This window comes from Eubalaena glacialis, chromosome 2 (genome assembly GCF_028564815.1).
Source record: "Eubalaena glacialis isolate mEubGla1 chromosome 2, mEubGla1.1.hap2.+ XY, whole genome shotgun sequence".
In the NCBI taxonomy this organism is placed as follows: domain Eukaryota; kingdom Metazoa; phylum Chordata; class Mammalia; order Artiodactyla; family Balaenidae; genus Eubalaena; species Eubalaena glacialis.
The window spans coordinates 104,261,051-104,405,229 of NC_083717.1; positions in this window are offsets into that span (position 1 = coordinate 104,261,051).

Here is a 144,179-nt window from a genome sequence, read left to right on the forward strand (position 1 = left end):
CCACAACTAGAGGGAATCCTGCACACCACAGTGAAAGATCCTGCATGCCTCAACGAAGATGCCGCGTGCCACAACTAAGACCCAACGTAGCCAAAAATAAATTAAATAAATAAATAAATAATATTTCTGACTGAAAAACCTTTCCAACAATTTAATTTGTTAGTTTATTGCTGGAAATAGAAGTTGTACTTTATTTCTAAAATTTTATTATAGTGTAACCATTGTTTTTTCCTTATTTTAGCTGTGACTACAACCTCGCTATTTTCTATAATATATAGAGCTTAAAAACCCCTAAAATTAAAGTTTGGTTAAGCCTGGTCAGGTAAATATTCATGGACAACAGCAGGCTCTACATATAAATGTAAGTTTTATTAAAATTCAGGGTTATATAACCATACTCCACACCCTATCTTGGGAATGTCTGAGAGAGCTGGAAGTACATCAAAGATGTCATTCTGTTGACACATGTAAATTGGCATTAGTGCAAGCATAATTCAAGGTATAAAGCACCATTTGTGAGAGAGAATGATTTCTAGGAATGGAAGAAATGCTTTCTCTAGTTTTACACAAATAGTAATTTTTAAAGGTTCTTGTTTTTCTAAATAATGCAAAGTATACATTAGGGCACACTAAATAGTTAGGGCTGTGGGGTTTTAGACAAGTTATTTACACCTAAGGTTAGGGGTAGGGGCTTTGATACGACACAAATTTGGATTAAGTTTTTAGTCTCTTCAGCTTATATAGCTATATGAATTGGACATGTTATCATCCATAAACCAACATATTCATCTCTTAAATGAGCATGATAATACTTTCCTTACAGGGTTATCAGAGGGGTTATCGTGAAAATGGACCCTAATGGCCTACCAGTGGGTTTGGCTCATATAAGACACTCAACTTCATAACTTACAGAGTTGCTATGAGGATCACGTGATATAAAGCAAGTGAAAATGTTTTGAAAACACTGAAGCACTATACGAATCTATCAGTGTTTCAATAAGGATTAAATTAAGATGGTAACATTAGCTTTCTTAAAAATTATCTTCATACAAATTCAATTTTCCAGAAAAAGCTAACCATTTTAGCTTTTTCCAAGAACTTTATGATAATCCAAGACATCCTTGTACATACCAAAATAATAGTTTATTGTCATTCTATCCATCAACTTTTGTCAAAAAATTTTAGGAAAATTCCATGTAACTAAATCTGTAGTAAAGAGTTAGAGAATAAAGACACACCTAGGAGACACTATTTGCCTGAGGAAACCTGTATGGAAGCAGAAAACTGTTCTAAAGGCAGGATAAAATATAAGCTCTAACAGGAATAGAAAGAACATGATGGAGGACCATAAAGGGAAATATAATACATTTGATTCAGGCAATAGGAAAGGCTTCAGGGAAACTGCTGAATTTGAGCCAAGTCTTGAAATAAAAATAGCACATTATCCTGCATGGGCAAGGCTGGAGACATCGCAGGCTGTGTGCTCAGCCTAAGCAATGGTCCACAGGTTTGCATGCAGGCAGTGTGTTTGCCAGTGGTCTAATGGAGTTGAAGAGTGCTGTCTATGAGAGGTATGGCTGTCAATGAGGAGGCCAATTCATCACTGGCCTAGAATTTGCCAATGTGCCTTGGACTTGGCTATTATGAATGCGTGGCATCTCCTCAAGGCACTTCTGGATCAGCTTTTATTTTTAGGATGTTCCATGATTGCACTGCATGGTCAGTGTAAATTCTCTGTGTAAACTAGTCATGAATTCCCCCATTTTACAGATAAATAAAATGAGACTTAGAGACATTTAGGACCCAGGTCAGCTACTTTTTCCCCACTTCATTATAGCTGCACCCACAGTGCAGCTATAAGATGTCCTGAATAGATACAAAGTCTTCAGTGGGTTTAGAAGGCGTGGAAACATCAGTCACATCTCAAGCAGATCTAACACTCCAGAGATGAGGGCAATGGCTTTTGGCAGTATAATGTACAGGCAAGTGTGGAAAGGACAGCTCAAAATAAAGTCAGAGTCCTAGTCTGGATCAGAATTGGGCCCTGCCTTTTTTTTTTTTTTTTTTCTTTGCAGAGAATTGAATAATGAACAGTGAACTGCCAAATTGAGGTATACAGAAGTAAAAATGTAAGGACAGCTTTGGGTTAGGGCCCCAGAATCTGAAAATGTGAACTCAATAGAGATAATACAGATTAAATATACACAGTAAAAAGGAGGCCACCCTTTGGTGACATTCATCACTTACTTAAAGCCACACTTTATAGCTTTTCTGTAAGTATTGGTGCACGTTTTGGAAAATATGTAGAACACACAGGTGTGGAACATATATTTATTTATGCCTTATTTTTAAAGTTTTAAAAAACTTTCTGTATAGATGCTTATCTTTTCATTTTTTTTCATTGCATCATTATTTCATATTTACATTTATAAATAATAGAAAATATCAGAGTTAATGGAATGATTAACTCTGATTTAGTTATTAAATCACTAATAAATAATGATAAATGTACTTGCTTAAACTGCATACCATCATTTAATGACAATTGTAAAGGCAATGTAGCAACATAGATAAATGTTCTTGACAATATGTGAAATGAAAACGAAATAGAAATTGATACTTTGTATTGAGATTACCAGGATGAATGCATACAGAAAAATAATAAAAAGTTAATATAGAAAATAAAAGTTGATGCCCTATTTGATAGGAGATGGTATACTTCTTTATTTCCATTTTTATTTTATAATCCTATTTTTGTAATCAGCATTGAAAGATCAATCCTAATTTAAAATGCAGTGGGGGGGCTTCCCTGGTGATCCAGTGGTTAAGACTTCGCCTTCCAATGCAGGGGGTGCGGGTTCGATCCCTGGTAGGGGAATTAAGATCCCACGTGCCTCGTGGCCAAAAGACAAAGAAAAAAATATAAAAAAGAAACAATATTGTAACAAATTCAATAAAGACTCTAAAAATGGTCCATATCAAAAAAATAAATCTTAAAAAAAAAAAAAAATGCAGTGGAAAGGGACTTCCTGGTGGTACAGTGGGAAAGAATCCACCTTCCCACGCAGGGGATGCGGGTTCGATCCATGGTCAGGGAAGTAAGATCCCAAATGTCGTGGGGCAATTAAGTCCGTGTGCCACAACTACTGAGCTCGTGTGTACCTCAACTAGAGAGCCTGCATGCCACAAACTAGAGAGCCCACGCACTCTGGAGTCCACGCACCACAGCTAGAGAGAAACTCTTGCGGGCCGCAACAAAGAGCCCCCACGCCACAACAAAAGATCCCGCATGCCTCAACGAAAATCCTGTGTGCCGCAACTAAAACCCAGTGCAGAAAAAAAAAAATGCAGTGAAAACTTCTGACCTTGATGTAGGATGTCTGAAGTACTATATAACATTTTTAATTAGAGAAGAAAGTCTCCCCTTCACTTCAAATTTAGTTCATTTTCACCTGAAAATAAATCTGCCTAAGTATTTGCAACAAAAGGAAGATACTAGGACAGTAAGGAAAGCTGTGTAAGTGCATGCTGCGTAGGGGTGGAGGGATCTATACATTACGGAAAAATTTCAGGGAAGTATTTTAGGCAGAGGGCTTACACCGTCTGTGTTAAAGTGTAAATTGTAGTATTTTACATATTTCAAACATTGCAATGGAAATCCGTGGAGTTACTGTTAAAATGTTGCTATATATCATGAAACACTGGGAAAAGGAGCGAGAGTGAGAGAGAGAGAGTGAGACAGAGATGTTATGATGCTATCTAGGCTGCATGCAGGAAAAGGAATATTCCCTCAGTCAGGTATATGTGAGGTGCTGATAACCAGGCATTAAATTGTTAAAAAAAAAAAAAAGGTATAGTGGGTTTTTTTTGTTTTTGTTTTCTTTAGCAGAGAACGGCCACTGTAGTATGATAGGGATGAATGAAAGTGCAGCGAGGGCAAGCAAGAAGACATTATCTCAAAAATAGAAGCCAGAAAGAAAATAGAGAAAAATCAGTAAGGAAGAAAATGAGACATACAATAATAGTAACAGAATAAAGATGAAGAACTGATGATCTGTGATTCTTGGGTGAAAAAATCGTGTCTACATCATAGATTAAAAATGAGTATTAGCAGGAATTCCTAGTGCAGGGAAAGTATGAGTGATTGGATGTGGAAAGTGATGACAATGGATGACCTTAACACTTCCAGTGGAGAAATTCCTAAGTATCTACTTTATGCCAGTCACCATGCTAGGTGTTTTCACGTATGTAAGCTCAGAGATTCTACATCTGCTGCCATCCAAAAAGTCAAAAAAGGGTGTATGTGGGTATGGGTGTGGCTGTGTGTACGTGTTGAGGGGATGTTGCCCAACAACAGACATGTAATTACACAATTTAACCTTTGGCAAAGATAACCGAGTAACATGATTGTTCCTCTGAAACACTTTACGTTTATACAGTTGATGTATACTATTTAGAATACAAAGAAAGAAGATTTCTTATATTTGTATGGTACTTCGCAGGTGAGAAAAATACTTTTCCAAGTTATGGGTAGATTTACTATGACTGCCATGGGGTAAAAAGTGTAGCAGTGGCTCTTTGAACACTGCTGAAAAAGTTACCAAGTCTAGTTGTAGGTGGAGTGTAGATAAAGATGAATTAAAAGTAGTTGCTTGACTTCAGAAACTCACAGTCTAGCTTCTAGAATGATGTAATAAACTGTTGAAACCAGCACCTGGTGCCTTTAATCTGACGTTGCTGCTGCCTCTGGCTTTCAGATTGAACTTAAACTTGCACTTGGGGAACTAGTGAGCCAACTGTACTGACACTGATTCTTCTCATGCTCTGCTCCAAAATGCTCCTCTCATTTGATTATAGGGAAGTTGGTTGTTTTCTTTCTCAGAGTGCTGTGTGTGAGATAGTTTTTACAAGGTGTAGCAGGTGTCTTGGGAGCCCCCTGCCAGATCCATTTAGCCCACCTGATATCAGCACAGCTGTAGCACACAGCTTCATCATGCTGTGAGCCTCCTTCAAACATGCTGTCTTCCACATTTCTCTCAGGCCTTTCCCAGCTCTTCATTGACTTTTAGTAATACCAAATAGGCTATAGTGTTACATCAAACTCCAAACCTGCCCTTGGCCATTGGTGGAGCTATGAAGCAGGGTTTCAAAGCCACATCCAAAGACTTTTCCTCTAAAGATTATAAAAATCATTTGGAAATATGAGCAAACAAGGAATAATGTCTGACTAGAATGTTTGTACAGTATGAATAAGGAGGAGAAAAATTTATGCATGAAAACTTCATTTCTGACATAAATATAACCCAGGAAAAGCTCAAAGATTTAATACTAAAATTAACACAGGCAAACAAGTTTCCATTGTGAAATCAAAAGAATATTCAATGTTCAGAAATAAAGAAGTTGATTGCCACAAAATCATTGGAATCATGAAATAATAGTTGAATTTTGCTGAGAAGTGTTATTAGAAAAATAGAAGGCAGACATTAAACACAAGGAAGAAATGATCAGAATGAGAAAAATTTCAAAAATACAGAAAATATCAGAATAGAGGGAAGATACTGAAGAAAAGACAGAACAAACAAAACAGGACTAATAGCAAAAGAAAACATTTAAGGCTATTAAAACTAGGATTTAAAAATTTTTTTTAAATCTGAAGATCTACCATGTAGAAATATCAGCAAGCAGCTATATGTAACTGGTTTACTGAGCCTGGTGGACCCTGAAGGTGCCATGCAAAAATAAACTGTTTCTACCACTGTCTATTAAACAAGCTCTGCTGACTTTTCTTCCCCTCACCTGGATGAAATCATAAGCAAATCCCACTATGGCAGTGGATCTCAGAATCTAGCTTGATCAAAATCACCTGGAGGGCTTGTGAAAACCAGATTTCTAGGCCTTACCCCAGAGTCTCTCGTTTAATAGGTCTGGAGTGGTTCTAAGAATTTGTATTTCTATCAAGTTTCCAGATGATTCTGATGCTGCTGGAGAGGGTGGGGGACCACTCTTTGAGAACCATCGCATTAGGGTTTCTGGTTACTCTCATGTAAATTAGTCATATTTTTGAGGTATTAAAAAATGAAGAATGATATATAATTACAGCTGTATTTTGTCATCTGATTCATAGCTTTTTTACCCACTTCCACTGCCACCCACCCATCCCCCCAACAAAGAAAAACTGTTTTAACTGCGATCTTGGTATGGAAGCTTGTGATCAGGAAGAGGGGTGTCTTAGGTTTCCTTTTTCCTTCTGGATACACACTTCTTCTACTTGTTACCTGTTGTTTTTTGCGACTTCAGGCTTGGTAAGGAAAGGATGGGCATAGTCTTATGTGCTAATGCATTGTTAGTGGGGTCCTCTGTATGCTGAATGTCAAATGTTGATGCTTTTTTACCTGGAAAACACAGGGAACTACAAGGAGCATGTTTAGTAGCGAGTGATGTTGCCTCAGTCAAGCCATGTCAGCTTCCCATCAGTTTCTGGCTTCTTTGCAACAGGGTCCCACTGGCTCCCTCTGCTGTAGTCACATTTCCTCTCTAAACAGTCCCATTTTATAGCTGAGAGGTGGTGTGGGAAATGAGGAGTCAAACACAAGTTTTTAGCCAGTCCTGCATTGTTTTCTAGTGTTTTCAAACTTTGGGGATGCTTCTGAAACTCCTAAATATCAGGAAAAGCTGAATTTAACATCTCTTTACTGTAAAATATAAAATACTTAGATATGTTCTACATATTAACTTAAAACCATAGACTCTACAAAAAATGTATACAAATCTGTCTATCGCCCATAAATTAAAATTGGACACCCAACTTCCATCTTGCAGTTGGTGTTGGGATTCCACTGCCTCCTAGAGTTATACCAATATTTAGGAGGAAAATGAGAGTAAAACTTCTAAAATAAGGACAGGACTTTGACTCTCTACTTTATATTGATTGCTACTGATATCCTAATTGTCTGAGCTCCCAGAGACCCTTTTATTCTGGTAGCTCTTTGATTCCAAATGCCACATATTGGACAATGAAGGGATGTTTGATGATGTGGGAAACTTGGTGCAGCTCCTCCTTAGGGGTCTTATCACTTTCCTGAGGGCACTGCACATAGGGAACAGAGGCACTTTGGGGGATGGAGTGGCATCACAATTAGTCAAATAATCATATGTGTTGGTGGAGGATGAAGTGCTAGTGGATAGAAAGACATGGGGCAATCAAAGGACATGGCATTATGTTCAGAGGACGTGGTGTTTACTGACAATGGTGATGATAAAAACAGTTTGGGGAACTGTGGCTACCATGGAGAGCTCACAAAATGAAAACACTAAGTTTAAGGCCTTGTACACCCAAGTCAAGTCACAGGTGGAGAATCAGAATGCCTCTAGGTTGTTGCTAAAGAATCCCTTATTTGTAGCTGCAATGTAGACGTGGCTCGGGGTCAGATCCAGAACTTGATCATATAAGTTATAGTGTTGTAAAATCATTTAAATCACAACCTTGCCAGGTCTCTTATGCTAAACCAAGATAAACAGGAAATACTGGGATCCCGAGACTTGGGATGGCAACAAATTTGGCTTCCCAAAGTGGCTGACAATTTTAAACCAAAAATTACTGCAAAATCTTCCTTACCTGTGAAAGCAGTCCTTCTCCCACTTCAGTGAGAGAACCAGACTTCCCTTGAAGAGAAGTTTTTCAAGAATTTTAAATGGGGATCAGAATTCATAAGGAGATTCAGATTGTCTTCAGGACCCACACTCACCATAAATAAACTTATGTTCCAGCAGAGCCCTAGTGGGGTATGTGGTTCATTCAAGGAGGACATAGCATAGACACTGAAATAGTGCAGAATCTGGCTGATTTGTATCTGTAAGAACTGAGGGAGCATGTATGCGTATGGTTTCTAAGGGTGTTAGTACTAGATGACAGAATGGAAAGTTGACTTAAGCCTATTTTAGCGGTATGAGTATACTCATCTGGAATTTGTGATTTATACTGTTAGCTCAAGCATCTGACTGTGGGCTTGGCCTTAAAAGTGACCAACAGGGAAGGGAGGTGGTGGGACCAGTCAAGCACTACCTAGAGGAAAGTTTCTGAAAACTCAAGGAGATGGGAATCTTGGAGTGGAACTCTTATGTGTTCTGTCATCTCATAACCTTCGGAAAGCCTACTGAACACCCCCTTCATGAGGGCATTAAAAAGCAAAAAATCAGCATCTATAAAACGTTTTTTGGGGCCTGTCCTCTCAAGGCCAGAGATGATCATGGACAATGCCAGTGTGTAATTGGGTTTCCCAATTATAGTAGGAATAATTGGATCACAGAGTAATAGAGGACAGGTGGCAGCACTTCAGCACAGGTGTGCCCAGTTTTCACGAGTGATTAACTGAGTGGAATGTGGAGTGTTTTGACTCTCAGGCTACAGTATTAGTGAGTTATCATTTGATCAAGGGAGCAAACCCTATGAATGAAATAGAGGGACAGCCTTGACTTATATAAACAGATAAATTCTAGGTGATATTGGAAGAAACCTAACTCAAGTCACCATAGTGGTGATTCACAACCCCTTACTCAGTTTGCAGACCCACAGTTACTTGATTGAGGAGGAGCCTGGTCCATTTGCAATGTGGCAACAAGTATACAGTATAATTCTTTCTCCAAGCTTTCATGATCTATGGTCATTTACCAGGGTGTGTGCACTGGAAAAAGGAAAAAATTTAGGTTTTCTGGAGGTTATTAGGTACTGACTTCAAATGAAAGCTAGTTCTTATCCACCCCACTTTACCACCATGGTCACTGTGGCTTATAGATATTAGATGATAGAAAGTATCTTGGCCAGAATTCATCTCAGTGTAGGTCCAATTGGTACCACAGAAACATCTGTGTTTATTTACTCAGTTTGGGTACATATAGTAGAGATCAGTTGATCTCTCTCTCTCTCATTCTACCTATCTACCTGGTAACTGGCAGAATCCCCACATTGGTTCCCTGATCCATGAAATAAGGGCTAAGCATCCTCCAAATTCATCTCATACCAGCACATTCCAGGTGAAGAAAGGAATGTATTAGAGGTTTACAAATATGCAGAACATACATAAACAATACATATTTTGAAAAAGTGTTTTTGAATGAAACATTAATATTATAAACAGGTGAAGTCCTCCAAAATTAATTTACAAGTACAGTTCAATATCTGTCAAAAGTGTTTGGTGGAGAGAAGGATTTCTGGTTATGGCAGTAAAAGGTTGGTAATACCGCCAAAAATAAATAAATACATTTGCCAAAATACTCAAAAAGCAATCATTTCAGGGCACAGGAAATTGAGCACAAGCAACCAACAAATTGGAACATGTTTATTCTTGAAAAATCGCAGGAACTTTAAGTCAGAACACTGTGAGTGTGTGGCCTTTTGACTAAGGCTGCTCTCATCTGACCCCAGCTCTCCTCATCCCACCCAATGTCTGCCCACCCCCAAATTTGGTTAGTGAGAATGGCAATTTTACCAGCATGTAGTTTGCCATAAGACCCAGAAACTTTGTTGCCAATGGAATGGGCTAAAATCTGGAAGTAGAGGGCAAAAACACATGGCAGGTAGAATAGATTGGAAACAAACAGTAATAATCTATATCTTTGCTATCCTAATTCTGCAGTCCCCTTTGAGGAGAGTGGCAGATTAGACAGATTTTTTTTTTAGTAGAGAGATTCTGGAAATGAAAGAGCCACAGGAAGCCTGATATAAGCTCTCTACACATCTCAGATTGACTAGAAAACTATGCATGCACAAGAAAGAACCAAGTGATGGCAGTGAAAAGTGAAAGCCAAGACAGACATGATAAGTGGCTGCAACTCTGACTGCAATCCCCAACCCATACACAGATGACTTGGCAGACTAAGGAATCCTTATGAGGTTACAGATAGTTGAGTACAATCTTTGCCAAAATCATTGCCTGATCACTAAGCTATGCAGACACACGGTTGACTCCTAGGAAGCCTGATTAAGAGGTAAAAATAAGAATATTTTTAAAAGCAACTGAGCAGAGACATCAGTGGTCGCATAGCAAGGGGGAAATAGAGTCTACAGTTTAATTGTAGGCAGTTGCTAAAACAAAACCAACAATCTTCAGAAAAATATAAACACAATCCAGTGTGACTATAATATAATATTCTGTAAAATGTCTAGTTTTCAACAAAAACAAAATACTAGACATGCAAAGAAATAAGAAAATGTGACCCATACTCAGGAAAAAAAAATAAGTTAATAGACACTGACTTGGGGCTTCCCTGGTGGCTCAGTGGTTGGAAGTCTGCCTGCCAATGCAGGGGACACGGGTTCGAGCCCTGATCTGGGAAGATCCCACATGCCGTGGAGCAACTGGGCCCGTGAGCCACAACTGCTGAGCCTGCACGTCTGGAGCCTGTGCTCCGCAACGGGAGAGGCCGCGATAGTGAGAGGCCCGCACACCGCGATGCCGAGTGGCCCCCGCTTGCCGCAACTGGAGAAAGCCCTCACACAGAAACGAAGACCCAACACAGCCAAAAATAAATAAATAAATAAATAAATAAATAAATAAATAAATAAAAATAAAGGAATTCCTTTAAAAAAAAATAGACACTGACTTAATTAAAGGAAAATATGTGTAAATGACTCAATGAATAGGAGGTCTTAACAGGAAAATAGAAACTGTAAAAAACGATAATGTGGAAATTCTGAGTTAAAAACTACAACAACAAAATGAAAAATGTAGTAAATGTACTCAACAGAAAGTTTTAGATATCATAAGAAATAACCAATGAATTTGAAGATAGGACACTAGAAAGTTTCCAGTCCAGAAAATACAGAAAAACAATTAAAAGAAAATGAATAGAATCTCAGAAACCTGTCATAGAGTCATATGCATCCCAATATACGTTAAAAGGACTTCAGCATGAGTAAAATAATTAAATGGTGCTAGAGAACTCTTTGAAGAAAAAAATGACTGAAACTTCCAAAATTGAATTTAAAAAATTAACCTATCAATTCAAGATGCTGAAAGAATCTCTGGTGGGAAAAATACAAAGGAAACGACACTTAGACAAATCAAAGCCATGCTACTAAAAGACGAAGAGAAAATTATTAACCTAGGTTTCCACTTCAGGACACTACAAAGAGAAATGCAAATCAAATTCAAGAGAGAAAAGGAAATAATAAAGATCAGGACATAAATCAGTGAATTAGAAAACAAAAAGATTTTAAAAATTAAGTGAAAACAGAAGTTATATCGATAAAAAAATCAATTAAATTGATAATTCTTTAGCTAGTTAGACAAAGGAAAAAAAGAGAGAATGACAAATTACCATCAGAAATGAAAGAGGGGACAGCTCTATAAACTCTATCAAAATTAAAAGATTTGAAGAGAATGTTATAAACCACTTTATGCCAACATATTACATAATTTAGGTGAAATAGATAAATTCCTAGAAAAGACACGTTACCAAAATTAATTTTAAAAAATAGAAAAATTGAGTAGACTTCTGTCAAGCAAAGTTATTGAATCTTTATTATAAATATTCATTTTTTAAAAAGCCTAGGCCAACATGACTTCATTGGTGAGTTCTGTCAAAATAAAAGGAGTAATAGTATCTATTCTATGCAAACTTCTTTAGAATTAGAGAAGGGACAATTTCCTAACTTATTTATGAGACAAGTGTTAATCTAATAAAATTAGCAATGCTTCACAAGAAAATAAAATGACACTCTGTATGCCTCATCAACATTGATGCAAAAATTTTCAAAACATTTTGGCAAACTAAATCAATCAACATATAAAAATTATTCATCATGACTGAGTATGGTTTATCCCAGGAAAACAAATTTTTATTTTTTTAACATCTGAAAATAAATTAACAAAATACGCTAAAATAGTAGAATGAAGATTAAAATCTATATGATTAAAAAATATTACAAAAGCATTTGACAAAATCCAACATTCATTCATGGTAAAAACTCAACAAAATATGAATAAAAGGAAGTGGTTGAGAGAAAATTGTCCATAAGTGTCTTCTGTTTCTGCATTTCTTACAAGCAAAGTATTGGTAGTCCTGTTGTGCTGGACTGTCTTTTCAAGGGTGTTTGTAGAGCAACAGGTGTGGAAAATAGAGAAAATGTCTCCCTCCAGAATAAACGATGCACATTCTTACATGTTTAGTAAAGATAATGTCTACCTCTGGAGCACCAGGCAGGCATACATACTGCCTATTATAGAATATTAGGATGCCCTAAGATCAGAGTTCCTCCTCAGTAACACAATCCACAGAATGTGCAGGCAGAACTTTGTCCTTTTTACATCACATTGTGGGAATTAGGGCTCGAGGAAGTAGTGCAAGAAAATGATACTTTAGCAGCAGTTATCAATATGAGTTAAAATCTTTTGTCTCTGAATCAGAAAGCTTTTGTCTTATGCTTTCTGCCAGTACCCATTAAATTGTGGGAGGCTAATTCATTAGCTTGAAAATACAGTAAAATCTCAGACCCTTCACATGTCTTTAAAGGAATTTCCTCAGTCTGATAAAGGACATCTACCAATAACATACATCTAACATCATACTTAGTGTTGAAAGACTTAATTCTTTCCCACTAAGATCAGGAACAAGCCAAGGGTGTTCATTATCACCACTTCTACTCAGTATTGTCCCTGAGGTTATAGTCAGTATAGTAAGGAAGGAAAAAAAGTAGCATAAAGATTAGAAAAGAAATAAAACTGTCTTTATTTCAAGATAACTTGATTTTTATGGAGAATGTCCTATAGATTTTAGGTGGGGAGTTCAGGGAGAAGAAGGTACTAGAACTAATAAGTGCATTTAAAAAAGTTAAAAGATTCAAGACCAATACACAAAAATCGATTGTATTATTATATACTAGTAACAAATAATTGGCAATTGAAAATATAAAAGCAATACCATTTAGAGTAGCATGAAAAATATAAAAATATGGGATACATTTGAGAAAAAGATATAGAAGAATACACTAAAATTATAAAACTTTGCTGATTGAAATTAAAGAGGATCTAAATAGCTTGAGTGCTATGCCATGCCAATCAAAAGCCTCAGTATATTAAGTAGTCACATCTCCAAACTGATACATAGGTTCAATAAAATCCCAATCAAAATATCAACAGTCAGTATAGATTGACAAGCTGATTCATAATTTTTTGGAAATGAAAAAGAATAGCCAAGACAACTTTGAAATAGAACAATAAAGTTCAAGGACTCATATTATTTAACTCACGTTTTTATAGAGCTAAAATAATCAAGAGAGTAATTCACGGGTGTAAAGACAAATAAATTAATGAAACAAAACAGAGAATTCAGAATAGAATTTAGCATTCTCAGCCATTCTTTTCCTTTTCATGACCTTGACAATTTTTTTTCTTGTTTTTTTACTCGCAGTTAAGATTTATTACAGTGAAAGGGTATAAAGCAAAATCAACAAAGGAAAAAGTGCATGGGGTGAAATCCAGAGGAATCCAGACACAAACTTCTGAGAATCCTCTACCAGTGGAGTCACACAGGACACACTTAATTCCTCAGGTATTTTATAAAATGTCTTTCAACTGATGTTTCTTCATGGTTGGACTGTGGTTTTGGATTTGGGGGAATAATACTACAGAGGTAAGTACCTTCTCATCATATCTTATCTGCATGTATATTATAATGACATGACCATGTTTTCTTCAGTGAATTGTCTGAATTGACATTTTAAAGATATTTACTATTATTATCAAAGAGTGTGTTAAATCTTTTCAATTATGCTAATATTATTTTATACCACTCAGTAACATTTGGAATGTTTTTGATTTTGAATGTTTTCTCATATAAGTTTGGCAAATGTTTTAATAAGTTTATTCCTATGTAATTTATATTTTTATTACTCTTTCATTCCATTTTACCCACTAACAGATTATTATATGTCTAAATGAAGAACACTAATTCCTGCATATTTATTCTTTATTTAGCTACTTCACTGGACTATCTTATAGTTTACAATGGTTTTGAATTATTTTTAATATTCCAGATATACTGCATACAATTAAAAAATAAATTATAGCATTGCCACATGATGGAATAATATGTCTTTAAAATAATTTTGAATACTATTTTAATATACAGAAAAACTATTATATCATTGAATAAACAAAGCAGAATAGTAAATGATGGATTTCATCTAGGGTTGAATTTACTTGGGGTACTTACTCAAAGTATGGAGTGCTGTCCTCATCATTCCAAAGCTATTGAATTAAAAATTCAGGGGACAAAACCCAGATTTCTGCATTATTAATAAATACCCCCGATGACTCTGTTATGTATAGAAAATTCACAATAAAATCTGGTTATGTAATAAGGCACATACATAAAAAAATTAAAATTTTTGCACTTGTATAGTAGTGAATTCAATAATAATTTTCAATAACCTCTTTTATTCTCTGATCATCATACTATCTCTCTCAATTTAAAATAAGATTCGATGGGATCCCAACAATGGTGTAAGGAATTTTTCTACTTCAATATTAGCTGGAAATTTAAAAGGTCTTTTAAATCTTTAATTATTTTAGGAAGTAGCATCAGGTTGTAGTTTTCGGAATATTTTTTGAATGGTAGTGGTTCTGTTAATGTGATAAAGAGACAGAGACCCTGTGGAAGAGGGACTGTATTGCTGGTTGAAGGGGGATCAACAATAAGTCACTTAAAAACCAGGATCAAGTAAGTAAGTTGTGCGGCACAGTGCGAAATGAAAATATGATGCCTTTTGTACAAAAATTATGAAGAATTTTAAGACAGCAACAGCAGAGAATTGAACCAAGTACAGGGCCTTTGTAAGGATAGGGTGCTTTGTGACTGCCCAGGTTGCATGCCTGTGAAGCTGGCTTTGCACTTGATACTGTAAGAGCAAGCTTCAATTTAAAAAATAATTGTAGTTTCAGTTTTTCATGTACTCACTATCATTTTTGGAACCATTATGTGTAGAGTTCTGAACACAATTGCAAATGGTAAGTCTTTATAAAAGACATTCATTTTCAAACACTCTTCCCTCAGGTGACCTAATTACTATATTTCTTTTTCAAATGTAAAACATTTCTTGCATAGTGATTTAAATGCATCCCATGGAAATTCTTTGCTCCTCTAAATAATCTTTTCAAAATAGTTTAATATGTCTATATAGTAAATCATTGTAAATAATAAGTAAATGCATGTGAGGGTAATGATAAACATTACCCTTTGGAAAGATAAAAGATATCTTTAGCTGGTTGGTATTGCTTTTTGTTAAAAAAAAAATTTCAGTTATTCTAGGAAACAAAGAATATTTTGATCTTTTAGGAATATTCATCCTAAGAGGTTAAAAGGTTTGAGCCTTAGAACAGTTTTAACTCTTTCAAGTTCCTTTCACTATAGGATTCTTTCCAGTAGAAGGAGAAATTCTTTCTTGCTATAATGTTAATAGTGAAGTTTTCTTGTTTGGACTTTTACCACTGGTAGCAAATCCTGGTGTCTTTTGAGTAATAAGGGAAAGGTTTTTGTTTGTTTGTTTGTTTTGTGTTGCTTTGTTTTTTAATGATAGATTCAGGTCCTTTTGTGGTTCTCCTGAATGCACAAAAAATGCGTTCTCTCATCTCCCCGCCCACCCGCATGCATATTTAGTTTGAGACTAGTAGAGTCTCATTTTCAATTTTAATGGACATTACTATATCTGTGAGTATTCAAGGAGAGTCTCATCTGATGGAAATGTACAATGGAGTCATTTAAGTTAAGCCTTAAGTCACATCTGTAGATTCTCACTGTTAACAAAATCCTTGTGGTCTTGGGGTTGTGTGTTATGGCCCGTTCTGGCTATTTCTTAAAGACTTAATTCAGCAATAGGAGAATTCTTTGTGGGTTTGTTATTGTTTCTGTTTTTGTTTTTCATCGAATGCAGTAATATGAAAAATGAAGACATATCTTAAGCAAAAATAAATTGTAAAAGAATTCTACAGTCATGCAATCATATCTACACAGGCAATAAAAACTAATATTTATAAGCCATTAAATTTAAATAGCATTAAAACATCCTTACAGTCGTCTTATGAAATGAGTATCATTCCCATTACACTGAGGCTCAGTACGATATGTTCTTCAGTAAGGCAGAAATACTTTCCTTGAACATGATTCTTCAGCCTCCAAATCCCAAGATTATTCCACACACACCATAGAAGTCCAGGATAGAAGTGCATAATGCCTCATCTTCACTATATTTTTCCTTCTCCTTTACTTCAACACCCAATATGTGTATATATTTCAATAGTTCTGTCCCAGCCCCTCAACACATTCTCTGTCCAAAGAGAAACTGGATAGTTCACCTTAGTTATCTTTGATCTAATAGTCTTGCTGTTTATTTGTGTCCATTAACTATTCTTACCATATTCAAAGACCATGTTTCACCTCAGAATTATTCTCTAAATCCAAACCACATGGAGTTTTTTTTAACACATAAGAACATGGTTTATATTAAATGCTAGGGTGGTGGTCAGTTCTGTTGAAAAGACAGTGAATTTAGCGGCAGAGAAACATGGGTTTATGAGTTACATGTTCTTTGATATTTTACAAGAGATACTGTATTTCACTTTTCTCAACCATCAATGGAGCTAATAGTGCAACATAATTTTGTGAAGATTAAATTAAAAATCGTATATAAACTACCAAATACAGTAATTGGCACATGATAAGTCTTTAGAAACATTACTTCCTTTTTTATTTTTTTTCTGTTGTAATCAGTGAACTCTTACTATCTGTTCAACACAATCAATACATTCAAATCACCTGTTATCGTAATCTAGCATTTTAACACTTGATACTCGTCAAATGATGCAGCAGCACAACTAGGTCATAAAGTATACTTCAAGTAAAAGAAAAACTTCCTGTGTATTTTATAACAATCCCTTTCTTCTAAGTTTCATGTAAAGCAATGTCAGCCTTTGGGCCAAATCAGAACAACATATATATTTTTTTGGATTCGACAGTGTTCTAAAATTTTTTAAATTAGTGATCAACATTTAAAAATCAGGATATTTCCAATTTATCTTAAAACACCTGAAAAAATTTATAAGACTGTGTTCTTTTCGGACAAAAATCAGCCAGGATTCCCAAGTATTTGCCCTACCTGTTTGGGACAGGCCTTTTCCATTTTTCTATTCTCCCACTTCTGCCTGTTTTCCTGTACCCAGCCATGTTCATTCAGTTACCTGCTACGTAATTCTTCCTTCCCAGTTCACACTAGCAGGATTGTTAATATCCATGTATCTACTAAAGTTCAGGCAATCTAGGCTTTTTTAAATCATGCTCTTTAATATTCTTTTGACCTCTGTCCACTGTTCAATACTGAAGCCACTTCTACAATGTTAGGTATCTGTTACAGTGGCACTCCACTTCCAGGTACCAAAATCTTCATTATTTTCCTGTTGCTGCTGTAAGAGGAAACTGGTAAATTACCAAATTTAGTAAATTTGGTAAAATTACCAAAATTGTAGTGGCTTGAAACAACACAAATTTATTTTCTTTCACATAGAGACATGAGAAATCTGAAATCAAGGGGTCAGCTGAATTGCTTTCCTTCTGGGGGCTCTGGTGGAAAATCCATGTCCTTTCCTTTTCTAGCTTCTATAATCTTCCCACATTCCTTGAGTCATTGCCCCCTTCCAGCAATCAAATCACTTTAACCTCTGTTTTCTTTATCCCATCCTCTCTGACCTTTCTGCCTCCCTCTAATAAGAACCCTTGTAATTACACTGGGTATACCTGGATAATCCAGGATAATCTCCCCATCTCAAAACCCTTAACTTAATCACATCCCTTTTACTATATAAAGTAACATTCACAGGCTCTGGGGATTCATGTGTAGCCATCTTTGGTGGGGGCTGGGGGGCATTTTTCTGCCTACCACACTCGTTTAATGCAATTCAGTCTGTAATGCCTGACTGTTAATGGTTAAGAGTCATATTTTATTTAACCAACCCTACAAGAAGGTGAGGCCTGCTGGCCTATCCCATCTCTAAGACAGTCTTGGTCAGTTATTTGATTGGTGCAAACAAGGTTGCTGCACTTGCCTAGGACCCATTTTTGGAAAGTCTCTTCCTTCTCTCGCCCAATGATTTAGAGTCCAATTCCCTGGGTATCCCTTCTATGCCACTTTCATAATGCAAAATATCTTCCTGAAGTGGTTAGAAATCATCACCTTTAACTTCCCTCTCTGGCTGGGAGTCCTCTATTTTTCTCAGAAAGAATGGGGGCAACATTTTAACTTGCTTATGTTTTTAACATGCTCTGTGAAAGGAATTCTTATGTGGAGATCCACTCATTTAGAGAGGGGGATAAATAACCTAGCTCTAAGCCCCAGCTGTAAAAGTAAAATAATTACTCTTTAAAAAAAAAAACTGATGCATAACTCTACTACTAAAGTACTTTCTTATAAAATGCTGTACCGACAGAGGTAATCACTGTCACCATTAGGGGTAAACTATATTGCAGGAGGCATGTGCTGTTGTAGGGTGGGAGAATACATACATGTCACACTTGCCAAAACCTGTAGAGAGAGGCTTTGCCTGTGTCTCACTGACTTGAGGTGATCATTAGTCTCCTTGACTCTAAGAATTCCATTCTGTGAGCCATTCTCTCTCAGCCTCTCTCTTGCCTTGGCCTAACCTCAAGGAGCATTCAATTAAGGTAATATAGTTTAAAGAAATCTTTTTCAAAACCACTTATACTAACCTAAGGCTGAGGAAACCAAGACTACATGCCCCTTTTATACAAATCAGAATAACTTTAGTTTCTATGAATTTTTAAATTGTGTAAGTTTTTAGAACCATTTATTTTTTTTTCAGTGGTCCTAATGAAAGGCTTTAAAATATAGATTTCTTTGCCACTATCAGAAGTTTTATATTTAGTGGCTAAAGACCACAATAATATGTAATTTACTTAAATTTAGCTTGTGATGGATAAATATATGCAATAGGAAAATAGTGACTTTACTGAAAAACACACTGTCATTTTTTTTCAGTGCTATTGTAGTTTGTAATTACTCTGTTACCTCCCATGCACTTATCTCCCAAGTACTCATCAATACCTTTATTTACTTTTAGATTATAAAGTCCATGACATTAGGTACTTATCTCCTGGAATCTGAATTTCCAATCTTCATTCTTCCTAATGCAGGTCTTTTTATTGATTAGCTGAATATCTAGCTCAACAACTATGATGAAACCAGATTTTTAGAAAGGAAATATAACTTCATCCAGAAATATGTTTTCTTTCCAAAAAAAATCTGTTTTTTGTTTTTGTTGTTGTTACTGACATTTTACACTGATATAAAATTATTTTAATTGTTATAACTACTTATGAAATATGAACACCAGAAATCTTCCTATTTTCTGTTGTTTAATACATATCTTACACCATAGCATCAGCTCATTAAGATGGATGAGATAGGGAAAAAAAGAACTTTTTCTGCCAGCAGTTGAGCAGAACCTTCATTTGCCAGGATACACTATTATGCATCAGAGAATATCAGAATATAAAACACTGATTTTACAACTGAACAGAATCTGGATGAGAGTCTAAAGATGAGAAAGATAAGTAAAGCTAAGGCTGCCTTACCTTACCCCTGAAAATATTTGTGAAGCTATTTAGTAAAAATGAATCCTTCATTCTAAGGGAAAAATAATGAACACAATCAATCATGTTCTCTTCATAGCCTATAGGTACACATGTCTAGGGTAGTCTGTGTTCATTTAAAAGTGTTTTAAAGTTTTTAATATAAAAGAATCAACTTTGACTAGCAAAGGGAAAAAATTAAAACTGTGTTTAGAATTATTTCAAGTGTATGTCCTTAGTATTTTAACATTATAAAATCATTACAGAAATGATGAAATCACTCTTGGTCTAGACATGGGGTGAATTGAAAAGCACTGTATCTTTTGTAGTGTAGTATGGACACAACTATCCAAAGTTCAAAATTGAAGGAAAAAAATAAAACCGTATTTTAGGACTCTTAGGACGATAAGGGATAACCTCCAGAGTTATTGTCATTTACTCCGAACAAGGGGTTTGGAGTAAATGCGTAAGCACACACACAGGACAACAGCAACAACAATAATCAGCAACAGCAGCTAAAGGGACTAGATATTTGATACACCTGAATATGTTAAGGATTAATTAATACAGGAAACTTTACAAAAGTTGTTAGGGACGTGAAAGCTATTATTACTTCTATGTGTAGTAAGACCAAAGGGTATGTCTTTCTACTCAAAGAAAGAATGACAATAATTTTGAAAGTAGATTTACAATATTACTTTAAGCATAAAAAATGTCCTGTGTTCTGGATATCTTTCTTTTGAACCTTCAGATCTCCTTTCTATTCACCTTCACCCAGCTCAGTACTGACTTATATGGATGGCATTAAAAGTTCTTTTGTCCTCAGGCTTCCAGATGGATTTTGTCAAGGAGAAAAAAGGGAGGATCATATGTAGGAAATGAGAGGGAAAGAGTGATACCAGCGTTCTCTTGGCTCCCTCCCTATATGGTCACCTTATGCTGGTTGTGTGTCCCCACCAAAAAAATCTCAACCTCATACCCTGTACACTCAGTCCTCTCTCCCCTCATATTGTGGTTGCCCTCTTTCCCTCTACCCCTCAGATGTAGGAGTGATATTGGCCTCTACTGTTACTAGCCTACTAGCCCAAGTAGTAGCCTCTTCTTTTTTCTTTACCTATTGCCTATAACTTTGCAAATATACCCTGTATTAAACTACCTTCATATTATCATAACTTAAGTATTCCATCTATTTCCTCATGAGACTAGATCTGATATATCAAGTACATGATCAAATGGCCTTAGAAGCTCACAGTTAAAAATAAGGATAATGTTGCATCCTAGAAAGCATAGGCAGAACACTCTTTGACATAAATCATAGCAATATATTTTTGGATCTGTCTCTTAAGGCAAAGGAAACAAAAGCAGAAGTAAAAAATGGAATCTAATTAAACTTAAAAGCTTTTGCACAATAAAGGAAACCATTGACAAAACGAAAAGACAACCTACTGAATGAGAGAAAACTCAAATGATATGACTGATAAGGGGTTAATATCCAAAATATATAAACAGCTCATACAACTAAATATCAATAAAAAACCCAAACAACCTAATTTAAAAATGGGCGGAATACCTAAATAGACATTTTTTCAAAGAAGACGTACAGATGGCAACAAACTACTGTACGGTAGTGAAGAGGTAAAAACTACTATGTATAAAATACACAAACTACAGGGATGTATTATATGTCACAAGGAATATAGCCAATATTTTATAATAACCATAAATGGGTTACAATCTATAAAAATATTGAATTATTATATTGTATACCTGAAACTAATATAATACTATAAATCAACTGTACTTCAATAAAAGAGTAAACTGATAAAAGGTCATTTTCAATTTCTTTACATAAATATTTCTACACTTTTATAGTCCAAACAAGAATATTTGCATACATATAGTATAACCTACTTGCAAATATTCCAAAACTCTTGTCAACAATGCAGACTTAAATAGATGTGAGATTAGCTATTGTGACTACACTGAAATATCAAGATGGACCCAACCCAAAATTTGGTTTGGATGTTGAGATCGATGACACCATACACACACCAAGAGGGTATAATTACACAGTTGAGGCTTTTCTGGGTAGAACAGGGTAGACCTCCCAAGGAGGTCCAAAAATGGCTTGAGACGGCAAAGAAAGGAGACTGGCTAGAGGTTTTTATTGTGGTTTTGGGGTGAGGCCAGGGTGAGGGCTCCTAAGCAGCTTCACAAGGGGCTTGCATGGTTTGAATCTCCCTCCAGTGCCAAAGGATTTCTTATTAGCTCCCTCAGTTGTGGGGCAGAGGGTAAGAAGGAGGAGTAAAGTTTAAAAGCTATTAACAGTCAAACATAAAAAATGGAATCTGTATTATATTAGCCAGTAACTAATTTTAATCCAATTATATTTTGCCTAAGCATCTTTTCCTCAGCCCATTTCAAAATACCAAACCTACAAATCAAGATCCTTTGTTAAAATATTTTTTTCAGAGAATGTGTCTCAGTTTTTAGACAAGCATTAATTATTTTTAAATTAATATAATTTTATTTCAATAAACATCTTCCCCATAAAATCAGAGAAGCAAGAGCCAAGGCTTCTTTTGCCCAATATTTCATTCAAAAACTAGAACTTAGGAATGTAGAAAACTAACAAAAGCATCACTCCCACACTAAAGCAACAACAACAATAAAAACAACAAAAAATCCAGATGATCTGCAAATTTGCTATTTCATTGATCCTGTCAGAGAACTGAGGTTACAGGCCGTGAACTAACTTGGAATCCAAGGAAATACAGAGACTTTCAAAGAGAGACAGCATAGGAGCACTTGCTTCCCTGAGTCAGGTGCTTCTGGGTCCATCAGTAGAATCCACTTAAAATTTTTAACAAATTGGTAGAGGCTAGGTAGATGATATAGAATATCTGAGGTACACAGACTTGATGGAAATTCAGTACTTGCAGACCCACTTGAAAGCAGTTCTCCTCACAGGGTGCTCATATAAAAAGTTTGTCACAAGTCCTGAGAGCCTTCTTCATGGTAGGAATGGGAAAGGAAGAGCAACTGTTATAAGGAAGGCACAAAATCCCACCCAGATTCTTCTCTCCTACCTCTTCTATAGAATAAGAGTTTTAACTGTTCAAGGAAGACCAAAACAAAAACAACAAAAACCTGTCACACTTAGTGGACTAAGAAAACAACTGCTGATATAAGGGAACAAAATAAGACCCAGTATCCTGTGGGCAGGGTAGGAATGCTTGCTGGTCCCAAACCACTAGAGGTCTACTATAACTGAAGGTGGGACAGAACCACTGAGAATGACCACCCCTAGGAATCAGGAATCTAGTGCCTTCCTGGGACTTAGGCTAAATCAGAGTAAGAGTAGACACCTCCTTCCTACACCCCACCCCAGGCTAACAAGCATCAAGTAACAAGACGCAGCAGTTTTCTGCTAGACAAAGGCCAACAGCATGTAGAGAGACTATTTTTGGCTGAGGCACAGTACAAAGGGAAGACCTGAAGATGAGGATGAGCAGATACTGAGTTAAAACCACTGGAAAACCAACTCCTACCCTAAAAATAGGGTACAATTTGAACCCTGTACTACACTGAAGGAAACCATAGTAACAACAAATTCCAAACACATATCAACTCCTGACTAGATTGACTCAATTCCCATAGGCATAGTTTAGCAGAAGGAAAGTAAGCTCATTTACAATCCAATAAGGAAAAACAAAACTACTTATCTCAATCCACTTCAGTCTCTAGGGCCCTATGCAAGATGTCCACCTATTAAAAAAAATATTACAAGGCATACAAAAAAAGAAAGTTGAAAACAACATGCTGTCAAACAAGAAGGAAATTCATAGAACTAAACTCAGGACACAGATTTGGAATTCTGAAACAGGTAATTTAAAATAACTAAGATTAATATGCTAAATATTCCAGGTGAAAAGATGGATAAAGTGAAATATCAAATGGCTGATAGGTCTATGTGTCAACTTGGCTAGATTATAATAACCAATTCTTCAATTAAACACTAATCTAGATGTTACTATGAAAGGATTTTTTAGATGTAGATATAGAAGCTCAGGGAACACCAAACAGGGTAAACACAAAACAAAACAAAACACCTAGGCATATCATAATCAAACTGCTGAAAATCAAAGACAAACAGAAAATCTTGAAAGAAAAAGAACATGTTACATAAAGAGGAATGGAAATAAGAATATAGCAGATTTCTCATCAAGCTACACAAGCCAACTGATACTGGAGGGATTTATTCAAAATGCTGAAGTACAAAAACAAATAAAAACTATTAACTGAACATTCTATTCCCAACAAAAAAAATCTTTTAACATTGAAAAGAAAGTATTTACTTTTACGAACAATAATTTAAAGGATTTATTGCCAGCTTACCTACAAAAAAATGTTAAAAGTTTTACAGAAGAAATGAACATATTCAGAGCAAGGAAAGTTACCAAGGATAAAGATAGCTGTTACATAATGATAAATGGATCAATGTTTGTATGGTATATCTTTTACCATTCTTTTACTTTTAATACTTATATCATTGTACTTAAAATAAATTTCTTATAGACAGCATATAGTTGGGTCTTGTATTCTTTTTTTTAAAACCCTTTCAGATAATCTTTGTCTTTTTATGTAATTATATCATTTGAATTTAATGTAATTATTGATATATTTTTCTGTAGGGATACCATTCTGTTTGTTTTCCTTTCACTTTTGTTCCACTGCTTCCCTTTTCCATTTTTTTTATATTAAGTGAATATTTTTAGTATTCCATTTTAGTATCCCATTTTACTCGTAATGTTGACTATATCTTTTTTATTATATTTTTGCTGGTTGCTAAAGAAATTAAGCATACATAGATTTTCAGTTTACTTAGAATTAGTATTTTACCATTTCAAATGCAACATAGAAACCTTACCTCCATATACGTGGTCAGAATCTTTATCTTGTCCCCCTTTTATATTTTATTGGGTTGGCCAAAAGATTCGTTTGGTTTTTTCTGTAAGATGGCTCTAGTAGCACTTAGTTGTCTTCAACTTCATTCAAAGCAATTTTGTTAGATTGTATGTGACAGTTGTTATATCAGTGTGTATTTAAAAAAACACAATAAAATTGGTGAATTTTTGTGTGGCCATTTTAATATTGAAGATGGAAGGAAAAAGGCAACATTTTTGGCATGTTATGCTTTATTATTTCAAGAAAGGTAAAAACACAACCGAAATGCAAAAAAAGATTTGTGCAGTGTTTGGAGAAGGTGCTGTGACCTGATTGAATGTGTCAAAAGTGGTTTGCAGGGCTTCCCTGGTGGCGCAGTGGTTGAGAATCTGCCTGCCAATGCAGGGGACGCGGGTTCGAGCCCTGGTCTGGGAAGATCCCACATGCCGCGGAGCAACTCGGCCCGTGAGCCACAATTACTGAGCCTGCGCGTCTGGAGCCTGTGCTCGGCAATGAGAGGCCGCGATAGTGAGAGGCCCGTGCACCGCGATGAAGAGTGGCCCCCGCACCGCGATGAAGAGTGGCCCCCGCTTGCCACAACTAGAGAAAGCCCTCGCACAGAAACGAAGACCCAACACAGCCATACATACATACATACATACATAAAAAGAATGTAAGCAGACAAGAATAGCATTAAAAAAAAATTAAAAAAAAAAAATTAAAAAAAAAAAGTGGTTTGCAAAGTTTCGTACTGGAGATTTCTAGCTGGACGATGCTCTACAGTCGCGGTAGACCAGTTGAAGTCGATAGCGATCAAATTGAGATATTAATTGAGAACAATCAATGTTATACCACGTGGGAGATAGCTGACATACTCAAAATATCCAAATCAAGCGTTGAAAATAATTTGTACCAGCTTGGTTATGTTAATTGCTTTGATGTTTAGGTTCCACATAAGTTAAGTGAAAAAAACCTTTTTGACCGTATTTCCACATGTGATTCTCTACTGAAACGTAATGAAAATGTTCCGTTTTTAAAACAAATTGTGACAGGTGATGAAAAGTGGATACTGTACAATAATGTAGAATGGAAGGGATCATGGGGCGAGTGAAATGAACCACCACCAACCACACCAAAGGCTGGTCTTCATCCAAAGAAGGTGATGTTTTGTATATGGTGGGATTGGAAGGGAGTCCTCTATTATTAATCCTTCCAGAAAACCAAACGATTAATTCCAACAAGTACTGCTCCCAACTAGACCAACTGAAAGCAGCACTCGATGAAAAGTATCCGGAATTAGTCAACAGAAAACGCATAATCTTCCATCAGGATAACGCAAGACCGCAAGTTTCTTTGATGACCAGGTAAAAACTGTTAGAGCTTGGCTGGGAAGTTCTGATTCATCTGCCGTATTCACCAGACGTTGCACCTTCAGATTTCCATTTATTTTGGTCTTTACAAAATTCTCTTAATGGAAAAAATTTCAACTCCCTGGAAGACTGTAAAAGGCACCTGGAACAGTTCTTTGCTCAAAAAGATAGAAAGTTTTGGGAAGATGGAATTATGAAGTTGCCTGAAAAATGGCAGAAGGTAGTGGAACAAAATGGTAAATACGTTGTTCAATAAAGTTCTTGGTGAAAATGAAAAATGTCTTTTATTTTTACTTAAAAACTGAAGGCACTTTTTGGCCAACCCAATAGTATCATATATGTATCAAACTTCACAAGACAATGTTAGATTTTTTGCTTTTAACCATAACACATATTTTAACAAAATTAAGAAGAGAAAATAGTATATTTTACTTATCCAGATGTTTACAATTTCTGTTGTTTTTACTATATCCCCAAAGTTGCAAGTTTACTTCTGGATTCATTTTGCTTCCATCAGAAGAACTTCCTTTAGTATTCCTTAGGGCAGTTCTATTAGAAACAAATTGTCTTCGTTTTTCTTAATTTGACAGTATCTTCATTGCACCTTCTTTCCTGAAAAATATCTTCACGGAATATAGAATTGAGCAATGACAATTTGTGTCAGTATTTTAAATATAGTTTCCACATTTCCTGACCTTCATTGTTTCTGATAAGAAATCTACTGCCCTTTGAATCATTGTTACCCTATACATAATGTGGCATTTTTATTCTGGGTTCTCAAGAATTTTTATTTGTTTTTAGTTTTCAAGATTTAGATTATGATGTGTCTAGGCATGGCTTTCTTTGTTTATCTGATTTGGAGTTTACTGAGTTTTTAATCTGTAAGACTATCTATACATCTTTTACCAAAATTTAAGAAGTTTTTAGCTATTAATTCTTCATATATTTATTTGGTACCACAGTCTTTCTTGTTCCTTTCTGGGACTCCAATTACATAAATGTTAGAAACTTTAGTATTGTCTTTTAGATCCCTGAGGTCCTATTAATTTTTTCTAAAATTTTTACCTCTCTGTTATTCAGTTTGGACAATTTCTTTTAATCTGTATTCAAGTTCGTTGACTCTTTCCACAATCACCTTCATTTTACTACTGAGCCCATCCAGTGAATTTTTATTTCAGTTATTTAATTTTTCTGTTAAAATTTTCTTGAGACTTTATCTCTTTCCATTCATTTTAAGAGTATTCTTCTTACTTCTTGAGCATGATTATAAGAGCTGCTTTAAAGTCTTTGATAATTACAACAGCTGGGTCATGTCAAGTTGTGCCTCTGTTGGTTGTCTTTTCTTTGAGTTAGTAAGATTTTTCCCAGTTCTTTGTCACATAAGTTTGGATTGCATCCTGAATTTGAATATTATGTTAAAATGTTCTTGATATCATTTAATTAATGTTTGATTTTAGCTGGAAATCAATTCAGTTAAGTTCTCACACACATTCTGTGAGTTCATTTTTCTATGTGTGCTTGCCATATTATTTCCATCTCTACCACATGTGCATCATTCAATGGCTAGTCTGGGATCTGGGTGGTCATGAGCACATTAGTATTATTCTCAAAGGTTTTTAATCAGAAATATGTGCATGAAACTTGAGGGTGAGCCCAGGTATTTTTACACAGCATTATGGTGTCTCTTTCCTGAGCTCCTTCCTCTTAGTGATTTCTCTGACACTTTCCATTTCCCAGGGTCCTCCTTCTTGGTCTTCAGGCTGTAAAACTGGTTACTCCATCTTGAGTGGAACTGGAGCCTTTGATTGTATATGTTAAAGAAATTCATGCAAACCAAGTTTATTTATCATATATTCATGTGACAAAAGTTTTTGTTTTTACTAAATTGTAGTTGTCTGATAATCATCATCATTAGAATAATAATAATCAAAATACCCAACATTTAGGTACTAGTTTACAAAGATTTTGCAGTACACCATATCATTTTGATTGTTTCCAACAACTCTGGATGGTATTATTAAGCTTCTTCCCTACAAGGAAGTCCAATTTAGAGGATTTGTTTCCTCTCAATTTCACCCAGCTAGTAACTATCAAAGCCAGGTCACAAACCAGGTTTTTCTGACCAGATATTTAATGTTTTACTTTTAGTATTCCCACATGAATATTTTCTGAAATGTTAAAGAGGCTAGAAAGCAGTGATACAGCTGGCAGCAATCATACAAGCCATAGTGAATCAAAGTCTTATGTTAACCAATCAATATTACAAGTAGTCCTCTAATCTAGTATTTTGAAATTCAGGTCCTTTTTATAAGCTAGAGAATAAAAAAATGCACCAATTTCCCTAGGAGAGTTAATACAGGCTTTTGACTAAGAGGTAGTAATACTACTAATATGATAAGTAAGAAGCTACATGAATTACCTAAACTTCTTATTCAAATACTGAGTTCTATTGAATATCTTGAAAAGGAAACTATTTAGCAATTAGCCTGTCAAATCCCTTAGAGCCAACGAGACACTCTCTAATAAAATGGAAATGATTTGTGTCATATTTAAATAAATAAGTGCTCTTAATGACTCTTCAAATATGTTTAATTGCCTTATATGAGGTAATTAAAATTATATTTTTAAATTTAAAATTATTTATAAAATCATATATAATGAATTATATATAACTATATATAAATTTGAATATATATATATATGGTATACACACACACACACACACATGCACACACACAGATCCCCAACTTACAATGCTTCAACTTACAATTTTTCAACTTTACTATGGTAGGAAATTGATACATATTCAGTAGAAACCATACTTTGAATTTGAATTTTAATCTTTTCCTGGGCTAGCAATATGCAGTACGACACTCTCTTGCGATGCTGGGCAGCAGCAGTGAGACACAGGTCCCAGTCAGCCACATGATCAGGAGGGTAAACAACCGATACACTTACAACCATTCTGGACCCATACAACCATTCTGTTTTTCACTTTCAGTACAGTAGTCAATAAATTACATAAGATATTCAATACTTTATAATAAAATAGGCTTTGTGTCAGATGATTTTGCCCAACGGTTGGCTAATATAAGTGTTCTGAGCATGTTAAGGTAAGCTAGGCTAAACTATGATGTTGGGTAGGCTAGGTGTATTAAATGCATTTTAGACTTATGGTTTTTTCAACTTACTATGAATTTATTTGGATGTAACCCCATTATAAGTCAAAGAAGTACTTATTATTGACATTTGTTTTGTAGTAAAATTCTCACCAAAGTGTCTAAGAAAACTCAGAAAGGCTTTTTTCAGTATCTAGAGATACTATTCTCTTCCTAATACATCCCCTGCATAAATTTAAAAAAATGAAACTCATAGGAAAAAAGATAGGACATTAAACAATAGGGAACTGTGATCACATACTGCATGCCAGAGGTACTGCTAACATATCAGGTGTTGTAAGAAAATGTAGAGGAATAGCTCTGCAAATAGTGCTTTCTGAAGTGCATCATCACATCTATACTCCATCAGTTCAGAGATAAAAAGGCAGGGAAAAACTCCATCTCAGTCAAGAAGAGCTGCACTGGATGAATGCCTGCTAGGTGCTGAAAATTGAGCTAGGAACGAGCTATACTAATCAACTTGTCCTCTAGGTAAATATTTGGAAAATTCTTGCAACATCAAGCAATGGAGTTATTCATTGTCAGTATTTTAAACATAAAAATCCATTATATGAAGTGTTTGGACATTAAGAGCATTTTATAATATGACATACACATAAACTTTCCTGTTTATTTTATTAGCTTATGCTATGTAGAATTTCACTGATTTGCAGCATACATGAAAGAACATGAGCTTATTACCTTGTTTCTGTTAAAACTATCTGGCAGCTATTCCAAGAGATCTGTGACCAAGTCCAAGGACATGTTAATTATCCTGTCTCTCAGCAAAACCATATATGGATAAATAGTTCCTCATTTAGAAGTCATTATGGGTTGAATTGTGTTCCTCCAAAAGGATACATTGAAGTCTTAACCTTAGCAGAATGAAAGCGTATTTGTAAACAATGTCACTGCAGATGTTAAGATGAGATCATACTGGAGTAGTGTGAGCCCTTAACCCAACATGATTGTGTCCTTATAAGAAGACAATGCTAAGACAGACAAAGACACAGAGGAGAACACCATATGGTGACAGAGGTAGAGATTGGAGAGATGCAGCTGCAAGCCAATGATTGCCGCCCCCACCAGAAGCTAGGAAGAGGCAAGGAAGAATTCCACTCAGTCTCAGAGGGTGCATGACCCCGCTGATACTTCGATTTTGGACTTCTAACCTCCATAACTGTGAGAAAAAATTTTCTGTTGTTTTAAGCCACCCAGTTTGTGGTACTTTGTTACAGCAGCCCTAGAAAGCTAATACAGAAGTGGAGAAACAAAATGCTATGTGATATGTGAACATTACTTTAACTCTAGTGAAAAGAACATCTTTAAAACATCTTTAAAATTCACAGACAAAATATACTTTAGGAATAGTATTTAAATTAGGAATGGATTAAAATAACCTTGTTTTTCTTTTATCATTTATATCTTCAATTGAGTGCAAGAAGATGTGGCTTCTAAAAAAAAATAAGGCGGACATTTATAAAAGGAAAATCTAAGATGAAAGCAAAAACACAAAAGGAGAGAGTTGATAAGAATATAGTACCATAGGAAAACCCAAATTTCAAAACAAAATTAAAATTCACTTTGGAGTGAATAGAAAAGGAATTGATAGTGCTGAAAATTAAATCAGTGAAATGTTTGGTCATTAAAATTCCCCAAGATTCCAGAAATAATGAGAGAAGATAATAGGGAAAATACTAAAAGAGAACAAACATAAAAATTGTGGTTTTTCACAAGAAAAAAAAGTTGAATAATCAAACAGAATCAACAATAACATATATTTGAAGAAAATGATATAGAGCTAAATATATATTGAAATAAATCAATGCATATAGAGAAATATTAATACATACCCTTCAGTATTAATTTCAGACAAAATAGAATTTGAGGGGCGAACACTACTAAATGAGACAAAGAAAGACTTTTTATATAGATATTAGGTTAAAAAATCACAATAACAGTAATAACAACATAACATATATATGCAAAATAATGTTGCATTAAAATGAAAATAAAGGAAATTGTGGTTTCAGCTATCATTGGATTGGATTTTCCCTCACATTATGTATAGGTATGAAACTGGCAAGAGTGTATGATGCTACTTTTTTTCAGATATTGTGTAGCAGTAAGATCAGAACGGATACTTACTGGAGAGGGTTTGGACAGGGACCTGAGCGAAACCTCAATGCAGATTTTAAAAGCTCCTTTCTTTCTCATAACTTTGACCTGCAAATTGCAGTTGCCTTTTTGGGCCCTAATTCCAGCTTCTTCCTCTGGCTAGGCTGTTTCCCTTGCAAAATGCCACCATTGGTCTTTTCTTGAACTTCACCTCTCTGCTCCATGGTTTAGAAAAAACCTCCAGGCAGAAAGCAATGTTGTTACTCATTGGAGAGGGGGGAAGCCTAAAGTTGTGGTCCGCATTCAGCAATTTTTGTGTGTGTGGTCAAACTGTCATTATAGTCCTCATTTGGGGGATGTTTGCCATGGCAGGCAGTTTCTCAATGGAAAACTGGTAAAATCTAAACACAGTCTGGAGTTTAGTTAGTAGTAATGTACCAGTGTCAGTTTCTTAGCTTTGACAAATATTAATATAAGATGTTAACAATGGGAGAAGGTGGATGAGGGGTATACAGGAACACTGTATAATCTTTGCATATCTTCTGTAAGTCTATAATTATTCCAAACTTAGAAGTTTATTTAAAAAAAAATACCCTTATTCCTGCTTCAGCTGAGGCAAAAGAGGTACATGGAGTTACTCATTGCCCCATGTACCCTTTTCATCATCTCACAAAAGATTTTTATAGGAATAAGGAGTGTGAAAGACAAAATGACCCAGACAATTAAGAGGATGACTTTATTCAGGCTATTGGAATCAGGAAAATGTTCCTCGATACAGAGGAACCTCTCAAAGAAAAGAAAACGGTTGTGGGGTTTTATAGAGGCAGATAACAAGGGAGTCATGAGGGGGAGTGGACGTTGAGTCTTATCTGAAGTGTGGAGGCAAGTCTTATGCCTGAATACGTGAGGGCAAGGTGGTCCTTTGGGTTAGATGTTTTTCAGAACACTACAGTATGGGGGAATTTCTCAACCGTGGCTGATTTTCAGGAGCAGAGTTTAGGTAAAGTTCAACATGGTCAGGAGTTTGAATGCTAAGCTGCTATATTTGCTTCCCAAGAAGTCATCATTTTCTCAGACTCAAGATTGTATAGAGGGACTGAAATGGAATCACTGGGTTTCATCTGAAAGTTCCTGCAAGGCTCTCTAGAGGCCCCTGGGAGAACAAGGACTCTTTTAGGGAACAGAATTTTACATCATAACTTTTGAAAGGAAAGGCTTAAAGATTGACAAAAATGCATGAGGAAACACTGAAATGGCAATATGGGAGGGTTACAGTTGTTTCTCACTCCAGCCCACCAAACTAGAATGGCCAGCCCAGTTTTTCCAATTTTGTATCCCTCCAACAGAGGAAGCAGTCCTTTTTGCTGGTTTTGTCAATCTACATAATAAAATACTAAGCAGAAGGAAATGGTGAGGAATGAATATGAAAGAGGCAGAAAGGAAAATAGAAAACCAGACAGGCTGATGGTAGCAATGGTAGAAGGGATAATTTTCTTAAGTGTTTGAAAATGCAGCTGAAAAAGTTTTGCAGTGTGAGAGAATACCTAGGAGAGGAAAGATATGTTGTAACAGGTTTTTTGTTTTTTTTTTTTAGAAACTATATATTTAATTTCTCCTTAATAATCTTTAGATACATGCATAAACATTGAAAATTTTTAATTACTTCTGGTTATTGGTCTGTTTTTCTTGAACACAATATCATTCTGAGACTGAACTACGTGTACCCAGTTTTCTTTCGTAAATTGTACATAAGAAAATATGTTCATATTGGTGCTGCTGACAATTGGAGCTTGGCTGAGTGGTTCTAAGTCTTGGATGCTCATTGGAATCATCTCGGGAACCCCCAAAGTACTGATTCCTGGATTCTGTCCCGAGAGATTCTGATTAAATTGGTCTGAATGTGACCTTAACTCACTATTTTAAAAATATGCCCCAATAATTCTAATGTGCAGCCAAATTGAGAATCACTGAGCTCTAGATGGATGCAAAGCTGACAGTAACATGTAACCCACCTTACTTACAAAATTATTGGTTGTTGTTTTTACCTCAAGTTAGGGGCATTCCTGTGATATCTTCCTAATGAAGTAGCTGCTATCCTTACAAGTATATGTGATAAGCAGGAGCTAACAGAGCACATCTTTCTGATTGCCTTTCCTCTATCTATTGGCCATGTCTATGCACTCCATCACTAATTACCCTTTCCCACCATCAGGGTCATGCTCAATAACAAATAAAGAGGATGCAGCAATGGCAGACAACATGGAATCCAGGAATATGAAGACTGCCTAAATAAAACTTTGTTTTTAACCAACTCTACAGATAAACAATTTAGAGGCAGCTCTTCAAGTTGGTAACTAATGCATAAAACTAGGTTGAAGCATATATAATAATTACATAGTATTTATTTTATTCCTTTAATATGGACTGGAAATACCCAATAGCATTTTATGTGATCTTGACTCCGTGTAAAAAAAGGCTATGAAACAGATGGATGTCCTACTGACAGCCACCCAGGAGGCCAGCATCTAAGAGAGATGTGGGAAGCTGCAAACAATTTCAAAGTGATGAGGGGGAGTAGCACAAATTCTATTAGCAAATAATGGAATTTGTACATCCCCTGCACCTCCAAAGAGGAGCTTGCCTGCATGCTTTTTCTTACTATTTGTTTTCACTTCAAAGGCTATTAAAGCCTTCTCTACTCTTGGAATAGAGCACATCTTCTCATTGTGCCCATTATCAGCCACAATAAATAGATTTGAGCTAGAGACTCAGGCACTTTAATTGCCACTATGCACTTTTCTCAAGTAATAAAAAGAAAGTATCAATTTTTATGTGTCCCCTTTGATACAGTCTATGTATAGTGCCAGCTCTTTATTCCCCCAAAGCCTCACTCCCTGGAAAAGAAAAACTGGTCTGATGGTATTGTTTGCCTTTAAAGAAAATCAATAGTCAAAACTTAAAACATGATCTCACTTGAAATAAAACATAGAAGCTATTCAGTATATTAGATACACATGGGCAGCAGTTTGTTTCCTTTGGTTATAAAGGACCTAAAAAGGAAGTTACTGAAATAAGATGGAGAATTACCTAAATATGTGTTGAGTGACTTTATTAGCCTGCTCTAGACAACCAACCTCAGGGTTTGGCTGTATTGCATAGGGTAAAGAGCATACAGTTTAATGTAAAGAAAATATGGATTTGAGTCTTGACTTCATCATTTACAAGTTGCATGACATTGGTCAAATTACCTAACCTGTCTGTGCCCCATTTCCACAGCCATAAAATAAGAATAACAGTATCTCTTGTATTTGCTGTTATATTAATGAGAGACATTATTAAGTATAATGCCTAACATAGTATCTTGTAAGCACTCAACAGAAAAAATAGTAGGTAAATTTTCTTGCTCTGCATCATTTTCTTCTCCATATTATTCAAGCAGTGCCAAAGGCCTTGGGATCTTTTTTATATCTTCAAATAACTAATTCTTAGTTTTTTATGAGTTGTAAACTTTGAAAATGGGCTGAACACTGTGAATTCTTGCTCCTACCAACTTTACATATACATTACACTTTATATACAAATCAGTTAAAGCCTTTGTCATACAGCCAGTCTTCTGTCCTCCAAATCCCATAACACTCATTTTTCAGAAAGTAACCTGAGTGTTCTTACTAGGGAAGATAATGAGGGTTGAGTAAGAGGTCACAAGGTCAATAGAAGTGATTTCCATTCACAGTGAAGTGCTCAGTAGTGTTCGTCCTGATTCAAGAGGAAAAGAACAATCCAATTATTTCCCTAGGACATGGTATTGAGAATATGATTTGTTATCCTGCATGGTAGAATTTGGAAGCTTGAAATGACAGAAACATCACTTGAATTACAAGCCTTCAAAGTGTGATCATTATGCTGGGAATATGTTGTCCTCAGTTGATCAATATCTGACATTGTAGGCAATTTTTAAAATATGTAATGCCATGGCTAAAGGCTTCACTTTTGTGTAGTAATATTTATTTACCAGAGTTTTACAATAATAAAGTTAAAGGCAATGGGATCACTTGGTCAATAAAAGATAGGCATGAAAAGAAACAAGAATTGAGATAAGAGATGAGCAATATAGTCATTTTGCTTGCTGTTGTTTTCAATTTTACTTCTCTAGTAACCATAGAGACCAAGGCTGGACCATGAAACAGTATGCTAAGGCTGGGACTAAGCTCTGCTGACTTATATCTTGCATTTAGTTACCACTCTTCTGTCGCATTACTGTGTTTTTAATATGTGATTGAATTAAGTAAAGTATTATGTGAGAGGTCTATTTGATACTAAATAAAAAGTATAATTCACTTTTCATCCAACTATGTAAAACCTGAGGATTTCTATACTTACTTGGTCTCACATCTAGGCAGTCATGCATCATCTATGTAATGACATCATGGGATGCTTTCTTTGAAAGGATAAATTTGTGTTACTGATATAAGGAATAAGCCAAAGATATCCCCATGTCCTTTCATATCCGATTATAAATATATTACTCTTTTTTCATTTATTTACATAGTCTTAAGAGTACGTATTTATTGATTCACTAACTTGGTCCTTGAGCAGACAGGAACTGAACTAGATAGAAAGGATTTTCACTATTTGCTTTTAAAAAGCCCCTAGAAGATAATTAGAAAAAAGGCCAGTAGAAGATAATTACATATGTAGTATATATACATATATTTTATGCATATATAGAGCACAGTATTTATCATTATGGTTTGTCCAATATGCTATAGTGCTCCAATTTAATTATTTCCCTTTGTTTTCATCCTGACTCCTGAATCCTTGATTCTATAAAATCAAAATTTTATAGCCAAAAAGCATATCATTTCAAATTATGTTTTCAAGGGGGCCCCATTTGAGCCATTGTTCTGTAGCATTTAAACCATAGATATGGATTAAGGGAAGCATTGGGTCAGGCACTCTTTAATAAATATTTGGAATAAAATGGGCAATACACCAAAGAAGAACAATTGCCTCCTCTTTATGACCAATTCTTTCTGGTTCTCTAAAATATAGCTTAACTAGTTAGCTATTATACTCAGTTCAGAGATTTTGATGCTTGAAAACTGACACATTGTCTTAAACCACACCTCAGTATTCCTCTATAATACCTTAGATGAACCATATGCATCTTCAAAATGGATTGTATTTATGGAACAGTTTCCTTTCTGTGTATTTAACCAGTCATTTGAAGTGCATATCAGGTCACTCTCCATCAAGTCTGCTACTCCATCTCTTTCATTAATAAAAACTGACATTTCAAATTTCAGCTGTTATGCACCTAAATAGATACGCATTATACAAATGAAAGAACAAATGCAGAAATCTCCTGTATCCATACTGCCATGTGGGGCCTTCTAAAAAGAATTTATTTTAGTTGGCTTCCCAGACACGATTGTGCAGAATTTTTTTTCACATCTTCTCAAGAATATTAATAGCAAGAAGGCGGTATTCATCTACAGAAACATCAGAAGATGCTGTGATCAGTAATGTGTGATCAGTGTTTGACCTTTTGCCTTCCGTACGGAATTTCATTCATTCTGACATAGATTGGGAAAATATCTATTTGTAAAAATTCACACAACTCAATGAAATTGCATTTTTCTGGGATATGACTTACTCTGCAGAAGTGATATTAGTGATGATACGTTCATTTCACTAGTAACAAATTTAAAGTATGATAAAATAAATAATAAAATGGGTACAGAAATTCAGAGGAAGAAGATAGACCAGTCAAATGTGGATTAAAATGATTTACTGTTCATTCACATGTTCAGTCATTCCACAAATGTGGATTGCCTATAATGTGCCAAGTAAGAAGGGAGCTAGGTGAGGTGTTCAATGACAAATTCATATCTTGTACAATATAGAGGGGGCTACCAGTAAGTACACAGAAACCCAGTGAACTAAAGTGTATAAGGGCCAACGAATGAAGATCTGAGAGAATACAGGAGGAGCATGTAATTTATAATTTACCCTGGGGAATCAGAGAAAGAGCCCAGAAAGAAAATAAAAACATTTGCCAAGGAGAGGAAGTGGTCAGAAAATGTAGTAATTAACAGACAAGAGAAAACTGGGCATGTCCAAAAAGTACAAATCATTTAGGATGGTTAGAACACGAATGTTCTAATAGAAAGAACAGAAGTGGTAAAAGATGAAACTTCAAGTGGTTTTGGTGCTTTGTATTCCATATTAGAATTAATCTCAAGGCTTTGGAAACCATTAAGAAGTTCTAAGCAGAGGAGAGCCATGATCAGATGAACACTTTAGAAAAATCACTTTGTACACAGTATGGGGGATTAATGATGGCGCGAGGGGGAATAGCAGTTAAGAGGCTATTACAGAAATTTGGGCAAAGAATAATGTGGATACAATTATGGTAATGGTATCATGAATGAAATGGATGAATCAAGAGATAAAAGATATAAAATGATATAAAACTTGGTGGCTTATGAAATGCACAGGATCAGGTAGAAGGAAATGTTAATGCTTATGTTTTGGCTAGGTAATGGGGTAGTTGGTGGAATGGTTCAGTGAGATAGGAAAAAGAAAATGTAAGAATGAAGGGGAAAATGATCAATTGAGTTTTTGGTATAAATGTGACAATCCAGAAGAAATGTCCAGAAGCAATTAGATATTAGGATCAAGGCTCAGAAAGAAAACTAAGTTGGAAATATAGTTTTGAGAATCAGGAACATTGAAGTAGTTATGATTTTTCTGAGATAAAATGTACAAAGTGAGAAAGATAAAAATGTGAAGAACATCAAAGTTTAAGAGACCAGCCTAAGAAGAATGACCCATGAAGGAAACTTAGAAATATGTGGATCACAAGAGCCAAGGAAATAGCAGTAGAGAAAATCAACAATGTCCAATTCTAGTTGGAAGTTCTGTAACATTAGGACTACATGTAGAAATGTTGAATTTCATCACCTGTGCTTGATGCCCCTACTATCCTGAGGAGGACATAAAAAGTGAGCAGTGGTAAAGATGTTGCCACACATCTTGCATTGGGAAGAAATCATTCAAGAAATAACATCTTTCACATACCTATTCAAATCTCTCTGTTTTTTGAAATACTAGATTCTGGTGATTCCAATTAATTCTGAAATTTTGAAAGGTAAGAATATGTTCAAGGAAGAAATAGTTCTTGTCATTCATGTCAGTGACCCTAGTAAAGGGAAGGGCTCTAGCTTCTGAGATTTAGTTTCTCGGTATCTAGCAAACTTGAGTGTTTTACTACTGTGGTAATATCCTGTCTAAGCTCTTCTTGTTCAAACTGCCTTTATTTATTTGAAAAATGTACCACTTTAACTATCACACTTGTCTGAGTTTCCAGCTATGAAAACATTGTTTTGTTTTTCCTGCCTTTCCTCAAGCATTTCCAGGGAGAATCCTGCATTGATTGCAGCTAGTAAAGGGCACGATATGCCTAAACTAAGCATAGTTTTGTTGATTTACTCCGCTGTTGGTTTTTCAAATCTCTTCCAATTTCCATACTCTATTTAAGCAATAAAGTTTGATAAAGTCGTGATGAGTCTGACTCTCAGGGAACAACGAAGATTCATGAAAAAATAAAAGTCAGGGAAGCTTTACCCCCCAAGGAGTGTAACAATAACTTTGCTGTACAGAATAGAGGGCTTCATATTATAACTATAGAACAGAATTCTTACTGATAAACCAAAGTGGCTAGTAAGAAAAGAGACTTGGCTGGGTTCCATTGATGTAACCCTGACACCCTGGTGGACCAAACTAACGATCTATTTCTAATATGAATGTTCAATTGAATTATGCCACAATCTTTTAAAAATTCAAACTAATGAAACTATATGATACATTTTCTGCAAATAGTGAAAATGATGACTGTTTTGTTTCTGACATTCACTAATGTTTTCATAACATTAATAACAGAATGAAAGAGAAGGAGATCCAGCTGTGATTTGTTTCTTTCTCAATCTTCTCCAATTCTACATGAAAATATCTTCTAAGTGTCTAAAAACAAGGGCCTTATGTCTAGAGTCTGGAAGAAAACAAGCAAGAGGGTGGAAGTAGAGTTCTGAAAGAAAGCCAATATTGACCTTGCACTATTTTGGGAAAAAAAAAAAAAAAAGGTTTTTTCCCAGAATATTTTATTTAAATTATCTATTGTTGAAAAAACAAAACAAACAAGGAAACAAACAAAAAAGCCTTTTTCTTTAAACCCATTATTAGAATTAATATGTGTGTATTTCACAAATGTTCTGGAATTTTATAGAGTGCATCTCACAGCAGGGATCAGGCTCAGCAGGTCTGTCAGTATGATCATAGATCCAATGTAGCCATAGCAAATTAACTTAGAATTTCGAGTATAGCTTTGAAAATAGAGATGTAAATAGATGCACAACTTATGAATTAGTTAATTATCTTGTTTTAAGGATTCAGCTTTGAAACCCTTCCTATCAATATCAAAATCAAGTGAGCTAAGAAAAAAATGTTAAAATAATAAAATAATTAGCTAAGAACAATGCATTTGCCCTGTGGTATGGTCATTTTTTACAAAAATATTTAGTAAATATTTGGTAATCTTTTTCTTTGCAAAATTTTGAAATGCAAGGTAATGAAAGAAGTTTTCTTTCAAGAAGGGTGACTTTAAAGTCATTTAAAGTTGTTTACTTTTAATAGGAGATCTGGAGGAAGGATGGGAGAAACTAAGTTTTAGCTACCATAAATAAGTTGGTAAAATTATGGCCCCATAGGATTGAATACAATGAAATCGATGGAATCACTAAAAAGAATGCTGTGTACGTATTGTTCACAATAGTAGTATTTCCATGATATATTGTCAAATAAAATAAACAGTTTCAAAAATAACAGGATATAATCCAATTTATTTTTTAAAAAAACTATATTTGGACCTATCTACACTGCATATCCAATGTGAACTTATGTATGAAAAATGGTCTAGGTCTACAAGAATGTTCTCCAAAAGTTTAATGGCCAATGTGTCTCAACAGTGGGACTTGATCAAGATGACCTTAACATTCCCCTCAGCTTGACTAAGGGGAATCATAGGCCCCAGAACTCTTTTCTTGCGGCATTTTCTCTAGAAAATTTGGAATTGTAAATTCTTTCTCTGCCTCCTTAGAAAGTAAATCTCCTCCTAGCTTCTACCAGTTTTACAACCAGGAATGTCTTTCTCGGGGACCTGGGAACCATCCCTTTTAAATACAATCATTAAGGAAGATAGAGACTGTGTCTCTCATTCTCTGTAAAAGAGTAGAGCCTAACTTCTGTAATGTCCAATTAGCAAACACAGATGGCCTAATCATATTGACCAACCTACCCCTTAACACATCCAGTACTTTTCCACAGCTCACTCCATCATTTAAGAACTCTCTTGCCTGTTGTTTCAACAGAATTGAGTTCAAACATTCTGTTATTGCAGTAGTCTTGACCCCTGTTGCAAGTCTTGATAAAGTTTTCTTGCCTATTTAATTCCATATGATTCAATTTTGCTTTGACAGGCTTCAGATATATATTTTTTATATCTGTGATTTTTTATATGTGATAAGTATCATGTAATATCATTAGAAGCAACTAAAAAGCCTCAAAAGAGAAAAAAGCACCTCTTGTTATTGATGATATTGCCATTGGAGTTTACCAGAAAACATGTGTCTTTTAAATTTAACATAAGATGTTTCTGTTTAGATTCTTCCAAGGGTATAGCATTTGTTCACCTAGAAAATATTTTTTTTCTCATAGACTTCTCTAGTACTTAACTCTCCAAACTCCTCCTAGCAGTTTCTCCTCCTTTCCTTTTTTGTGTGTATCTTGTTTTGCCTTGCACTTGAAATTGTCCCTTGACAAATACTAAAACCACAATGCCTTAACCTACTGTACATTTAATTTGATGAAAAAAAAAGTCTATGATACTAAGTTTTATGCATTACTTTACTAGACTTCTGACTTCTAAATCTACCCCCAAAATCTCAATTGCTTCATGCAGATTCATTTTCCTAAACAATGAAATCTTCATGTCTCCCATTGGTCATAAAAACATCTTCCAATTATTGCTTTTCTTCCCTGGTCCGTGTCGCTCACTTTGTGGTTGATAATACTGCAAATCAAATAGCAATCAGAGTAATGAGCTGCCACCAGTTGGAGTCATAGTTGGTGCTACATATTGTCAAAGATTGTTCACACTAATCAACTAATAATGACATTGCTGCTTTCATCACGCTAAACAAAATTCCCTCAGTTGTGCAACACAATTACTACTAATAACCTCTGAAACCTTTGCGTGCTTAAGGAGACTGTTTCAGAGATCATCTGGAGACCTATCAGAGAATAAACCAGGGAAGACAGAATCTACCAGATGTAGATTCCTCTTTAGTAATTAACTAGACATTACTCCTTTGGGTCCATAACATTTTCTAATATTGTGAGGCATTTCCTTTAGCATAATGATGCGTCTACATTAATATATTAGATTGGGAGCAGCTAGGAGATAGTGTTAAATATTAAACATTTCATACATGAATTATATTATTAATAGCCTTTCTTTAGCTTAAGAAAAAGATATGCTAAAGTGACAGTCAATAAACAAATTTAGAGGCATTAATCTTAAAGGGAAGCCAATGAATTTAGACATGACAAAATGCGTATTTGTTCATTTCTCAAGAGAGACCTTCATGATTATTAATATAGTAGTTAGAGATTCATTTTGAATTGGAAAGGCTGAAAATACCTTAAGTAGAGTTAAGACAATGAGTCATATGTTCAACGCATTGGAATTCACCACCTGAGAGAAATAATCTCTTCCCCTGTCCTTACCAGCCTGCTCAGAGGTGTGAGGTTAGATGACAAATGAGCCATGACATTCTCTGTGACATAGACATTGTACATCTTGTTTCAGGAAACATTTAAGTGGAGGGGGTTGAAATCTCTCAGAGGTGGTGAGAGCTTCATTAGGTTATAGAAGCCATCCCTCCATTTGTCACCATTAAAATTTGTGGTGAAAAGCGTAAAAACACATTTAGGTTCAAGCTGAATGATTTCTGACAGGCTGACAGACAGCTGCGTTTTGCTGGTTTTGAAATGCAGATTTGGGATGATACAATGTGGTGTCATTATTTCAGGCCTTATAAGGCATTTTGTCTAAGTGACAGCTGGTTGCCTCAAGGTCATTTTACTAATAGTCCTAGATGAGGGCCTTAGTAACACTGAAACTCTGCAATGTTTATTAACCCTTTAATACTGGCAGGGAATTTGCAATATCCTAGTCACAATTACAAGGAATATTTTACAGGAATTTCTAGTTTAATTGTCAAAACTTTCCCTCAAGGGAAAAATTGAGACTTAAGCAAACCCTCCACAAGGAAAACCACATTAGAGATGGTAGAAAGATGTTCAAAAGATAACTGTTTCATCAAAGGTATTTACTAAAGATCTATTGCACACCAGTCACTGGTGATTTAATTGAATTACTACATTCACTTCTTTTCAGCAACATAAGGGGAGTTATGATATCTTCCCTAGAGACTAGAAGCAGCCTTAGCAGCCTTGTGTGGCTTGTCCTAGGAACTTGCAACTAGGAGTGTGGTCCTTGGGCCAGTGGCATGAGCATCCCCTGGTAGCTTGTTAGAAATGCAGAATCTCAGGAACCACCGTAAACCTACTGAGTCAGAAACTGCATTTTAACAAGATTCCCAAGTGATTGACTGATATGCACCCAAGTTTGATAATCACTCTCCTGGGACACAAAGCTAGTAAGTGACAGAGACTGCTTTCAGATCCAGCTTGGTTTAGTAGCATATGAATCCCATTCTCTTTACAGTAAGCCATGCTATTTGTTACCGCATGTTTTGTTGTTCTTGTTTTTTATTTGTCTGTTTTGTTTTTATGAATCTGTTCTTTAGTGAGATATGAACTGGAACTGAAGCACTTTATGCAGTGTCAAGACTAGTTCAAGTTTAGACCTATGCAGGTCCCTTTTCCTTCTCTACTACCAAATTTTGGTGCTACACATATCTGGAGTCAAAGAAAAACAGAGTTCAACTTAGGAACTAGAGGTTTAAAATATAGCTCTACCAAGTTATTTGCGTAAGAAGATCAGATGTGCAGGTGTGAGTCTGTGTGGGGCAAGGGCATGATTATAAATGCAAAGAAATGAAATACTGATGTTAATATTTTAATGCACCTTTGAATGGGATGTGGGAAATAATTGAGAGTTGAAACCATTGAAAAATTCCTGAGAATTCAACAGACCTTACTGTGTGCTTCATGTTTTTGTAACCAGTCATGATATCTTCTTTTATTTTTGTCCTCCATTCACCTTCCCTCTCTGTCCTCAATTCTATTTCTTTATGAATTTGAGAAATATTTTCCATCCCTATATACACACAGATCATAAGAGCTTAATTGTTCTAGGGGCTTGCAAATGTTATTTACTTTCAAATTGTGGCTTTCACTTAAAGGAAAAGATGTGCATAAAGCAATGAGACACTTTATGCAACAACATCATATTTAGAAAATCTTATTTTCTATAGATAAATGTGATTTAAAATATCTGAATAGCAATTGTTCCAACATTCTAATTACTTAGCTCAGTATAATTCTAACACAAAATTTTATTTTTCTAGAATGGAGTAAATGCTCCCAACTTATCATTTTGTGTTATATATAAAACATGATTAGGTGCTAAATCTCTATTATTTTTTAAAATATAATTCAGCTGTTATTTAAAGAAAAGTTTATACTTTTCTTTACAGTGTTGTCATGGACTGAATGTCTGTGCCCCCCTCCCCCAAATTTCGTATGTTGAAAATCTAAATCCCAAGGTTATCATAGTAGGAGGTTGGCCTTTGGGATGATTAAGTCATAAGGTGGAACCCTCATGAATGGGATTAGTGCCTCATAAAAGAGACCCTAGAGAGCTCTTTCACCCTTTCCTCCGTGTGAAGACACAGCACAAGGTAGTCATTTATGAACCGTGAAGCAGGCCCTTACCGGACAACAGATCTGCTAGCACTTTTGATCTTGGACTTCCTAGGCTCCAGACTGTAAGAAATACATTTCTGTTGTTTATGAACCACCCAGTATATGGTATTTTTGTTATAGCAGCCTGAACAGACTAAGACAGAAGTCAAATGCCTTATTCTATTATCTCAATAACTCTAAGGAATGTTTACTTGTACAATTAAACCATATTGGATTCCCAGCTTAAATAGATTCAAAAGGACAAAACACAGAGCCATCACAGATTTAAACTCAAAGTATATCTGATACCTTTTCCATTCCTCTCATCTATAAAAGCCTCCTGCTTTTTGTGTATTGCTCAGAAGCCTACTCATTCTCTCAGGCCCACCTCAAACCCATCTCTTCCACTGGTCTTTCTCACTCAAACTCTGCTTCAGACAAGTGCTTCTTTGACCTTTCTTTCCTTTTCACTTACTGCTTCTAACAATAATTTTTACATTTGATTATATTTTAGTTATATTTTTTCCTAAGAAGGGACTAAATTCCTTAAGAGCAGAAACTTTTTTGATCATTCAAAATACTGTATATGGGACTGGGAACTCAGAACAGATATTTATTGAAAAAGATTTCTCCAGACATAAGTGGTGCTTAAAAGGTGAAAGTAAGTTCTTTCATCCTGTAATCTTTCAGAAAACAGTCGCATCTTTCTTGTCCTTTGTTATCAGGCATTTGGGCAGAACATCTACTAAAAATGGTTATTAATAACTTGAGATATTGGAAAAATGTCCTGGTCACATAGTATAGAGAAAAGGATTAGAATTGCAGCATTGCTTCTCACCAGCTCCATGAACTTTGACAACTTTCTCAACATTATCAAGTCTCAAATGCATTATATACAATGGTGCTAATGGTGATATCCTTATGTGGACTTTCTGATGTTAAATGAAAAGATGTATGAAAAAGTACTTAGTGTAATGCCTTGTGAAAAGTGAATACTCAATTTTTTTGTTTGTTTTTTTGGGTTTTTTTTGTCAAACACTGTGAGTGTATTATCTGTATTCAACAAGAATACTATAAAATATATCTTAATCATAAGTGAAAGGTCCAAGTGAGCTAGGAAAAGTCTAGTAGGTACTATTTATTTAATGGTTATTATGAGTCAGACAGTGTTAGACAATTTAAGTAGTAATGCTTCTTATAACTTTAAAAACTATTTGCATCTTCATAGCAATATTATGAAGTACTAATAGTTAACTTAATTTTACAGATGAGAAATTGAGAATTTAAGTAACTTGCTCAAGGCCATAAACCTAATAGAATTAATCAAGCAAGACTCATAACGTTTGAACATAAAATCAATTTTATTTCTGTTTCCTACTGTCCCTTTAAACTATCCCAGTGGATATAGTACTTCCATTGTCCCAGGAGAAAAACTGGACAGAAATGAGATTTTTTGGTCATGGTAGATAGTAGACAGTCCAAGTCAATTTGTTTCACACACAATTTATTAATTAAAAATGCCCACTCCCATATAATCATGAAAGCTTCCAACTCGATCAAAGGTAAAGCTTCTTTCCATCTTCTCTGGCTACAACCAGAGAAGTTACTTCAAGGAAGGGGCTGTGGTCAGCCTCATCTCTCTTACTCACTTCCTCCCCCACCTTATATCTACAACCTTGAACCCCTTCAAGATAACAAGAAACAAGCGAAGGGAGGAGAGTTAGTTAAAGGATGTAGGAGAATTAATTTTTGACTGGTACTGTTGTAAATTGGCTTTCTGTTCTCTGGCCTGGGGGATGTTTAACGTTCCTTTTTTGGTTTGACACTTCCATGGAGCCTTTGGAGATCATTTCTACCACTTCCACATGTCATTGTGGATGTTTGCTCAGCTACAGTTTCCTAAATCTGAGCAAGTGCACTCTATTCTAAAGATCACTTACTTTTTCCTCAGCAACTAGGAATTCGGTCATGTAACTTATTCGCTGTGCCAACTCTAGGTTGCATAGACTTATCCTAGCACATCAGCAACTCTTCTTCACAATGCCACGAAAGCTGCTAGCTAGCTTATCCTTAGGCTGCAGATTTCCTAGGCAGGAGCAAGACACTAACTCAGCGTGTCTTCTAACTACTTGGGATACGTATCAAACTCTCTGAATGGTGAAAGACAAGTACCTACTCCCACCTCTTGCCTGCATGTGTGTGTATGTATATAGGGTGAGTTGGGGTGAGGGGGAGGTATTAATAACATATCAGCAGTTTTATCCAAAATTATCTCCATAAGAATCCCCTAACACACCCCCTCCACCACTTCCAATGTACAGCATTACACTTCTATAATCTTAGTGTGGGTGTACTGTTCAAAAGCTACTAAACTATTTTAGGTTAAGTCTTTGCAAAATTTGTATATGGTTGATAACTTCCATTGAAACGGAAAATTTAAGACATGGAGTTTAAATTGAACCCTTGCCTGTCTGTGGTCATGCTCTTTGCACTTTATAGAGAAAACTAGGTCAAAGGATAGTTTGAGGAGATTACTCAGCCTAGGTTCAGAGTGATTTCTGAAATATAGGTATCATTTAACCAGTCAGAGAAGGCATCAATCATTCCTTTTTGTATCTCCTTTGGTCAAATCCAATTATACTTTCTTATTTCCAGCCCCATTATGTAACTATAAACAATATATTCTTCAATGGGATCAATAACAGGAATTGCAAAAATGGAGCCTCCCCAAACACAAGATTTCAATTGTAAGAATATCAAAAAACAAAAGCCACAAGACTTGTAAATGAGACAATAATACAGGAAAATTGGCTGCATTCTTGAGAAGGTACCATATGAATGCATCCACAGCTGTGGCGGAAAAAAAAAAGGAGTGAAAGAAAAAAAATAAAAGAAAATATACAACGATGCATTTAGGATAGATTTTTAAACTGTTCAAGGAAGTGTTTCTTCCATTCTCATGTAATCTAATATGGCAGATTCCAGAAGACATTAAGAATAAGAACAGGGGAGTCAGTCAAGATGGCAGACTAGGAGGGCAAAGAATTTGCATCTCTGCACAACTAGGGCACCTACCAGGCACCGGTGGGGAACCACGGACACCTAAGGGGACTGGAGGAACCCCCAGCGATGGGTAGGACGTGGGATGTGGGGGGGAGTGAGGGGGGAGGAGAAATGGAGGCGGTATGGGACCAGTGCCCCTGAGGGGTGGCTGGGGGAGGGGAAGGGATCCCATGCCCAGAAGGGGAAAGGAGGGGACCACTGGGATGGCAGAGAATCCAAAGGGAACGTGGCCAGCGTTTCCCCTGACCACTTGGGCTCCCGGAAGCCAGCTGAGATCCCGAGCCTGATCCTCTGCCCACCGAGGCCCCCTCCAGCCGCGCGGGTCCTGAGGGAGTGGGAGAGAGGAAAGGCGGAACAAAAATAAAGGCCGGACCTATGGCACCAGCACCCCTGAGGGGCGGCTGGGGGAGGGGAGAAGTTCCTACACCCAGCGGGACCCACCCACGGTTAGGGGTCCAGCAGCGATGGGGGAGACGCTCAGGAGGGCAGGGGAATGGAAGGGAACATGGCCAGCGCTTTCCCTGCCCACTTGGGCACCAGGGAGCCTACTGGGCTCCCAGGCCTAATCCTTTGCCTTCGGAGCCTCCCTCTTGCCACACAGAGCCCAAGCCCCGCCCCTAAACCCCCACCCAGGGCCCTACCTCTATACTTAGATAACCCCTCTGAGACCCCCTCCAACTGCGCTGGGCCTAAACCCCACCCACACACCCTCACACAGAGCCTTACCACGAAACTCCAGAACTCCACACTCCTGAGGCCCCTCTCTGGATGTGCCAACTCTCCCCTTCTGTGCAGGTCCTAAGCCTAGGCCCTGCCCCATGCTTAAATGTCACCACACCCCCCCAGGCCCTGCCCCACCCTAAACCCCACCCCTGCCTAGGTTCCAGGCTCCTACCTAAGCTCCACCCCCCATAGCCAAGGCCTTTTCTGGCCTCTTTTTTTCTTTTTCTTCTTTTAGGTTGGGGTTCTGTTTTGCCTTGTTGTTGTTGATTCATTTATATTTTTATTTTTTCTAATAAAACTTTTATATTTCTAATTTTATTTTATTCTTTATACTTTGTTATTGTTCTGCTCCTTTTGGCTTGTTTCCCCCCACCCCTTTTTTTTTTCTTTTTTTCTGTTGTGGTTTTGTTTTACCTTTTTGCAGCTGTTTCAATTATATTTTTATTTTTCCTAAAATATTTTTTATCTTTCTAATTTTATTTTATTTTTTATTCTTTGTTATTGTATTGCTCCTTTTTTTAAAATTTTATTTTATTTATTTTTTTATACAGCAGGTTCTTATTAGTTATCCATTTTATACATATTAGTGTATATATGTCAGTCCCAATCTCCCAATATGCATGGGTTTATTTCTGGGCCCTTTGGGTAGTATGGATATTTTAACAATATTCATTCTTCTGATCCATGAGCATGGAATATTTTTCCATTTATTTGTATCTTCTTCAATTTCTTTCATCATTGTTTCATAGTTTTCATTGTACAGATCTTTCACCTCCTTAATTAAGCTTATAACTAAATATTTTATTTTTTTGATGCATTTGTAAATGGGATTTATTCTTATTTTCTTTTTCAGTTAGTTCATTGTTAGTGTGCTGAAACACAACTGATTTTTGTATGTTGATTTTGTATCCTGCAACTAAACTGAATTTGTTTTTTAGTTCTAACGGTTTTTGTGTGTGTATGTGTATGTGTGTGGAATCCGTAGAGTTTTCTGTATATATAATTATTTCATGTGCACACAGAGGCAACAGTACTTCTTTTCTTTCTGATTTGGATGCATTTTTTTTCCCTGTAATTCCTCTGGCTACGACTTCCAGTACTTTGTTGAATAGAAGTGGCAAAGTGAGCATCCTTGTCTTGTTCCCAATCTTAGAAGAAAAGCTTTTAGCCTTTCACCATTGAGTGTGATGTTTGCTATTGGCTTGTCATAAATGGCCTTTATTATGCTGAGGTACATTCCCTCTATACCCATTTTGTTGTGAGTTTTTATCATAAATGAATGTTGACTTTGTTCAAATACTTTGTCTTTCTCTATAGATATGATTTTTATCCTTCATTTTGTTATGGTTGTGTATCACGTTGAATTAATTTGTGGATATTGAACAATTCTTGCATGCCTGAAATAAATCCCCCTTGATCATGGTGTATAATCCTTTTAATGTGTTGTTTAATTCGGTTTGCTAATATTTTATTGAGGATTTTTGAGTCTATGTTTATCAGGGCTATTGGCTTGTAATTTTCTTCTCTTGTGGCATTCTTGTCTGTTTTTGGTTAGAGTAATGCTGGCCTTGTAAAATGAGTTTGGAATGTTCCCTCCTCTTCTATTTTTTTGGAAGAGTTTGAGAAGGATTGGTATTAATTCTTCCTTAAATGTGTGGTAGAATTCACCAGTGAAGCCATCTGTTCCTGCACTTTTATGTACAGCTTTTAATATGTCAATCATACCTTAATAAAGTGGTTTAACAAAGTAGGCATAAGTAGGCTGAATGGACACCTCACCAAAGAAGCTAAATAAATAGCAAACGACCATGAAAAGATGCTTAATATCATGTGCCATTAGGAAACTGCAAGTTAAAACAACAATGTGATGCTACTACACACCATTAGAATGACTAAAATCCAAAACATTGCCATCACATGCTAGAGAGGATGTGTAGCAAAAGATTCTCTCATCCATTGTTGGTGGACATGCAAAATGGTATAACCACTTCAGAAGTTAGTTTGAAATTTTCTTACAAAGCTAAATAGGCTTACAACCCAATCTAGTAATTGAGTTCCTAGGTATTTATCCAAATGTGTTGAAAACATGTGACCACAAAAATATCTGCACATAACTGTTTATAGCAGATATATTCATAGTTGCCTAATGCTATAAACAACCAATATGTTCTTTATTTTTTTTCACACACACACACTGTATTTTATTTTTACAAGAGATAAATAGACTGACACCAAGCATTGTACATGGATAACCACAACAAAAGCAACAATGATTGCAATTACCAAACATGAAACACACTCATACTATGTCATAATATTGACATTCAGTCCAGTAATCCTCCACTGTAACAGCTCCTTTACTTTGCAGTGAAAATTGATTTGTACATTCTTTGCCTCTGAGTCCTTGTGGGATTTTTTTTTTTTAATTCAAACAGAAAGTCACAAAAATTATACTCATCCTCATCAGTTCACTCAGTCCCATGTAATTAATTTTTTTTTTATCTTGATCTTTTGTTGGCACTTTTATGAGTTCATCAGTTTTTCATTAGAGTTCTGAAAATGCTTATTCATTCAGTTCAGCAGTACAGTCAGTTACCAGAAACCTGTACTTGTCAGAGTCTTTTCCATGAATTTCTTGAAGATGAAACCCTTTTATAGGAACATATTTGCAAAAGCATCAGAGTACACCCAGAACTGTCTGTAAATGACAAAAGACTTAAAAATGACCACAGTTAAAGATTTGATGAAAGTTCATAATAATGCAGTTGACAAGAAAATTAGTTATTTCTGAGATGTACATTTTAAAGTAATAACTAGGATTATGACTTATAACATTATACCAGAACATATAAGATTTTTAGAAATTTCATGTAATGTCTGAAACATTTATATTAACATATTTCCATACAAATAACCCAATGAAAGTTTAGTATTAGTTGTTTTGTTTGTTTCTTTTTTTATACTGCAGGTTCTTATTAGTCATCAATTTTATACACATCAGTGTATACATGTCAATCCCAATCGCCCAATTCAGCACACCACCATCCCCACCCCACCGCAGTTTTCCCCCCTTGGTGTCCATATGTCTGTTCTCTACATCTGTGTCTCAACTTCTGCCCTGCAAAGTGGCTCATCTGTACCATTTTTCTAGGTTCCACATACATGCGTTAATATACGATATTTGTTTTTCTCTTTCTGACTTACTTCACTCTGTATGACAGTCTCTAGATCCCTCCACATCTCAACAAATGACTCAATTTCGTTCCTTTTTATGGCTGAGTAATATTCCATTGTATATATGTACCACAGCTTCTTTACCCATTCGTCTGTTGATGGGCATTTAGGTTGCTTCCATGACCTGGCTATTGTAAATAGTGCTGCAATGAACATTGGGGTGCATGTGTCTTTTTGGATTACAGTTTTCTCTGGGTATATGCCCAGTAGTGAGATTGCTGGGTCATATGGTAATTCTATTTTTAGTTTTTTAAGGAACCTCCATATTGTTCTCCATAGTGGCTGTATCAATTTACATTCCCACCAACAGTGCAAGAGGGTTCCCTTTTCTCCACACCCTCTCCAGCATTTGTTGTTTGTAGATTTTCTGATGATGCCCATTCTAACTGGTGTGAGGTGATACCTCATTGTAGTTTGGATTTGCATTTCTCTAATAATTACTGATGTTGAGCATCTTTTCATGTGCTTCGTGGCCGTCTGTATGTCTTCTTTGGAGAAATGTCTATTTAGGTCTTCTGCCCATTTTTGGATTGGGGTGTTTGTTTCTTTAATATTGAGCTGAATGAGCTGTTTATATATTTTGGAGATTAATCCTTTGTCCGTTGATTCGTTTGCAAATACTTCCTTCCATTCTGAGGGTTGTCTTTCATCTTGTTTATGGTTTCCTTTGCTGTGCAAAAGCTTTGAAGTTTCATTAGGTCCCATTTGTTTATTTTTGTTTTTATTTCCATTACTCTAGGAGGTGGATCAAAAAAGATCTTGCTGTGATTTATGTCAAAGAGTGTTCTTCCTATGTTTTCCTCTAAGAGTTTTATAGTGTCCGGTCTTACATTTAGGTCTCTAATCCATTTTGAGTTTATTTTTGTGTATGGTTTTAGGGAGTATTCTAATTTCATTCTTTTACATGCAGCTGTCCAGTTTTCCCAGCACCACTTATTGAAGAGACTGTCTTTTCTCCATTGTATATCTTTGCCTCCTCTGTCATAGATTAGTTGACCATGGGTGCATGGGTTTATCTCTGGGCTTTCTATCTTGTTCCATTGATCTATGTTTCTGTTTTTGTGCCAGTACCATATGGTCTTGATTACTGTAGCTTTGTAGTATAGTCTGAAGTCAGGGAGTCTTATTCCTCCAGCTCCGTTTTTTTCCCTCAAGACTGCTTTGGCTATTCGGGGTCTTTTGTGTCTCCATACAAATTTTAAGATGATTTGTTCTAGCTCCCTAAAAAATGCCATTGGTAATTTGATAAGGATTGCATTGAATCTGTAGATTGCTTTGGGTAGTATAGTCATTTTCACAATGTTGATTCTTCCAATCCAAGAACATGGTATATCTCTCCATCTGTTGGTATCATCTTTAATTTCTTTCATCAGTGTCTTATAGTTTTCTGCATACAGGTCTTTTGTCTCCCTAGGTAGGTTTATTCCTAGGTATTTTATTCTTTTTGTTGCAATGGTAAATGGGAGTGTTTCTATAATTTCTCTTTCAGATTTTTCATCATTAGTGTATAGGAATGCAAGAGATTTCTGTGCATTAATTTTGTTTCCTGCAACTTTACCATATTCATTAATTAGCTCTAGCAGTTTTCTGGTGGCAGTTTTAGGATTCTCTATGTATAGTATCATGTCATCTGCAAACAGTGACAGTTTTACTTCTTCTTTTCCAATTTGTATTCCTTTTATTTCTTTTTCTTCTCTGATTGCAGTGGTTAGGACTTCCAGAACTATGTTGAATAATAGTGGTGAGAGTGGACATCCTCGTCTGGTTCCTGATCTTAGAGGAAATGGTTTCAGTTTTTCACCATTGAGAATGATGTTTGCTGTGGGTTTGTCATATGTGGCCTTTATTATGTTGAGGTAGTTTCCCTGTATGCCCACTTTCTGGAGAGTTTTTATCATAAATGGGTGTTGAATTTTGTCAAAAGCTTTTTCTGCATCTATTGAGATGATCATATGGTTTTTATTCTTCAGTTTGTTAATATGGTGTATCACATTGATTGATTTGTGTATATTGAAGAATCCTTGCATCCCTGGGATAAATCCCACTTGATCGTGGTGTATGATCCTTTTAATGTGTTGTTGGATTCTGTTTGCTAGTATTTTGTTGAGGATTTTTGCATCTATATTCATCAGTGATATTGGTCTGTAATTTTCTTTTTTTGTAGTGTCTTTGTCTGGTTTTGGTATCAGGGTGATGGTGGCCTCATAGAATGAGTTTGGGAGTGTTCCTTCCTCTGCAATTTTTTGGAAGAGTTTGAGAAGGATAGGTGTTAGCTCTTCTCTAAATGTTTGATAGAATTCACCTGTGAAGCCATCTGGTCCTGGACTTTTGTTTGTTGGAAGATGTTTAATCACAGTTTCAATTTCATTACTTGTGATTGGTCTGTTCATATTTTCTATTTCTTCCTGGTTCAGTCTTGGAAGGTTATACCTTTCTAAGAATTTGTCCATTTCTTCCAGGTTGTCCATTTTATTGGCATAAAGTTGCTTGTAGTAGTCTCTTAGGATGCTTTGTATTTCTGCAGTGTCTGTTGTAACTTCTCCTTTTTCATTTCTGATTTTATTGATTTGAGTCCTCTCCCTCTTTTTCTTGATGAGTCTGGCTAATGGCTTATCAATTTTGTTTATCTTCTCAAAGAACCAGCTTTTAGTTTTATTGATCTTTGCTATTGTTTTCTTTGTTTCTATTTCATTTATTTCTGCTCTGATCTTTATGATTTCTTTCCTTCTGCTAACTTTGGGTTTTGTTTGTTCTTCTTTCTCTAGTTTCTTCAGGTGTAAGGTTAGATTGTTTACTTGAGATTTTTCTTGTTTCTTTAGGTAGGCTTGTATAGCTATGAACTTCCCTCTTAGAACTGCTTTTGCTGCATCCCATAGGTTTTGGGTCGTCGTGTTTTCATTGTCATTTGTCTCTAGGTATTTTTTGATTTCCTCTTTGATTTCTTCAGTGATCTCTTGGTTATTTAGTAATGTATTGTTTAGCCTCCATGTGTTTGTGTTTTTTACGTTTTTTTCCCTGTAATTTATTTCTAATCTCATAGCGTTGTGGTCAGAAAAGATGCTTGATATGATTTCAATTTTCTTAAATTTACTGAGGCTTGATTTGTGACCCAAGATGTGATCTATCCTGGAGAATGTTCCGTGCGCACTTGAGAAGAACGTGTAATCTGCTGTTTTTGGATGGAATGTCCTATAAATATCAATTAAATCTATCTGGTCTATTGTGTCATTTAAAGCTTCTGTTTCCTTATTTATTTTCATTTTGGATGATCTGTCCATTGGTGTAAGTGAGGTGTTAAAGTCCCCCACTATTATTGTGTTACTGTCAATTTCCTCTTTTATAGCTGTTAGCAGTTGCCTTATGTATTGAGGTGCTCCTATGTTGGGTGCATATATATTTATAATTGTTATATCTTCTTCTCGGATTGATCCCTTGATCATTATGTAGTGTCCTTCCTTGTCTCTTGTAACATTCTTTATTTTAAAGTCTATTTTATCTGATATGAGTATAGCTACTCCAGCTTTCTTTTGATTTCCATTTGCATGGAATATCTTTTTCCATCCCCTCACTTTCAGTCTGTATGTGTCCCTAGGTCTAAAGTGGGTCTCTTGTAGACAGCATATATACGGGTCTTCTTTTTGTATCCATTCAGCAAGCCTGTGTCTTTTGGTTGGAGCATTTAATCCATTCACGTTTAAGGTAATTATCCATATGTATGTTCCTATTACCATTTTCTTAATTGTTTTGGGTTTGTTTTTGTAGGTCCTTTTCTTCTCTTGTATTTCCCACTTAGAGAAGTTCCTTTAGCATTTGTTGTAGAGCTGGTTTGGTGGTGCTGAATTCTCTTAGCTTTTGCTTGTCTGTAAAGCTTTTGATTTCTCCATCAAATCTAAATGAGATCCTTGCTGGGTAGAGTAATCTTGGTTGTAGGTTCTTCCCTTTCATCACTTTAAGTATATCATGCCACTCCCTTCTGGCTTGTAGAGTTTCTGCTGAGAAATCAGCTGTTAACGTTATGGGAGTTCCCTTGTATGTTATTTGTCATTTTTCCCTTGCTGCTTTCAATAATTTTTCTTTGTCTTTAATTTTTGCCACTTTGATCACTATGTGTCTCGGCGTGTTTCTCCTTGGGTTTATCCTGTGTGGGACTCTCTGTGCTTCCTGGACTTGGGTGGCTATTTCCTTTCCCATGTTAGGGAAGTTTTCGACTATAATCTCTTCAAATATTTTCTCTGGTCCTTTCTCTCTCTCTTCTCCTTCTGGGACCCCTATAATGCAAATGTTGTTGCATTTAATGTTGTCCCAGAGGTCTCTTAGGCTGTCTTCATTTCTTTTCATTCTTTTTTCTTTAGTATGTTCCGCAGCAGTGAATTCCACCATTCTGTCTTCCAGGTCACTTATCCGTTCTTCTGCCTCAGTTATTCTGCTATTGATTCCTTCTAGTGTAGTTTTCTTTTCAGTTATTGTATTGTTCATCTCTGTTTTTTTGTTCTTTAATTTTCTAGGTCTTTGTTAATCATTTCTTGCATCTTCTCAATCTTTGCCCCCATTCTTATTCCAAGGTCCTGGATCATCTTCACTATCATTATTCTGAATTCTTTTTCTGGAAGGTTGCCTATCTCCACTTCATTTAGTTGTTTTTCTGGGGTTTTTTCTTGTTCCTTCATCTGGTATATAGCCCTCTGCCTTTTCATCTTGTCTATCTTTCTGTAAATGTGGTTTTTGTTCCACAGGCTGCAGGATTGTAGTTTTTCTTGCTTCTGCTGTCTGCCCTCTGGTGGTTGAGGCTATCTAAGAGGCTTGATGGGAGGCTCTGGTGGTGTGTAGAGCTGACTGTTGCTGTGGCAGTCAGAGCTCTGTAAAACTTTAATCCACTTGACTGTTGCTGGGTGGGGCTGGGTTCCCTCCCTGTTGGTTGTTTTGCCTGAGGCAACCCAGCACTGGAGCCTACCCGGGCTCTTTGGTGGGGCTAATGGCAGACTCTGGGAGGGCTCACGCCAAGGAGTACTTCCCAGAACCTCCGCTGCCAGTGTCCTTGTCCCCACGGTGAAACAGAGCCAGCCCCCGCCTCTGCAGGAGACCCTCCAACACTAGCAGGTAGGTCTGGTTCAGTCTCCCCCAGGGTCACTGCTCCTTCCCCCGGGTCCCGATGTGCACACTATTCCGTGTGTGCCCTCCAAGAGTCGAGTCTCTGTTTCCCCCAGTCCTGTCGAAGTCCTGCAATCAATTCCCACTAGGCTTCAAAGTCTGATTCTCTGTGAATTCCTCCTCCCATTGCCGGACCCCCAGGTTGGGAAACCTGACGTGGGGCTCAGAACCTTCACTCCAGTGGGTGGACTTCTGTGGTACAAGTGTTCACCAGTCTGTGAGTCACCCACCCAGCAGTTATGGGATTTGATTTTACTCTGATTTCGCCCCTCCTACTGTCTCACTGTGGCTTCTCCTCTGTCCTTGGACGTGGGGTATCCTCCTTGGTGAAGTCCAGTGTCTTCCTGTCAATGATTGTCCAGCAGCCAGTTGTGATTCTGGTGCTCTCGCAAGAGGGAGTGAGAGCACGTCCTTCTACTCCGCCATCTTGGTTAATCTAATATGTTCTTTAAAAGGTGAAAGGATAAACAAACTGTGATGAATCCATAGAATGAAATAGTATTCGAGAGTAAAAGGAAATGAGCTATCAGGCCACCAAGAGACATGGGGGAATCTTTAATGCATGTTACTAAGTGAAAGAAGTCAGTCAGAAAAGGCTACATACTGTATGAATCCAACTATGTGGCATTCTGGAAAAGGCAATACTGTAGAGATAGTAAAAAGATCAGTGGTTTCCAGGGTTCTGGAGGGAGGAGAAGAGGAATGAATAGGTGGAGATAAGGGTATTTTTAAGGCAGTGAAACTGTTCTGTATGGCACTACAATGGTGGATTAATTATATTAGGCATTTATCAAAACCCATGGAACTGAACAACACAAAGAGTAAACGCTAATGTAAACTATGGACTTTAGTTAATATATCAATATTGGTTCATCAATGGTAACAAATATACCACATTAATGCAATGTATTAATAATATGGGAAACTGAGCAGGGGAGAGAGAGAGTATATGAGAAATCTCTTTATTATTTGGTAAACATAAAACGTCTCTAAAAACTAAAGTCTATTCATTCCTCCAAGGAATATGGAACTGTCATAATTGCTCTAGAATAATCAAGATTCACAAAATTGAAATTCTGGCATCAAAGAGGAATTGAGGAATATTTGCTGGATAGGATTCCAAAATGTTTGCTACAGTGTTACTATACCATGCAGTAAATAATATTTTTTTAAGATTTATTTATTTTATTTATTTTTGGCTGCATCAGGTCTTAGTTGCAGGACACAGGATCTTTGTTGCAGCACGTGAGCTCTTCGTTGTGGAGCGCGGGCTTCTCTCTAGTTGTGGCGTGCGGGTTTTCTCTTCTCTAATTGTGGTGTGCAGGCTCCAGGGTGCGTGGGCTCTGTAGTTGTGGTGTGCGGATTCCAGAGTGCATGGGCTCCATAGTTTGTGGCATGTGGGATATAGTTGAGGTGCGCGAGCTCAGTAGTTGTGGTGCATGGGCTTAGTTGCCCCGCGACATGTGGGATCTTAGTTCCCTGACTGGGAATCGAACCCTCATCCCCTGCATTGCAAGGTGGATTCTTTACCACTGGACAACCAGGGAAGTCCCAGTAAATAGTATTCTTAATATCAGCTCTGGATGATCAAACAAATTGACTTTGATAACTTACTTCTTTATGTGGCAAATTTATCTCTGTGGAACTCCTCATTCCCTGATGAAAAATAAATCAGTCACTCACTTATGCTAGTCATAAAAAAATCCTTTCATATTTTCTCACAAGGTTCCTATTTGAGGATATGGCAAATGGGACATTTGGTTTTGTCTGCTCATAAGGGTCATCTTCATAATGAGGCATCATTACTCATACTGAATGGCAGCCTCTGCTCTTGTGTACAATGAGATTCTACTGCTCATTTGGAGTTTTTGGGTTAGTGAAATATGGACAATAATTATTATTGCACTAATGTAATAAAAGCACAATAATATTATATATCATTGGACACTTATTAATCATGTTACATACATCATTACACTTAATTTGCTGCATAAGCATATGAGATAAGTATCATACACTTTTTACTGCCTCAGAAAATTTAATAAGTTGTCCAAGGTCATACAGCTAGGAAGTGGTAAGTCCAAGTTTTGAATCCAGTCTTGACTCCATATGTGTTTTTGTGTTCTTTGAAAACTTTATATATTTCCTCTTTCCTTTATGAAAGATGTTTTTTGGTGCTCAGCAAGGGAACTAGAGTATGCTAGATTGATCTAAGTATCAGAGTTCCTATTTAGAGATATTCCTTTGTACAAAACAACAAACAAATATTAGGTTTTTATTGATAGCAATTAGGCAATCTCTTGTTTCTTCTTATCTGTTCTTCCTTCTTTTTTGCTGATGGTGTGATTAAAATAAAAACTCTTTGAAAGTAAATTGTGGAGGAGACAACTTATGCCCATGAATATAGTGATGCTTTGACAAATTGCCTCCAATCAAGTAGACTTGGAGAGACATATCAAATAACTTTAGCAAAGCAAATAACTTTCCTAGTGCCAAATCACATTTTGGGTAGAATATAAGGATATCTAAAGCTCAGCTATTTTAGAAAGTGGCTAGAAAGCTATTACCCACCAACAGGCAGCAGGTAGGCCTGTTCTAAGTTTCAGGCCATGAAAAACCACTTTAGGTGAGAACTAGAAATTGATGGCACGAGGTAGGGAACAGAGCCTAGTTACAGGCTAGATGTTGGAGTTTAAAGAAAGTTTCCAGGCACAAATACAAACCAAGGCAAAATAATCAGAAACAGGAACCAAATAACTAGAAAATTACAAGAAGGTCTAAATAATAGAGTAAGAGCAACATACCAGAGGTGTTAAGAAGTCATTTGTAGAAAGCCAATACCCTCACTAGCAGATACATCTGTCCTTCATTTTAAGGTTCAGAGTAGTCTTGGAGTGTGAATGGGTTGAGTCTACCAGCTTATCTGACCTAAGATGAGATATAAAACAACATAGAGGTGGACTTGAGAACAGGTATCCCAATTTCAGATCTTTGTCCACTTAATTATCTCCTTTAAATATCCTTTGGTTGAGATGAAATACCTAACTTAATAATTTTCTATTGTAACTTTGTTTACTCATGAATTTTAGCATCTTTAAAATATATTTTAATACTATAAGTTCAAGGCAATTTGCAGAATATAAAAAATCACAGATGAGAGAGAGAGACCTTCAAGATGGCAGAGGAGTAAGACGTGGAGATCACCTTCCTCCCCACAAGTACATCAGAAATACATCTACATGTGGAACAACTCCTACAGAACACCTATTGAACACTGGCAGAAGACCTCAGACTTCCCAAAAGGCAAGAAACTCCCCGTGTACCTGGGTAGCGCAAAAGGAAAATGGAAAAACAGAGACAAAAGAATAGGGACGGGACCTGCATCTCTGGGAGGGAGCTGTGAAGGAGGAAAAGTTTCCACACACTAGGAAGCCCCTTCACTGGTAGAGGTGTGGGGTGGGCAAGGGGGAGGCTTCGGAGCCATGGAGGAGAGCGCAGCAACAGGGGTGCACAGGGCAAAGCGGAGAGATTCCCGCACAGAGGATCGGTGCCAACCAGCACTCATCAGCCCGAGAGGCTTGTCTGCTCACCAGCCTGAGAGGGGCGGGTGAGTGCTGGGAGCTGAGGCTCAGGCTTCGGAGGTCAGATCCCAGGGAGAGGACTGGAGTTGGCTGCGTGAACACAGCCCAAAGGGGGCTAGTGTGCCACAGCTAGCTGGGAGGGAGTCTGGGAAAAAGTCTGGAACTGCCTAAGAGGCAAGAGACCATTATTTCAGGGTGCGTGAGGAGAGGGGATTCAGAGCACCGCCTAAATGAGCTCCAGAGACGGGCGTGAGCCACGGCTATCAGCGTGGACACCAGAGACAGGCATGAAATGCTAAGGCTGCTGCTTCAGCCACCAAGAAGCCTATGTGCAAGCACAGGTCACTATCCGCACCTCTCCTCCCAGGAGCCTGTGCAGCCCGCCACTGCCAGGGTCCCATGATCCAGGGACAAATTCCCAGGGAGAACACACGGTACGCCTCAGGCTGTTGCAACTTCATGCCGGCCTCTGCCACTGCAGGCTCGCCCCACATTCCACACCCCTCCCTCCCCCCGGCCTGAGTGAGCCAGAGCCCCCTAATCGGCTGCTACTTTAACCCTGTCCTGTCTGAGCAAAGAACAGACGCCCTCAGGCAACCTACACACAGAGGGAGGGCCAAATCCAAAGCTGAACCCCAGGAACTGTGCGAACAAAGAAGAGAAAGGGAAATTTCTTCCAACAGCTCAGTAGCAATGGATTAAATCTCCACAACCAACTTGATGTACCCTGCATCTGTGCAATACCTGAATAGACAACAAAACATCCCAAAATTGAGGCGGTGGACTTTGGAAGCAATTGTAGACTTGGGGTTTGCTTTCTGCAACTCATTTGTTTCTGGTCTTATGTTTATCTTAGTATAGTATTTAGAGGTTATTATAACTGGTAGATTTGTTTATTGATTTGGTTGCTCTCTTCCTTTTCTTTTTAATATATAGACTCTTTTTTTTCCTTTTTCTCTTTTTGTGTGTATGTTTATGCTTCTTTGTGTGATTTTTTCTGTATAGCTTTGCTTTTACCATTTGTTCTAGGGTTCTGTCAGGTTTTTTTGTTTGTTTGTTTTTAGTATGGTTTTTAGCGCTTGTTATCATTGGTGGATTTGTTTTTTGGTTTGGTTGCTATCTTCTTTCTTCCTTTTTTTAAATTACTTTTAATTTTTTTTTAAATTTTAATACTTTTAATTTTTATTTTAATAACTTTATTTTATTTAATTAATTAATTTATTTATTTATTTTTTTTTTTTTTCCTCCCATTTCTTCTGAGCCACGTAGCTGACAGGGTCTTCGTGCTCTGGCCGGGTGTCAGGCCTATGCTTCTGAGGTGGGAGAGCCGAGCTCAGGACATAGGTCCACCAGACACCTCCCAACTCCACATAATATCAAAAAGCAAAAGCTCTCCCAGAGATCTCCATCTCAATGCTAAGACCCAGCTCCACTCAACAACTAGCAAGCTACAGTGCTGGACACCCTATGCCAAACAACTAGCAAGACAGGAATACAACCCACCTATTAGAAGAGAGGCTGCCTAAAATCTTAATAAGGTCACAGACACCCCAAAACACACCACCAGACGCGGTCCCGCCCATCAGAAAGGCGAGATCCAGCCTCATCCACCAGAACACAGGCACCAGTCCCTTCCACCAGGAAGCTTACACAACCCACTGAACCAGCCTTAGCCACTGGGGGCACACACCAAAAATTATGGGAACTACAAACCTGCAGGCTGCAAAAAGGAGACCCCAAACACAGTAAGTTAAGCAAAATGAGAAAACAGAGAAACACACAGCAGATGAAGGAGCAAGGTGAAAACCCAACAGACCAAACAAATTAAGAGGAAATAGGCAGTCTACGTGAAAAATAATTCAGAGTACTGATACTAAAGAATCCAAAATCTTGGAAATAGAATGGAGAATATACAAGAAACGTTTAACAAGGACCTAGAAGAACTAAAGAGCAAACAAACAATGATGAACAACACAATACATGAAATTAAAAATTCTCTAGAAGGAATCAATAGCAGAATAACTGAGGCAGAAAAACGGATAAGTGACCTGGAAGATAAAATAGTGGAGATAACTACCATGAGCAGAATAAAGAAAAAAGAATGAAAAGAATTGAGGAAAGTCTCAGAGACCTCTGGGACAACATTAAATGCACCAACATTCGAATCATAGGGGTCCCAGAAGAAGAAGAGAAAAAGAAAGGGACTGAGAAAATATTTGAAGAGATTATAGTTGAACACTTCCCTAAGATGGGAAAGGAAATAATCAAGTCAACGAAGCGCAGACACTTCCATACAGGATAAATCCAAGGAGAAACACGCCAAGACACATATTAATCAAACGATCAAAAATTAAATACAAAGAAAAAAATATTAAAAGCAGCAAAGGGAAAAGCAACAAATAACATACAAGGGAATCACCATAAGGTTAACAGCTGATCTTTCAGCAGAAACTCTGCAAGCCAGAAGGGAGTGACAGGACATATTTAATGTGATGAAAGGGAAAAACCTACAATCAAGATTACTCTACACAGCAAGTATCACATTCAGATTCGACAGAGAAATTAAAACCTGTACAGACCAGCAAAAGCTAAAAGAATTCAGCGCCACCAAACCAGCTTTACAAGAAATGCTAAAGGAACTTCTCTAGGCAGGAAACACAAGAGAAGGAAAAGACCTACAATAACAAACCCAAAACAATTAAGAAAATGGGAATAGGAACATACATATCGATAATTACCTTAAATGTAAATGGAGTAAATGTTCCAACTAAAAGACATAGACTGGCTGAATGGATACAAAAACAAGACCCGTATATATGCTGTCTACGAGAGACCCACTTCAGACCTAGGGACACATACAGACTGAAAGTGAGGGGATGGAAAAAGATATTCCATGCAAATGGAAATCAGAAGAAAGCTGGAGTAGCAATTCTCATATCAGACAAAACAGACTTTAAAGTAAAGGCTATTACAAGAGACAAAGAAGCACACTACATAATGATGAAGGTATCAATCCAAGAAGATATAACAATTGTAAGTATTTATGCACCCCAACATAGGAGCACCTCAATACATAAGGCAAGTGCTAACAACCATAAAAGGGGAAATCGACAGTAACACAATCATAGTAGGGGACTTTAACACCCCCCTTTCACAAATGGGCAGATAATCCAAAATGAAAATAAATAAGGAAACACAAGCTTTAAATGTTACAGTAAACAAGATGGACTTAATATTTATAGGACATTCTATCCAAAAACAACAGAATACACTTTCTTCTCAAGTATTCATGGAACATTCTCCAGGATAGATCATATCTTGGGTCACAAATCAAGCCATGGTAAATTGAAGAAAATTGAAATCGTATCAAGTATCTTTTCCGACCACAATGCTATGAGACTAGATATCAATTACAGGAAAAAATCTGTAAAAAATACAAACATATGGAAGCTAAACAGTACACTACTTAAAACCAAGAGGTGGCTGAAGAAATCAAAGAGGATATGAAAAAATACCTAGAAACAAATGACAATGAAAACACGACAATCCAAAATCTATGGGATGCAGCAAAAGCAATTCTAAGAGAGAAGTTTATAGCAATACAATCCTACCTCAAGAAACAAGAAACATCTCAAATAAACAACCTAACCTTACACCTAAAGCAATAAGAGAAAGAACAAAAAACCCCAAAGTCAGCAAGAGGAAAGAAATCATAAAGATCAGATCAGAAATAAATGAAAAAGAAATGAAGGAAACAATAGCAAAGATCAATAAAACTTAAAGCTGGTTCTTTGAGAAAATAAACAAAATTGATAAACCATTAGCCAGACTCATCAAGAAAAAAGGGAGAAGACTCAAATCAATAGAATTAGAAATGAAAAAGGAGAAGTAACCACTGACACTGCAGAAATACAAACGATCATGAGAGATTACTACAAGCAACTATATGCCAACAAAATGGACAACCTGGAAGAAATGGACAAATTCTGAGAAAAGCACAAGCTTACGAGACTGAACCAGGAAGAAATAGAAAATATAAACAGACCAATCACAAGCCTAAAATTGAGACTGTGATTAAAAATCTTCCAACAAACAAAAGTCCAGGACCAGATGTCTTCACAGGCGAATTCTATCAAACATTTAGAGAAGAGCTAACAACTATCCTTCTCAAACTCTTCCAAAATATAGCCGGGGGAGGAAAACTCCCAAACTCATTCTATGAGGCCTCCATCACCCTGATACCAAAACCAGTCAAAGATGTCACAAAGAAAGAAAACTACAGGCCAGTATCATTGATGAAAGTAGATGCAAAAATCCTCAACAAAATACTAGCAAACAGAATCCAACAGCACGTTAAAAGGATCATACGCCATGATCAAGTGCGGTTTACCCCAGGAATGCAAGGATTCTTCAATATATGCAAATCAATCAATGTGATAAACCATATTAACAAATTGAAGGAGAAAAACCATATGATCATCTCAGTAGATGGCAGAAAAAGCTTTCGACAAAATTCAGCACCTATTTATGATAAAAACCCTCCAGAAAGTAGGCATAGAGGGAACTTACCTCAACATAATAAAGACCATATGTAACAAACCCACAGCCAATGTCGTTCTCAATGGTGAAAAACTGAAAGCATTTCCACTAGGATCAGGAACAAGACAAAGTTGTCCTCTCTCACCACTGTTATTCAACATAGTTTTGGGAGTTTTAGCCACAGAAATCAGAGAAGAAAAAGAAATAAAAGGAATCCAAATCGGAAAAGAAGAAGTAAAGCTGTCACTGTTTGCAGATGACATGATACTATACATAGAGAATCCTAAAGATGCTACCAGAAAACTACTAGAGCTAATCAATGAATTTGGTAAAGTAGCAGGATACAAAATTAATGCACAGAAATCTCTTGCATTCCTATACACTAATGATGAAAAATCTGAAAGAGAAATTAAGGAAACACTCCCATTTACCATTGCAACACAAAGAATAAAATTCCCAGGAATAAACCTACCTAAGGAGACAAAAGACCTGTATGCAGGAAACTATAAGATACTGATGAAAGAAACTGAAGATGATACAAACAGATGGAGAGATATACCATGTTCTTGGATTGGAAGAATCAACATTGTGAAAATGACTACACTACCCAAAGCAATCTACAGATTCAATGCAATCCCTATCAAACTACCAATGGAATTTTTCACGAAACTAGAACAAAAAATTTCACACTTTGTATTCAAGCACAAAAGAATTTGTATGGAAGCACAGAAGACCCGGAATAGCCAAAGCAATCTTGAGAAAGAAAAACGGAGCTGGAGGAATCAGGCTTCCTGACTTCAGACTATACTACAAAGCTACAGTAATCAGCACAGTATGGTACTTTCACAAAAACAGAAATATAGATCAATGGAACAGGACAGAAAGCCCAGAGATAAACCTACACACATATGGTCACCTTATCTTTGATAAAGGAGGCAAGAATATACAGTGGAGAAAAGACAGCCTCTTCAATAAGTGGTGCTGGGAAAACTGGACAGCTACATGTAAAAGAATGAAATTAGAACACTCCCTAACACCATACACAAAAATATACTCAAAATGGATTAGAGACCTAAACGTAAGGCCAGACACTATAAAACTCTTAGAGGAAAACATAGGCAGAACACTCTATGACATAAATCACTGCAAGATCCTTTTTGACCCACCTCCAGAAAAATGGAAATAAAAGCAAAAATAAACAAATGGGACCTAATGAAACTTAAAAGCTTTTGCACAGCAAAGGAAACCATAAATAAGACGAAAAGGCAACCCTCAGAATGGGAGAAAATATTTACCAATGTATCAACTGACAAAGGATTAATCTCCAAAATTTACAAGCAGCTCATGCAACTCAATATCAAAAAAACAAGCAACCCAATCCAAAAATGAGCAGAAGACCTAAATATACTTTTCACCAAGGAAGATATACAGATTGCCAACAAACACATGAAAGGATGCTCAACGTCACTAATCATTAGAGAAATGCATATCAGAACTTCAGTGAGGTATCACCTCACACCAGTCTGAATGGCCATCATCAAAAAATATGCAAACAATAAATGCTGGAGAGGTTGTGGAGAAAAGGGAACCCTCTTGCACTGTTGGTGGGAATGTAAATTGATACAGCCACTATGGAGAACAGTATGGAAGTTCCTTAAAAAACTAAAAATAGAACTACCATATGACCCATCAATCCCACTACTCGGCATATACCCTGAGAAAACCATAATTCAAAAAGAGTCATGTACCACAATGTTCATTGCAACTCTATTTACAATATCCAGGGTATAGAAGCAACCTAAGTGTCCATCGACAGATGAATGGATAAAGAAGATGTGGCATATATATACAATGGAATATTACTCAGCCATTAAAAGAAATGAAATTGAGTTATTTGTAGTGAGGTGGATGGACCTAGAGTCTGTCATACAGAGTGAAGTAAGTCAGAAAGAGAAAAACAAATACCGTATGCTAACACATATATATGGAATCTTAAAAAAAAAAAAAGAAGGTTCCGAAGAACCTAGGGGCAGGACAGGAATAAAGAAGCAGATATAGAGAATGGACTTGAGGACACGGGGAGGGGGAAGGATAAGCTGGGACGAAGTCAGAGAGTGGCATGGACATATATACACTACGAAATGTAAAATAGATAGCTAGTGGGAAGCAGCCACATAGCACAGGGAGGTCAGCTCGTTGCTTTGTGACCACCTAGAGGGGTGGGATATGGAGGGTGGGAGGGAAACAAGCGGGAGGAGATATGGGGATATAGGTATATGTATAGCTGATTCACTTTGTTATACAGCAGAAACTAACACATGATTGTAAAGCAATTATACTCCAATAAAGATGTTTTAAAATAAAAAACAACTAAAATTAGAGTTACCATATGAACCTGCAATCCCACTCCTGGGCATATATCCGGAGAAAACTATAATTCAAAAAGATACATGCACACCAATATTCATTGCGGCACTATTTACAGTAGCCAAGATGTAGAAGCAACCACCTAAGTGTCCATCAACAGATGAATGGGTAAAGAAGATGTGGTACATATAGACAATGGAGTATTACTCAGCCATAAAAAAAACAATGAAATAATTACATTTGCAGCAACATGGATAGACCTAGAGATTATCATACTAAATGAAGTAAGCCAGACAAAGAAAGACAAATATCATATGATATCACTTATATGTGGAATCTAAAGAACAAAAAAGATACAAATGAACTTATTTGCAAAACAGAAAGAGACTCACAGACATAGAAAACAAATGTATGGTTACCAAAAGGGAAAGTGGGGGGAGGGATAAATTAAGAGGTTGAGATTAACATATATATAGTACTATATATAAAATAGATAACCAATCTGGACCTACTGTATAGCACAGGGAACTATACACAATATTTTTTATAACCCATAAGGGAAAAGAATCTGAAAAAGAAAAAAAAAAAAAATATATATATATATAAACTGAATCACTGTGCTGTACACCTGAAACTAACACAGCATTGTAAATCAACTATACTTCAATAATATATGTATATTTTATTTCTTAAAATATTTTCCATGATTGACAATGCTGCTTATTTATTTATTTATTTATTTATTTATTTACTTTTGGTTGCATTGGTTTTTCGTTGCTGTGCATGGGCTTTCTCTAGTTGTGCAAGCAAGGGCTACTCTTCATTGCGGTGTGTGGGCTTCTCATTGCGTTGGCTTCTCTTGTTGTGGAGCAGGGGCTCTAGCCTCACGGCTTCAGTAGTTGTGGCACATGGGCTCAGTAGTTGTGGCTCTCAGGGCTCTAGAGCACAGGCTCAGTAGTTGTGGCACACAGGCTTAGCTGCTCCGCGGCATGTGGGATCTTCCCGGACCAGGGATCGAACCCATGTCCCCTGCATTGGCAGGCAGATTCTTAACCGCTGCACCACCAAGGAAGCCCAATAGTATATGTATATTTTTAAAAAAGGAATTCCAAGTTAGGGGAAATGATTTAAATAAACACCTTTTGTGTTAATAAATAAATAAATAAATCGCAGATGCTATAGAAAGTCTAGAGGATTAAGATACTAAAAAAAGTTTATGTACAGTTAGGTTAAAAATAATTTCTAAGAGTGAAATAAAGGCAGAAGCTAGAGAAGAAAAGAAAAATAGATTTAACATAAAAGTAACTTTTTTATGAGTTTTAAATACCATAAATAAAAGTTTAAAGGGGAGAAATATTTATAAGAAACATGATAAAGGATTGTCATAATACATAATGGACACTTACAGATCAATATGAAAAGAATGCAAACTTCAGTGGAAATTGGAGAAAGGGAATAAACAGGTGTTTTGAAAAAAAAGAACAAATACAAATTTTTAGTCAGTATATAATGAGTTTTATGAAGAATGAAATAAATGTAAATTTAAATATGACATTTTTCTCAGAAATTCTGTAAAGATATAAAAGCATGATCACATCTAATATTAACAAGAATCAAGAGAAATAATTATCACCATTTTTGCTCTAAAAGATACTTTGGCAATATATTACAAAAGCCTCCAAAAGTTGTCAATCTATTGACCCAAGAATTATATTTCTAGGAGTTTAACTGGAAAAGTAAACACACAAATACATAAAAACATATGTTTAAAGTTCATAGCACTATTTCTCTTAAATTAACATTTTGGGAAAACCTACATCTCCAATAATATGGCTTATTTAAAAGAATCATATATATTCAGAAACAGAAATGCTATTCATCCAATAAGAAAACATGTAGATTCTCTCTGGGTGATGTGGAAAGATATTTATAATATATTGTTAAATGGCAATTAATGTATTTCTTTAGGCTGTAGCTATTGCTTCCCTCTTAAATGGTTGATAACATTTGCAAGCTTTTCTTTCTCACATCTTCTATAGACCAATTTTAATCTTAGTATTCACTTTGGTACTATAAATTTTATGTAAACTTCTCATATATGATATGTCACCTTGAATTGATATCCTCTTGACTCTGAAGCACTATAGAGGTGGTAGTCAGCAGCTTATTCTATGTTCCACTTCCCAAATATTGGTTGGCTATATCATTTCTATGGTGTCCAGGCATATATCACTTATTCTACTCTCTTTTATATTTTTATTTAAAAATTTTTATTCTATTCTCTTCATTCTAATCTTTATTTTTATTTTACTCTTTGTTTTAAAGTTATATGTAATTTATGCCTACCACCAATCCTTTTTCACTAGTTTTCAAGGTCATTTATTAGTTTTCTGAAGCTCATTCTTCAATAGTTTCCTAGAGGAAGAACTCATAATAAAAACATTCCCTGATTTGTGGCAAAACCAAACAGTTTGTCTTTAACCTATCTACCTGAATATTGGCTTGGCTCAGTATAAAGTCCTTGGTTTACACTTTCTTTTCTTAAGTATTTTGTGGCTTTCTGCCCATTATTTTCTGGCATTGAATGTTGCTGTGGGGAAATCTGAAGCAGTCTGATATCTTTTTGCCTAAAAAGTGTCTTGAACTCCCTACAATTAACCAAAAGTTTTCTTTTATTCCTTTATATTCGTTATGTGTACCAGGATATGATGCAGTGTTAAACGTTGTATTGATTTTTCCTGAGATATTACTTTCAATTTGAATATTGTCTTGTTTGCTGTTGTTGTTTTTTTTCAGGAAAGCTTTAAAAAGTATTATCTTTAAATATTTGTTTTGTTACATTGTTTTAATTTACTTTTTAGTGTTATTTTTTCATTGATCTTTTTCTGTGTAGCCTTTTAAAAATCTTTATTTCCAATTTATTTTGACCACTTTGCATATTTTACCCCCCAAGTTTCCCACAGAATATAGTATCCTTTTTGTTCCCATAAATTTTGTCTTCCTTTTTATGATTAATTTTTCCACTTTTTTTCTGCATCTTGTCTATTTATATTTCTCCATATCCTAAATTGATGTTCTTTATTATTTGTAGTCCTTCTTCACGGAGGCAGTTTCTTTATAAAGATACTTAAGAAAATTAATGGTGAAATATTTGCTCACAATTTTTATGTGCTTCATAAAATGTTTTTCTGCGGTGTTCTTTTTTTAAAAAATTATGCTGTTCTTTTCCATCCTTTTTTCTTACAATATATTTGTGTTAATGCTATACCAGTTTATTTGTTATTACTCATCATTAAATAAATCATATGTTTCTGGAACAATAATATATAGAAAGTATTGATGTATAGGGATACTTTTGTAGTCTTTTAGGCTTCACCTCCAAAGGGATCTTTTCTTATTTACTACCACAAGAACAAAGAGCTTCCTTCAAATAATGTTTTTTGGATTTTTTTAACCTACTTGTGTTAACCTCTCCCCCTTAGCCTTTCTCAATGAAACAAAAAAAAGTTCCTGACAGCTTTTGCTGTTAGTCCTTCTCAATCTCATTCCTGCCTCTATTGTTACAATGAAGTGATAATCTTTTGCAATCCAGAGTGAGTCCCTCACTTTCAAGAAGTGTAATTTTTTCCTAACTTTTTCTGAGGTCTTCCATCACTAGACTAACCTTTCTCATCATGGAGCATCATGAAATTTTCTTTTTCTTTGTCCCTGAATGAATATTTATATGGTTTCTAGAAGGAGAAGAGGAAAGATGCTGCCTTATACAAGACTATTTATAATAGTTTCCTGTTATCATTCTCCTTAACAAGGATTTACCAGCTATCTGTTTAAATTTACATTTGCTAGATTTAATTGATGCACAAACAGCAATTAGATACTTAATATTATATTCTATGAGATATAAAATTGAAAACTTGGAGTTCAGACATTGTAAGTGGGACTGCCAGCTACTTCAACAACCTAACAAAAACATCTATGGCTAAAAGATACTGATATTACAATACGTAGAAGAGGTGCAAATTTGACCTGAGGTTTCTTCAAGTAACATAGTTTATGGTTATTTCTTTATTATCTCCAGGTCAATCTCTTCCAAATATTCCCACCTTTCATTTTTATCTGATAATCTTCTAGATGACTGAGCAACTTGAAATTGTATCTTCTCATAGCTCTCATGTACTTCCAGAAGATTCCACTAACAACTGATAATTAGAGGTTTACAATCTGGTTCCAGTCATGACTTGACTAACAGAGAGAATGTATAGTTTTTAGATATGGAGATCTGAACCAAAGAATATAGGGTTTAAACTTTTACATTAAAGAATTACATGATGTTTTTCACCTTGGGATCAAATCCAACAGTGAATGTGAAGGTTTATCATGAGTCTGGCACAGAAAAAGAGCATCATAGTTGTTTTCTTGTTTTTATTCTATATCATTATCATTCTTATTGTTATTCAGTAGAGAATAAAATAAGGGCTTTTGTCCCAAATAATTTTTCAGACTGAAAACACAAATATGGTTTAAAAAATTTTATGCCAAATATTCAGTGTTTTATTAAGAGAAGAAAGGTAAGTATAACGTACGATTGGCACTTTTTTTTTTTTTTTTTTTTTTTACTTCCAAGGTTGATAAGATGGTAGAACTTGATAAACAGAGAGTATTTCCTGAATGAAACCAGCATCTGAGTCACTATAGTATTTTTGGCTCTTATTTACTCATCTCCAGCACATATGACATAGAATAAAGTAAAAAAAGCACCATTAATAAATACAAGTAGAGTTGGAAAACAAACATTTTCTCAGAGCAACCAAAGCATTTAATGAAATGAGATCTGTATGACTATTTGGGAAATATAAATTTTGATAATTTTTCTCTAAAGCACTTTGGTAAGTTAAGAACCTTTAAAATGTCCATATAATTTTCAATTAGTATTGTTACTTAAATAAAAATTTATGAAGAAGATACCCAATGTAAAATTATTTATAAAAAATAGGGAAAAAACTAAATGCCAAATAATAAAGAAACTCTTAAAAATAGATAGAATACTCATGTAATAGAATGTCATGTAGTCATTGACAAAAATAATTTTAAAGTTTTTTCTATATCGTGGATAATGTTTCACATTAAAATTTTAAGTAAAAATGCAAGCTATATAATTTTTGTGTCATCAATTACATAAAATTAACATATATAAAGAGAAAACATATTAACGGAAATCCAGTAAAATATGAATGATAGTTATTTCTAGATTGTGGGAATAATGGTAGTATTTATATTCTTATTGTATAATTTTTCTAAACTTTCTACAACCCTGTATCTGTTTAGAATTATAATTTAAATTTTTGATATTATAATAATAAAATGAGTATAATTTAAAGTATTTCAGACTGAAAGAAAGGAAATTTGCCCTGTGTTAAGCTTCCTTTCTTAGTAAATGTCAAGATATTTTAATGAATTTGTATTTTTCAAACATCTCATTTTACTCTGAGAAGTAAATATCTCCCATTCTCTGAATTACCAAGCTATAATTACTTTGATCAGATTCTGAGCATTAAAAAGCTATTAAAGCTGTGGTATAACTTCCTCTCCTGTGACATTTAAACATATCCCTCCTATTATCTTTGAGGTATAATCCACCTTGTCAGGAGAACTGATCAGATTCTTACATAAAATGTTTCATATATTAGTATATTTCAGGTCATATTTAATATGAAGAGACTTTGACTTGCTTCATGGTCAACTATGAACCTTTTCACCTGCTTATCAGTGTGTATAAAGTCTTTGCTCAGGTTATGCTGTTTCTCTAATATTTTCAAAAGTTCTGTGATTTTAAAGAATTAACTATATTTGTATGAATCTAGATATATTTAGCAAGTTTTACTGGGTTTTTCTGTAAATAAATAGAATCTCCTTACTTATGGCCCTCAAAGATCCAAGTGCTTTAATTCTTTCTCTTAAAGGGATATCAATATTATTAATTACTTTTTGTTTATTTTTTTTTAAAAATTGAATGAGTAATTTTACATTACTTACAATGTATAAGCACTGGTAGATTCTGTGCGTGTTACAAGTAGAGTGAGACACAGAAGCAGATTTTCGAAAGCACATAATTAAGGACAAACATAGTTAACTCAAATATGAGGTAAACTGAGATGAGAGCTGTAATAAAAGAAATAGTAAGTTGCTTTGCAAATATAGGGATGGAAGAAGTTATTTCTAACTGAATGGATGCATACAGACTTCTTTCATAGGCAAGATGTCTCATTTAAAGGGATGGATGTCTCATACCTTGATAACCAATGAAGGTGACTGCAACACAGTGGAAATGGGATTTATACTAGAGAATAGTTTGTGTATAGACCAGTTAATTTTGCTGTTTAGCAGGCTGCATTCTAATATTAGGAATCCTTTTGACAAGAGCTAGTTCTAGTCACAATGAAAGAGCACAAAGCCATCTCCACTGCTGGAAAACAAAACAAAGATCTAATAATTTGGGGATGGTGGCTACAGCTTTATGTATGAAGGATGCAAGTTTGTTCACTGGGTTGATGGCTCCATTTGTCAGACGCTATTGGTAATATTGCATTGACCTAATTATGGTCATCTATAATTGCATGGCTCATAATGTCATCATGACTTCAATGGAGTTTTCTAAAAGTTAAAGGAGACAATATTCAGTAATCAATATTATATTTTAGGAACACTATCTAATTAAATTATCCTTGCTAAATAGAGGATGCCTTTGTACTGATTAGATCATTTTTGAAGTCAGATTCCTCAGTTAACCATTACACTAACACTGAGCAAGGAGACTGAGGCTGATGATTCTTTTCGCCAAGTTTCTGGAATTAATCGGTTAATGATGCAATCTCAGGTGTACATTTTAATTTTTCTTTTATTCTGCCTCACACTTAGCTCCAGTAAGGGATAAGGGCATAAGAGTCCTGGTCATGCCTCCAAACACAGCTATAATCCGTTAATATAATCTGTCCAGAGCCAGCTAAATGAAAGTTCAAGAAAAATGGAAAAATGTGTTTCAGAAAATAGCTGACTCCAGGGAAGCTAAGGTTAAAGGAAATGCATTTATTCTGAAAAGCATCTATTAATCAGGACTCTGTCTATTTTATTAAAAGCTCTTTCGGTAAAAAGCAACAGAAATCCATTTATACTAACTTGTGTATAAAAGGGAATTTATTTTAAGAGCAAGGAAGTATGCCCTAGTCACACAAGGACTGATACCAGGAAATGAGAAAATCAGGCATGAAGGCAGGTATTCTCAATCTGTATGTCTTTCTGTATCACTTCCTAATTATCTCTTGCTTTTGCCTCTGTATTGAAGTTCAGGCTGCTCTCTGTGTGTGTGATTTGATGTGCACATAATGAAAGTTGACCATACTACAGTGACAGTGTTGGTTATAAATTTGTTTTTCTTCCAAATTCAAGTGGTATTAGACACTGACATGTGTGACCTAATCCCAAATTTTTGGAAGATCCTAATTGGCACAGTGGGAATGAAGTATCCGCACCATGTGCTTCCAGATATGACCAGTTGCACAGTCTCACATAATATAAGCACAGCTGCACATGTGGGGAGTTTCTACAAAAGTCTCCCTTCCTTGAGAAACTATGCTTGAAAGTTTCTATCATACTGCTCTAGTAAGGACTTTACTTGAGGAGGAAGAAAATTTACATGAGATGTTAAACCTCATACAGCACATAAGTGGCAAAACTGGAATCAGCCTTAGGTCTGTGTCACTCCAAAGCTCCTTTCCATTGCCAGATTCACAGATGAAAGAAATGTACTAAAGTTTGTTCTTTTCTGCTAATTTTAAGAGAAAGATGGTTCACAATGGTACAGGTAACAGAGACACTTCAGGAGAAATTTACAGTGTGAGGAAAAATTTTCTGAACATCTTTGAGAGCACAATGAAGGCTAGGCTCACACTAAAACTGTAGAGCCATGGAAATGTGCTGCCCAGAATCTTGCTGAATGGAGTATAGGAGACCAGTGCCCCTCCTTGAATCTACCTCTGAGTTTTCACAGGAGACAGACTTTTCCATTACTGTTCCCAGTTCATGACTGAGCACAGGAGGCAGGTAACCAGGGGTGTTCATTCCTCCAGGAAGGGGGCCTCCCGTAATGGTCAACATTGACTTGATGACGCCATCAGCCAAAACATCCCTAGAACTGTGCTTCAGCCTGAAACTCTTCCTCTCTGGTATTCCTTCCTGTTCTCTCCTTTCACAGGTGTCAAGCCTGCATTTCAATCTGGAGGCTCTCCTTGCCTACACCTTCCTTCTCCTCGTCACCTTTCACATGGGTTGCCTGTGAACATGATGATACAAAACTTTTAGAAGAATTATAAAAAAGGAAAGGAAAGAAAGAAGTATTAAAATTAAAGGTAGAAGCAATTGGAAAATGAATTAAAATAGACTTCTTTCCATATTGTTTATGGGAAGTTATAGGACTTTCCAGTGATTTCATTTGAATTTTTAGAATAGCATTTATTGTTTTCCCTCTTGAGGGAAACACATATATAGCATATATAACATATGTCAAAAGAATAATAATGCAGAACTTTAAAGCTACAAAATAAAATTAACTCATGAATTACTATTGTTAAATTTTAACATATTTTCCAGTCTTTTTGTTATGATTTTTATTTTTTTCTAAATTAGGATTAAATTAAATGAACTATTTGGATCTTTTTCATTTTACTAATCTTATGGTGTCAGCACTTCCAATGTCATTAAATCTATATTTTCAATTGATAACATAGGTTTATACTAAGGATCTTCTAATAATTTTTCATTATATCCCTCTTTTCATTCTTAGTGACCCTTCTGGACAAAAGGTACAAGTAGGGGGTATGATTGTAAAAAAGATGAAGATAAAGCTACTGGACTGGGACACACCAATTTTTGGTGTTAAAGGGAAAGCAACGACCTGGCATCATGAGTAGGGGTGGGGTGAGGGTGATCTAAAGAACACTAGAAATGTGGAGGTAGGTGAGGCATTAATAACCTTTGTCTTCCAGAACTGCCCTAAAGCCTTCCTCCCCAAGGAAAGTGCCCTGGTGAGGCTCTCCCAGATAGTAGCAAGTATCTTAAATATAACTGATTGCTGGGTCTGCTGTCCCCCTCCAGATGGCTCTGGCCATGATTTGATCACCAGTTCCCTTAACGTTACTGAGAAAGTCTATTGGAAATAGCAAGGATGGCCCTCGTTTCTTTACTGCCCATGCAAAATACCTCCTGATGATCCCCCGCTTCCCAGACACAGTCATTCTGAGAGGCAAACAAATGTCTCCTCTCCAACCCCCGGTATATGAACTAACACGACAGATTTAGACTGACTACCCTAAGGTGGTCCCTCCAAAAATGAGGACAAAACTCAGTTATTGGAACTGATTTGGGAACCCTAAAACCTACAGCCAGTGGGGAGGCCACATTGGAAGCACTGTCTACCTGTACATCCTGGGTTAATTATAAACAACACTTTCTTTCCAAGGGGTACCCTGTGTGCCCCTGAGAATTTGCTTCCTGTGAGGGAATCAGGCAGTATCTTTCCCTCCAGAGAACAGAGTGATTTTTACCTTCCTCAGCCCTGGAAGGCCTTCAGGTCAGCCTTACTGTTTAGGCTTGTAATAAGTGATAGAATTGCCCTAGACACCCTCTTTGTGGGTCAGGATGGATTCCGTACAATTCTCAATGCATCTTACTGTATCAAGATTAATGCCCAGGCCAAGTGGAAAAGTCAATACAGAATTTAAGGAGGAAGCCCCTTGATTTTCTAGAGGGACACTAATGGTTTATGAGCTTTGTTCAGCTGGGACCCTTGGAGGTATGGCTGAGCTCAATTCTGGTTTTTGTTTGTTTTATACAAATTTATATAAGCCACTTAAGGTACAACAGCTTAGGGATTTTTTTTTTTTAGCTTAAGAACCTTGACAAACAGCTTGAACATCTTTTTTGGGCTGTTTGAGTTGTGGGATTTTACTTTCCTACATTGGAAAATACCACTATGCCAGAGCTAGCTGTTGGTTAACATGGGTCTGTATGGTGTAGATTCTCAACTGGTTCATTCTATGGCTGTGTCTAGATTTCTTTCTGGCACTGGTGCTCACACATTAGGGAAATCCCTATTATCTCAGAAGATATCAGGAAGATATTTTCTTGAGGTAGTAACTCTTCAAAATTGGATAAATAAGTACTCTCAAATGATACAAATCTTCAGCTGTCAAATCCAAGGGATGAATAAGTCTTTCAAGCTTTTCAGGACTGGGAAATGAGGCATTGTCAATGGGGTTCTGCCAGTATTTTGCTGAATTTCTTTTTAAGGGGAAAATTGGGGGGGGTCTTCAAAAGTTTCTTCATTATTTTCCTTTCAATTGCTTTATCATTTATGTAAATTTATATAAATTTATAAATTTCTGGATGTGAGAAAGGGATTATCAAGTTGCAGTCTTAACCAGAACTGAGGTTAACCAGAGTTAACCAGAATCACACCATGTCGCTAAATATTATATTTAAAGAAGCAGGTGGAATCTACTGTCCTGTGAAGTGGTATCATGTGTGAGTAAAGACCCTTGCCAACATAATCACTCCTCACTTAGTCTGTTAATGGCATGCCATTCTGGATCTCTAGAGAGCTACTGAAGTAAGACTTTTCAGAGCTGTGACCAGATTCAGTGAACTAAAAACCACAACCCCTGTTCTGTTGAAGGGAGGGGTGGGGGGTTGTACCTCTCCCAGGTGTTGACAATTTTCTTGATAACGACTATTTACTGAGTACCTCATCCTTGCTTGTTTCTGTAATAATCAAATTATATCCATCATTTTTCACTCCCCATAACACTTATTATGATTCTTATTTTGCACATAAGGAGACAGGCTCGAAAATAAGCCATTTACTCAAATCATACAGTGTGAAGTGGTAGAACTAAGATTTGAATGAGAAAATTTCTGGTTCTCAAATTCATGCTATTTCTACAGGATAATGTAATAAAATACATAAACTATTAATAATCTAGCCAAAGATCTCACTTTAAATAGATTTGTACCCATTGTAGCAAGCATTCTTGATATGACTAAGAAAACTACAAATACACATACTCATACCCTGAGAAAGGATAGAAGCAGGACAGTAAGTGAAGGAAATAAAGAAAGGGAAAAAGTTCAAATTATTGAATATACACTCATCAGTCTGGATATCTGGAAACTGAGTATCCCAGAGGGGACAAGGTCAAGTAGATACTTCATAAATATTAAGTGATGATGACACTAGAAATTTTTATAATCTGGGAAAGTTTTGAAGTCACAGTCTATAGTAAGTGACTTTCATGTCAAGTATTCAGAAAAACTAAATTAAATTAGGCTTGTGACTAAAAGTTACCAAGGATAGAAATAGTAGAATTTAGTAGGCAGCAACAAGAAAAGCAAAAAAGCTAGAAGAATGTTTTGTAGTCCTGGACATCCAGCTAAATACTATAATTAAATTAGTCCTGTTTTACTTTACTAACTTTTTAGGTTTAGATTCTCAGAGACTGAGCCCTTGAACTTATTTGTAGTGTTCATGGAAATTTCTGCCGCTTAAGGTTTATGAGTACTGACATTCTGAAGTGAAGACAAACTTATTTCATTAATTTTGAAAGATGGATTTCAGTGATTTTTATTTGATTTAAAGATAGTGGAACCTGGGTATATAAAATAATTAATAAGAATATTTTATAAAACAATGAAACTAATAAAACGTAAAAAGAAAACTAATTTAAGTTACATGATACTGAAGATTTAATGATTAAGGAACACAGAAACTAAAGGATTCCTCCAGAGATATAAATAAATAAGAAATCTATAACTGTATCTTCCAAAACTTTGAATATTGATATGAATTGCTCAAACAGAAACCAAAGTTAGTAATGATAATAGTTGAATACTGCTTAAATTGTGCCCCATAACAATTGATCAGTTCTGATTTGAAGTTTAGGCTTTTTGGGGAGGTAAAGTCACTAAGTGTATTCTTACATTTGGTGCCCTAGTAATTACCTAATACAGTAATATTTGGGTACATTTCCAATCTTATTTCAAATCAATTTTTAAAAAATTATTTTATTTAGTCATCACAATAATCTTGTATAATATTTATTTTCCATTTTCTAAATGAGCAAACTGTAGTTCAGAAAGAACTAACATGCTATAACTCAAAAAGTAGAAATCAAATTTGCCTCTTTTAATTCTCAGCCCCAATATTCCTTCCATTTCACCACAATATTTTCCAATTGTTGTTTCTGGCTATTATGAATAATACTGTTAAAAACATTTGTGTACATGTCTTTGAGTGAGCGTACATTATCATATTTCTTGAGTATACATCTAGAAGTGGAAATGCTGAGTCAAATAATACTTTCCTGAGGACTCCATCCATCACTACTTATTTTTTTTTTTTTTTTAACTTTAAAAGGCTGTTTATTTGTAGACGTTAGGCTCAAACTCATCTGCTGTTGCTTTCATGTCAGTACGGGTACAAAGTTGTTAGCAAGGAGAGTAAGTTTTATACAGTAAAAAAAGGAAACACTGAGACAAGTCTCTGATTGGCAAACATTCTACTATGGTGGGAATTTTTTTTTTTTTTTTGAAGTGGGAAAGTCTTTCTAATTTTTTTTTTTTTATTTAATCAGTCATCAATTTTATACACATCGGTGTATACATGTCAATCCCAGTCGCCCAATTCAGCACACCACCATCCCCACCCCACCGCGGTTTTCCCCCCTTGGTGTCCATACATTTGTTCTCTACATCTGTGTCTCAACTTCTGCCCTGCAAACCGGTTCATCTGTACCATTTTTCTAGGTTCCACATACATGCGTTAATATACGATATTTGTTTCATCACAACTTATTTTATGAGGCCTTTCCATTCTTTGTCATGAAAACATGAATTATTCTTCACCTGTATGAGCTCCAAATATTGTTTAAATCTTTGCCTTTCAGTGGTCCTTTTCAATGACTTTGGGTAATTTCTTTCCATACACGCACAAATCTATACTAAGCCAAAGACATGAGGGGACCCTCTGCAGATCTCCAGTGCTGTCTCTCTGTGTTCTTGTTCCTCTAGTACATTTCCCCATGAACTTGAACAACCTTGCCTGACTTCTGATCTCTCTCTTCTCTACTCAACAAAGATGCTAAGGTTTGTTTGGGTTCCTCTGCTCTGTAATTCCTACAGGGATCTGCATCCAGACAATAAACTGTAGAAAATATAGGATTCACCTTGTTTATTTGTGCTTCTTCTATTAGAAATCATAGTTTTCTGCTGTTTGCTACCCAAAGTCTGAAAATTGTTGTTCTATATATTCTTTTACTGGTTTTCTAATTTTTTGAGGTGGAAGGGTAAATATAGCTCCCAGTTATCATATTGTGATAAGAAGCAGAAATCTCTGAGTTTCATCAATTTAAAGAGTAGGTTTGAAGAGTAGACTGAAGCTCAGAAGATATACTCATCATTCATCACTACCCTACTCAAAGACAGATCTGTCAGCAGAACACAGCCTTTCTGGCTCAAGGTGTTTGAGAACAACTTCTGAAATGTTTAAAACAAAGGGCATATAAACAGAAGGTAGATTATTGATTACCATGGGCTGGGGGTAGGGGTATTTGGTTTCTTCTTGGGTTGCTGAAAATGTCCTGGAATTAGGTAGTGTTGATTGCTGTACAACTTTGTAAATATACTAAAAACCACTGAATTGTACACTTTAAAAGGGTGAACAATAGCTATGTGAATTATATATCAATAAAGCTATTTTTAAAATGTGAATGGACTTAAACAGTCTAATCAAAACACAGGTGTTTGCCACACTGGATTAAAAAATAAGATCCAACTATATTCTGTCTATAGGAGATGCATGTTATATACAAAAGATACAAATAGGTTGAAAGTAAAGGGATGAAAAAAAAAGATATACCATGTGATAGTAAGCTACTATTATTTTTCATTTTTATAGCTATTAGTCTTTTTTAATACATCTAATTGAAAGAAATAAAATTCCTTTGAAATGTCCTCTAAGACAGACTTTTCACAGGTACTATTTTAATACTAGGTCCTTTGCTCTCCATCTCAAGTCCAGGAGACTGCGGTTAGAAGATGTTTTCCCATTTTCCTGCTGTAAGCCAGTGTGTAATAGGCATCCTTTGGTTTGTTAGGTCAAAGAATGGTGATTCTCCTCAGGGTGAGGACATTCTGGAATCCTCATGGTCCATGAAGCTTGTTTGTCTATGTCTTACCTCCCTCTGCTCCTCTTGATTCCAAACCTCCAGGGACAGGGTTTCCAGTCTGATACACCCTCCTGTAAAGCTAACCACAGAGTATCTTCACAGTCACCAGGCCAATCTTGTCCTTGGTCAAACCTCTCTCCAAGGGCAGGGCTGATGGAGATGTGTCAGCCCATCAACACCTGCGTGGCATGTAGCAGTCTCTCACCTGGATTTTAAGAAGCAGAGCTCTGGAGGATGGAAGTCTGAAATCAGGCTGCCAACATGGTTGGGTTCTCTTCCTAGTTTGCAGAGAGCCATGTCTAGCTGTATTCACATAAGGCATAGGACTACTTCATAGCCCTAAAAGTGAGGACTAAAGGGGAATATAGAGGTGAAATTACATGATTAACTGATAGTTCTATAGTCATAGAAGTGATGCTGATGCATTGCTTACTGAGAATACAAAACATTTCTTAACTGATTTGAAAAACACTCAAAAATTATGAACACAGTGACAGACAAGATATATATTTGTAGTTCCCAAAATGGCACATATGAGAAGCCAGCTTAGAAATGTTGTATAAGGGGAAGGCTCATATTCTAGCCACTCTGTTACTCCCAGTTGTGTTGTCTTTGGGTCAGTCCTTCAGCTGACTTTTCTCACAGAAAACGTTTAATAAAATCATTTGGGAAGCATTTCATGAAAGTGTCATGTGGATTATAACTCTCCCTGAGCCTGTATCAGCAGGAAAGATGCATTTGGAAACAGCTGAAATACGGACTGCCAGTTTTTCTCTGTATCCATACTGAGTGTATTTGTGCTTATGAAATTCTTGATAGGAAGCTTTAAGATAAATTGAATAAACTGGCAAAGAAATCCTGTGAACCTGAGTAGAATGAGTCAGTTGTCCTCCTTTAAGTCGCATTTGCTTGAAAATATCTAGGCAAGGCAGAGGAACATAGATATAGTGCCCTTCACTTACTAACGTGAGGTTCTTGACCCATGGTTGGTAGACTTACAGACAGGTAGAGCAAAAAGGAAAGGTTGAGTACTAAATGTGGCTAGAGTTTTTAGGTTTCAGCATGTAATCCTACCTACTTCAGAGCCTGGGCTGTCGATCAAATTTTCTAGATCTAAATCTTGTATGACCTTGAACTAGTACCTAACTCTCCAAACTTCGTCAGTGTCATAAGGATGATAATGGAATTACCTCATAGGGTTGTGGGAGGTTGAAATGATCTAATCACATGTAATACAACACAGGGCCTGCTTCATAGTGAATACTCTTAAATATCGGATATTGTTGTTGCTGTTATTATGTTATTATTCTAGATCCGTAATCCCTAATTTAAATTTCTGATATCCAGAAAGCTCTGAAAATCAAAATATTTTTCATAAATTTGGCACAAAGTCATTTGGTAGCAAAGTTTGACGTGAGATGATGTGAGGTTATTTGTAGATCTTTTATTCTCATTTGATGTGTATGTCCATTTGTTTAGCTGTAGAAATATAAAAGTTTTGATTATAGGATGCTGCCCCAGACCTCACTGGGAGTGTTCAGTAATATGTACCATATCAACTTTCTAAAATTTGAAAAATTCCGAATTTTGAAGCCCGTTTATCTTCAAGAGTTTTAGATAAGTAATGGTTGACCTGTGTCTTCATTATTATTACCATCACTGAAGGTCACAAAGTTAATTATCTTTCCTCTGTAGACAGCAGGGAAAAATTAGAAATAGGAAATAGATCCAGTAGACCTATATCCAATAGAATAACCTATTGGAAAATGGTGCCACCAATAAGTGAGAGGTGAATAGCCAACACTGCATTTAATTACAGTCCTTGCCTAACATTGGTATATTCTGACTCAAATGTCTAAAAAAGGATTAAAGATAAAACAGAGTTAAAATATTAAAAAAGAGAACTTAAAATGGCTGCTCACAATTTATTGCATCCTTTGAAAAATGGGTATTATTTTACAAATATATAGTCAAATTAATATTTTTTCCTATTCAGCTCATGATGGAACATATTGAGGGCAGAGCTGAATGGAAAATCAGTAGTATGGGCTGGCAATACAAGAAGTACTTCAAAAATTGTCCCTGATTGGAAATCACTGCCTACTTAGGTAAAATAGTCCAGTCAAAAGAAACTCAAAGGTATACACCCACTGCTACACTAAAAGAAGACCCAGTGACCTCTTTTGCCCGTTTTGAAGTTTTGGATAAATTTTGATAATCTTGGACTCTATAAAACAATTCTACTTACCCTTCAGGAGCCATATGACAACATCAGAGGCATTTTTCGTTGCTATGACTGGGGGGAGCTGTGCTGCTGGCTAGGAACCCTCTAAGCCTCCTACAGTGTTCAGGGCAGCCCCCCACAACAGCATGCCAATAGTGCCAGCCAATCTGAGAGACCCTGATCTAGGGGGAGAGGTTAACTTAAACATTTTCGTCCAACAGGGATGAAAATAATTTCTTACCAGTGGAAAATACTCCACATTAACAGGTTAGTGCCCTGTCAGACAATAGCTTTGTGTTTAACAGTGCAGTCTTATCTTTACCATTCTTTCTTACGTTGCCTATCACCGCAAATATATTTGGAACTGATTTCTTGCTGGTTTTTTCCATTACTTAAAATCTTTGACAGGTGTTCATTTTATACTTATATGTTAGTTATGCTTTAACCTTTTGAAAATTATATTTTAATAATTGATTGGGGTACTAGCTAAAAGAATGGATAATTTTGGGAAACTTCATGTTTGAAGTTAATGCATTCCTTGGCTTTCATGGAAAGGGTGAAATGTCAGACATTGCCATAGTCAGTGTAGCTTGTATAGCTTGATCTTCACCAGTCATTTCTGGGGTCTCAGAGATACCATTGCTAATTAGATTCTGCAATTTTTTGACACTGATAGAGCTTATCTTCCTACTCAGGTAACCACCCTACACTTTATGCTGTAAAGATATGTTTTCTTTTTTTTTCATAATGCTTTACTTCCTAACTCTAAACTGAAGTTCAGCTGAAATTGGATCTATTTCCTATATTCTGCTCTCCCTTCATATTGGTGTACTGAGAAAAAAGTTTTTTGCAAAGGTGTGAGATTCCTTAGGCTGTAAAAGGATCCAGTTGTCCCATGTATGGGCAGTTTTGAAGTTGTCTGAGGCCTTTATCAGGGTCTCCAGAGGAAGAGTGTCAACACACAATAGACCTTAATTAGGGCCCAGTCTGCTGAGCTGAGAGCTTCTGCCACCTGGAAAATGCAGCTATTTTACATGACAAATTAACAAAAGGAAACCACACAAATACATTCAGATATATGAAGTAGTGGAAATAGCTTGATGGTTGTACCAAAATTTTTCAAATCCTGACTACAGCCTTTATTAGGTGTTTGACGTTCAGTAAACTGCGGATGGTCTCTGAATCTGTTTCCTGCCTGTAACACTTCTCTAGCAGAGCTGCTGTGACAATAAATTGTAAGGTCAAATGTGAATTACATATCATAAAACTTGATATTTTTGGTATTTGTTAAACATAGATAATTATATTTTTGTTAACTATATCTTTGATATTCATGAAGAATAATAGACCTTCTCAAATGTTGCAAACATGGTTACACTACAGAATATAATGTTTGTCATGTAACATTACAATAACTATTCTAAAGAGCCATATTAAATGTAAACATTGAATGTAAGAGTGGACCGTTCACTCTTTCACTAAGAATCATATTTCCAAGTCCGGTGATTAAAATTCGTGCCTCAGCAAAATTATTATGCAAAATGCGATGGTCTTCCTAGATTTTTAGCAAGTAGTTGAAAGTATGAAAGTCATATATGTAAATTACAGGTGACTATTGCATAGCCTCCTTCATGGTGGAGTAATATTCTTGTGAAAGTCTTATGAGAGAGAGAAGGAAAAGGAGTAGAAGTGAGCCTTTGGAGTATTCAGTCAGGTATGAATATTGTGTGCTAAAAGGTAGATGGGGAAAAAGTGCAGGTATGGTATATAGAATAAAGTCATCTCACCCCTCAGAAAAAGTCCATGTCCTAATCCTTGAAACTGGTGAATGTTACCTTACATGGAATGTAACCATAGAAGTAGAAGTCAGAGTTGATGAGAAGAGTTCAACCTGCTTTTGATAGCTTTGAAGACTGAGGGAGAGAGCCTTGAACCAAGGAATACAGGCAGTTTCTAGAAGTTAGAAAAGAGAAAGGAAACAGTTCTTCCTGAGAGCTTCCAGAATGAACACAGCTCTGCTGACACCTTGATTTTAGCCCATTGAGATCCATTTTGGATTTGCTGACCTCCAGAATTATAAGATAATAATTTTGTGTTAGGCCAGCAAGTTTGTGGTAATTTGTTATAGCAGCAATAGGAAGCTGATACAACAGGGAATCTTGGTGTTCATGAAATACATAAGGAGAACATAGAAGAGGTGTATCTCCTTTTTTTTAATCCCTGGGAGTTGAAAGAGGAAGGGAAACCTATTATGCATAAATTACAGGGAGGTCATCAAAGGAAGTGAGATCTCAGAGCACCCATAAGAGCAGAGATAAAAGACACATAGGTGCACATCTCATTCATTAATCGGAGAGGGGTATATTTTGTTTCAGATGTTGGAATGGGGAAAGGAATTGCAGTGACTGATTGATCTATTCATTCATTCATCCACTTGACATCTATTTAAGGTGACTTACTATGTTTCAAGCACCGGTATTGAACATAGTGGACACCGTCTCTTTCCTTCAGGAGCCTACAGTCTTCTGAAGAAAAAGACATTTAGCAAATAAAACACAGTTAGATATATACACACTTCAATAATGGTGTAAAGGAAAAGAATAAATTGTTATAGAAAGGCATACTTACTGAGAATCTAATTTAGACTGGGAGAGTCAGGAAAAGCCCCTTTGAGAAAGTGAGATTTGTGCTACAACATAGAGGATAGCCAAGCTAAGGACTCTGCAAGAGTCTTACAGAGGTGGAAATAGAATATGCAAAGACCTTACCCTGGAAAATAATTGGGACTATGGAGAATATATTGAGCAAGAAGAAAATGTCTACAAATGAGCTGACTGGGTAGGCAGAGACAAGATTACACAGGAATTTGGGGCTTTTATTCTAATACTTGTGTATTCTAATTCTTGATTACTCTGATTTCCCACCTTTAAACTTCAGCTTTAAATGTAAGGATAATGAAATGGCAGAGATGGAAGGTCTTGAGCTCTCATCTAGCTTAACTGCTTTAATTTCAAGTTGAAGAAAGTGAGGTACAGGAGGGTTACCTAGGTAGATTAAAGTTGCACAAGGCAGCTCTGGGTCAAGAACCAAGTTCCCCAGACTCAAACACTGCCCTTCTTCACACATGGCACTGCCAACCGCTGAGACTCCAGCAGCTCCAGAAAGGACTGCTTCCTGAAGGGATAGTCTAACAAAGGGCTCATGGATTGTTCTGTTACAAACGTCCTGGACCTGCCTCTTTGGGATGCCCAAATGACCAGGCCTCTGGGACACAGAGCAGCTCTCTTCTCTAGGAGAAAAGAGCCCCTCCATTCTAAACTTTCCAACCTCCTCAAGGTCTTCTCAAGGTGGAAATTTTACTGCCAAGAGAAATACTAAGAATGACCAAGAGGCTATCTAATTCTCTCTAGTTGATGAATAAAAATACTTTCATTTCAAAATAAGCTAATTTCTTATTTTTGTGGCAATGTATATTTGTTAAGCATTTGTAGTTCACTTGGAATTTGTTGCCATTTTGTAAACTGAGAAGTTTTTCTGTGAGTTGAGTGGCTTTTTTTTCCAGCTGAACATAGATGTAAGTAATCCTACAAATATATGTTAAGGGAGTTGTTATTGTGTAACTTAGTTGCATTATGTTGTTACCTTGTATTATAGAATTCTCTGATGTTCTTTGTCTAAATGATAAAATGCAGGCTCTCAGAGCTGAAAGAGATTGAGGGGGAGAGAAAATTTTTCTGCTAAATATCTGTTCTGAGTGACACGATGTTTTGTTGCCTCAGAAGGAGAGCCTAAGCTAACAAAGACCAAAAAAGCATCCAACCTCACCCCAGCCCACTCCCCACATCACTGTAGTCTAGACCTGAAAAGCCTTTACATAGATGCAGCCACCTAATTTGTCTGCTGTCTTTTAGAGCAGCATTTCTCAAAGTGTGGTTTCAAGACCACTTACCTCAAAGTCCGCCCCACCTCGTCAGAGTCTCTGTGTATGAGAACCTGCATACCAAAGATTGAAGACCAATGCTCTAGACCTACTCACTTTCATGCATTATGAAAACAGCTGCTATACTGCAGTTTCCTTGGGTTTCTACATTAGAATACGAAGGCCTAGCTAAATTTTTCATAACATTCCTATGTAGACCCATACCATTGAGCATTTTAAGTTAGTCTCTCAAAAGAAGACTTTGGAGGCAATGGATACATAAGGATGCAGTCACATTAGTTGTAGGTCTGCCAAGTATACAACCCTTGTCTCCAAAGCAGGACATGTTCACAGTCCAGGTTTCCTTCTTCAGAATCCTGTGGTTCTTGATGGATGTGAAGATTGTGACTCTTGGAGGATGATATCAGGGTTATTTATTGGGTGAAACAAAGAACTGAGCCAGGATGAAGTATGTCTTCCAAACTAGCAAGATACCTACTTAGGTTATACTAGCTTATAATATATAGTCTAGCCACCCTTCTCCAAGGACATTAGAAGAAGGGGATATATTCCTTACTGTCCCATCCATCCAAGGTTTTGTGTAAGAAGAGAAGGCTGTCTTTTTATTGACTTAGTTACTCTGAAGACCTGCTCATTAGAAGCAGGGTCTAATTCTTATAGGCTCAATTGCTTAATTTAATTTAACAAATCTGAGTCTATTAGTGCTAATACACTGAAATATTTTTGGTCTTTAGTACAGAATAAGATAAAATCATTACTTTTTTTTACTCTAATCACAATCCATGCTATTAATAAGCAAGCTGGGACTTGATCTCCTTTACTTAATTCCCAAGGAAAAGGAATCATAACCAGAAACTAGGAAATTTCCTCTACAATTACATGTACTAAATGGTCACATTTGAACTACTTTACAATCATAATTTACTTAATATTATCTGCAGATAATAAAATCAAAATACTTTGAGTAAACACTTCATTGTTGTCATCAGAAAGGTTAGTATCTTACCCAAGGTCACACAGCTATGAAGAAGTGGAGTCAGGATTTGAACCTAAGTGGTCCAGTTTTGGAGTCTTACTCCTAAACACTGCTAGTTTCCTCCAAACAGGGCAAATGAGCACATGTAGGATAAAGGCAACTAACTATGAAGGGATTCCCTTTATTGATAACTCTGACTTCAAACAAAATTCTAACATGACCTCTAAGATTCCTCCCCCCCCACCTCCCCAGTGACAATCCCCTCCATTTGAGTGTGGTTGAGGCCAGTAAATCTGATGGTATAGCCCTTCTGTGTTTAGATCACTAATCAGTTGCCTTTGAGTTAATCAAAAGGGAGCTTATCCAGGGTGGGCCTGACCTAATGATGTGAGCTCTTTAAAAGAAGGTGAAGTGTCAAAAAACTTGTTCTAGCCAACCAGAAGACACAGTGTACACGACCTTATAGCTCCTAGGTAAAGAACAGCCACATGGCTTGGAAAAGGACCCTGGGCCACCAGGTAAGGATCAGCTGGCTGACACCTTGATTGTAGCCTTGTGATACCCTAAGTAGTGGACCCAGTTAACCCGCTCTCAGTTGTGGTAATTTGTTTATGTGTAATAGAAAATCAATACAGACTGTTGCTGTCTTATTTCTTTGATATATCATTCTGGCTCTGACCCCTCTGTCCGCTCCCAATGTCCTTATCTGCAATCACTCATGACCCAAATCATACAGTGAGGATCCCTTTAGATCCTGTATCTGTATCTATAGCAAATCTGTGTCAACGAATCATTTCCCATTTTCTATATATTCTGACTCTTTTATAGCATCTGGTTACTACTGCTCAACAAATATCTTGCTAAATAATTAAGTTTTCTATGTCCTTTGTTCTTTCTGCACACTTTATTGGTTGTGTGAACAGGGAACTTTCTCAAATTAGTTGTTGATCAACACTAAGCTTTGTGATCACAGGCCTCATCCGTGTTGTTTCCCACTGAATCTTTAGCATACAGCAAACACTGTGCCTAGCACATAGTAGATGCTTAAAAAGTATGTGTCAAATATGTGAATGTAAGTGGTATTATACAGAGAAAAACATGTAGTGGCTAAGCTAATTTTTTATTTTTTTCAAGCAGCAGATGTATTGAGCAGCTAAATCATGGTTATTCCGTTGCTTTTGTGAGTCCCTCTGTCCTCACAGTGTCAGATATAGCTGTTTCTACACTAGTGCTTACACAGTGTTGCTGAAAGGCACAGGAACAGAAATTATCTAGGCAAGAACAGACTCATTTATGTGCAATCTTGACTAGAGCTTCAAAACTAGCTGACTTAGCATGTGGGTTTTGTTTTCAGACATTTGTTTCCCTTTGCCTCGTCTAAGCACAAATCAGATGAAATGAGTGTTGTGCTCTGAATCTGTGCAAAATCAGGTGAAGTAAGCTAGCTGTTTTGCACTGAGCAGCACAGTTCTCATCGTGCCTATGTCAGCAATCCAGGCCACACTGGGCTTCCAGGGAATCTCAGAGGTCAGCAGAACACACTTCACATGGCAGGATTTACTGTTGATGCTCGGCCCTGGCTGGGGTTACAGTATCCTCCACGCAGTCTACTAAATAGTTAATGCACACAGTATTTCACCTCCACCCTCTCATCTCCTCATCCTGGTACAATGTACAGCATGCAATCTACAGTTAATGTATAAAAAGGAAAACATCACAAGCATGCATTGGGGGAACAAAAAAGGGAATTAACAATTCCAGGACACTGACTATTTTTCAAGCATTGTGCCAGGTACTTCATGAACATTAGTTCATATGATGCTCACATTAACCCACTTGGAAAAGAACATGTTATCCCCATCATACAGATAATGTGTGGGAGTCCTATAAAGGACCAAACAACAAATTCTACAAGCAGCAGGGATATGGATCTAGGCCAATGCTTGTTTTATGATTTCTAGTCTTTCAAAATACCTCCAGGAGACAGGGCCTGTGTCTGAGTCAGGTGGCTGAGATGCTGTCTGAGGCTCTGGGTCTTGGTCAGGCCCAATGAAGTAGTTTATTTTCTGAAGTTCTCTGAAGAAGAGCCCTTTCTAAGTTCTTGGGATCCACCAGGTACACCTTTCCCAGAGACGTGTTACTGCTTGTGAATAATGAGTGATCAATGTCTGCCTCATTCTTAGCCTACCTAAATTCTACACATTCTTTAACACTGAACTTAAATGCCCCTTTTGTATAAGGACATTTCCTTCCTTCCTTGATGCATCTAGAGAATATTAATTACTTCACCTTTGTTTGTCACTTCTTTTTCTTTTTTTGTTTGTTTACTGTTTGTCATTCAAATAAACCAACTATTTTAATGTATATTTTTCTAAACATGGGGAATATAGGGAAAAGTAGAAGAAACCCTCAATCGATGGAACAGAGAGACATGCCAAGAAATAATTGTACATTATGTTAAAAGTGTTACATACAAGTAGTTGTAGATTATACTGAAAATAATGTCATACAGTTACTAATTGTCTCTGAGGGTGAAATGAGGGACAGTGAGGATATTTTAATTAAGTTTTGGTGGTTAAATAGGCTCTTTGCTAGGCAGATAAAGAGGTAGGAAAGCATCCTGGAAAGAAATCAGAGCATATGCAAATACTTAGAGTTGTATGGAAGAGTATGCTTTGGAGACTGCAAATAATACCATACAACTGGAGTACAATGCATGCTGGGACTTGTAGGCAGAGTAAACATGGAAAAATATTCCAGAGGCAGATCTTCAAGGGATTTGTAACCCAGTTAAAATGATTGGACTTTTTTTTTTTTTTTCCTGAAGATGACACACAGATTTGACTTGCTCTCAAGAATGATTGATAATGTTTATATTTTAGAAAGATCATGTTGGAAGCAGGAGAGGGAGAACGTGAAGATGACTTTAAGCATTCTAATTTAGGAAGCCAAAATAGGAAACACTTAAGGAGGAAGGTGTATTGTGGGGAAGATAATGTCATTTTATTTTAAAATACTTTAAAATTCCGTTTATATAATGTATAAAAACAAGCACAAATAATCTATGGTCGTAAAGCTCAGAATTTTAGTTACCCTTGGGAAGAACATGGTTGGTGACTGGGGCAGAGCACAATGAAGTTCTCTGGGGTTCTGGTGATATATTTCTTGTTTTGGGTGGTGGCTTGGCTCACTTGATGAAAATTCATTGAGCCGTATACTTGGAATTTGTATACTTGTCTATATAATATATTTACTTAAAAATAATTTAAAAATAAGCTCAATGAATAATTTTAAGAGCAATGGAAATAAGGTTGAAGAGAGAATCAGTTAAATGGAGGACAAATTTGAAGAAATTATGTTGAATGCAGGATATGTTCCCCCTTGCACTTCGTAGTAATCTTTCTCAGTTCTTCTGCCTTCCCCCTTTCACTGGATTCTTCTAGTTTCTTAATTTTTAGTACTTTCTAGGATTCTATCAATGGCTTTGTCCTTTTCTTAATCATAAATATTCTTTAGTATCTACTCAAAAAAGCAATGTTTTTCAAGGAAGTGCATTTATCTGTATGAAGTTGGTAAAAATACAAATTAAATGGTATCTATTAGTATCAGACATGTTTGAAACATTTGAAATGACTTTTAAAAACATGTCCTTATAAGTTTTTTGCTTTGTGGTTTAAAAGACATCATTTCTCCCAAAGATATCCCAAATGAATTGATTCTGTGTAGAATTTCTGATAGGAAAGTAGAGAGTCATACAGATTTTGGCTTATCAAGGTGGAGAAAATTAAGTCTTTTAGAAATTGGTTAATGCAAAGTTTGATTAAATAATTTAGAAGAAAGGGTGCAGTTACACTATGCAAGTTAATTTTTAAGAGCAATTTTCTAATTCTAGGAACTTAAGTTTCTTTTTACTTGGATTTTCTAACTTATTCAGTACTACCCAAAACAAGTGTGATTAAAATTTTCATTACATTTTACATTTTGAGATGATTGTAGATTCACATGTAGTTGCAAGAAATAATTCAGAGTCATCCCACGTATCCTTTACCAAGTTTGACCCAACAGTTACATCTCGCAAAAACTACACTATCACAACCAGGATATTGACACTGATACAGTCAAGATGTAGAATGTTTCCAATCCCAAAAATATTCCTCATCTGGCCATTTTCTTAAGCCACACCCACCTCCCTCTCCCCACCACACCCAGCTCCCAATCTCTGGGAACCGCTAATATGTTCTCCATTTCTAAAATTTTGTTATTTCAAGAATGTTATATAAATGGAGTCATACCTTTTGGGATTGCCATTTTTCACTCAGCATAATTAATTTCCTGGAAATTTGCCCAAGTTGCTGCATATGTCAACAGTTCATACTTTTTTATTGCTAAGTATTATTCACCTGTTAAAGGTCATCTGGGTCATTTTCAGTTTGTGGCTATTATGAGTAAAGCTGCTATGAACATCCATCTGTAAGTTTTTGTGTGAATGTAATTTTTCATTTTTCTGGGATAAATGTCCAAGAGTGCAATCAGGGTCATATGGTAGTTGCATGTTTTAAAAAAATTGTCAAACCATTTCCCAGAGTGGATGCGCCATTTTACGTTCCCACCAGCAATGTGTGAGTGATCCAGTTTCTCCACATTCTCACCAGCATTTATTTTTTCCTCAAGCCTTTCTGATAAGTGTGTAGTGATAACTCTTTGCGTTTTTAATGTGCACATACCTAATGGCTAATGATGTTGAACACATTTTTAATGTAGATTGCCATCAAATACATTTTGAAACTTTGAAAGCAAGGTGCTTCTGGACCTTTTGGGCTGGGATGTAGACAAGGCAATTATAAATAGCTTTCCCAATATCAGGAGAATAGAGTTGGCTATAGATACAAATTTGGATGCAGTGGACCAGCAGGGAGTTAGTGGTTGGATGGGACAAGATAATTTGAAAAGAAAGTCAGCGTAGGCATAAAGTTGGATAAGAAAAAGAGAGAGATCTCTGATAAAACCAACATTTAAGGGCATGGAGACTCAAAACTTCAGGAAGCATAGCAGAGCTGGGGTGAGCTGTCATGGAAGCAGTAAAAAGGTAATGCTTTTTAAAGCTTCAAAATTCTAAAACTTCAAAACTTATGCAAATTTAGTTGCTATAAGGAATGGAAAGTAGTTTGTGAGGAAGAGTGTCTAATGCTGGGATCACAAACAAGTAAAAAAAAATTCCAAGTGAGATAAGCTTGAGAAACACAGAAACCACAACAGTCCAGGTCCAAAGCCAGTGGAAGGAATTGCCCAGATAAAGATGATGTGCCTTCCTCTTTAAGTCAGTCTGGATACATTTCCTGAACAGATTTTTTTTTTAATTTCATTTTGGAGGTTTCACACTTGGAAATAGTTCATTAGGTGAAGCATCTTATAAAACTTGGGTTCATGCAAGGCAAGACTTAAGGAAATTCTAGGGGATGAGCCAATATATATACTATTCTTCACTCTGCTAAGTAAGAGTGACCAAAGGGATCCACTGGGATAGAATAATAACAATGCTAGGTTTACAGTTTACCTAAGAGGGTGCTGTGGACTCCATTAACCCATTCCCAACAATAAACACTGACCAAGGAGCCCCAGCTGCCATGAGAAGCAGTCCATTTTCAGTCAATCAAGATTAACCACTGCTTCTCCTTCCTATTCACTTTGTTCCTCCCTCAGAGAAAAAAAATCTAGCATTATTGATTAGTTTCTTGCTGATACAGGGAGAGATAGACAAATGTAAAAATGTGGAAAATGGTTAGGGCTAATTTATGAGCCTCAGGGAATGGTCTGTGATAACAAAGGTGAAGTTAGAAAAAGAAAGATAACAATGGAAGGTCTACCTATATGTGGATTTGAACTCTTGAATAATGCCAACAACTGCCTCTGAACTTGTTAATGTTAGAGAAACAAATCACTATTTGCTTGAAACACTATTAGTCTGGCATTCTGTTACTTGCAAGGAATCTTTGAAAGGATTCCCAATTTATTCAGACACTCTGGACCAATGACAGAGAAAACCACTAACTCATTTTTCTCTCTGCATTCCATGCCTGGTATCCCAAATCTTGACTTAGCTTTTAGAATAAAACACCACAGGGTGTCAATGAGGGCATCACAGCTGACCTCATGCATGGGGGGACAAGAAAAGTCCTCATGTATCCTGAGTGAGGAAGTTTGGGAAAAATCCTTTGCCTCCAAACATCTCCCATACCCAGGTGCTACAAGTCTGAATTCATTTTCGTTTGTATCAATATTTTTTCCATTTGTTACTTTTGAAAATTTCAATGATTCTAGGACAAAATATATCAAACACATGCACATAAATGTTAGTGGATTATAGGACAATATTCCCTCTTGTAATGAGAGAACCTCATAGTTTAAAAACTCTAGGAATTTGGGAATGTGGGAAGACAGGGCAAAAAGACAAAAAATAGCCAGCAAGGGCAAGTGAGGACCTGTACATTAAATTCAATTTGTTGTGCTCTGTCTTATGAACAAATTCAGCCTTGTTTGGTTCTTCTTACCAGCCCTGACTAGTTGGAACCTCTGGAACCTGAAAGTGGCAAAAATGACCATCTGGTTAGGCTCTCATCATAAGGTGACAATTTTAAAACACATTTCAATAACTCTCTTTCTTTTCCTACCTACTAACTAATCCAGCTTTACCTGCCACGCTGCCAGAGCTTCTATGCAGGGACTACTCTCTACCCTACTCTTGATACAGGCTCTGACATGAGGTGCAGCCTGTACATTCCACCAGGGATGGGCCCAGGATTTAGAGAGGTACAAATCAATAAATCAGCATGCTTATCTTGCTGGTTATCAGTTTGGGACAGAACTCAAGATAATTTTTGTAGCCCTCTTAATCGCCCAACTAATATAATGCCTTTGACCAAGACGGATAAATATAATATCTTTGACCAAGACATGTAACACATGCATAATGAGCTCCTTTCCCTGTATTTTGAAAGGAATTATATTTAGATATGAAAGGTGGATAAAGGTCACAGATGAAGAGAATTTTTGATGTGGAGATTATTTCTTTGTCATAGTAGAACACTTGCCTCGTGCAACTTCAGAGTTTATCCCAATATAGGAATGATTAAGATTACTATTAATCTGCTACTTATCTGTCTCAACATAAAATTCTTATTTTAACTAAAAATATGGCTGTTTCAGCTCCTTATGTTTCCAGTTGTTGGGTAATGGACATATTCCCAAGCAAAAAACAAGCTTCTAAGAAATTACCCTAATCGACAAATACCTTTACTCCAAACTGCTCACAGCGAGTGGTAAAGTGAATTAGAATCAATTTCTCAATCCTTAAGCCATAATAGAAGCAGATAACAAACATGAAGCACTGAGCTTTTCTGCAGTTAATTTGGAAGAAACTGTTATACCTGGAGAAATCCTAATGGTGCTTAGTTGGTAGAAACAAACACATATGCTGTAAATGTGGGGTATTTGAGGGAAGGCTGTTTTGAATGTCTCTAAACGTCCTTTATCAGATCAAAGAGAGGTGAGACCCTGCACCAGATTTGGGCAAAGCAAGGTTTCTTAGAACCTTTTTTTCCTCTACTTTATATTTTACTCTTATGCACCCCACGTTGTTAAAAAAGAAAATGAAATTAGCTCACCAAGGGCTTAATTATATCCTCTTCAATGGGCATCGATACTATTGGCAGCCCTCACAGGGATATTCTCTGGACAAATCAAGTTATTGTCTGAGGCATGAAGTGTCAGATTGTGATAGAGCCAGAGTTACGCTATGATTCATGGCTACTCTATTACTGAGGGGAAGCGGGATTTCTGTTTCATAATGACTTTGAATTTCTGGTGAGACAAGTGAATCTTTCTGTTCAACCTCAGGAGTTCATCTTCAGTATCTTAGAACAGAATTGTTTTACAGACTCAAACATGTGAAGACACAGAGAGGTATTAAATAATGATGCAGGAGGACTTGTTCTCCTGCAGCAAATCCTTTGGAATTCTAAAAAGGGGCTAAAGTGAGCTGAGCAATCCAAATAACAAGCGATAAAGGTTGAATCTCTCCATTATAGAATTTAATGTTTTAATGGAAATGTTTTTAGCATTCTGTTTTTCATGTCATTGTTACTAGCCCACAGTTGTACTACTTTGCTGATATGAGTAGCATTCATTTTGTTAGAGAAAATTCTTAGCTTAACAGGTTTGCACAAACCTCTGGTTATATAAATGCCCGTGTTTTACCAGTATGATTTTTAAGGCTATTTAGTTGCTTCATATAAAATAATTTTATAAAAGAAAATATTTGTTGTAAAAAATATGTTTAAATGACAGGAAAACACAGAGAACTATTTTTTGAAAATCACTTTCTTACCACCAGCAGATATATTTTTATCTTTTCTGTATGTTTATTTTCAGTCCTTTAATAAGCATAGAATTTTTTTAACAGAGCAGTCTCATAACTCTACATATGTTTTGTACCTGAATTTTTTATTTCATGATATGGTATGAACATATTCCCATTAGCAGTCAATCTTGTTAATGAAAATGCTACTTTGGCTGAATGTTTATGTATAGAAACTGCAGCTGGATACCTGTGCAAAGTTAAATATTTTGAAATAAATTCAGAAATAATTTATAGCTTGCTAGGTTTATGTTTTCATAATTGTAGTAGGAAGTATTTCATGCCCTCTCTTTGTTTCACATCACAGACACATACACTAATGCCCCTGGCCCTGGATACCCGCTTTTTTCCCCATGATTTCTCAATGTGTAGGTGAGCAGACTGAGGAGATAAAGGACAAGAGGTAAGAATAGGGACCTGCTTCTGTTTCAAAAGTGTAGAAGATAGAAAATGTGTATTAATAATGAGTACCAAGGAGCAATGCTATGCACCATTCTTTCCAATCCTGGTTCTCAGCTTTCTCCAAATACTTCCTTAGGGTCAGGGCAAGAGAAATGTAGCAAGTCTCTCTTTCAGTAGGAATGTAAAAGAGGGAGAAACTATAACTTGAAAGAACTTATACAGCTGTCAGCCTATGTTCCTGTGTTCCTGCCTTCATAAATGCCATGGTTGTGGTTTGGATTCAGCCTATGTCACTACATACAGATTTCTGTTTACATCCTTCATCGTAACAATACCACCAGTCCTGATTAGATAATGTGGACATTGAGACAGCACTCTGAAGAAGTCATTTGTCTTTTGATCCATACCTCATATGGTATACCAAAACAAACAAACAAAAACAAAGAGACACCCTCAAAAAGAATCATAGACATAAACATAAAACCAAAAAATATAAAACTTCTAGAGGAAAACAAAGGAGGAAATCTAGGTGACCTTTGGCAAGGCAAATAATTTCTTAGATATCATACGATACCAAAAGCATGATGCCAAAAAGAAAATATTGATAAATAGGATGTCATCAAAAGTAAAATGTTTGCTGTCCAAATAATACTGTTAGGACAAGGAAGAGACAGCTACAGTGTAGGAGAAATGTTTTCAAGGCACATATTTGATAAAGGATTTTATCCAAAATGTATACTAAGTTCTCAAATCTTAATAATAGGAAAATGAGACACCCAGTAAATAAACAGACAAAAGATTCTAACAGTTACTTTACCAAAGACGATACATAGATAAGAAATAAGCAAATGAAAGGATGCTCAATATCATTAATAACGAAGGAAGTACAAGTGAAAACTGTAATATGATATTGCTATACAACTATTAAAGTAACTAAAATTAAAAGACAGATTATTTCAGATGTTGATGAGGATGTGGGAGAAGTAAAACTCTCATACAGTGCTCTCATACAATCACTTTGAAAAAACAATTTGTCATCTTCTTATAATAGTAAATACACATCTACCATTTGATCCAGGCTAGGAGTTTACCCAAGAGAAAAGAAACAATTTACCCACTTAAAGACGTACATAAATGTTCATAACAGCTTTATTTGTAATAGCCAAAGAAAGACTGAAAACAAACCAGATGTATCAAGAGATGAAAGCTTAAACAAATGGTGGTACATCCATACCATGAGATACTACTCACTCACAAAAAGGAAAAAACCGTTGATATATAGTGGATGAATATCAAAATAACTATGCCAAGTGAAAGAAGCTAGGCAGTAAAGGGGACATACTGTAAGAGTCATTTATGAAAAACTTTAGATAAAACAAACTAATCCGTAGTGACAGAAAGCTTATGAGTGAGTGAAGTCATGGAAGGGGAGGTAGGCTGGAATGAGTGAAGAGGAGGGAAGAATTACAAAAAGATACAAGAAAAATTTGCAAGTTGATGGCTGTATTCACTATCTTGATTGTGGTGATGGTTTCATGGTTGTATAGTGATGTCAAAACTTATCAAATTGTATACTTGTCTATGTGCAGTTTATTGTATGTCAATTATACTCAATGAAACCTAAAAATACGTTAGAAAAGTACATGTGACTAAATGAATAAACACTATAATTTGTTAAAACACTATATATTTCCAAACTTTGTACAGGATTACCTTTAGAGTGACTCTTTTTTAACTTTAAATTACTCCTCTAACATAGAGACTATGAAATAATTTGAAATCTATAATACAAAGTCCAGCCTACAGTAAGAAATAAGTTGATTGTTGATTGAAAGAAAGGGAAAAATAGCTCCCTCTGTGAGATCTTTATTCACAATATGAGGAAAACCTCTCCTCTTTGTGTGAAATAACAGGGAAGATGGCAATTCTTATGGATGAGGGTTGCTGCTATGCCCAACTCCCTGTGGCTCACTGCAATATTAGGCCCAGGCAAGGAGACAACCCTGGAGCCAGAAATCATTGTCACTGTTTCTCTGTTCTCTCCCCCATGGGAATTCCTGACTCTGGCTGGTTGAAATTCCCCATCTACACAGGCACTCAGTATTACCATCACCATTACCATTAGGTAAGATAAAAGAAGCTTCCCATTAGAAGTTGTTTAAGGATCCTTGCTGGAGCCTTAACAGCTGAATAAAGTGCTTTTCAAACTTCGGTGTGAATATGAAACAATATGAATCATCTATGAAACTGTATTAAACATGTAAGTTCCTGAGCTGCAATCCTAGATGTTCAAATTCAGTAAGCCTGGAATGGGGACACTGAGGGAAGTCTGATGCAGATAATTCCCAAGTTATACTTTGAGATATCTGAATTGAGGGGTTATTTTTCTATGCATTTTCTGTTTCAATAGGAATTTGGTTTTAGGTCAAACCATAGATTAAATTGATAATTCACTTTCATAATTATAACTTCAAGATCTTTGTTACAGTTAAGAGTTTTTCCTCTCTGGCTGCTTTCAGAAAGACTACTCTGGGCCAGACACTAGGCTTGACATTGAGAGGACAAAGATCCCTGGCCTTCAGGATAGTGAAGACTGGGAGGTATGGTGGAGTAAAAGGACCAAGCAAGAGATTCTGGGACAGGGCTAGTTGGTACTTCCCTAGAATTACAGCATCTGATTCCTACATTAATGTGTTATGTAATCTATGAATTGATGGGTTAATTAGATGCTAACTTTTCTTCTAAAACTTACATTGTATTATTCTAGGTTAGATCTAAAATAGATTAGTTCCAGACCTATTGTCCAAATGAAATATCTAGCAGAATCTAAATATGTAAATAAATAAAAATAACAGAAAGTTATCTTATTTATCTCCTTCAGTTTCATGTCAATTATGTATGCATTTTTGGTTCTGACCTATTCATAAGTGGGAGAAAACCAAGATTCTCTGGTTTACTTCTCATTCACTAAAATTTCTTTTCAATGATAAAATGCTTCCATCTGGCTCTAAATTGTCTGAAACATGTGGATACTTTATATCACCAAAAAGCAGGTAAGTGAGGAATGCATTCAATAGAGTGAATTTGAATACATTGTAAAGACTGAGGTGACTTCATATTATGGATACCATAGCCAGCACGGTGAGGAGAGCCACAGTATGAGGAGGGTGATGTGACCTCAGATGACAGGTCAGTTTAGGGGAACATCATGAAGCAGCAGTGCCTCTACTTCCTTTGTACATTATTCAGGAGACATCATGCAGCCTTCTGAAAGCAGTCAGATTAAAGAATGCATGCATCTCTAATAGACTTTCCTTGGCTTAGCATGACAGCTACCAACCCTCTTTTACCCACCTTTCCACTGCCCTCTACACTCGAAGGCTGGCCCTTGTTGCATGATTAGACTTCAGAGATAGAGTTACCTTTTCTTTTGGAAATGGATAGTGTGTGATGAATCAATTATGTGGCCATCATTGTTTTTGCTGAGGATGTGCATATTTGCCTTCTCCACATTTCAAGGAGGCCAGTGGCAAATGCTAAGGTAGTGATATCCAAAAGATGCAGATTGCTCAGTTGGCAGATAGACCTACAGGAATGATTTGTACTGAAATGGTTTATCTTAAATGGAATATTAAACACTTTAAACCATATGGAGCCCAGTGATTTTCTTAACAGAACTATGGATTTTATGATTTTCTACATCAGCCCATAAACAGAGTGACCAGAGAGAAGGGGCGTTCACATGACTAACAAATTACCTCCACTAACTATCCCGGTATAATTGGGTTTACTATATTTTTATACCACAATTTAATTCTGTTTGGGCTTTTAGCTGGCAGCCTGTCCTTTTCAAGGCTCTTAGAGATTTTCTTGCTGATGGCAATGAGACTGAGCTTGGACAAAGCGGATCACTACAGCATTTCCTGCTGCAGAATATAATCAACATGTAATATATAATTCCTGAAGCTGCATACACCAAAAGAGCCGGATCTGAAAACTTGTTGACACCAAGAACCAAATGATCATTTAAGCAGTCACACCAGGAGTCATGCTGGAGAGTAATAGCTGACTTCATCAGTCTAGTGAGAAGGTTTGCCAGCATTTTTTCCCTCTATTACTTTTCTTCTTTCAAATCTACAGTGAAGATGATGATTTTGTGAGAAAGCATAGGCTTTCAAATGCTTTTAAATACTTATCAATGTTGAAAAACAAATGAAGATATATGAAAATAAAAGCACTTGTGAAATTTTGTTTGCTTTGCTAAAGAAAGAATGTCTTCCGTAATCAAAAGAACTGCAATTGTTCCCAAGTAAATTGTAGCTCTTTATCTTCTCATGTTGGTCTGAGCATCTGGGATTAGCGTTATGTTTCTCCATGTCACTGTAGAACTTTGTAATACTTAATCCTTTTCATTACTGGATGGGGTTACTCACAGGGCTCTGTCTACACTTTGGGGCTGCAAGTATCTGATGCTAAATGGCTGGATGGACACTGGGAAACTTTCAAGCATTTTCCTGACTTTATAATCAACATCAAATGTCTGTAAGAGCTTCACAATCTTTCCAACTGAAAAAAGGTTGCAAAATGGTGGCCTACAGGTAGAAGCTGGCCTGAAGATAGATTCTGTTCAACTAAGACATGGTTTAAAATGTTTTAATTTGGATATGAATGCCTTTAAATGGAGAAAGTTTCCAAATCTTTGGTTCCCACAGTCCTTACCAACCCCTTGGTTCCCACAGTCCTTGGGAACCCACATCTTGATGCACTGATGTTTTGGTCCTGGTCCATCTAGGCATTTGAGCTTGTGGTTTTTGATTTAGATATGTGATTCTTCTCTAAAGTGAAACTATTGAAAACACAAGTTTCTTGAGTTTTGAAAAAAAAAAAAAAACAAAGCACCTGTTTTCAGGAAGTGAAAGATTTTATGCTCTATTTTTCTTATAAAATTTTATTTTTGCAGTTGTAATATATGTTTTAAAACCTTATGTGTTTTAAAATCTTCTCTATGAAGAGATGGAATCTCTTTATGAAAAAAGTTCAACATACCTTTATTATCTCAAGAAACCCTTGCCTTGGAAGATAAAAGCTTCAAATGGCTTATTGTTCTTCTAAGGAACTTTTGGAAAAAGCCATCAATTATTTAATAGAAAGCATCAAAAGACAGTTTATACCCTAACTCTTGCAACTCCTTGACTCAAAACTCTCTTCTTGCCCTATCTACCAATCCTAAATTATTATTTTATGATCTCTTCTCAATTTAACCAAGTTTCCTGCATTAGAAGATCCACCTTAAACCAGACTTCAAAAAGCCAAGTTTTTGCTTTTTCCCTCTGAGACACTACTAAGACTGTCATGGTAGCGCTCTCTCTGCCTAGGTAAGCAATAAACCCAGCTTTGTCTAATCAATAGGTTGATTTGGTGATGTTTGGAGAAGCCATCATTTGACAATATCTGACAATACTATGGCCTTCTTTTTTGTTTCCTGGTAGGTTAGGAAAATTAAGTAAGACTGAGAAAAATATAAATATAGTAAAAGCATGAACCTAAGAAAGAAAAGTACATATCATGGGATGCCAGAGTTGGGAGGGAAAAGAGAAGTAATACCATTTTCCTTAATCATCTCTTCTTTTGATAGTCTCATTTACTTTCATGTGTCCTCATGATACTTGGTTTCTGGACTTGTCACTCTTACATGCAAAGAAATCAGAAAAAAATGAATATAATGGTTCAGATGTGAGTTGATGAGAATTAGAGATTTAGTCATAAATACAAAAACAAAAAAGTAAGGGACATATCAATCATGCTCAAAAAAAAAAAATCAGTATACTTGTTAGTGAAGTATTTCCTTCATGGAAGAAAGAAAACATTTAAAGATGACTAAGACTTTAGGTATTAAAATCTGGGGAATGTTGATGCCAACATCAGCATGGGGAAAAATTGGCATCTTATAATTATTTTATGGACAGATTATAAACTTGTATTTGACCCATTTTAGACTTTGATTGGATAGGAAAATGAAGATATCTTTTAAAAAATAAACTGAAGATGATAAGCCTAGAGATAATGTGAAGTGTCAAGGTAGGAAATGGATATTAGGAAGTCCTGCAAATTAACTGAGCTCTTCATGGGTACAGAAAGGGATGAATAGAAATCTCCTAGGGAACCTTAAAGAAAAAGGGAAATGATAAGGAGAAGAAAGGGGGGAAAAGGGAAGAAAGATAAGGGTGGACAAAAAAGGGGAGGGAAGGAGGGAAGGAAGGAAGGAAGAGAGGGAGGGAGAGAGGGAAAAAGGGAAAAGATGAAAAGAAAAGGAAAGCAAAGGAAAGGAAAAAGCAAAGTATTCCAATGAATAAAAGAAAGCTAAGTGAGTCAAAGATGGAAAAGGCCAAAATTAAATATAAGTTTTTAGAAAGAATGAGGTAGTTATCTTTCTGAAATACAGGTTAAAAATACATAAGGATAGAACTTTACGAAAACAATCAAAATACTAATATTGCCCAGAAAAAAAATATTAGCTAACATTAGGGAGATTTTAGAGGCAAGTGAAAATAAAAGCCAGGTTGAAAATTTAAGATTTTATATGGAAATAGAAAAGAAACAGTATTTGAAAACTTAATTTTCAATGGTTTCTGTTGTATTTTATTTATTTATTTATTTTTAATTTTTATTGGAGTATAGTTGATTTACAATGTTGTGTTAGTTTCAGGTGTACATCAAAGTGAATCAGTTATACATATACATATATCCACTCTTATTTTAGATTTTTTCCCATATAGGCCATTACAGAGTGTTGAGTAGAGTTCCCTGTGCTATACAGTAGGTTCTTATTAGTTATCTATTTTATATATAGTAGTGTGTATATGTCAATCCCAATCTCCCAATTTATCCCTGCACCCCATATCCCCTGGTAACCATAAGTTTGTTTTCTACATCTGTGACTCTACTTCTACTTTGTAAATAACTTCATTTGTACCCTTTTTTTAAGATTCCACATATAAGCAATATCATATATTTGTCTTTCTGTATCTGACTTACTTCACTTAGTATGACAATCTCTAGGTTCATTCATGTTGCTACAAATGGCATTATTTTGTTCTTTTTTATGGGTGAGTAATATTTCATTATGTATATATGTACCACATCGTTTTTATCCATTCCTCTGTTGATGGATATGTAGGTTGCTTCCATGTCCTGGCTATTGTAAATAGTGCTACAATGAACATTAGGGTGCATGTATCTTTTTGAATTATGGTTTTCTCTAGGTATATGCCTAGGATGGGATTGCTGGGTTATATGGTAGTTCAATTTTTAGTTTTTTAAGGAACCTCCATACTGTTCTCCATAGTGGCTGTATCAATTTACATTCCCACCAACAGTGCGGGAGGGTTCCCTTTTCTCCACACTGTCTCCAGCATTTATTGTTTGTAGACTTTTTGATGATGGCCATTCTGACTGGTATGAGGTGATACCTCATTGTAGTTTTGATTTGCATTTCTCTAATAATTAATGATGTTGAGCATCTTTTCATGCGCTTTTTAGCCATCTGTATGTCTTCTTTGGATTTTAAAGGAAAATCAAGAACAAATAAATAAACTGATTTATTATGCACACACTGCTATATTTAAAATAAAATGCCTTTTCCATGAAAACAAAAACAAATAGATAAAAATATAAAAATGATACAATTAGGAAGTTTAAAGTCTCTAAAAGTAGATTGTATATCTGAACAAATAATAAATTCTTTAAATGGAAACATGACCTATTCTGGGGTGTGAGGGGGCAGGGCAGGGGAGAAAGGAGTTAAATAAAACCACCATTTATATGCTTTGTCCTATCTTTTTCTCATTCTTCCTGATTATCTCATTCTCTCAATTTCAGGAGACATTACTGATTGCTTGAGGTTATCATCATAGTTTTGCCTTTATTTTCTTCCCTCTTTGCCATCACCTATTCTTCAGCTCCTGCTTCTAGTCCTTCCATGGGTCATGTACCCCCATCTCATTACAGACAGAATCCTTTTTTAATGAACTTCCATAATATCAAAATCATTTTGCCACCCAGCAGTTTCTTCCTTGAAGCACCTACATGAAACACTATAATGAGGTTCTTCCTAGGGAAAACTTTTCCCATTTAGTGGACTTTGCCTATTGCCTGAAGTTTCTGAGTGGTTAATGATATTTTCTTCTGATGTCTTGAGAATCGATCTCTCAGAGTTTTCTCTGAAAATCTTGGCAAAAGCAAACCATTTCCTAAGGATAATAAGAGCAAAGCCACCACTGGATTGTAATTCATTAAAAAAAAAAAAAAAAGTATGCAATCCCCAGATTTTATATCATTTCTCACAGGGAATTGACTTCTACTTGTAGCACTTTCATTCTGAGCATGGCCAAGAATGCATTCCTTGAGTTAAGCGAAGGATTGCTTTGTTTTACCTTATTTAAATGAAAAGTTAATGCTCAGGATACAGAGTGAAATTATTTAAGGTAGAGCAAAAGGTATTTTCTTTTTGTAAGTACGTAAACTGGTTATATAGTATGTTCTGCTTATCATGTATAAGTGCATCTTCAGGGGTTTTGCTTTCTTACCGTAAGGTGTGAACTGTCTCTCCATTTTATAGGCAGCATTTTACAAAGTGTGGTACATGAACTATCTACATTAAATTCATTTGCGATTATGTTCAGACCAAATGAATTAGGAATCTGCCTTTTTAATAAACAACTTAAGGTAGTGATTAAGCACTGAAGTTTAAGGAATTCCCTAGGGAAGCAATACTACGTAAATAATACCAGTATTTATATTTGACACAGAATCTACATTTCGGTGCATTTTAAGATCCTCATTTGTGGTTTGCAGATTTCTTTCACCTACTACCAGAATTTGGTAAAAAGCCAGTTTCTGAGGGGTAATGTTTGTGGTATGGATGATTGTGAGAGCAGACAACTACTGACATCAGTGAGGAGGCACAGGCCTTCAGAGTTCCTGTGTGGAAACCTTCCTCAGCACTTCTTAGAGCCTCATTGCTGGTCTTTTAGTTTCTCCTGCCCAAAAATGAAGCACAAGGATTGCAAGGTGCATGGCTAGTTTTGTTTTTTTTGTTTTTACACTTTGAAAAGAATCTGCCCAAATCCTTGAGTCCTTCTTACATATAAAGCCTGAAGATTATACTTGGATATAAGGGAATTAGAAGTAGGGAAGGAATTGAGATATCAGTGCCCATTCAAGAGCAGAGGTTGTGTAATTCAGAGGGCGAGTGGAAAGAGCTCAAGAGATTACAGCTGTTACTGGAAAAGAAAAAGGCTTAAGTTATTTATGAAAGTGCCTGGTGAGAACAACATGGAGAAGTTAGCTAGGTTTAATGCATAAGGAGAAGAGAAAAGGAAATATGATTTCTGGTTATGGAACCTCAGAATTGAAGAAATACTAGCTGTGTAATATCATGAATTGGGTGCTTACTCTTTCAGGTACTGTATGAAGCACTTCACAGACATTATTTAATCTTTACAAGTCTTTGCTTCTGAAGCAAACATTATTATTTACATTTTACAGATGAGTAAATAAGGCTTAGGAGGATAAATCACTTACCCCAAGTTCACATAGCTATTGGTGCTGAGTTTAAAAGACAAATCTAGGATAAACTCCTAAGCAATGCTTCATGGAAGAATCACTTTGAACTAAAGCTGAAAAGACATGCTCCCTTTGAAGACTAGAAAAGAATGTAGTTGGCATGAGGGTAAAGTAGTATATATTTGGAGAAAGTAGTCAGGCTGCATATAAGACTTTTTCTATCTCTATTTGAAATCCTACTATTTGCAAAACCTTGTAACCTATTGTCCAGTTTGTTTACTGACTCCTCCAGGTTTGTTGCTGTTCTTTGCTAGCCTGTACAATGATATGTCCCTGAAAGAGTCTCAGGGACAGCAAAATGACACTGGGTCTAAATGGCTGATAAGGGGATAATTTGGATAGTTCATTATAGAAGGGGCCTTGATTCTCAAGCGTACACAGTGAATTCCCCATCTTATCACACTGGACCGTATTCCTTACCATTGGCAAGGTTCTTGTTCTGCCCTGTATTTTCATTTTATGCCTCATTAATCACCAATCTTTACTTCTTCCTCACCCTGAACTCTCATTCTGAATGACCCAGTTCATTACAAACAAATAAAAATAAAACAACCATTTCAAGTTGAAAGAATTCAACATATCCTTTTCTTTGCCTGCTTCACTGTATTTTCCTAAAAGACATTATAAATTGTGTGCACATAGTTATACCACAATACATAAAATTAAAACAATCTATGACTTCTGCATGAATAAAAACTAATAAGCACATCTATTCTACTATAGTTTTATTTTTAAAAAAGATTAAAGAGACTTTGATCAACAGAGCAATGTTATTATGGTCCATCTACACTCTATTTTTGGTCCATGGGAGTATTTTTAATTAAAAAAAATCAAAGAACTTAAATGATATTACCCAAGTCCTTTTTTAAAATCTCTCTCCGATCTGGTCTCTGTTTTATTAAGCAAATATATTTCTTATTCCCTGGTCTGCTTTTGTCCCATTCTCCTCTTCCTATCTCATTCCACAATGTATTAGTCAGCTCAGGTTGCTATAACAAAATTCCATGGACTGAGTGACTTAAACACAAACATTTATTTCTCACATTCTGGAGGCTGGGAAGTCCAAGAACAAGATGTTGACACATCAGTTCCTGGTAAGGGCCTTCTTCCTGACTTGCAAACAACTACCTTTTCACTGTGCGTCACATGGTAGAGAGAGAGAGAGGGAGTTGTGATCTCTCTTCCTCTTCTTATAAGAATACTAATTCTGTCATAGAGGCCCCATCCTCAAGACCTTCTCTAAACCTGATTACTTCCAAAAGGTCCCACTTCCAAATACTATCACATTGGGAATTGGGGTTTCAACATATGAATCTTGAGGAGGAACAAACATTCAGTCCATAACATATAACTACCTTACTTTCTGTACCAACCACTCCATGCCCCTTCCCACTATGTCACATATCAACACTCAGTTTGGACACACAGACTCAATATCTGAGACCTCAATTTCCTATCCTCTTAAAGAGAAATGAAAACACAAGATACCTTTTACCATACTCTAGAACACACAATGGATTGTTTTAACCTTTGAATATTCAATATCTCTGTTTTATTCTCAAAGAATTATACAGAGTAAAACAAAAACCAACAAAAAATCAACATTCTTCAAATTTTGAGACTAGAGAGATTATTTGTTTCCTGGAATTCAAGATAACCTTTAAAGTCTATCCTTTTATCTGTAATGTGTGCTTTACTTTTTAACAATTCAGTAGTTTTTAGTATATCACAACATTGCTCAACCATCACCACTATTTAGTTCCAGAATACTTTCAGCACCCTAAAAAGAAATCCCATACCCATTATCAGTCATTCCCCATCCTCCTTCTCCCCAGTTCCTGGCAACCACTAATCTACTTTCTGTCTCCATGAATTTACCGATTCTGGATATTTTATGTGAATGAAATCATACAATGTAGCCTTTTGTGTTTGGCTTTCTTTACTTGGCATAATGTTTTTAAGGTTCATCCATTCTGTCGCATGTGTTAGTACTTTATTCCTTTTTATGGATGAATAATATCTCCATTGCATGTATATACCACATTTTGTTTATACATTCATCAGTTGATGGACATTTAGATTGTTTCCATATTTTGGCTCTTATGAATAATTCTGCTATAAATACTGTGTGACCATATGTTTTCAGTTCTGTTGGGTATATAACTAGGAGTGGAATTGTTGGGTCATATGATAATTCTATGTTTAAATTTTTAAGAAGTAACTTTTCCACAGCAGTTGCACCATTTTACACTCCCTCCAGCAATATATGAAGGTGCCAAATTCTCCACATTCTCATCAATTTTTTTTCCTTTTTTAAATTTTTACTAAAGCTACCCTAGTAGGTATGAAGTGATATCTCATTGTGATTTTGATTTGCATGTCCCTAATGACTAATAGTATTGAGTATATTTTCATGTGCTTATTGGCTATTTCTGCATTTTCTTAAGAGAAATGTCTCTTCAAATACTTTGCCTATTTTTAAGTTAAGCTACTTGTCTTTTTATTGTTGGGTTGTTTAGGTACCTTTTATATCCTGGATACCAGACCCTCATGATTTCAAATATTTTCTCCCTTTCTGTGGCTTGTCTTTTCACTTTTCTGGTAGTGTCCATTGACACGCAAAAGTTTTTATTTTTGATGAAGTCAGATTTAACTAATTTTTCAGTGGTTGCTTGTGCTCTTGGTGTCATATCTAAGAAAATGTTGCCCAGCCCAAAATCACAAAGATTTGCACCTATGTATTCTTCTCAGAGTTTTATAGTTTTAGCTCTTACATCTTGGTTTTTTATCCATTTTGAGGTAGATTTTTAATATCATGTGAGATAGGGGATCCAATTTCATTATTTTGCATGTGTATATCCAGTTATTCCCATCCTTTGTTAAAAAGACTCTCCTTTTCCCAATGAATGGTCATGGCACCTTTGTTGAAATTCAATTTCCATTAATGTATAGATTTATTTCTGGAATCTTAATTCTATTCCATTGATCTGTATGTCTATGACAGTACCACACTGTCTTGAATACTGAAGCTTTGTAGTTCTGAAATTGGGAGATGTACATCCTCGAAATTTGTTCTTTTTCAAGATTGTTTTGGTTATCCTGGGTTCCTTGCATTTCCAAATAAGTTTTAGAATCAGCTTTTCCATTTTCACAACAAAGGCAGCTGGAATTTTGACAGAGGTTGCATAGATTCTGTAGATCAATTTGGGAGTGTGGTAATGAATAATGTTTCCCCACCTCCTGCAAAAGACATCCATATCTGAATCCCCGGAACCTGTGAGTATGTTATATTACATGGCCAAAGGGACTTTGCAGGTGTAACTAAGTTAAGGATTATAAGATTTTTCTGGCTTATCCTGGTGAGCTCAACATAATCTTAAGTATCCTTATAAGAGGGAGGCAGAGGGAGACGACTCTAGGAGAAGACAATGTGGTGACGGAAGCAGAGATTGAAGTGATATGGCCACAAACTGAAGAATGCAGTCAGTCTTACGAGCTTGAAGAGACAAGGAAGGGATTCTCCACAGGAGCCTCCAGAGGAACCATCTCTGCCAACATACTGATTTTAGCCCATAAGACCTATGTTCTTGGTGTTCTCTGGGGGACTTATGACCTCCAGAACTATAGGAGAATGTATTTGTGTTGTTTTAAACTACTGAAGTTGAAGTAAATTTTTATAGCAGCAACATGAAAACTAAAACAAGAAACATTGCCATGTTAACAATATTGTCTTACAAGGCATGAATACAGATGTTTTTGCATTTATTCACATTTTCTTTAATTTATTTCAATAATGTTTTCAGTGTAAAAATCTTACACTTCTTTGGTTAAATTTATTCCTAAGTATTTTGTTCTTTTTGATGCTATTTTAAATGGAATTTTTTCTTAATTTTATTTCCATATTGTTCATTGCTAGTGTATATAAATAAATTGATTTTTGTATATTGATCTTGTATCACACAATAGAAATTTAATTTATTCTCTTGATTTGGGGCTTGTGCAAGAACTGGAGGTTGTTCGTCCATGTCTCTAAGCTATCCATGTCCAGCATCCCCAGGACTTCATCTTTCCCTTGAGAATTAATAGCAGCCTTCGTTGGCCACATATTCATAATTTTTTTCCCACATGCACAGAGCTGTAGACCTTACTTTACTGTTGTGACTTCACCAAAAAGTTAAAAGCATATTTAACAAGATCTGAATTTTAGTGTACTCTGTATATAAACTGTCAATAATCATATAAAAATAGTAATATTTCCATATAAGTAAACAAAAATGTCCTTATTTCCTTCCTGTTCTTCTACTTTACACCAACTTTTCTTCTGTTCATTATAGAAGTTTACAGTTTTGCTACTCTCCTTCAAATGTGATTCCAAAGGATGTCAGCTGGTGAGCAAAGAGAAGCTCAGAAAATCAACCAGGAGAGTTATTAACATTGTCAATCCTTGTATAATCAAATACCTAAGTAATAAGAAGCCCTTAATGAACTAACATTTCCCCCATACAGCTGGCATTTGGAGAACATGGACAGTACAGACAAGATAGCTGATGCCACAATACTAGAAAGAATTTCTTTACTCCAGGATAGACAGCCTGAAGCCTTCAGACGAAAGAAAAAAAAAAAAAAAAAAACCTTGCGTATGTTCATTACAGCCATATAAAGCTTAGCATTTCACACCTTGTCAGAGTTATCAGGTACAGAGCTGTCCTTGAATCTAATTTTCATTCCAACAGAAATGTGAGAAGTCAAATCACTGCATAGTGAAAAATGGAAAGCTTTCTTCACTGTGCAGTTTGCTGCTATCATGTCTAAGGGGAATTCAGAAAAAAGATCATACATTAAAAAACATTAGGTTGTGTTAGTTCAATGCAAACTGTATTACCTGATAATGGCAAATACGAGCTCTAAACTGCCCATGTTTAGAAAACTTACATTAGCAAATGTCCCATGTGACATAGATCTAACTTGTTTACTGACTCAGTCTGGTGTATTTGTTGATTTACAAAATATTCAACCTCCTTGACTTTGGAAGTGTTGAGAAATTCTAATATATGTTAGAGAATACTAGGAAACGTATGAGGAAGTTATATGTAAAATTTTTTTGTGTGAAATTCTATCTTTCTTCATTTTCAACCTATAGACAAACCTACCAAAAAAGAAGAGAACAAGGAAGGTAAAATGAGCTAATTTCCTTAAAATTCCACATTTATTAAAAAAAAAAAAATTCTCCCTTTAGGATCATTTACCTTCCCAAGGACTGAAAACATGGAGGGTAGGAATTGTTCTTGGAAAAAATTTTGTTTCTTGACTTGAGTGCTGCTTTCATTGTGGTTTACCTTGTCATAAATGCCTGAGCTGTTAAAAATAGTAATTACCTGATTAGGTGGATTGATGGTTGGATAAAGGGACAGATAGCTAGATAACTAAATGATAAAGCAAATTAAATAGAATGTTAATGGTAGAGTATAGAAGGTGCGTACATGAATGTTCAATATAAAATCCTTTCAACTTAGATGTGTGTTTAAAATTTTCCCTGTTGGAAAAATGGTAAATAAATGCAAGTCATAAGCCTAGATTAGGTGGTCATGGAGAAGAAACTTCTACTCAAGTTTGCAGTATACTGTATATGTATAGTAAAGTCCACATGAGACATGGTAAGAAACATGAGAGAACTGTCAAAACAACACAAAATTAGCCACATAAATTGTGAATTCTCTTATATTTACTTGGCTACTGGATTAAAACATCACAATTTTTTTTCTAAGATAGAAAATATAAATATATATAAGTGGTGAGTAGAAACTTATTGAGATCTATTGCTACCCAAGTAATTTGAGCTCTCACAAACATTTTAGTCATGCCAGGACTATGTTAAAAGAGAATTGTGAGATTAAATCAGTATTCAAGAAAGAAAAGTTTATTTTGTTTAACTGGACTTTCTGGCAGGGTGATTTTTCTGTATAACATAAAAAGGCACCCTGCATGTGTGGCTTGTTTGAAGAGTATCTTAGAGTTATTAGTGACTGCACAGTATGTGACAACTCTGTTTTCTGGTTAACGTATCTTTAACTGGGATTGTTTAAAATAGTGAAAAAAATCTTACTAGCAGCATAAAGACTCAATTCCATCTTCATGCCTCCCCTCAGTCACTAATTTTTCTCCCTGCCAAAGGTAACCACCCTCCTGATATCTTTGGTTATAATTTCCTTGCATTTCTTTGTAATTTTAATAAATAAGTATGGATATCATACACTACATTTTTTCTTGTAACCTATTAAGTAAATGAAATTCCACCATATGTATTCTTTTGTGATGAAGTTCTTTTAATTAGCATTATGTTTGTGAGATTCATTCATGCTGCTACATGTACCTAGTTTTCACTTATTTTCATTGCTGCATACTGTTTCACTGTATGATTATGCCTCATTTATTTATCCTTTCTAATATTAGCAGAAATTGAATTACTTTTATTTTGGAGTTAATATGAATTTTATGGTGAGGCACATTCTTGTCTATATCTCTTTGTTGCACATGGAAGTGCATTTCTTTAGGGTTTACCTAAGAGTGGAATTGCTGAATCATAGGCTAGGAAGATCTTCAGATTCAATTTGTAATGCTTAGTAGTTTTCCAAAATGGTATATTAATTTATGCTCCTACAGGCTGTGTCTGAAAGTTTCCAGTTGTCTACATTCTTGCCAACATGTGATAATCATTTTTATTTTAGCTGTTCTCTTGTGTATGAAATGATATCCCACTGTTTCCATCTTTATTTATTTGATTAATCAAGATATAAGCCAACTATGGCCACTTGGTTATCCCCTTTTATGAAATGCATGTTCAGGTGTTTTGCCCATTTTTCTCTTGAGTTGTCTGTAGTTTCGTTTTTGATTTTTAGGACTTCTTTATATATTTTTAATAGGATTCCTTTGTTATTGAGCGATATGTGTTGCTGGTGTCTTCTCCAATTCCATGTATTTCCTTTGCACATTTTATTGATGGACATTTTAATTTCTATTTCTATTTTTATTATTTTTAATTTTAATATAGTCCAATATTTAAAATTTTGTTAATAATTAGTTTTATGTAGATATTTAAAGAGTGATTCTATATCATGGGATTATGTAACTATTGTTCTATATTATTTTCTATAAATTTTGTTGGTTTTATTTCATCTTTGGTTTTAAAATTCACCTAGAATGGATTTTTGTTTTATTTTTTCTCAAATTAATATTTTATTTTCTAGCAATATTTTTTAATAAGAACATCATTTTCCCATAATTCTACAGTGTCATAGCATGGTCATGTTTCTGTGTTATCCTATTCAATTCTATTCTATTCTATTCATTTATTTGACTATTCAAAAACAAATACCTTAAATATTTAATTACTATAGCTTTGTCAATCTTGACATCCAGTAGCTAAAGTTCTTATACCATGTTCTATTCCTCAAGATCGTCCTTATTATTCTTGACCCATCGCACTTCCTCATAAATTTTTAGAATCATTTGTCCATTTCCACAAAATTGAGATTATATTTAATCTGTACATTAGTTTCAGAGAACTGGCATCTTAATAACATTGATTTTTTTCAAATCTGTGCTTTATAGTTTTCTTAAAGAAATTTTATGCTTCTACTATTATTGCTTATATATGAATAATATCAGAAGCATATAGATTATTGGTAAACAGTTCAATAAATTTTCACAAAGTCAAACTGCTCTTGCAACTAGCAACAGATCAAGAAATAGAAAATTACCAACATCCCAGAAGCCTCTCTTCCATCCTCTTCCAATCTACTTTGAACTTTAAATAATTTGAATCATTCAACAAGTATTCTTTTGTAGTTAATTTATTTTGATCAACATTGTATTTATGAAATTTATTCATAATTTTATGTATATTTTATTTACTCATTCTTATTGCTGTATACATTGCATTTTGTGAACACATCAATTATTTTATCCATTCTACTACTGATGGACATTTGGGAGATTTCCAGTTTGGGGCTATTATGAATAATGCTATTATGAACATATGTATGAGTTTTTGTTGGTTATATATCTGGAAGTGGAATTACTGAATCCTAGGGTATGCACATATTTTTGGGGGGTAGATTTTGCCAAGCAGTTTTCCAAAATGATTGTATTAATGTTTGATATTTTTTAGGCTACTTTGAAATAATCTATTTAAAATACTTAATTTCCTTTGCTTCTGGTGGAGAGAAATGCAATTTATTTCTATTTTATATTTGCTTCATATCCAGCAACTTTACTAAGGTAATTTATCAATTTTAATAATTTTATTTTACTCTCTTTTGGACCTTCTGAATATATAATTAGGCTGTTTGTGAATAATGACAGTTTTTTCCTTCTTCTAACTCTGATACCTTGGCCTTAATCTACTGTACAGTGTATAATAGAAATAGTAATAATGACATCCTTGTCTCCTTCCTGATCGTGGGAGAAAAGCTTACAGTAATACACCATTAAAATTGGTATTTTCCATGAGTTTTGTTACATATCCTTTCTGTTCCTAGTTTTCAAGTATCTTTATTGTGATTAGATGTTGCATTTTATCACATGTATTTCTACATCCATTAAGATGGTCATATGATATGATATTTCTTTTTTTCTGTTAATGTGGATTACATTAATTGGCTTTTAAATATTAATCTAATCTTTCATTTCTGTAATAAATGTAACTTGATTACTATGAATTAATCTTTTGATAATTTCTGGATTCAGTTCATGTTCTTTTCTCTCTTATATGTTCTATAATTTTAGTTTTTTCTTCAACTTTTCTTGCTTCATACCATTTCAGGAGGTCCTTGGAAGCAGATTTAACAAAGAACACTCATTTTAGTGAACTATCAAAGGCCTCTCTGTCTGTATAAACTAGTGCAGTCTGAAACACCAGAGTATCAGAAGTAAAACTCAATAATATACACACAATTTCTAATCCAAATAAGTGTCCTAAGTTCAAATCCTTCACAAATTATGAAAAGTCAATATACTTACAGACTCATATTCAACAGGATATGAGGATGTGTCACAAATTAGGTGGCTTAGGAAGCAGACTCTTACTCAGATTGGCATGCTGGAGATTTATTGGACAGTGAGTGCCCTGTGATCAACACCCCTGTTTAAGGGAAGGGAAGGATAAGGTAGGGTAGGAAGCAGGTTTGGGCAGGTGGATAAGTGTAGCTGTGATATAGTTTAGTAGATGTCTCAGCTAATCCTGTGTACAGCTCTGAAGCCAGAGTGGTCTTCATATTTGTCCTAAGTTTTGTGGGATGACTGGGCCTACCTAACCCCATAATTTTCAGTCAAGGCCACTTCTAGGGTGTGTATGGTCCTTGCCACATATTTTTGGTGAGGCCCTGGTCTCTATAAACAATTTGATTTTAAAAATGGATTACAGATTTCACAGGTCCATGATTATTTGACTATTGTCCAATTACTTGGTGAAGAATATACAAAGTGTTCAGGCTTCAAATCTTGCTGAGTTCCAGGAATCATCTCTTTGCCTTCTTTATTGCCAAATGGGCCTGCCATCCCTGGCTAGTTTCTTTTCTTTTCTTTTTTTTCTTAATTTTTTATTTTACACTGGAGTATAGTTGATTTACAATGTTGTGTTAGTTTCAGGTGTACAGCAAAGTGATTTAGTTATGCATATTCAGGTATCTATTCACTTTCAGATTCTTTTCCATTATTGGTTATTACAGAGTAGTGAGTATAGTTCCCTGTGCTATACAGTAGGTCCTTGCTTATTATCTATTTTATATATCATTCCTCGCTACTTTCTTATTACCCACCCCCATCTTCAGTGAGAAAAAGGAAACAGCACTGTTATTACTCACAATGCCATGGCTTTTTGAAATCTGTATTGAAACAATATAAATCTCTCCTCTGCAATTCCCTACATAATTTATGCTAATATATTTCTGTAAAAATATTTTATTGATTATACTTATATTCTCTACAACAAAAATCAAAATATATTTATTTTTTTATTTTATTTTATTTTTTAGCCCCGTATCTCTTCCCTCTTGCGTCTCCCTCCCTCCCATCCTCCCTATCCCACCCCTCTAGGTGGTCACAAAACACCGAGCTGATCTCCCTGTGCTATGCGGCTGCTTCCCACTAGCTATTTTACATTTGGTAGTGTATATATGTCCATGCCACTCTCTCACTTTGTCCCAGCTTACCCTTCCCCCTCCCCATATCCTCAAGTCCATTCTCTAGTAGGTCTGCGTCTTTATTCCAAAATATATTTATAATATATCCATATAGAAAGAGACAGAAAAAGAAAAATTATTTTTATTTAAAAACCTATAATCATGAGATTGTAAGCTTTGAAAAATATCCTCTGGATTGATTATTATTATGATCATTAATTGATAAAAAAAATTGCACAGAATTGATAAAAAATAAATATATTAAATTTTGGTAATCAATTTCTAACACAAATTTATTGGAAGTCAATCTGTTACTGATACGGGTGGAGCTTTTACTTTTCAATTTATTGCTTATTGATAGAAGACAGGTTTCTATATCAATTCCATTTTTTGTGTCTGGTTGTTGTCAGTGTAAGTACTGAGAAAACTTGTTTGCTTAAATAATTAGGTAGAAATAGAAGGAATTTTCTTATAGTGATATCACTAACTTCTTTCTAGCATCAGAAATTACTTTATGAAATACAATTTGTTCCTACTCCAACTGTGGTGAAAGCCAAAAAAAAAAAAAAAGCCACTGGTATTTCTTAAGAATGTGTTGTTTTAGCATTCTGTTCTTCAGCATCTACAGTAATATTTAGACTACCCTATGAGTGAGTGTGTGTCTTTGTATGTGTGTGTGTGTGTGTCTGTGTGTGTGTGTATTCTAGAGGTCCATGCTTTTAATCTACAGCGGGAAGAAAGATGATTGATCAGAAATGAGGCAGTGGGAAAATGGAACCAGAGGAGCAGCCTTGTTCTTAGGTGAATCAATACCAGTAATGAGTACACATAGAAGTTGAACATCTGTAAACTAATCACTTAAAACCATTAATATTTACATCCTCCTTGTAAAGTTTTATTTTCCAAGGATACTAGTACTTCAGATTGAACACTGCTAACCTAGTACAAATTAAGTGCTTGCTTGTGAAATGAATGAAACCAAATATCTTTAAGCTTATTTAGTTATGAATAAGTTATTCGATTTATAATTGATGATTTTTTGCAATAATTGTGTAATTTTTGACAGTCATTATATTAAAAAGCATAAGCTACAAAGTATTTTCAAGGGCATAGTTTTGTGAAGATTGAAATTAATGAAGTTGCAATGATGTTGCAATGATGTTACATGTGGCAGACATAGAGTTAAAAATTAATTTTAATTTTGGAGTTTTGTTTCATTTTGTACTAAATGAACTGTTTTTCTAAAAACTCAAAACATTTTCATAGGTCTTTGAAGAGCTTATAGTCCCTAAGCACTCTGCTTTTTGTGACTAATAGATAAAATAGCCCTAGTTCTGCCTTGCATCCGTTGAGAAAGAAAGAGGAGACATTGCATTATAATATGTTACATTACAATAAGCAAGGGCTTCAACTTTAGAACTTTTTTTGAACTGATCTTGATCATGGCCAGTTTTATAATAGGAATTGAGTCTCTTCTGCCTCAGACAGGCTTGCCTAAGACTGGAGTCTCACCAATAGAGATCTGGTACACCTGGGACAGGCCTTTTTGGAAAATCTGTGCAATAAACTTCATATTTGTAGGCAAATGTGATACACATAAAAGGTATTGAATTTCTGAGTTGAAGGTCCTACTATTTTTTAATCATATATGTTTTTCCTGAGCAAGAAAAAAAAGTCAGCCTGAGACTTGTGAGAGTTACGTGTGGGCTAAAGGCTTCAGGGTCCACAATGAAACAGTGAAGGGTATAGAGAAGATGTATATATATATATAATACATTAAAGATAAGATTACCAATTTTGCCTGTAGCTGGCCAAGTGCTTTTTCAGCCACTTAGGTTGCCTATATCAGTATAATCTAAGTGATTTGCCATGTGTTAGAGCCATAAATAGGAACAGAGAGCAGATGTCTTGGCACATAGACCATATTTTTTGACATAAGAGGCCTCTGCGAGCAGTGTCTCCCAATAGCTTTAGAAAGTTCTCTATTCAAAATGTAGCAATTGGAAAGGGCTACTCCAGGACTACCTTTTCCCACTAAATAGCACCCTAGATTATCATGCTTCCTTGATCTCCAGTTGCACCTTTTTGCAAATCCCAACTCTAGGCGAATCTCACTATTTACAATCAGTACTGTTGCTTCCAGCCCATTGAACAAGCTGCCAAAAGCTATCAAGAAGTGGTTCTCTTTGGCTCCACAACAAATCCATATCACCCAGCCTTAGCAGGGACATTATCCATTCTCTCCCATACCTAGTTGGCTCTGTATTTCATTCCCACAGCACCTGGTCTCAGCCTTTCCCACTTTTCTGGAACCCCACACTCATCCCACAATCCTCTAGTGATCAATATCCTCACTTCCTCTCTCTGAGATCCCATTGCTTTTGGCATGTACAACTGTCATAGCATTTAGTCATTTTGCATCCCATCCATTTTATAATTGAGAAAACTTGATGTAGAAATGGCACATGAGTAGTCCAAAGTCACACAGCTGGTATGAGGCAGAGCCAGATTTAGAAGGCACGTTTTCTAAATACAAATTTGCTGCTCTTTCTATTTCATCAAATAGTTCTCTTAGAAGGAAAAACGATTTTCCATATAAAAACAATTACAGAATCTCAAGGTGGATGAAGAATCTTCAGAAGAACATGGACTAATAACCCAACAGTTTAGAACTATGACCACCTTTCTCTTTCCACTTTGCTTCATTAAATGAAAATAATCTGGCATCATATTGGTTCACAAAGAGGAACTACATTCCTTCACTGGTTAAAAATGCCTTCTCTTGGATTGAATTGAAATAGCTGGTCAGAATGGGAATTTCCCAAAGACTTCAGAGCCATAGGTTTTTGTTTGTTTATTTTTATGCTTACTGCATTGCTTGCATTCACCTTCTGTTTATTTTCCCTTGGTATTTGAGGAAGTCTGACATAGTTATACTCTTACTTGAAGCAGCTGACACAATGTATATGCCTGTGGAGGTAGCCTCTAAGATGACTTCCAACAATCCTTATCTCCGGATATTCACCCTTTTGTGTAATCCTATCCTCATTAGTGTGGGCTAGACTGACTCACCTCTCACAAATAGAATACTGTAGTACTTACAGGATGTTGCTTTCAATATTAAGTCATAAAAAGACTGTGGCTTCCATCTTGGGATCCCTCTCTCCTCTCTCTCTCTCTCTCTCTCACTCTCACTCTCTGTCTCTCTTTCTTGCTGTTTTTCTCTGAGACTTGCCAATAGCCAAGTGGTTAAGCTTGGAAGCTGATCCATCCCCTTGAAATTTGCCTCTACCTTTCATAATCTTTCTCCTCAAATAAATAGTGGTTTTCTTACCTCTCTATCTCTCACACTGTCTAATGTTTTATCTGGCACATATTACATATTACATCATGATGTTTTGAATCAGTGATACATTGTCTATGCTTCAATCAGGATACCTTTATTGAATAAAATACTGTTTGAGGTTGTTTCTCATAAATTTCAATCAGTGCATTTGTAAGCTACTATTCACAAATCAACATCTTTCAGGGACAAAATAAATGAAATGATATACAGATACACAGGTTATTTTTTACTACAAATATTGTATTTGTGGAATTTTCATAAGACCAAAAAAATAAAAACCCAAACCTCGACCCTAAACTATCATTAAGCCTACATAGAAGTGTATTTCTTGCACTAATATCATTAATAAGAAAGATCAAATGGTTTATAAACCCCTGGGTAGCATCCTTAAAAGTATGATACAAAGGTTATCATAAAAGACTTTCATTTATTTAATTTAACAAAAAAGATCTCTGACTCAATATCTTTTGTGTTCTATATTTTCAATTTTAACAATTAAGGTGGCACAGGGAATTCTTTATGCTAATGTTATACCTCCTTGGTTGCGCCCTAACACCATTATCTGCTGTAATGAATAATTCATTCCCTGTTGAAAATTTAACTATATCATTTTTACAGGATATGAATGAAACTTTGAAGTGCAATTTAAGTTGAAAGAATTTAAGGTTGTAGAGAATTCCCATTAAACCATCAAAAAGTGCTGTGCTGGCAATATTACCTAGCACTCAAGTGTAATCGCTTTATAGAAAGCTCATTTGAGATTCTAAATTTTGTTTCTTTTGTAAAATATATTGATGGAATTCATTTCTTACTGCACTTTCACACTGTGCAGTGACTACTTCTGCCTCTAAATATCTAAAACAATATGCTTTTTATTTCCAGTTGGAGATCGAGGACCTAGAAAGTCACCATAAAAAAAAAAGGCTGACATTTGCTCTTCCAGTGCTAGGTTTGCTATGGAGAGAAATATTTTCTAGTAAAGAATCCCAACAAGGGAATTGGCTTAAAAATATCAACAAGATTTACTAGTGGAATTAATGGACTTTCAGTCCACTGCAACCCCAAAACTCAATAGGTGAAACTGTAGTAAACCACTCTAGGAAACACGCTAAACAATGTAACTGTCTCAAAGTCTTAAAGTTTGCCAACAATGAGAGTATCTGCCCTTCCTGACCCTGTAATCAGGGATAGACTATGACATGTATGGGGATGAAAATTTTCCTCAAAGCTGGAAGAGGCTAGTCACCTTGGCCAACATGGCAAAACATCTTAAAACTGGGAAAGCATTAGGTTCATACCATGTCACGTGAACAAACAGAAAAATCTTGTAACATTCCATAAACAAACAAGCTATAGGGAAAATAGCAGAAAAAGTATCCATTCCAAGAAATAGATTTGCTTATGTTCAATATGCATCTTGTAAGCACTTATTTCCCTTTATTGCTTTAGCCAAGAGGAAGCTCACATTAACATTTATAGCACAACTTGAGCATAGCTGTATAAAAATATTTTCTACAACCTACATATCTGTGAATACTATTAACCTTTGTCTTGTTTTCTGTTTAATCTGGAGTTTACTCAACTTTGCTTTGAAATGTCTATTTGCCATTTTAGTTATATTTTATGTATTTATGGAAGCAATTGGAAGGATTTGTTAAACTAGATAGAGAAGGGAGAAAGAAAGAGTAGAAGATGAAGAAGGGGGGATGGGGGAGAGGAGGAAAGACAAGGAGGAACAGGGCAGGGGGAGGGTGGGAAGAAAGAGGGAGGAAGAAAGAAAATAAGGAAAAGGAGGGGTAAAAGCGAGGAGAATGGGAAAAAGGCAGGCAGGAAGGAATGGAGGAAGAGAGGGAAACCAAGATGTTAAGATATTATTCTGGGCCCCATCCTTGAAGATGTATTTAAACTTGGCCCAAACCCTACTCTATTGATGTTTGAAAAGCAAAAGGCCTCTGCAAACTTCTATGCCTTTAAAGACTTACTGTCTCATGCTTTTCTCTAGCTCCTTGCTCCAGGTCCTGTTGTTTGATGCCCCATAGAACAGAACTCTGTAGGGGTAGTATTGAACATTTTGGAGGGGACCTGAGATGGTATTCACATTGTGGAACTTTAGTAGTCCACAGTCTCACTGGCTCACGTCCTCCACCTCCCTCTTCTGCCATCTTCCCTTTTTTCTTGATGTCAAAACAATTCAGAACAATTAATGACTCCTTCCCTTCTTATGAAAAACAGTTATTCTCATTTCCAGATATTGCACAGGCCTACAAGCTAACTCCATATACACACAAAGAAATTTTCTCTTCCTAAGTAAACACTTTGCCAATTATTAATATATTAACACACACATAGATATATGTATACACACACATCAATATGTACATATTAGTGGAAAGAGAAGGAAGGGAGGAAGGAAGGAAAAGGGAGACAGTGCTAATCAGAAAACAACACTGAATATATAGATATGAAGTACCGGAGGAATCAAGAAGCAGAATGTTTTAACAGTTAAAACCCTGGCTGGGTTGAAATAATGGCTTCACCTACTGACTGGTTTTGAAACCTGGAGCAAGCCATTGAACTTTTCTATGCCTCAGTTTCTTCATTTATGAAATTGGGATACCAACACTAGTATATCGTTTATGGGCTATTATGGGTCTTAAGTGAGATAATGTATAATGTACTTAAAACACTACCTAACACTCAAAGTTATAGATAATTTTTGGCTATCATTATCACAAGAGTGATAATTATAGAGACAACAGGATGACAAGAAATGCATAAAGTCGGGTGGGGCTGCAAATGTCATGTACTGAAATGTTGTTTCAATAAACATAGTAAATATTAGTCAGATTTATTAGATAATTGTGCTAAAAAGAGCATCTCCAACCAGCAACCCCCCACCCCCACCCCCACCCCCCCCCCACACACACATTCTTAACTAAACCTCAACCTAACTAATTGTCTTGTAATCTCCATTCTCCAAAAGTCCAAGGGACTGTATAAAAGCACTTTCACGGCAGAATTGTGGCCAGAATTGAAAGAAAAGAAAATGGTAGGAGAATCCTCTCTTCTTTCAAAGCTTTAAACACTCGGATTTACAAATCAATGTCTAGGTGTAGAGAAAACACACTTGAAAGCAAATTGACCCCTTCAAGACAATTTTTTAAAGACCTCAGATATGAACAAAAGGCTGAGACACTGCAGATCACTGGTGGGATCTCGCTATCCTTGAGGGAGACTGTATATCCTGTTTTAGTGAGCTGCTTGTTTTCTACCCAAGTGATATTTGTTTTTAAGATCACGTAGTAAACTTCTTAGAGTTTAGAGGGAAAGGAAAAATGATTTTTAATGTGATCTTATTCTCTGGGGTATAGTGATACTGATGACACAGTGGCTGAGCTTGAGTTCCCTTCTTTCCTTGCAGTGAGCATTATGGGGTTTTTGTGGATTAGACCCCGTGTCCAGATTTTAAGTTTTGACAGTTTATGAATAAGAGTCAGAGGAACTTTAAAATCATGACCTGTCCAGTGGACTTTCAGACTCTCATTCTTTCCTAAAGTACTCTTAGTCACAAATTTAAAGGGTGAGTTTTGGGGGGAAAATATTTAATTAAAGCCTATGCTCATATCACCAAGAGAATAAAAAGTAATAATCTTTTGAATTTGCTTTTGTGCAGATAAAAAAAAAAATGCAGTCTTTCCATTTCTCCTAGATGTTATTTTCAAGATAAAAGCACTGAATTTCCAAATACTTCTTCTGTTGTCAGCTTTCTGGCATGTAATGCTTTCTTTTGAAAAATAAAAAAGGCAGAAATGTGCATAGATGCTTCTTAGCTTGAATCTGTGGACATGGCACTGCACTTTCTCTCTTAAATATCATTTTATAAAACCAGGGTTTGCTTCGTTTATATTCCCTACACATCTCTCCCTTTTTGTCTACCTTAGGTCTTTTAAATTTAGCTTCAAGAAAAGTGCGTATTATGGAATCAAGTCCCCTTATCTTTTTTCCCGAAAGAATTGTGCACAATATTTATTTCCCTTATGTTGCAATTTAAAGCACACAGGAAACTGTGTTGAATACCATCACTCCAACTCTCATCTCTCTATCAGGATACACTTATACACATTTTTATATAGTGTATAATGAAGTGAAGCTATACATTTCTTCATTTTCTGCATTGCCTACCAGAATTTAGACTTCTAAAACCAAGGAAGTATTTACTTGTAGTACTCTGTGGGGTAAATATTTTTCATGTTTGATGGGATGAATAATAAATAGAATTCTATATTTTAAAAAAAGTACAGTTCCTGCCTAACTTACTGCTGTGAATTGTTATTCCAAGGGTTAAAGAGCATGTACATATTTATGATATTTTCTCACAGTTGGCATTCAATAAACATTTAAAATATGAGGGGTGAATGGATGAAGATGTCCCAGTTCTAAAGAATCTCCATGTACTCAAAGAAGTACATCATTAGACTGCTTACAATAAAGGTGTTACTAATTTTTTTTTCATATTTTCCCTCTAAAAGTGAAAATTTAGATTGGACTTCTATAGCCCTTTTCTCAGGAAAATTTGGTATTTTTGATAAATATATGATGACCTGCCATTAAGTTTCATGAGCTATTTTTTCCTGCAAAGGATTATTTGGTCCTGTGAATGGCAAAGATACAAATGGTCAGGCACATGAGTTTTAAAGGAAATTTTCAGGCAAAATAACCTACCCTATATACAGGTTCATTGATCTAGTTAGGTTGTTGAATTTATATATTAAATTAAAGTGGTTAATTTAAAGACCCACTCAGGAATTATGTATTTCTTTTAAACCATCTGAGGAGTTTAAAATATGAAAAATATTCCTCAGTGCTCCTCTTGAAGTTATGCTTGATAACTGAGAATAGAGAAAGACATAAAAATTAAATTCATTGATTTGAAAGGCACATAAATTAGAATCACAAAGAAAAAACAAATCTTCTGTTTTCAACTATCATCGCCTTTAGGAATATTTTTGGCACTCAGAAGTATCAATGACTATATGAACCATATAAATCCTTCAGGAATTAAGAATTGGAAGAAAAATATTATAAAGAAAGGCACTTTTGAGGTAGTTAGTGCTTCTGTCATCAGTTGCAACAGTATAAAAAAATTTCTAAGAAAAGCAATAACATTTAAGCTTTAAACGTTTCACCCAAGACAGTTAAAATAAAAACAAACAAGGAACAGTGAAAAATAGTTTTCTGTATATTTTTTAGAAAATTAATTTAGATAATTGTGGCATACCTACAAAAATAAGCCTTGTTTGGGTGTAATTCTCTGAAAGTTTTTTGTTTGTTTGTTTTACCTTTCTGCCCATTATTAGTCCTGAAATACTTTCAGGAATTGTTGGCTGTGTTCAGTTTCAAGTACTTCTCTTTAATAATACTTAAAAAGAAATATTTAAAGAGCTGTTTAAGAAATAAGTCCACGCATTTATGGTCAACTGATCTTTGACTAGGTTGCCAGGAACAGAAAACGGGGAAATGATAATATCCTAATAAATGGTGTTAGAAAAACCGGATATCCACATGCAGGAGGAGGAAACTGGACCCTTATCTCATATATTTAAAAATTGACTCAAAATGGATTAAATACTTAATGTAAGACCTGAAACTATAAAAGCACTAGAAGAAAACACAGGGGAAAACTTCTTAACATTGGTCTTGGCAATGATTTTTTGGAAAAGACACCAAAAGCACAAGTAACAAAAGCAAAAATAAAGTGGGATTGCATCGAACTAAAAAGCTTCTACAACACAGTGGAAAATATCAAGAGTGAAAAGGCAACCTATGGAATGGAAGAAAACATTTGCAAATCATATACCTGTTAAGGGATTAATATCTAAAATATATAAGGAACTCATATAACTCAATAGCAAAAAGAACAAATAATCCAATTTAAAATTGGGCAAAGGAACTGAACAGATATTTTTCCAAAGAAGACATACAAATTACCAACAGGTATGAAAAGGTACTCAATATCACTAATCATCAGGGAAATACAAATCAAAACCACAATGAGATATCACCTCACACGTGTCAGAATGTCTATTGTCAAGAAGACAAGGTATAACAAGTGTTTTTGCACTTTTGTTTTTGCATGCAAACATTTTTTTTATTGGAGTATAATTGCTTTACAATGTTGTGTTAGTTTCCACTGCACAATGAAGTGAATCAGCTATATGTATACATATATCCCCTCCCTCTTGGACCTCCCTCCCACCGCCCCCCATCCCACCCATCTAGGTCATCACAGGGCACCGAGTTGAGCTTCCTGTGCTTTATAGCAGGTTCCCACCAGCTATCTATTTTACACATGGTAATATACAATGGAATATTACTCAACCATAAAAAGGAATGAAATTGGGTCATTTGTAGAGATGTGGATGGACCTAGAGGCTATCATACAGAGTGAAGTAAGTCAGAAAGAGAAAAACAAACATCGTATATTAACGCATATATGTGGAATCTAGAAAAATGGTGCAGATGAACCTATTTCCAGGGCAGGGATAGAGACGCATGCAAACATTAAGTCAAGGTGGTATGGCCCTTGAACAGAGAGTATAATTACAACTATTTTGATTCTCAGTAGTGACAGGATAACTAAAGGAATTAAGATTGAATTTCTTTAAGAGTAAATAAATCCAATTTATTTAGATAAAATTAAATAAATATTCACAATGATAGAAAGGAGTTAAGTATGACTTAAAAGAAAGTTAATTAACAAAGTAGAACATATAGTGTCCATGAGGTAATTTTTTTTAACTTTCTTGAATCCTGTAGAAACTTGTGCTAACAGTTGAATCAGCTAGAAAAGCTTTCCTATTATATACAAATATAAACTGATTTTCCCCAGACAGAGGATGAATCCTTCCTAATAATAGTTGAGTCTAAGTCTACTGACCAAGATTTGTACAGATCTAGAAAATATTGCAGAAAATACCATATTGGGTAGCAAAGAAAACAGACTTGTGAGTTTATATTTCTCTGAGAGACTCAGTATCCTTCCTCTGGCAAATAAGTAATCCCTCAATCTGAAGAAGACTTTTTAATGTTTTTGAATTCAATATCATCTAGGATATATACGTGTGTGGGTAGTAATGTGAAAGCAGCTCAATTCAGCAAACATCATTGAACTCTTACCGTGAACAAAGTATGTTTTATGTGGAAAGATAGTATAGCCACATACAAGTATATGTCATTTTAAGACAAGTTTTGTCATGGACCTGAAGCAACAAAACATCTATTTTGTCAATACGTGTATATACTTACTCTTTAATTTGTTTAATTGCATGTATGCTTATGGGGAATGAATTTGACCTTAAAAAAATGAGTGTTTGTTTCTTTAATAATAGTTCATTGGTAAATTGAGGACCTTAGGTCTTTCTAAATTAATTTCAAAGTTAAAAACTAAATATATGACTCCAGATAATATTAAATGTTCTGAAAAATGAAATGAAATAGAAAAATAAGTTAAAGTTGGAAAAATTAGCATTTATTTGGAATGTTTTTTATTTGGAAAGGTACTATTCTTACCATTAGGAGAGAGAATTAAGGTAGCATGTCACCCTTAGTTATGGACAAAATAAGTGAGATAGTGTTCCAGGTATTGATAAGGTTAAGAAAATGTGACATTTAAGGCACTTAGTTTATTAAAAGTCACTTATACAAAGGATTTTGATGCAAAAAGTGCAAGTGTATGACAATAAACTATCTGAAAGTTACTTATAACTTGAAGTTTGACAGATGAGTTTAACCTGACCTACTTTATATAATTAAATTTTGTACTTCAGATCTAATTAGTGCGAGCTTACAGATATACTTTCAATAAATAAAAATTGATTGAATTTAAAATTTTATAAGGGAAAATTGAATGTAAATAAGACTGAAAAAAGTCTAATTGGAAATATTGATTGTTCTCGAATTCATTTGTTTGATGATATCAATTACAAGAACAGAAATTATCATGAATTGGGCTATTATTATTCGATCATACATCATTCTAATTAATGAGAAATAGCTACATACCTTTTCGAAGGTAATGAGCCTGCAGTAATGTACTCCTCTCTTATGGTATTGAATGTAGTCATTGTGGATTATAAATTTGGAAAAGAAATACATAAAACATCAGCCCATGAGAGAAAGGCAAGCATATTTGTACCCAGAAAACAGTTATGCTTATGGGAAAATGTTTAAATTTGGACAATATATGTGTTTGGTTACTTTAATTAGATCCAAAAATAAATGAAGCTTTTTAATGATGCCCTAAAAGTAATTTTAACAAGAGTGAAAATGTCTGAGAATAAACTTAACAGCAAAGGAACTAAAAGCCACCAGACAGGTGGAGCTTGAAGTTACTTAGATGATATCTGAAGAGTTACCAGGGAGCTTTGATAAGTTATGGGAATTGCACAGTTCTTAAGTTCAGTGAGTTATGATAATTGTATATGCCTGTGTAACCACCACCCAGACACTCAAAAAAGTTCCCCCTTGCCCCTTTTCAGTCACTTTCCCACTTTGCCCTAGGACTGACACCTTCTGACTTCTATTATGTGTTATTACACCTGTTCTAGGACTTCATGTAAATGAATCCTATAGTATGGATTCCTTTGGGTCTAAGTATGTGGCTTCTTTCATTCAACATAATGATTTTGTGATTCATCCATATTGTTGGGTACATGAGTAATTTATTCCTTTTTCTGAGTATAACCACGATTTGTCTATATTTCTGTTCACGAACATTTGGGTTGTTTCCAGCTTTTGGCTATTATAAATAAGGCTGCTATGAACATTCATTTACAAGTCTTTCTGTGAACATATATTTTCATTTCTCTTGGGGAAGTACCTAGGACCGGAATTACTGGGTCACAGAGTAGATATATTTTTATGTTTATAAGAAACTACCAAACAATCTCCAAACCTGTTAGTCTGCTTTTCTGTGTATTGATTACTGTGTCAGTAGTGCTTCTGTGATTTTAAAAATTAGTTTATAAGCAGTTTACCTTAATATGTAAATTCTACATGATTGGACATGGTTTACTGTATATTAAAAACTGGCAAAGATAATTAGAAGCCTAATGTAGTGGCATAATAATGGTCCCCTAAGGAAGTTCATGTCCTAATCCCTAGAACCTGTGAATATATTTTACATGGCAAAGAGGAATTCAGGTTGCAGATGGAATTAAACTTGCTAATCAGCTGACCTTAAAATGGGAAGATTAGTCTGGATTATCCAGCTGGGCCCAATGTAATCACAAGAGCCCTTATAAGTGGAAGAGGGAGGCAGAAGAGGGAGAACAAGCGAGATGGTGTGAGAAAAACTCATCCCAACCTTGCTGGTTTTGAGTGCAGGAATGAAGATACCAGAAGCCAAGGAAGGTAGGTGAGTCCTAGACCTCAAGAGGGCTTCTAGATAGAAAAAGCAAGGAAATGAATTATTCCCTAGAACTGCCCTAGAGCTTCCAGCAGGAACACAGACCTGCCCACACTCTGATTTTAGCCCAAGACCAACAGAACTGCAATATAATAAATTTGTGTTGTTTTAAGCCACTAAATCTGTGGTAATGGGAAACTAATACACCTATGACAAGACCAAATAAATTTAAAACATGATTTTGAAGCTTCAGATTGACATTAGGGATCTCAAACTGTGATTATTTTATACTGTTCTGGTGTGTTTAGACTGATCCACTTGTTTACCATTTTCTTGGCTCCCCAGATTGTATTACGGTGTATGTTTGGTGGTAGAGAAAAAATGCAATTTTGGCCTTCTTGTCAAAAATTAGTTTGGTGAATTTAGAATTCTAACTTGACAGTTATTTTCTCTTAACATATTGAAAATGTCATTCCTTTTTTTTCCCTTGGTTTCCAATGTTGCTGTGGTGATATCAGCTGTCAGTTTAATAGTTTTCCTCTCGAGATAACTGATATTTTCATATTGGCTGCTTGTAGGATTTTCCCATCTGTGTTTGATGTTCTTTAGTTTCTCTATTATGTATCTAAGTGAGGCTTCTTTTTTAGTTTAGCATAGATGGGATTTTTTTTGTCTTCTTGTATGTAAGTATTGGTGTTTCTGATCTGTACAGGAAACATCTCAGCCATCATATCTTTGAATATCGTGTTCCTTCCTTCCTCCCTCCCTCTCTTCCTCCTTCCCTCCCTCCCGTCCTTCCTTTCTTTTTCATTATTTTAGGCTGGGATTTTAATTATACATTTATTGAAACTCTTTAGTCTACCCTCTATATATGTTAACCTCCTTTTATATTCTTGCTTTCTTCTTTTTCTGTCTTATTCAAGTTCTGAAGATTTTCCACACAACTCAACCTTGAAAGGGCTCTCAGTGTTACAGGAAAATCGATTATGCTAGGACTTTATCTTTCAAGCCTCAAAAAATACTTTTCTCTCAAGGCTCATATTTTAATTTGGGGTTTCAGGGGCCTCATCTGGAAGTCTTAAGATGAACATGGACTCCTTTTGGCATTCATGTTTATAATCAGAATTGTTCCTGAGATAATACATACTTCTGACAAAATAGGAGGAATGTTATACACAAAAGTATAAGAATAGGAGGCAAAGGATAAAATTTCAGGGTTTTATACTAGTATTTCTCTTTTATCCAGTTCATTCATCAGATATATGTGTATTGAGTATTTCTCATGTTCCAAGCTCTGTGAAGGTAACAGCTAAGTATGATTTCCTGTTTAATTCAGCGTACAACCTTTGGGGGATATAAGAGACTAGATAATAAAGCAATATCTATTGATTTTTCCCCTGTTACAAATGAGAACTCAGGTTAGTGAATGTGCTGGCTGCCCCCTGACCTTCTGTTTGATACGGGCTGTGTTTTTGCTCTTCCCCCACTTTTGCCTTTGCAGTATATTATTTTTAAAGAAGGGGCTCTAGAGTCGGACAGCCTGAGTGTAAATGTCAGTTCTGACAATTAACAACTCTGTGACTTTGGGCGGGTTACGTTATACCTCCAAGTATCTGATTCCTCTTTTATATAATAAGGAAATAATGGTACATTCCTCATAGGGTGGTTAGGAGGATCAAATGAATTAATACACATAAAAGTACCCAATAAATATAAGCGTATGCTGCATTTGTCCAAGCAAACAAGGCCACATCTCTCCCATAGGCCAAATTCACTTCCTGATGTTGCTTCTCCTTGTTAAAGAAGGTCTTCTGTGTCTGAAAATGTACAAGACACTTTTAAGAAGCTGCTAGACTAGCTATGAGTGGCAAGGGATAGGCATTTGCTCTTATGGCCATTACTGCAGAGAGGGGCCACTAATCCCTAAAATTTATGCAGCTTTTCAAAATTTCTTTTACTTACTGCCAGCAACACTCCTTTTGGAAGAAAAGTTATATACAAGATACCCTCATATTCCATATTTTGGACTCAAATATGTAATATGAATGTTTGTTATATGTGGTAAAAATTGCATTTAAAAATTGATGACATACAATGACATAATTAATTTTAGCATTGGTTTCATCGCCTTCTCCAACCCCTCCTCCTTCCACTCCCTTGAACATCATTTTGCTTACTAGTGCTATTTTTGATGAGTTTGAAGTCTAGGAAAAAGGATACTCAACAGATATCTCTTTTGTTTTCGAATGTTATGAAATGACATCAATCAGCCAAAGGACCATTCTGAAAGTAGGAGGGGCATTAGCCTAATATGAGAGAAATGGAGAAATAATAATTGTCAGCTGAAGCCTATGACAGACCCAAGATCTGTGCTGAGACTGGTGAAATTGAAACTTCAAAGTTGAAATTTTCAAAAGCATAGAATATAGAGTATCACATCTGATGTTGTCGTGCATAGTTTTATTCATGATTTACTAATTATTATGATTTTCTTGGAGAGAAGGCAGTAAGTCTTTAACATACCACACTTTCATTGCTTTAGGCCCCTGATATCTTATCACAGTATGGGAATTCCATTAGAATTAAAGTATTAACAAACTTTAATAAAGAATAGAAGATGAACATAGAGGATCAAATCTGAAGGAGCATTCTATATCCTTATTTTAAGCATGCTCTATATAACCGAAGGAAAAATAGAAATATATATTATCAGCAGAAATTGGCTAAGGGCAGTTAAAGTTAAATGTTGTTCTAATTGTTTTTAATAGAGGAACAGGAAGAAGGATCAGCTGGGGGAATTAAATGAAGTTTTAAGATAATATAACGTAGGGAAGGAAGAACATAAGTGTTGCATCTGCAACCCAGAAAACTGAGTTGTTGCTAAATAGTGTGCAAACTTATAAATTAGAAAAATTACCCTGGACATTTGGAAACCACTGGAATAAACACAGTGTTTATAAACAGAACAGAAAGTGTTTATTCCAGTGGCTTCCAATTGTCCAGGGTAATTTTGTCCCATTTTGACTGGCCAATAAGCATTGAGTCTGCCTTTCATGACAGGGTCTAGGACTCAATCTTTCTCTTAAGTATATTTTTATATTGTTATCCAGTTTATTTGGTGATTTTTTTTCACTAAATTATGTTGTTTATATTCATTTTCAAGAGCCTGTCTTGGAGCCTGTCATGATGTGACAATCAATTGAATTCATTCATTCCATCTTTTGATGCTTTTCGACACAGCTAATGTCTCAGGTCAGGTTTCCTGGAAGCAGAGACTAAGACAGAGATTTGCATGCAGCAAGTTTATTGGGAAACACTCCTAAGATCAACACCTCTGTGGGCATACGGAAGCAGGAATAAGCAGGAGAGGTTGAACTGCAATGCGGATATGGATATGACCAAGACCTCAACAATCCCTGGGAGAGCTCTGAAGCTGGGTTAGCCCTTCAGATTCACCCCAGGTGAAGTCAAGTTAGGCGGGCATTTGGTATCCTGTATTGACCCTTAGAGAGGAGGCCTGATCTTGGGTGGAGCGGCTGTCTCAGCTAAGAGTTGTGGGCCACCACCACTCGCAGCAATTGGGTAATGAAACTTCAGCTGCAGGCAAGATCTGGTGCCCTCCACTGTTTATTACCATTGCCCTTGAAAGTCTTTTGTTTCTTACCCTCTAATCTATTCTGTTCTAAAAGCTTCCACCTCCTTTTTAATTTCCTTCTCCGTGGCCCTGCCTTAAGGACTTCCAATCTCCTCTGTGAGGTCTCCACATTCCCTGAGGCTCTGCTACATGGACCATTGCCTTTTAAAATATTTAAGCCTAGAATGTCACAATGAATCATTGACACTTCTCTGCCAGATTTAGGGGTTTCAATACCTTAAGGAAATGTGATAAATCTATGGAAGGATTAGTATTAGAACTTATCATTCCTGCTTTTTCATTTATAGTTTAGCTTAAGGAAGAATTTTTTTCTTTTTGTAATCTCTCATCTTTCCCAGTCTGAAAATTAGAAAGAAAACACAAAATATATATTCACTTTTGCAGCCTGATTGCTTGGATTCAGAGATGGGGGAGAAAAGCATTGGCTGTGGTAACACAGGAAAATATTTTTTCTATACGTTCATGTCTTTCTTTTTTTTTAAATACAGCAGGTTCTTATTACTTATTTATTTTATACATATTAGTGTATATATGTCAATCCCAATCTCCCAATTCATTCCATCATATGTCTTTCTTTCTTTCTTTCTTTCTCTCACTCTCTTTCTCTCTTTCTTTCTTTTCCTTTTTTTCCCCCTTTTCTCCTACATCCATTAATTGTGAAGTACATACAATGACCTTCAGATTTTCTTTTGGTAAAGTTGGATAGTCAAGTGTTTAGCTAGGAGAAAATTATCATTTATTGATTCTTTATTAGGCATTTCCCCATACACTAAGTCTTTTTATTTTATCTTTACAATATATTTGCAATATAAACACTGTTATATCTGATTTTATAATTAAGAGAACTCAAGCCCAGTGGGATAAAATGGATTGCCCAAAGCACATGGAATTCAAATATTATTTCTTAACCACCTTAGGGCTCTTTCTTTTGTGGTCTGAGGCCTGATTTTTTTTTTTCCTTCCCAGTTTTAATAGAATTTATTTTTTGGAGTAGTTTTAGGTTCACAGGATAATTGAGTGGAAAGTTCAGAGAGTTCTTTTATAACCCCTGCCCATACACATGCATAACCTCCCTCATTATCAACATCCCAATCAAAGTGGTACATTTGTTAGAATTAATAGATCTACATTGACCCTGCATAATTACCTAAAGTCCATAGTTCATGTTACAGTTCATTTCTGGTATTGTACATTCTATGAGTTTGGACAAATTTATAATGACACATATTCACCATTATAGTATCATAACAGAGTAGTTTCACTGCCCTAAAATCCTCTGTGAACTGCCTTTTCATCCCTTTTTCTTCCTAAACCCTGGCAACCACTGATCTTTCTATTGTCTCCATAGTTTTGCCTTTTCCAGAATGTCATATGGCTGGAGTCATACTGTATGTAGCCTTTTCAGATGGGTTTCTTTTACTTAGTAATATAACAGCATTTATATGCCTTTTCCTGGCTTGATAGCTCATTTCTTTTAGTGCTGAATAATATCCCATTGTCTGGATGTACCACAGTATATTTACTCATTCACCTACTATAGGACATCTTGATTGCTTCCAAATTTGGCAATTATAAATAAAGCTGATAGAAACATCCATGTGCAGGCCTTTGTGTGGACATGAGTTTTCAACTCCTTTGGATAAATACCAGGGAACAGCTGAATCTTACCATTTTGCATTCCCATCAGCAATGAATGAGAGTTCCTGTTGCTCCACAGCATTTAATGTTGTCAGTGTTCTGGATTTTGCCCATTCTTGAAGGCTGGCTTTTGTGTTCTAAAATTTAAGCTGGTTATGAAGATGTACACCAGATAGCCAATTAAGACATTTTTCAGGTGGTCCTATTTGCTTAAATTGTTAGCTTTATAGTTTGATGGCAGAAAACTACAAAGCCCACCATCTACACTGTGCATAAGTACTTTGGAAGCATTTCTTTGAGAGGACTCAGTGAATGAATAATGCATATTTTTATTCCTAAATTACACCTCTTTGTATCAGTTTGGGGTTTTGGAGAAGAATTTGTCAAGAAAGATTAGATGCGTGAGAAACTTATTGGAAGAGACTGTAAAGGATAAGGAAGGAAGGAGCATGAGAAGGCTGAGGGAACCTTCAAAATACGATCAGGTTTGACATTTGTGAAAAGAGAGAGGAAAGGAAAAAATATTGGGTAGGAGGAGCTTCCGACTGCAATGCTTTCCTGAGAAAGCCTCAGCCAGGCTGATGGGAATCCCTAGATCAAGGGTTGTCTGTTAAAGGAGCCGTGCATTGGGAAGAAATGACCCAACTCTGGTGCCTCTGCTGTGCTCAGTCTCTAACAGGGAGCAGCCCAGTGGGGGCGTGCCCTAAGCACGAAAGCTAGGGTAGAGCCAAAGGTGGGGCAGAGAGAGGCTGTAGCAGGTACTTGAAGGGAGATCTGGGTGGTGCATCCAGGTCTGCCACGTTCTTCATTCCCCCTCCCTTTCCACTGGATTTCTTGCCTTCCCATTCTTAAAATTTTAATTGCCTATTCCTATGCAGTTATCTGCATTCATATATAATGTACTCCTAGAACAAACACAAAAAATTTTTAAAAAGGTTTAAGAAAAGGAGACTTACTATAATCCTTTTTTCCTTTAGACAAAATACCCAATGCTGTACACCCAGCCTTCTGTAAATGTTTTTTAATTTTGTCTGTTTCCTTCACAGTCAATCACATTCTGCTACCTTATGTTGATTTAGTCTGAATGAGGCTAAAGACTCACCATTTCAGTACAGCTCTAATGATTTTCATCTTTGCTTCCATTTTTTTGTTCTAGAATTGCATTCCCTGTCTTTATTATGTGCGCTTTAATTTCCAATTTCCTATTCTCATAAAATTGTATGGGTGAAGAGCAATACAGTATTCAAATAATTGCAAAAACTAGGCTGTACCAAGAAAAGTATTAATATCCAAGTTTGCTGTCTGGAAGCACCTGGATAAGATTCTTATATGCTTGTTCAATGATTGATGAACAAAAAGTCCACATTTAGAACATGAAATGGCATTTAGGAACATGGCATTTAGGAACATTTTTGAACATCATTTGTAACTGTCTTAGGTCTGGCTCCCTTAGAAGCAGAGCCTGAGACATGATTCTTATGTAAATGATTTATTTAGAGGGTGCTCTTAGGAGGAACCTCAAAGGAAGTGAGGAAATTAGGATAGGGCAGGGAGAAACTAAGTAAAGACATGATTTCAGATGACATCTAGCTTCAGCCTGATACCACATAAATGTTTGCACTGTCTGCCTCCCTTTTGGCAACAAGGTGGTGGAGCTTTTGTTACCACCACCTCCCACCAACACACATACTCATGGCACTCAGTCAGTCATTGGTTCCAGGCTGCGTCTGAGTGAAGCAGAGCCCATCACCCAAGGACGATCGTCCGGAGAAAGTTGCAGGTGTGATCAGTTAGCAGCAAAACCTGTCCCAGCAGTAAAATGAATGGGGTGGGGTTGAGGGTTGTACCGAGAGTGTCTGCTCAACATTCGTCTTAGGAGAGCTGCTCTCAGAAAGCTTGCTATATTGAAATCGATAGTTATTATTAGATTGTGGAAACAGAGAAATAGTACCAGGCCGAATATCTCTGTCCTTTATTATTTCATGTATCTTCTAGTTAACTCCTAGGCACTGAATTCCTTGTGTCTCCAATATGAAGGGCTTTCGGTTAACTCTTTTGGCCTGTTATCCAGAATTACTGTGTATTTTCAGTCATTCACTTTGCATCATACACACACACTCACACTCTCCCTCCCTCCCTCCCCCCCCACACACACACCTGGAGCAATTAAACAGTATTACATGCACACTCATTTCATCCTTGAAATTGTTTGATCAAGTGAGGTTAGCACACCAGGTTCTAAGTTACAGAGTAAAGAAAAATCTCATGTTATTAAATTGAGATTAAGTGTGCTTTAGTATTAGGTTTCCTGGAAGAATCATGTAAAGTTACAACATTCACATGTGCACTTACCTCAATTGCCAAAGTGATTCGTCCTCTAAGCAGGCAGTTACTCAGCATGATGATCAAGAACAGAGAAAGAAAATGGATAGAGAGCCCAAAAGGCTGCTGTACTCTGATTTTCCATTTCACATGGGGAGAACAAAAAATGGTAGAATCTATGGCTTTGGTCATATGTTAAAAGTGAATGTTTTAGATGACATGGTATCACTGAATTACCAAATGTACCTTTCTTTTTCCTTCCTTTTAACATTTGAAATTTAAAAGGGCTATGAGGAAATCTTATTAAATGATTTTTAGCTAGAAAACTTCAATTTCAGTTATCCCAAATGGTATATTCAGGCATTGCTCTCCTCATGAGTTCTTTATGTGGGAAAAGGAGGCTAGTTTTAGGACCTAGTCAGTGATAAAGTAAATTGATCTATTACCTACCCCCTGAGGAAATTCCAACAGGGCTATCTTGCTCTAGACTGCCTAAGTGTCTCATTTGTACCTAAAAACAAGAAGTGTCATTTTTTCCCTATTCAAGATGTCACAAGCCCAATTTTCTTTTGCTAAGGATCACAGTTATTAGTCTCCGAAGGTGCTAGCCCTCGAGGCCAAGTCTGAGGTGATTAAAATGCCTCGGCACTTTGAGGATTGGTGCCCTTCCATCACTTCTCATCTCCAGCTGCTTCCCTGTCTGACTCTCCTTCTGTCTCTCATTATGATCCATGGTTATCCATTTTAAGGTCTGTGTAAGTCATGTGAATTAAGGAAAATTGAGAACCTTAAGAAAATACATTTTGATGGACATGTACCACTGGTAAAGAGATGGAAACACTGACCCAATTCTATTTATGTCTCCCGTTTTATAAATACACTTATTTTGCCTTTCAAATTCCACCTGTTCTCACTAATGCGCTCTCTCTCTCTTTCCCTCCCTCCCTCCCTTCCTCTCTCTGTCTCTGTCTCTCTCTCTCTCTGTCACACACAGACACACACACATATACCATCCATTGGCCCAGATGAGCTGTAAATGCCTCATGCCAGCTGAGGTTTTGGTTTTAATGTCCTTACAATGATAACACTGCAAAGGTAGTTTGGCACCTGGTAATTAGCTGGATTTGTGGATTTCTATAATATATAACTTCCTGGCTAACCCCAATATACACCATCTTTATTGCACTCAACTGAACCAGAGCTTTATTCTATGGTTTCACTCTGAGAGACAATGGTCTCATGAATCCCAGCACTTCTAAGAAACCCCAGATCAGAAATATCTAGAATTGGGATCTAGGAAGATAGAATCCAAGCAAAGTATCTGCATTTTCAGTATTTCCTTCACTCTGAATTCATTGGATGGTGTGACAGAGGATAGAGAAAAGAAGGAAGTATGAGTCTTAAAGGGTTTTTGAAGTTTTTTTCTCCTTGTGGTGGATTTTAGTTATTTAAGACCACCTCTTTGGGGTAGTCTACACCACCGGTAATCAGTCAGGAGCTTTAATGGCAGTGAGAACATGAATTCGTCGAGCTCAGTTCTGCAACATGTAATGAGACAGCAGTGAGTAGCCTACAACCAGAAACTGAAAAATACCCTAAGAAAGAGATAGTTATATAAGTCCATGCCACTCTGTTACTTCGTCTCAGCTTACCCTTCCCCCTCCCCGTGTCCTCAAGTCCATTCTCTATGTCTGCGTCTTTAGCTAGTGGGAAGCAGCCGCATAGCACAGGGAGATCAGCTCTGTGCTTTGTGACCACCTAGAGGGGTGGGATAGGGAGGGTGGGAGGGAGATGCAAGAGGGAAGAGATATGGGGATATATGTATATGTATAGCTGATTCACTTTGTTATAAAGCAGAAGCTAACACACCGTTGTAAAGCAATTATACTCCAATAAAGATGTTTAAAAAAAAAAGAGATAGGGAGGTGTGGTCGTATATGCTAAAGACAGGCAAGCTGTGTGCCCAGAATAGGACAGCTTCTCAGTCAGGATGTGTCAGGGAATATAGTCAAGCAAAGCCCATGTTTATGATCACCATGAACACATGCAGTCCTTTATAGGGGGACTTTGAGACCAACTCCTGAGAGGAAGTGCCTTCTAGAAGCTGTTCTTCTTCCTGTTCATTTATTTACCACTTTTGTCAAGTATGTAGACATATATTTATGTACTCTTGGAGCCACATAAGGAGACTGAAATCTGCCTTAACAGGAAGCATATAGAATCTCCTAGATGAAATGCTCTTTTTAAATGGCTTAAAGGGAAATAGTCATAATATAAAACCAATAGTTATAGAGACAGAAAGAAAAACCAGTTTTGGTTAAAAACAAAAACAAACAAAAAAAACAGTGACCAAAAAGACTAAATATTAAGGGAAAAAAAAGGTCAAAGCTTGTAAAAGACAGATGAATAAAGATTTTATCTGAGTTCAACTGAGACACTAAATAAATGAATACATCAAAATAAAGTACAAAAAAAAATTATTGCATCTATTCTACATGGACTTTCTCCCTCATTTTTTACAAAGCAAATGCCACTTTTAAATGGCTGCTGGCATGAGCCACACTCGGGTAGCTATGATAGAGAGAGAGATTTAGTATATATGGACTCCAGAGTAAAATTTTCAGATAAGAAATCCTTCCCGTTCCTGTTTCCCGGGTGTTGCCGTACTGCCAACAGCAAAAAACAGCGACAATTCTTGGTCCACAAACCATTAATCCATTGTTTATATCTCAACTATCCACATGAATTTTATAATTAGCATCCAAGTTAACAGAAACAGAAGTGGGTGGGGAACTGGGTGGGCATAGTCAAGTTTTGGAAACAGAGATAATGGTTGGAAATGTCTGAAGATGATAATTCTGTTTCTGCTACCTGGGAGGTAGAGACCTGAAAGAGAAACTGGAACTTAACATTTGCTTTTATGTCAGTAATCCCTGTACTCTTTGGAATTGTCTCCACTTCATAAACAGAACCTAAAATAACGTCTGCTGCTGCACTTTTCTATTACTTATCACTTGCAGTGATTCAGAAATCAAATATTAAAATATAAAAATCACATGGTTTTCTAATGCTTTTACCTCATGTAGAGGATTGAAATAATCAGAAATAATCAGTGCTAATCCATTTCTTCAGTCTAGCACTCTGACTCAGCTGTCCCATTTCTTATTTTTTCTCCTTCCGAATCAAAATCACATGCACACCAAACACACACACACACACACACACACACATACACAAAAATCCATTTTTACCTTGAATAACAAAAAGAGTAATCATCACCCACGATTATTACAGAAGATTAGCAGTAACATTAAGAGACATAATCTGCACTGTACTGTTTTTCATCAAGCAGCATTTGTGTGAAGAAAATTTAGATGGATAATTTCACAGCCTGGAAATTACAAAGAATGAGCTTCTGAAACAGAGCTGCAGAACAGGTAGCAGCATGTTTTTGTGATTACCATCAAACACATAATCCTGTGTGGGGGAGGCTTTGGGACTGACTGATCCCTGGAAGGAACTGCCCATTGGAAGCACCACTGTTTACTGCTTCTTCATGCACCAGTGTTGCTGTGCATGGTCTGATATACGTCTGCCTCCCTTCCTGAAGCCACACGTGGAAACGGTACTTGCCTTACTGGGAAACATGTAGAATTTCCTAGATGAATTAAAGGGATGCCTAAATTTTAAGGTCCTCATTGCTCAGAGATGGCATTTGGATTTCTTGTTTTGTTCCACTTAATTCTTTCATTTGCACATTACCGATTCTAAGCCATTTATCTTTTAAATCACTGATTTCTGATACTTAATCCCTACACATAGCATCCTACAGCATGGTAGTGAAAAAGAATTTAAAAAATAGGAGTGATATCATGGAGGTATTGATAGGAACTATTGACTGGATGTGGGAAGTCATGGAGAAGAGGAGTCATAAGTTTTTAAAGCTTTGAAACTGGCAAAGTAGAATAGTAATTACACTTTCAGAATTAAAAAGTTAAAAGAAGCAAGATCATGGGGAAAAATGAGAAATTTTGTTTGGAGAGTTTTGAGCTAGTTGCTGCAGGTAAGCAAATGGCTGTGTATGGGAGCCTGGAGCTCAGAAGAGTTGACTACACAGCCTGGAGCCTACAGTCAGGGAGTCATCCACACAGGTGTGATGGTTAAAGTTATGGAAAAGGGTGATATTTCTAAGGGAGGAATTACAAAGAGACAAAAGATAATGACTGTGTAAACAACCTAAGGAATGCCTACATTTGAGGTGTGAGGAGAAAAAGGTAGCAAAATGACATAGAAAGAATACTCAAAGGTGGAGAGGTCAAACTGCACACTCACTGACATAAATTGATTCATTCATTCACCCATTCATTTAACAAAATATTTTAAGTTTATTCAATGTGCCAGTCACTGGGATGAGTGCTACGTGGACAAAAGTGAGACAAATTAGACATACCACCACACTCATGGAACTTATGGGTTAGTAGGGGAGACAGACATTAATCAAATAATCTGTGATCACAAAGCACCGGGCTGATCTCCCTGTGCTATGCGGCTGCTTCCCACTAGCTATCTATTTTACATTTGGTAGTGTATATATATCCATGCCACTCTCTCACTTCATCCCAGCTTACCCTTCGACCACCTAGAGGGGTGGGAGACGCAAGAGGGAGGAGATATGGGGATATATGTATATGTATAGCTGATTCACTTTGTTATAAAGCAGAAACTAATACACCATTGTAAAGCAATTATACTCCAATAAAGATGTTAAAAAAAATAATCTGTGAAACATATGAAATTAGAACTGTGAAATTCTCTGAAGGAGGGAAATGACATCCTCTAATAGTATTTAATGAGGGCAATTGACCCGGTCAGGGAAGACTGTCCTGGAAAACTGATGACTAAAATAGAAAGGCCAAATAGGAGTTAACAAGGCTAGGATAAGGGTAAAATTGTGCAGAGGGACTCCACTTACCCCATGGCCAGTGGGGAGAGTGGAATTGTAAATGAGCATAAAGAAAGTTAGTATATCTGGAGCTCAGGAAGCAAAAGGAAACCTGCTGGGTGTGAGAGTAAAACAGTGAAGGAAGAGTCAGATTATATTTGCCCTGGCCAGCTATGTTAGGGTTGTTTTTCTTTATTCTAAGAGCAAAGGGAAGACATTGGTGGGTTTCATGCATGAGTGGTATAATCAGATTTGTGTTTTGAAAAGAGAACTCTAGCCAAAGTGTAATAAAAAGGTGAGACTGGGGAAAGAGTGGGTGCAAGATGACTAATTTGGAGCCATTCTTGTTATCTCAGTAGGGGGTTATAAAAACTAGGATTAGATGCATAGCAGTGCATATGAGTAGAGGGAAGTAGTCTGCAAAGATTTTGTAGGAGGTAAAATCAACAGATTTGGCCATGAAGGATATATAGACCCACTTGGGTGCCACACCACTAGTAAGGAGCAGCAAGAATTTTAGGAAGTAGGGAATTGGCACCACTGTCCAATATTATAGAAATTAAGGAGAGAGGACTATTGGATTTAACAATTAAAATGTTACTAATGACTTTGATAATAACAATTTTCATGGATTGGTGGTAATGGAAGTCAGGATTTAAAGAAAAGTTAAAAGTAATGCATATAGACTCCCCTTAACTATATTTATTTATTCAACAAAATTCTATTCTTATTATGACACCATGCTAGGCACAATTGATGCATGATTATCACACAATTGCTGCCTTGTAGTTTATTAGCCTAAAAGAGTGGTCAATGTTTATTGAGCTCTTACTGTATAACAGTTAACATTATTTTACCTATTACAACCCTATGAGGTAAATATTTTTACTTTTCATATTTTTACAGGGGTTGAAGTACAAAAGAGGTTAACCTTCCCAAGTTCACTCAGTTAGTCAGTCTGACTGAATATAAGACTGAATATAAATCTCAATCAGTCTAGCACCTGAATCCATCATCTTAAATGGTTCGATCTGCTGGAACCCAGAAAAGGAGACAGGCTTACACAGCAACGGCTCTAACAGAATTATGGACAGAGAGCTATAGGGATGGCAAGGAAGCAGGGCCCTATGCTGGCTGATGGGGCAGTTGGAATTGTCAGAAGACATTTAGACTAAGCAGACAGAAGCTAGAAGTGTAGCAGGGTCAAAAGGTTTTTGGTTTTTTTTTTTTTTATGACAGGGGATTTGCATCTCAGCAAGGCTAAGTGGTACACAGAGTACAGGCTTTGGAGTGAAACAGATCTGTATTTAAATACCAACAGTGCAGCATATTAGCAGTGTAATCTCATCAAGTTACTTAAATTCCTGGAGTCTTGGTTTTTTGATCTGAAAAATGAATTAGAAATGGTGAACAACACATGTGAAGGTTTGTAATTTTGAGGGATGTTGAAATAAGAAAACATACATAAATTGCTTGGTCTAAAACATGTACTCAATAAGTATTATTTCTTTCTCTGTATTTCTTATCATTTTTTGCTTCCCTCTCAGCCCCTGAAACTTGTGTTTAAGGCAAAGAGAAGAAATATCAGATTATATGAACAAAACAGGTTGGTCAATGGAGAAAAGTCAGAATGGGATGGGATCAAGAGAGACGAAGGGATTAGCTTTGGTTGAGGGGAATGAAAACTTTTCCGCTGACATCAGAGCAGTCACTGATGGTACAGAGAACGCTCTTGAGAAGTAAACTCCTGGTATGTGTCCTATCCCTCTCTCTTTGCTTGCCCCTCCCGTGCCCAAGCCAGAGAGACACACTCTGTGTACTAATAAGCTGGCTTTCTGACTGTAGACCTAATTTTTCAAAGGAGAATTCTTTCATAACAGAAGGATCCCTGTTTACCGAGGAGTAAAGCTATTAAAGAAATATATTTGTGTTTTAGATCGGTATTTATAGTCCGTGAATTTGTGAAT